General features: G+C 39.2%; 4 protein-coding genes, 1 non-coding gene and 1 pseudogene across 11 annotated transcripts in view; 3 read left to right on the plus strand and 3 right to left on the minus strand.

The window, feature by feature from the left end:
- Positions 1-776, plus strand: part of LOC128623041 (kelch-like protein 10) — a 2,341-nt gene extending 1,565 nt beyond the window's left edge. The window contains exon 1 of the mRNA XM_053649898.1: positions 1-776. This exon is cut by the window's left edge and continues 1,565 nt beyond it. Coding sequence (XP_053505873.1) covers positions 1-315 — 315 coding nt within the window. The 3' untranslated portion in view covers positions 316-776.
- An 11,180-nt stretch (positions 777-11,956) lies between these two features.
- Positions 11,957-14,225, plus strand: LOC128623685 (histone H4-like; annotated as a pseudogene).
- A 4,591-nt stretch (positions 14,226-18,816) lies between these two features.
- trnas-gcu (transfer RNA serine (anticodon GCU)) lies at positions 18,817-18,898 on the plus strand. Its single transcript has one exon. It is a non-coding gene; the product is annotated as a tRNA-Ser (tRNA).
- An 8,843-nt stretch (positions 18,899-27,741) lies between these two features.
- On the minus strand, positions 27,742-44,845 carry LOC128623042 (zinc finger protein 850-like). 2 transcript variants are annotated; one of them, XM_053649899.1, is made up of 4 exons: positions 44,759-44,845; positions 44,580-44,668; positions 32,903-32,947; positions 27,742-30,312 (listed from the first exon to the last, which is right to left on the minus strand). In XM_053649899.1, the coding sequence occupies exons 2-4, from the start codon at positions 44,640-44,642 to the stop codon at positions 28,786-28,788; spliced, it is 1,635 nt and encodes a 544-aa protein (XP_053505874.1). In that variant the 5' UTR covers positions 44,643-44,668; positions 44,759-44,845; the 3' UTR covers positions 27,742-28,785. The 2 variants fall into 2 exon arrangements, with proteins under 2 accessions (XP_053505874.1, XP_053505875.1); XM_053649900.1 differs by lacking the exon at positions 32,903-32,947.
- Positions 44,846-54,709: 9,864 nt separating this feature from the next.
- Positions 54,710-101,607, minus strand: LOC128623038 (NLR family CARD domain-containing protein 3-like). Of its 4 annotated transcripts, XM_053649893.1 has the most exons (11): positions 101,172-101,607; positions 99,999-100,045; positions 95,656-95,800; positions 95,298-95,414; positions 86,476-86,529; positions 84,453-86,237; positions 71,503-71,697; positions 69,036-69,209; positions 66,326-66,499; positions 56,593-56,766; positions 54,710-55,724 (listed from the first exon to the last, which is right to left on the minus strand). In XM_053649893.1, exons 3-11 carry the CDS (start codon positions 95,706-95,708, stop codon positions 55,715-55,717), a joined length of 2,736 nt encoding a protein of 911 aa, XP_053505868.1. In that variant the 5' UTR covers positions 95,709-95,800; positions 99,999-100,045; positions 101,172-101,607; the 3' UTR covers positions 54,710-55,714. The 4 variants fall into 4 exon arrangements, with proteins under 4 accessions (XP_053505868.1, XP_053505871.1, XP_053505870.1 ...); XM_053649896.1 differs by lacking the exon at positions 99,999-100,045; XM_053649895.1 differs by lacking the exon at positions 101,172-101,607 and having other exon boundaries at positions 99,999-100,219.
- Positions 101,608-110,286: 8,679 nt separating this feature from the next.
- LOC128623037 (NLR family CARD domain-containing protein 3-like) lies at positions 110,287-141,109 on the minus strand. Of its 3 annotated transcripts, XM_053649891.1 has the most exons (11): positions 138,034-138,140; positions 136,754-136,821; positions 126,982-127,116; positions 126,198-126,314; positions 123,665-123,721; positions 123,053-123,103; positions 121,034-122,818; positions 114,433-114,627; positions 113,527-113,700; positions 111,943-112,116; positions 110,287-110,849 (listed from the first exon to the last, which is right to left on the minus strand). In XM_053649891.1, the coding sequence occupies exons 3-11, from the start codon at positions 127,032-127,034 to the stop codon at positions 110,672-110,674; spliced, it is 2,784 nt and encodes a 927-aa protein (XP_053505866.1). In that variant the 5' UTR covers positions 127,035-127,116; positions 136,754-136,821; positions 138,034-138,140; the 3' UTR covers positions 110,287-110,671. The 3 variants fall into 3 exon arrangements, with proteins under 3 accessions (XP_053505866.1, XP_053505867.1, XP_053505865.1); XM_053649892.1 differs by lacking the exons at positions 136,754-136,821; positions 138,034-138,140 and adding an exon at positions 140,744-141,109; XM_053649890.1 differs by lacking the exon at positions 136,754-136,821.
- Between the last annotated feature and the right edge of the window lie 3,070 nt (positions 141,110-144,179).

A 144,179-nucleotide genomic window follows, 5' to 3' on the forward strand; every position in this document is an offset into this window, starting at 1 on the left:
GTAGAGGTGTATAATCCTCAGACCAACGTGTGGACACAAGGTCCAGCTATGAACAACAAGCGCAGCAACTTCGGCATTGAGGTGCTGGACGATCTCCTGTTCGTTGCTGGTGGAGAGAACGGCACTACCACCATGAATGAAGTGGAGTGTTATGATAAGCAGACTTCTGAATGGCATGCAATCGAAAACATGGGGATTTCTCGCCGTGGTCTGAGCTGCTGTGTGCTGTCTGGTTTACCCAACATGGCAGAGTACGCTGCTCCCCGAGACGATCCCTACAGAGTCCCTCAGAGCTCACAGAGCACCAGAGGCTAACTCACACCTCCTGCCAATGTCTGAGACGTACAAATAAACCTCTCCCTTCATCAGAATCCTTTTGTTCTCAAGAATCAAATTAACCACTCTGAAGCAGTCAAACTACTGAATTTGCCTTTTGTTTCCCCTCTTATGCTGCAAGCCGTTGTACTGAAACTCGTAAAACCACAACGTCCCTCATGGAGACATGCGATAGAACAGTCCTGAGATCTCTCACACACACACGTACACATACCTGAGATCACAATGACATGGCGGCGCTCATGTGGTCAACGCTAAACAGAATTCCCTTCACGTTATTTTCTATGTGATGAAACCGGACTTTGTTGACATGTAGCTTTTGTGTCATAAGTTTAGGTTTGTGACGTAATACTGCTGATTTTAGCCCAAATTCACTAATGTGATAAAATCACTGTAACGGATCATTTTTACGAGCAAGATGAAGACAGGGGATGACAATTATACATCATTTCTCTCTGTGCATCACAGGAATAATTCATGTAGGTCTTATTAATATGTTTATCAAACTCAAATATGACCTTACTCAGAGTATCCACCATTATTTCTGAGCCGGAACGCCTTTAGATCGGAACGCCGGAAAACTGGTTCTGTACTTTCAGAGCTCGAGTACAACGGAGTGCAGCATTAATACCAGCAGATCCACAGCAAGAGACTCTCGGATAATACTATAAACACACCAGGTTCAATTACACTACAATAAAACAAGAGAAAAAACATGGATTAGGAAAAAAGGACATAAAATAATGACAAAGAGTAAAGGAAAAGGAGAGACAGAGAATATGTGTGTGAGAGAGAAGATGGGAGAGAGAGAATGATAGAGAGAGAATATGTGTGTGAGTGAGAGAGAGAGATGATGAGAGAGAATGATACAGAGAGAGAGGGAGGATGAGAGAGAGAATGATAGAGAATGAGAGAGATATGAATGAAAATTAAATAGAAAGAATGAAAAGCAGAAATCAAGAGGGAAAACAAAAAGTGAAAGACAAACACATTACATGAGCGACTGACAGATAAAGTTTGAAACAAAAAAGTGAGAAGAAAAGAAATGTAAAAAATATTGGAGAGAAAGAAAGAGCAAAAAAGGAACAATAAAAATGATAAATATGAAAGAGAAAGAAATCATGGTAGGGGAATAAAAAGGTAGGACACAATTGCTAAAAAGCAGGAGAAACCGAGGAAAAGAAGAGGAAGAGAGGCAGATAAAGAAAAAAGGAAAGAGAGGAAGGAGAAAAGAGTGAGAGAGGGATGAAAGAAATGAAGCGAGATTAACGTTTCACCTTGAAGAAGTCGGTTTTGTCAGCAATGTGCTTTAACATCCCCTGTGTGAGCGGTGGCCTGATCACCACGGCAACACGACCCTGGCTCGGGCTCATCGGCTGGGCGGAGTCGGCCACGCCCACCCGTTCTGCTGTCACCATGGCGACGGACTGCGTCAGACCCACCAGGTCCATGAGGAGGGAGACGGTGACGGCGCGGATGCTGAAGTCCAGCTCAGAGAAACAGATGTTCATCAGAGACTCGAACCACCGAGGAGGCGTAGTCACACCGCCGCTGTCTGACATCACCATCACCACACACACACGTCATTAATAATCATATTAATATTAACTATTATTATTGTTGATGTTGATATTAATTTATAAGTAATCATACACCGTAATTAGTAATAATAAACAGCAAATAATAAATAAATCAGTAATATTACATAAAAAAGTAAATCCAGAATAAACATCAGAAAACTTCCAAATAAACAATAACATGCAAATGTGAGAGTATGTTCTGTTTAATATGCGCTGGTTAAATAAAATCATTTTGGCAGCCGTGAACGCAGACACACACTCCTTCTGTTCAAATACACATAGCCTCTCTGTTAACTCCGCCTCCCCCTGGTTAGCCCCGCCCCCCGCTGGGTGATGTAGAGCTCCACCAGTCTGCACAGAAAGTGCTGGAAGTGCCCGAGGCAGTGCTGCATCACAGGAGCACCAGAGAACCAGGCTGGAGTTTAGGATCGGACTGGAGAGGGGCATGGTCATCAGACTCCGCCTCCTCGTACTGAACAAAATCTGTAAAGCTGCTCTCTGGAGAACTAACTGCGGAGAGACTTTCCCTGTCCTCAAACACGTCCTCGCTGACCGGGACATCCAGACATGACTGGGCCGGGGGAGAGAGAGAGGGAGAGACATGGGGGAGAGAGACAGGAGAGATGGAGAGAGACAAGAGAGAGAGAGAGACAGTAAAAAAGTATTTAAAAAGTATACAAGATCATAGTAAGAAGTGAAAGAAAGTATTAGAAACCAGTGTACAAAACAAACAATCTGATCATTGTCACTGTTTATAATTCATACTGTTTACTGCTTCTCTTTCTTTCTTATTCTTGTCTTTTTGTGTGACTTCCAGTGTGAGTGAAATTTCCAGCGTCTCGTTAGTGCGTGATGACTTCACTCAGACTGTGTATGTGTGATGTGTGTGTGTGTGTGATGTGTGTGTGTGGTGCACTGACCTGGCGTGTGTCCTGCTCTTGGGCGGGGCCACTGGACGGGAGGACGAGGGGGGGGATGAGCGGAGGTTGGACTTTGGAGCAGAGGCATAGACAGTGTTGCAGACCGAGCTGCAGCGTAACGGCCGACACCATCCTCAACAACTGGGGCAAGTGTTCTGTCTGGAGCTCTATATACACACATCTCCTACACACACTTACAGACAGACAGACAGACAGACAGAGAGAGAGAGAATGAGAGAGAGAAAATGTAAGACAGTTGATCTGCTGAAAGTCATGAAACTGTTACACAGTCAGTGTGTAAAATGTAAAGTCTTGATACTGTGTATTTGGTGTACGATGGTGTATTTGGTGTACGATAGTGTACAATGGTGTTTTTGGTGTAGGATGGTGTTTTTGGTGTAGGATGGTGTAGGATGGTGTTTTTGGTGTAGGATGGTGTAGGATGGTCTCAGCCCTCAGGGGTTTAATAAGATCACCACTAAGAACTGAATACTTACTACAAGTTGGTTAATGACCTTGAAACATTTAAACATAAATGGGGTGTAAATCAATGTATTTGTGATGTTGATTATAACGGAAATAGTTACATATTTATTTGAGTTTTTTTTAGTGATAATGTGATGTGCTGAAACATAATGCTTAATTGATTCGTCTATGGGGGGGGGGGGGACATTTTAATCTTTGGTATTAAAGGATATTTTAAAGTCCAGTCCATCCAAGGGTTTTCTCTCTCTCTCCCTCTGTCTCACCTATGATTCTCTCTCCCCCTGTCTCACCTAGGATTCTCTCTCTCTCCCTCTCTCCAAGGGTTCTCTCTCTCTCTCACTCTCCGTCTCACCTAGGATTCTATCTCTCTCTCTCTCTCTCCAAAGGTTTTCTCTCCCCCTCACCTAGGGTTCTCTCTCTCTCTCACACACTCTCTCTCTCTCTCTCTCTCACTCTCCGTCTCTCCAAGGGTTCTCTCACTCTCTCTCCTTCGTGCGCCCCCTCACACTCTTGCCCTCTCTGGATTTCTGTAAAGCTGCTTTCTAGCAATGTCTATTGTTAGAAGTGATTTATAGAAATGAAACTGATGTAAATTAATGTTTTATTATTATCATGAAATAGAATGTTATTGATATTCTACTGACTGTTGTAATCTCAGAGATGCATGATGCCAAATCTGAGACATTTATAAAGCAAGTTTTTTGTGAAATGAAAACATGTTGGTGCTCATAAAATATCCTGTTTCTCAAAAAGTAGTGTGATTAATTGCTTTTAAATGAGCTATCATTTAAGCAGTCTGGAACAAAGTCTAACTTAAAAACTGTGAGGTCAGCGTGAAAACTGTGATATTTAGGAACAACTTGCCTGATCTGATTGTTCAGGTAGTTAACCATCTCCTCCACCTGAGCAGACCGATCCTTTAACACCAAATGCTTCATGAGGGGCCGAAAGTGCTCGCTCTATATATATATATATATATATATATATATATATATATATATATATAAATCGCCGTCCTGGTCCAGATGTAGCAAAACAGGCCCAAACCATGATACTACCACCAGCATGTTTCACAGATGGGATGAGGTTCATGTGCTGGAAGTCAGTGTTTTCCTTTCTCCAATCATAACGCTTCTCATTTAAACCAAAAATTCTATTTTTGTCTCATCCATCCACAAAACATTTTTTCCAACATCCTTCTGTTTTGTCCACATGATCTTTAGCAGACTGTGGAAGGCCAGCACTGTTCTTTTTGAGACCACTGGCTTTCTCCTTGCAATCCTGCCATGTACACCATTGTTGTTCAGTGTTCTCCTGATGGTAGACTCATGAATATTAGCCAATGTGAGAGGTATTTTAGCTGCTTAGAAATTACCCTGGGTTCCTTTGTGACCTCGCGGTCTATTACATATCTTCCTTTTGGGGAGATCTTTATTGGACCTTACTGCAGGGGAGGGTAACAATGGTCATGAATTTCCTCCATTTGTACACAAACTAACTGTCTGTGTATTGGTGGAGTCCAGACTCTTTAGAGATGGTTTTGTAATCTTTTCCAGACTGATCAGCATTAACAACCCTTTTTCTGAGATCCTCAGAAATCTCCTTTGTTCATGCCATGATACACTTGCACAAACATGTTGTGAAGATCAGACTCTTACAGATCCCTGTTCTTCGTCATCCCATTGATTGAAGACACCTGACTCTAATTTCACTTTAAGATTAACTGCTAATCCTAGATGTTCACATACTTTTGCCACTATCAGATATGTACAGTAATATTGGATCATTTTCCTTAATAAATAAATGACCAAGTACAATCTTTTTGTCTCATTTGTTTAATTGGGTTCTCTTTATCTACTTTTAGGACTTGTGTGAAAATCTGATGATGTTTTAGGTCATATTTCTGCAGATATAAATAAAAGTCTGTTTGCTGTACACACATTACCAGTATCCAGTGTTATTCAAAATAAAATCTTATCGCTTGATAGCATAGAACCTCGTACTCCAAACACAAATCTGCTACTAGACGCGCAGCCTACACACATACAGTAGAGACAAATATTGATTATAAACAAGGTGTCTACAAGGTGAATGAGGCAGAGCAGCGCACAGCTGCGGTGTTCAAATGTCAGTCTGAGACCAGATCTTCCCAACAGCTGAGAAAAGAACAACAACAACAAAAAAAGACAGACTAATGTGCTCATTCTAAACATTATGGTTTTTATTGTAATAACTTCTACAGGGACTTCTACAGGAAGTCTACTGATTATTCAGACTAGTCGCTGCAGCCCCAAACATAAGTTATATGAAGTGTAACTATATACAGATAACGTTATTTAGTATTAATGTAATAAATCATTGTGTACTTTGTTTTTCTTTAAAAAAAAAGGTTAGTGTTAGGTTTTACACACCAGTGAAATGTGTCAAGTCTGATATGTAACGCTTAGTTTTCTAGATATACTTTCCTCCTATGGGACGAGGAGTATGAATGAATGCTGACGTTCATTCATCCAGTAAATGAAAGGTTTGTTGCAAATGAACATGACGATAAACTGCTGTCCATCAGAAATTGTAGGAGGCAGGTATACATGTATATGGGCTTGGAGGGAAGGTAGGGTGAAGGAGTTATAAATAATATTTACAGTGTTACTGTACATGTAAAATTTAGATCTTTGATTTTACCTACTGGCCCTTTAAATTATACTAATACTGTATAAAATTGGAAGAAATCATATACATGCTGAATCAACAGGTAAATAATTTACCTGTGTCTCTGCGCTCAGGATGGGACTGAGCAGACGTGCCTCATATCCATGGGGTGCATCTGCAGCAAATACACCACTCTGAAAAACAGAAGAAAAGAAATGTGCATAGAAAACACTTTTCTCTGATGGGAAAAAGAGCTGTGAAGTATAATGGAGGAGTTTTTAGTTCACCTCATGAGATCAGGATCCTCAGTAAGATCAGTCACAGAGTCCTGGTACTGGAGGTCCTGTAGTGACAAATACTGGTACTAATAATCGCTCAATAATCTGTGCCTTTATGGGGGTTTTAAAGATTTAGTTGCTTTGTTTGATAAGATGCTTTGGGAATTATTCCTCAGTTTTCAGCCTACATTTAAAGTTCCTGCGTGTGTTTGAAAACCTCTTACCTTGCCATTTGTCTGCCCTGGTGTTCAAAGCCACTTCTCTAGAAGGATATTACGGATCTTGAGAAGGTCAACACCGTTAATGGGTGCGATCTCTTTAGCCACTGCGTGAATGTCTGGTCAGGCAAACAAAAGTGGCACAGAAAAGATGTGATGAGTAAATGCTGTTGTTAAAAACTGTTTAAAGCAGCCTTTTGTTATACACCCTAGGGCTAGGGGTCGACCGATAGTGGATTTTACTGATACCAGTAACCAAGTCGGGCAGAAGTTTTGTAAAACTGATACTGAATGAAAACACTCGAAGTAAAATATTCCTGAACTTTATTACAAAAATAAAGTACTGACTGAACCATGAAAATGTACTGCACATTTTAAAATGAAATATAATATATTAACTATTAATAAACGTTAATTTAATGTAACACTCTGTTAGATTTCCAAGTATCTCAGGAATCTCATATTTATGTCTTCAGATCTCCATCAGCCCTATCAGCCTGTTCTACCATTACTTCTATTAACTTTTAGTTCTGTGCTGCTATGAGCTAGAAAGTGTGGTTTACCGCAGAGTTCAGGCCTGGAGAGTCCAAATGAACACACACACACACACACACAAACACTGACACACATGAATGTTCACAGAGACTTCTGGTTTATTTCATGCAAAACAAAAGTATTTATACACATTGATAAGAAGCAGTGCGTTTCTACTGGTCCAGGTGTCAGACAGATTTAAACAAAACACACAGCACACAGTTTGACTCTTGACCCCAGAGGTCTGTGCTCAATTTGAACCCAAATGGTCACTGGGAGGCACCATCACATTTTGTTTTGTGTGTGGATTTTATATCATGTGATGTTTCCCACAAACACAAATTCTTTATATCAAATTGTAGATCTCCTTATTTTGAACAACTGTGCCTCAAGAACCACTGCTGTCAATCAAATTGCTGTCAACTCATACATACAAACTTATGCACACACACATGAACTGTGTGACTAACAGACCAGATCTTGTGCGATTTGTAAAAATAAATAAATAAAATTATTATATGAGCACAGTGACAGGGGCACCTTCATAAAGTTTTGCATAAGGTCCCCAGATGTTTAGGACAGTCACTGGATTTAGTTTTACACATTAATTTATAAATATCTATTGAATAAAAATGAAGCCATGTTTTTCATAATTGATGTACAGATAGGTGGCAAATTAAAGGAACACCCTTAAGAAAGGAGTTAGGGGTGAGGGCATTTTTCTGGCATGGTTTGGGTCCACTTATCCCCTTAAAGGAAATGGTCACTGCACATCAATATGAAGTGGTTTTGAATGATCACCTTTTTTCCTATGATGAAGCATTTCGGTCCTGTTACAAACAGACAATGCACCATCCACAGGGCACAAGGGGTCAATGAATGGTTAATGATGTGAAGGATATGTCATGGCCTAACCTGATCTCAACCCAGTTGAACATCTATGGGAGATTTTAGACCAATGTGTTATGTCTATGTGAGATCATCATTATCAAGACAGCAAATGATGATCTTTTGGAACAATAGTGTACCATTCCAGCAGTACAATTCCAGAGACTTCTAGAATCAATGCCAAGGCACATTGAAGCTGTCCTGGGAACACATGGTGGCTTAACACTGTTTATTAAGGTACTGTTAATTTTCCCTTTAATTTCTCACCCATCTGTATAATGTCACTGTCACATGGAAACCTAGAATCTCCAGATTGGGTCATTTTTCCTTCTTTAAGTTCTTTATAGAACAATGCTATTGGTCACCCTTTACATTTAACTGTGGGTTTCACAAATATTTAACCAATGAAAAGTATTAAAAAGTGTTTGTGACTAAATCTCAATCTCTAAAACTTTTGGTAAAGCCTCATAACTCCACCCCACCTACATGTTGAAGGATTGATGTGCCACACAGCAGAGCTGAACGTAAACAGTGATCTTGAAGGTACATAAAGAACTGGTTGCTTTGAATAAATACAGCGTTTTCTTTCATCAGTAAACACCAAGTCTGTAAAGGCTTTTTTAATCTAACATTAATGTCATTTAAAGTAACATTTTTTTATGTACAGCCACAATACCAACTGTAACAGTTCACTGCACAAAATACAGGTTTTTTTTCCTGAAAAGTAACAGTTTGTCATATGAGGTTTCCACCCGAGAGTGACAACATGTACAGTGTCCTCCACTAATATTGGCACCCTTGGTAAATATGAGCAAAGAACAAAACCTTTTGTTCAAAAAATTCACAAAAATACTCTGCTCTCATGGATAAACAATTGCAAACAGGTTTATTAAAAAAAATGTTACATGGGTGCACAACAATTATTGGCACCCCTATGAATCCATGAGAAATACAGTATCTCACAAAAGTGAGTACACCCCTCACATTTTTGTAAATATTTGATCATATCTTTTCATGTGACAACACTGAAGAAATGACACTTTGCTACAATGTAAAGTAGTGAGTGTACAGCTTGTGTAACAGTGTAAATTTGCTGTCCCCTCAAAATAACTCAACACACAGCCATTAAAGCCTAAACTGCTGGCAACAAAAGTGAGTACACCACTAAGTGTAAATGTCCAAATTGGGCCCAAAGTGTCAATATTTTGTGTGGCCACCATTAAGTTCCACTGCAGTGGCTTAGTAGGTGGCTTTGTACTCAACCTATTTGCATTAAAGGAATTAGATATAATTTTATGTTAACAATATTTTCCCCTTCACATATTGAAGCCATTGATTTCTAATAATCTGACAATTATATGAATGTACGATATTGACCCATAGAGTAGATACAAGTAAAAAGCAGATGCAATTTGTCAACTTTGCTCATTTATTTATCATCAGTAACCACTTCATCCTGCTCAGGATTGAGGAGGATCCAGAGTTTATCCAGGATTAATGGGCAAGAGGCAAGAATATATCTTACATCAGTCCATCACAGGAGACCACAGACACACACACAGACACAGAATCACAGACTCATTCACACCCTGGGGCAAGATAGCATAGGAGATCCACCAACCAGTAGGTCTATGTGTGGTGGGAGAAAACCTGGAGGAATCCTGCACAGATGCAGGGAGAAACTGCAGTTCCACATAAACAGTATCCTGAGCTCAGGATCGAATCAGGGAACATGGAGCTGTGAGGTAAACTGGTCTACATGAACCATACTCATACACAATATATGGTAAATCCACTTGGAGGAAGGAGTGGGGAGGATTCATTCATTAATAATTATTAGGGCTGCAACTAACCATTATTTTCATAATCGATTAGTTGGCCGATTATTTTTTCGATTAATCGGATGGGGCGGGGCAAATGTTCAGTACCATTTCTTCTTATTTGAAATAATGAGTGTTACTTCAGACTAAAAGTTTACACAAGTGTTTGTCCAAAACAGAAAAGAACCCAATTCAAACACACACACACACACAGCAGAATATATATTATTAATTAGGACTGTAGTTTAATTCAGTGCTTTTTGTGCTGCCATGAAAATAATGCATAAATACTATAAAATAAATTATATAAAATTTTGTGTTTTAATTAGACATTACAGATCTTACTCGCGCTACACTCTGTATCAGCGCGTCTACACCGCACGTGATCGCAACGCGGCCTCGTTAATAACACATCACTTCCGCTATAATAAACGACAGAATTTACACTGCAAGTGCGCAGATACAGCATATAATGACAATAAACTTACATTAAACTAAACCTTTTAAGCAGCGTGCACCAGTTTCCCCTGCCCCGTACACACAGTGGATATAAACATAATTTTGTGCTCCACGGTGTTTAATATAAAATGCTCCCTGCATTTCTGATTTTCTTCCTCAGTCACGTGATGATTTCTCCTCCATCTGATGGAGACTGGCATCATGGGAATAATAGGTAACGCTGACAGGGAGTAAACTGGAGAAAGTCAGTGTCGGTGACTCTGAGTGTCTGCTAATGCTTGCGTACGTATGATACATCAGCCATCTAATCCATAATGAGATTCATTACAATAATTTTCATCATCGATTATTATCCATTTTATCGATTAGTTGTTGCAGCTCTAGTGCAAATATATAAATATAAATGATTTGACTTTTTTTTGACCCAGTGTAAAATGTTAAAGAGCTATCTCTATATCTCTAGATATAACCATGCAGTGTGTTAGATGGTGGTATGCTGTGTTCAATAGGACTATGTGAGCACAAACAAACACTGAAATCTAAGATTGTTTTTTTAAAAAGATAATTAATAAAAATGTGTCCGCACAGGTCTGTTAAATCTTTAACATATAACAGGTAGTGCAATAATGGAAAAATGGTATAAATGTAAACATAACATGCTTTGACTGAGTATTCAGCAAATTAGCTTATACCAAATATGATCATAGCAGTTATAGTGATAGCAGCCAGGTAAAGTGTACATAAAGTGAATATAGTGACAATAAATTAGATCCTATGTTTTTTAATAATACAGTACAGTATAATTCAGTTGTTCTATTAGTGCAGTTTCAACCAAAATACAGTTGAGTGTAAAAGTTTGTACCCCCTTTTGGTTTCTTTTGGACGGAAGGGTGTTAAATGTCCTAAACACTACAAAATTTGACTGTAAGTAGAAGTTAATTTTATTATCAGACTCAGATATCCATGTTAATATTTTTAATACTGCTCATTAGTGTTAAATGACTTGAAAGAGTCAACACATTGGATAGTCATGGCAGGACCTTGATTTTGTGGTCAGTAAACCAAATGTGTTGATTTTGATGTATGTTTTGGATCACTGTCCTGCTGGAAGATCCAACCACGGCACATTTAAATTTTTCTGGCAGAGGCAGTCAGGTTTTTATTTAATATCTGTTGATATTTGATAGTCCATGATGCCATGTATCCTAACAATATGTCCTGGTCCTCTGGCAGAAAAACAGCCCCAAAACATTAAAGATCCACCTCCATAGTTAACTGTGTACATGAGGTACTTTTCCATATGGTTAGGGTGAAGTCAGCTAACATGGGCCACTTTTTGGAAAATGATTTATAATACCATCAAATAAGCTATCATGTCTCATCATCTCATCAAATCATGATATCTAATGATATTTTTATAAATTAGCATGGGTCTCTTCAATATAAATTTCTTTTAAAAATATGAAAAAGTGTCATTGTTTTAAAATTATGAGGGTTAGAGTATTGGCAGGAACCCTCTTGAGCCACAACACAATGTTCAGGCAAATTGGGCCGGCTGTTCAGTTAACATGGGCCAGTATAAAAAGATAACAGGTAATTTCGACTGAAATCATTTTAATTTTAACAGTAAATTGACACTATTGTGTTGAGTGTGCCATAGCAGCAACACCGTAAATATATTTCATTTAATAGAAAGCACATCTTCTCCACAGCTCTCGTGGTACAATGAGATGCACTGACAGCAGCACACCCTAAATGTTCCGCTGCATTGAAGGCTAAAGGACTGTCATGGTCTCTCCTTTCTCCCCAGCAGTGACCTCTACACAGGGTTTACCCACCTCCCCGACCACACGGGTAGAGTGAAACTGGTCTTGCAGGACAAATACATCACAATTCCACAGATGTGATGGAACATCTCTGATTGCAAGTTCCTCCAGCAGGACTTCATACCATTGAAACCACTTTCCTAACGCACTACATTGCTGTATGGTTCAAGCTGCTTGGTTTGTTTCCTGCTCTCCAGGTCCTCCCTCAGTAGAGTAGAGGTTGATGGTAAACTAACTGGTTTCTCTTCCATTATTATTTGTAGTTCCTTAGTTAAATCTGTGACCATAGGCACTTCTACTGTTTGTTCTGCATGTTGTTTTAAGTTCCTTTCTCCCCTTTTTCCTTTAGGGCCAGCCTGTGTTGGGGTTAATGAAAGTCTGGCTTTCCCCTCTCTACCGAACCCCCTATTTTCCCTTACGGTCCCCGCATAGGAACCCATAACAGGTTGCGTACTCGGTTTAAGAGGTGGAAACGATTCAGGGTCATTGAAGGATTCAGCCAATGGGGTGAGTGACTTTTTTGGCATTTCTGTTAACATTGATTTCAGGGTCTGTGCTGAACTCGCTGTGAATTTCTTTCTATATCTTGTTTTGCTCCAGGTTACTGCGCTGTTGAAAGCCTGGATGTCCAATTCTCTTACTTCAGACAAAATGGTTGCTATTACTTCATTGTAGTGTTCTTTTAAGATTTCTATATTATTGTCCATCCACTGTGCTGTGTTTTGTTTGACCTTTTCCAGTGTTGACTGGTTTGGAGATGGTTTAATGAAAGATTTTGTGACCTGTCCGAACACACTTGGTGGATAAGGATTAGCCGGTGTTGTGGCCGCCAGAATTTCTGAATGATGTAGAGCCTGTAACAATTTGAAATATTTTGTCAGTGTTAAATCTACAGCAGTTTTTGATTTGAGACACCTTGAATTTGGTTTTCACTTACATTTGCAGGTTCCCTTATTGGTCCAGAGTCAGCCAAGACTTCAAATCTGTTGTGCATAATGCATAATGTAGTGTGTTGTGGATAAAAATGACATGAAATAAACATGAGGGAGACTTAGTATGAGTAATATGTAATTGCAAAATCATCGCGAGTGGTATTGGCAGGCAAACCAAATGGATAGGGAACATCTCCAACTTGAAATCTAAAAAGGTCCATCGAGGAAAGGAATTCCGTATTATAAGCTGATGTTTTCCGACTTCACTAACAAATTTAAAGATCTAAACATCGATTGGGTGGAAGACTCGAGCAAATAAATATATATTTTAATTGTTGATCGAGTTTATAGTAACCCTGTGGCTTTCAGAAATTTGGAGGAAGACCAAAACAAAGAATGTCTCCAAAATTTACAGAATAAAATCCTATCTGAACACCTGAGAGATACAACTTGGTTAGTCGCTGTAAGAAGGTTCCCAGTAAGAGCGGTTGTAAAATGGAGCTGTTTCGTAAAAACCAGTAAATGCCCGATGCCTAACTGTAATGAAGAGGAAACACTCGAACATTTCCTGTTAGAGTGTTATCGCTCTAAAGAAACATGGGATAAATTAAAAATCATTGGTCTTAATATAGAAATAAATATGAACTCAATTTTCTATGGCATTTTTAAAGAAAATTGTAGCAAGACTCAGCATGACTTCATTTGGTTCATAATATGTTTGACTAAATCTAAACTCTGGAAAACAAGGTCTAGAATGACTATAAATCAAACGTTTATATCCAGTGATGTTGTTCTCAAAGACATTCAAAAAGAACTAAGAAGACTAAAAAGCAGCACATCTTGGTTTAAAGACTCTTCAGTGTGGGACACTATTTGCGTGTAATTGTACCTTGACTATGTAAGTATTTTTTTTTCTTTTTTTCTGAATATGACTTTGTCATATAGGGTGGTAAGGGACTCGGCAAAGGAGGCGCTAAGCGTCACCGCAAGGTGCTTCGCGATAACATCCAGGGGATCACCAAGCCGGCTATTCGCCGTCTGGCTCGCCGTGGTGGTGTAAAGCGTATTTCGGGTCTGATCTATGAAGAGACTCGCGGTGAAAGTGTTCCTGGAGAACGTGATCCGCGACGCCGTCACCTACACCGAGCATGCCAAGAGAAAGACCGTGACCGCCATGGATGTGGTGTACGCCCTGAAACGCCAGGGACGCACCCTGTACGGCTTCGGCGGTTAAACGCTCTAACACCGAACGACGCGAACACCTCCACGCGCCTCCTTTGCTGAGTCCCTTACCACCCTTGCTTTTTTAAAAAATTAATTTTATTGAATTTATACAAAACTTACAATCTTACAAAAAGTCATATTCAGAAAGAAAGAAAAAAAAAATACTTACACAGTCAAGGTACAATTACATGCAAATAGTGTTAGAAAATGGGGGGGGGGGTGGATGGAAATCAGAGTGAAATTTCATTATCCTGAGTATCCAGTTACACAAATGGAGAGGTGAGTTTAGATTTGGCTAAATAAATCATACAATCTAGAAACAAACAAGTGGGATATAATCAGTGGTTGATTTTAGACATAATCATTCCCGATAGTTCTAATAATTCTGCTGTTGGTTTGAGTTGAGCACTGACAATCAAATTAAAAGAAGATGAAGCCAGCATTTAGTGGTTTGGGTTTTTTTTTTTGTTTGTTTGTTTGTTTGTTTACAGTGGAGTGATAAGAAGGAATCCTCAGAGACTGCTACAGTGTCCTCCCAGGAATCCATGGCTAATCATAGGCTGAAGTGTTTCAGAGACATTCTGGACATTTTTTCTGTTTCTGAAAGCAGGACCTCGCACTCGCCGGGCAGTACTGGCCATTCTCTTCTACGGAAAGTAGCTAAGGTTTGTCCGAAAAGTCGCTAGATATGTCGCTAGATGCTTTAAAAAAAAAAAAAAAAAGTTGCTAAAGGGGTCTGAGAAGTGGACCAAAGCTGTCCCTGTTAAAATGAATGAGTGAACAGCAGGAGGAGGAGGGGCTGCAGCAGGGAGTCATATTTTGAGTGAAAGGATTGTATTTGTGTTCTTTTGAAAATAAACTCTTTAAAGTGATTGTTATTTTTTATTTAGTGACTTTTTATCATTCAAGCACTTTGTAACCACTGTTACATAAAAAAAAATTGGCTATTTTCAAGGTTTTCCAGTACTTAAATTTCCAAATGCCAAATTCAAGCACCTTGTACAAACCCTGTGGTAATAATTTTTCATATATACATTTCCCAAACAAACAAACTAAAAAAAACTTCTAGTACTTCTAATTAATAAACCTATAACATCAGTTAGCTAGTATTTTCAAGTGCTAAACCCAAACCTCACACATTTGATGTTTTTTTTCTCTCTTCTTCTTCTTCTTCTTCTTCTTCTTGTTTCAGCTATATTATTGTAAGTCAGAATGGCAAAATTCTTGACTGTAATATCACTCAGGTAAAAGAAATAAATCAATGAATTAATAAATAAGTAACAGTAAACTGATTTTCTGCAAATTTCATGGAACTATCAATAGAGATTTTAGTGTATTTAACACAAATTATATCACACTGCTGTTGCACTCTGGAATCTGATAGGTCAGAAGGTCTGAAGGCTGCAATTCATATCTCAGGTTTATATTAATGTGCTCAATGTAATAAGTTATCCTTTCTATGATAGCAAATCATTCACAGAGACTTGTATGGCAAACATTCCACATAATCAAAGTCTAATAATAAACAGATTTGTGCTGTACTACTTTAATAAAAACTTTTAGTTGTTGATATGGTGAAGCTATCTATAAGGGGGTGTTTATTTAAGATTTATGGAAAGAGACTCGGGCCACAGATTTCTCCAGATTCTCTGAATTTTTTCATGATATGATGTGCTGTAGATGATGAGATATTCATAGCCTTCACAATTTCACATTGAGGAGCATTATTCTGAAATTGTTCCACAAATTGTAGATGTAGTTTTTCGCAGATTGGTGTACAGAGGCCCATCTTTACTTCTGAAAGACTCTGCCTCTCTAAGATACTCTTTTTATACCCAATCATGTTAATGACCTGTTGCCAATTAATATAATTAGTAGCACAATGTTCCTCCAGCTGTTTCTTTTTAGTAACACTAACTGTTCCAGCCTTCTGTTTCCCCGTCCAAATTATTTTGAGACGTGTTGCGCCCATAAATTCAGTTACCTACTTTTTCCCTGATTTTTTTGTCTTTTTATATTCGCGGAGAACGCGTTTAAACGACAACTCCGTCTAACATACACAAAGGCTCTTTTAAGAGTCACTTCACTTCACTCTTGTTGCAATGTAATAATGTATGATACATTACCTTAATCTTTGAAATTTCAACTAACATTAGAAATAAATTTCTATTCTCATCACTGCTCCTACACAGCAAATTGAGCAGAGTTAAATTTTTGGTGTTTATGAATAGAATCAATCTAGCTCTACTTGGAATTGATCTAACTCTGTATGTTGTCTAATCTGTTAGATTTCACACTGTACCATGAAACAGTTGGTGTCAAAATGGAGTGTTATAACTGTTTTCTAGAATTCAACTCTGATAGTGTCACCCCTTTGGTGGAACGCACCATTAGGAGTGACTGACCTAGATCAGACTGGGCGACTTTCCAGTATCGGCAGAAGATAGTCGGTGAGGATGCATCATCTTCAGTCCTGGATTTGTTCCCTCGTTTCCTTGATGTACCTGGATTGGTAAGAAAATCTTTAGCTTTGGAAGTAGTTTTGAAAAGGAAATTTTCTCTGTAGTTATTAAATGAGTTCACTGGTACAGTAGAGAAAGGAGTTGTTCAATGATCACCGTAACACCAACAGGCCGGTCCAAACTGAGAAATTCAACGTTCTAATCTTTTATATCCCAAATGTATGCATAAATAACACAGCAGATCTTAATTTTTAGTATTTGACCTTTCATCCATTTATGTCCGTTATGTTTAAACCTGTATAAACCTTGTTTATAGATCGACCAGGATTTCTCCATGATGTTTGGTGACGAAGTGTCTCAGAAGTTCCTGGCAAAGTGGTCAACATTCTTCAAGCCAAAAATCATTGCAGACTGCAAAACTCTTAAGAATATGGGCGAGCTGCTGTCAGGAACTGAACCTGAATCTGAGGACTACAATGGTTAGTATAAACTGTTTTGTATTTTAAAAATGTTCCAGTCTTTAAAAAAAATAATTAAAGAGAGATTGCTGCAGCGAGATTAACAGCCTTGAAGATGTTCACGTTTTGTATGTAAAGCACACCTCAGAACTTGTTTGGTTCTTTGTCAACATTTAAAATTTCAACATGGTTTATATCCTAGCAAAAAGTTACATTTAAAATGTGGAGAGCCAGGTCGCCCGTTATCATTTTGTGCTTATAGTAGCTTCCGAAATCACCTCAGCAAGGTACATAGTCACACTATGGATCAAGAGATTGATACTAATCAGGATCTTTCCACTCAGGGACAATATGAGGCGGAATGTTCAAATGATCGCCCAAATTCTGTTGCCACTTTACATACTTCACAAAGTTCTGTTGTTACAAGTCAGCTTTAATGTGTGGGTCAATTGTTGCTCATTTGCAAGCATCAGGTCTTTCTGAAAGTGCTGTCCAAACAATTGTTTGTTCAATGGAAGAAGTTGTTAATGATGTTAAAATCCAAGCACGAGATGCAGTTCTTAAAACTGTTACTCCTGAAAGTACAAGTTCAGACACTTGTAGAAGAATAAATCAATGTTTTGATCAATTAGGTAATCCTTTTTCAGCATTAGACACTGAGTCAAGGAGGCATAAATATTCTGATGAGAAATGGGAAATAGTTGAACCTAAAGAATGTGTTCTTGGGGTGAGAATGGATTTGCGCAGAGATAGAACTACAGGCAGGTTCCCGTAACGGACAAGTGCATGTATGTACCCATTCTGGGTACACTGAAATCCATATTCATTCATTTACAGGACAAACAGAGTGGAATTGGAGTTTACAAAGACATTAATGATGGGTCGTAATTTCCAAAACCATACACTGTTCTCACAGCAAAAGCACGCTTTTCAGATTCTACTCTATTACAACGATTTTGAAACTTCTAACCCTCTAGGTTCCAAGAGGGGGATCCACAAACTTGGTTGTATCTATTTTACTCTAAAAAAAAATCTTCCACCCAAGTGTAACTCTGTACTGATTAATGTACATCTTGCAGCTCTATTCTACATGGAAGATCTTAAGACATATGGTTTTGATGTGATACTAAAGCCCCTTATTGATGACCTGAAAATCTTAGAAACCGAAGGCATACAGCTTCCTTGTTTTGAACCACCATTGTTTGGCTCAGTAATTCAAGTAACAGGAGATAATTTGGCTTTAAATGGCTTGCTGGGAATCTTTCAGTGCAACTAATTTCTGTAGGCTTTGTTTAATTAGTAAGGAAGAAGTTCAATCTATATTTACTGAAGGTCATTCTGGGTTAATTTTCCGTTCCAAAGAGGTTCATACTGAACATTGTAAGGCACTAAATGAAAATCCTGAAATGCGGTCAATATATGGTGTCAAAAAGTCATGTGTGCTCAATTCATTAGAGTATTTCCATTGTACTGATAACTATGCTGTTGACATCATACATGATCTGCTAGAGGGTGTGGTACAGTATGAACTTAAACTGATTTTTGAGTACCTTGTTAAACAGGATGCAGAGCTTTAATTATTGTTACACAGACCGTAAAAACAAACCAAGTGGGCTAAAAATGGATGATGAGGGCAAGCACCTGGGTTTGAATGCCATACAGTCATGGTGTCTTCTGCACAACACTCCACTGATATTTGGTGGTCATTGAAAGGAATAACAATTTCATTAAATGCAGTGGGCCTTGGATGAGGTGGCCGAGAGGTTAAGGTGATGGACTGCTAATCCATTGTGCTCTGCACGTGTGGGTTCGAATCCCATCCTCATCGCAAATGTGTTGTTTTGCCTCCTCTTTACAACAATTGGCTTTGTTGCAGTTTGTGTCACACCAAGGCCTACAAACGGGAAGCTTTGTACAGGTCCATGAGCTAGCACTAGAGAGGGTGGAGAAATGTGAAAAGCATTGTGGCTACGTGTTTCGCAACCCTGAGCTGTATTTCAATGCTTTTTGTCCACAGCTGCTGTAAGGCTCTTGCGTCTCTGGAGGTCCGTCAACGCAGAACGTATTCCGCAGTCCAGACGACAGTGGCAAAGAACCTGCACCGAAACCTCTTTTTTGCTCCACACACTGGGATGTAATTTCATATGCGTGAGCTATGTCAGCAAGAGGTTAAGGTGATGAACTGCCAATCCGCTGTGCACAGCCCATGTGGGTTTGGATCCTATTTTTCTTGTAAAGACCTTGCTTAAGCGCATTCTGTAAAGGAAGCGTGCATGGTGCAGACATTGTTGGCGTCTGCATGAGCAGTTAGTCTGAAGGGGAAATTAGGGTCAGGTGTTTTCAATCAACGGGATGACAATCAGGTGTGAGTGAGCACCCTGTCTTATTTGAAGAACAGGGATCTATCAAAGTCTGATCTTCACAACACATGTTTGTGGAAGTGTATCATGGTATGAAAAAAGGAAATTTGTGAGGATCTCAGAAAAAGAGTTGTTGATGCTCATCAGGCTGAAAAAGGTCAAAAAACCATCTCTAAAGTTTTTGGACTCCACCAATCCACAGTCAGACAGATTGTGTACAAATGAAGGAAATTCACGAGCATGGTTACCCTCCCCAGGTGTGGTCAACCAACAAAGATCACTCCAAGAGCAAGACATGTAATAGTCCACGAAGTCACAACGGATCCCAGGGTAACTTCTAAGCAACTAAAGGCCTCTCTCGCATCGGCAAATGTTAATGTTCATGAGTCCACCATAATGAGTACACTGAACAACAATGGAGTGCATGGCAGGATTGCAAGGAGAAAGCCACTGCTTTCCATAAAGAACACTGCTTCCTGCATGCAGTTTGCTAAAGATCACATGGACAAGACACAAGGCTACTGGAAAAAACGTTTTGTGGACAGGTGAGACCAAACTATAACTTTTTGGTTTAAATGAGAAGGGTTATGTTCGGGGGAAGGAAAACACTGCAATCCAGCATAAGACCCGTATCCCATTTCTGAAAAATGGTGGTGGTAGCATTACAGTTTGGGCCTGTCTCGCTGGGTTTAGGGTTTAGGCTCCAGTCTCTTCGGAGGCGTGGGTTCCCACCGCTGCCAGCCTCCCCAGAGCGGAAAATAGTTATGCTCAACTTTCCTTAACTTTTCCAGTTAATTCTCAATGTTAGTCCTTATCACAATGGATGCAATATATTTTTCGCCACATGTTGATTCCATGGCACTGTTCCGAAGCTTGGTGTTTTTTCTTTTTGTTTTTTTTTTTGAAGATCTACATTTTGAATTGCCTCCGCTGCCGCAAAAGCCAGTTAATACTTTATTGGCTTAATTTTTTCGGCTTTCATCTCTTTTTGTTTATTTCTTTTTCCCCCAGACAGCGATTAACATTCATCATTTTACCTGAGAAAAAAAAGCGCTATTAGGGGGCAGGTAAAGTGAACTGTACACTTACATTTACATTTATTCATTTAGCAGACGTTTTTATCCAAAGCGACTTATAAATAACAAAATTGCTTATTTACTCAAAAGAAACATCGGTATATTATGAATATCATTTGAATGGTTTAAACTATATATGTAGTGTCAATTCAGGACTATTATTATACGTTTGTATGCCGAGTGAAATTTCTATTGTCTACTGTTCAGTGTCTGTTGTTTGTTCAGTAGGATCCTCTATGTCCAATAGCTCCATTCAGATCCCTGGCTCATTCTATTAATGTTGATACCTATCCTGGGGAAAGGCTGAGCTAGCTAGGGTTGCTTAGGCATTTTGGCCTAAGTCGGCCTTTGCTGCCAGGAGGTTAACTTTCATGTTGCGGTTTATTGTTCTATCCTTCAGGATGTGCTGGGCAATGCCTGTATTAAGTGCAGTGAAGAGGGCTCCCTTAGTTTAATCTGGTACCTTTTCATTCTCCCACAACCCCTCTCTCATTAAATTTGATTCTTCATATGGCCTTCCTGTATGTGTCATCCTATAATTGGTGTTCCCTACTTAGATTAGGGGGTATTCAGGCTTTGGGTTATAGGCCAGGAAGGGATTCTTTGGAGCCACTGTTTGGCATTCTTGTAATGTACAGGGTTTTGTTTTGGCCAGGTCAAGTAACCTTCCTGTACTAGCTGCCAAGTGGGAGGAAATATTCCCAGAGTGGAAGTTGCCTTTGGGGGGATTGGCATAAATGCTCTTTCTCCACGTACTCTGCTTTCCCATACTGTCCCCCATTCTTTTTTTAGTCCTTCAGCAGGGGTGGTCAGAGCAGCATAAACTGCCTGACATACTTCACGTTCTGGGTGTACCCAGAGGAAGTGTATGGGGCAGTTAGGTGTTTCTTTTATCAGAGAACAGAACCCATCTATCATTCTTTGGATGCACTACTTTTGGGGCATATTAAATATTCCCATGCTGATGAACTGTATGGCAACTACTCTTTCCCCTTTGTTTTTTGCCATTTTACCTATATTTTTCACTACCTCTGTCAATACGGGTGCCCTTTCTCACACTTCGCCTTCTGAAGGATTAGGTTGAAACCTGGGCCCTTCTATGTGCCGTACTTCCCATTCAGCTATTCGTTTTTTGTCCCCCACTTCCTGTCTCCTTACTTCCGCATGCTGTAGGGGACCCTGCCTGCTGTAACTCTAATTGCTTATTTGTTGACAATCATATCCTGTGTTATCAGCTATGGCTCTAGCCAGTCTTCCTTTATGTTGCAGTTCTGCATTGGTGGGGTTAATAATAATTCGAGCGTCCGCCCCGGAGTATGTCACCTTTGTCCTACGGATACCGACACTCCCGTCCCTAATACTATCTCTGAATAGTAACTTATTTCACCTTAATCTTCTCCTGACCTTCTCCTGATGGAAGAGGTGCTTCCACTGCGGCTGACGACCTGCTGGCAGACCTTCCCTGAGGTAGTTCCTGCCAGTCTCTTACTGTATTAAGGTTAATTTTATTTTTTTCGGAGTTGTACATTTTTACTTCAGTACCATTGGTGTCAGAGGAATAGATTAGGTCAGGAGGTTCAGTACCAGGGCTTAGAACTATGGCCACTTTTCTTTGTGGGCAGGAAAGCATTATTTCCTCCCAGGGCCAAATGTTCCTTGTGCCTAAGGCAATCTGCCAAACATTTTTGCCCAGGTATTGCAGTCTGCCTCCCACCAGATCTGCCTTTTGTTCATAGGGCCAGGTCATATGGGTGCGATGTATTTCAGATTCTCCATTAAAGAGAGTCATACTTGTTATATAATCCCACTTATACGCTTGCCTTGCGGCCTTTAGCTTATGCTTAGTAATGAGTATTCTTTCTTACCTTATCAGGTGAAGTTCGGGACCTCTGGGCTCGGAACCTTCTGTTTAGGAAGCCGGTCTTGTGGAGCGGGAAGAAAATATTAAAAAGAAATAAAATTTCGCCTATGACTCAGTCAGGAGTCGTTGCTAGTTATTTGAAGTATATACGAATCGCCCACAATGAGGCTTCAGTTTATTTGTTCAAAATAACAAGATTTAACATAGGCGTCTCATCACTCAGATGATGGTGCGTACATAAGAGTCTCATCACTAGGATGATAAATTGATATTAGATATGTTTACATAAGCATACAGGAACATACAGACAGGTTTACAGAAGCATCTCATCACTGGGATGACATGATCGTCTCATCACTTGGATGATATGATAATAGTTAAGCACACAGAAGCATACATAAGCATCTCATCACTTGGATGATAGATGCAACTCATCACTCAGATGATAAGTGCATAAGTTAGGCACATAAAAACATACATAAGCGTCTCATCACTCGGATGATTAATGCATAAGTTAGGCACGCATAAAAGCAGACAGACAAGTTTATAGCCACGAAGGACTTAAGTGGCACGAGAGCAAAGACACAGCATAAATATTCACCACACACGTTCTTGGCGAAGTTTTAACAACTTCCATTCGGCTATATATACTCTCTTATTTTACCCGAGCTCGGTTTGTCTCAGCCGAGACAACCGAGCTCAATTTTGAGGTTTGCACAGGAGGCAAGCAACAAGCTGTTTAAACAGGAAGTGATCTCCTAATGTGGGTATGAGAGCTAAGTTACACATTCAACAGCCATGTTATTCAGAGCCAGAGTGTATATTTCTTTCTCTTCTTACATCATACAACATATCTTTGGCTTGCTCAACATGGTGCAGGCAAAAACACATTTGATCAAGAGATTTATGCATCTGTTGTTTTAATATTATCATCTGTTCGTGCATCCATTCACTGGATGCAATCTCACTGTCCAGTTGTTGGGGAGATATTCCAGAGAGCCGAGGCCCATATCTCTGGGCGAGCTTTGGGGCAGGTTCTCTGGTTGTGCCGCTTTCTCTTGGTGCTTGTTTCCTTCTTTTCCTCTCTCTCTCTTTTTCTGCTTTGTTTTTCCATGTCTCTTTGTATAATTAATGCATTTTAGATTATACAGCATAATTAAACAGCATACATAATACTTAATAAGCAAGCATTTGTACAACAAAATCATTCATTCAACCTTTCCTTGTGCCCTTATGGAGACCTTAGGGAATAGCCATGATTATGCACAACTATTTCAATATTTTGTACGATTACTTCAGGTCTTTGATTGGTCTCGAGTTCCTCAGATAGTAGTTGCAGAGACTCCTCTACAACACAACGCCCAATGTATCCTTTTTTTAAGCGTTAACAGGATTTCTGTTAACCCAGCAGTGATTATCTTCTCCATTTACTATTTTAATGAAGTGGAGGAATTTAATAGAGGGACACACAAACAATTGATGAAAGAAGAGAGAACATTCCTTTGGTAGGTAGTGCTGCTACATACTTTACAATCTGGGCTTTAAATATTTAAGGGTCAGGAAAAGTCATGTCAATAACATGTTATTTCTATTCGGATTTCTTACATCTCTCTCTATTATTTTTTTCTCAATTCAGAGGGGCTTTATTGACATGAACGCTTCGAGAAAAAGTGTTCCCAATGCATCAAAATAAAATTTTTCCAAATCTGTGAACACAATAACAGTAATTTGAACATTAATTGTCATGAAGATTGATATATTAATTATATATGTATAGTATATAATGTGTGTGTATATGTGTGCTCTGTGATCACTAAGCTCTTTTAAATATGAAATGTAAAATTACAGAGTTGAACATGTTCAAGTAAATGTTCCTTATTTCATTCACTTCTCTCTGTCACTCTGTTTTTCTCTCTCGCAGGAGTCGGTGAAAACAGAAGTTCTGTCCATGTGGCAGCTGATGAACAAATGGGATTTGTGTGCGTGTGTATTATTATTATTATTATTATTATTATTATTATTTTTAAAATATGTACAATCTTGAATCGGCCCCAGAGTCATTCTTGTGTCTTGCCTCTGTACTTTAAAATACAGTATCTCACAAAAGTGAGTACACTCCTCACATTTTTGTAAATATTTGATTATAACTTTTCATGTGACAACACTGAAGAAATGACACTTTGCTACAATGTAAAGTAGTGAGTGTACAGCTTGTGTAACAGTGTAAATTTGCTGTTCCCTCAAAATAACTCAGCACACAGCCATTAATGTCTAAACCGCTGGCAACAAAAGTGAGTACACCCCTAAGTGAAAATGTCCAAATTGGGCCCAATTAGCTAATTAGCAAATTGACACTGTTACACAAGCTGTACACTCACTACTTTACATTGCAGCAAAGTGTCATTTCTTCAGTGTTGTCACATGAAAAGATATAATCAAACATTTACAAAAATGTGAGGGGTGTACTCACTTTTGTGAGATACTGTATGTGAGATCTAGTGACTGAAAAGGCCATAGCATATGATTCCTTCTATATTTTACTTGATAAGTTAATTATGCTAATTAGTCAAACAAATTGCTCAACATGCAGCTCTTAGCAACCAAGTTGAATTGCAACAAAGAAAGTAGTATTTGGGTGTAATAAACCTTTAAAACTATAAGAAGTTAGCATTTGGTGGAAATACTGCCTTGGTTGCACTTTTTTCGGTCCTCCAAACATGGGTGCTAGAAATGTGGTCCTAGGACTGCGGTTCTCCAATTCAGTAGGTGCCACTGTTATAAAAAAAATAATGTCCTAGAAATGCAGTACTAGGACTGCGGTCCTGAAACTGCAGCCTCCGGTATCGCAGGGACATACTATTGGTCTGACAAGCTGAAACAGCTAGTTAGCTATTTAGCCAGCTAGCCATTATCATTTAAACATCACCATGAAACACTCACAGTAAAATAAAGAGCAAAAATTTATGTAAACTAATTTCAATTAATCTATATACCACCACTTTGTCATATTTAATGTTAAAAATTTCCTCAGAAATCACCTCTGAAATACCATCTGTACTTACCTGAAGTGATCCAACACCGGTTCAATCCAGAATGGCAGCTCATTAGCTATGCAAAATTCCAATGCTGTCAATGGCCAACCATTTTATTTCATTACTGTTTTATCAGAAACAAATCATACACTCGTAATCTAATTAACAATCACAATGGATGTAAATTAAAACCTATTCATTAGTCCAGCAGCATTTTGATGAATTTGAACTGAAAAAAAAAATACCTGAAGGGAGGAGCTGCTTCAATCCGGAATGACAGCATCAAACTAATGACTAAAACTTCGTCATTCCAATAATTTACTATTATTATTAGTATTAATATACATTATATTAATATACATTATTATTTGTTATATCAATGATTTATTAACACAACTTTATTATTATTATTGTGAATTTCCCCAGCACATAACTTATACATTAGCAGTCTGCCACCCAAAAAATGCTGGTGGACCGACAGGTCATTGTTAGCTGGGAATGTTGCATGTGCGGCAGTTAATACTATTTTTACTAAAACAACTAGTCTCACTGCTTTTGAAGAATAAACAAAGGTTAGTGACACTTCATTTAACGTAAATTATTTATCTTGATCTTTAAAGATTTACTGTATGATAATAAGCGAACTAACCTTATGTTAACCGTTGTGTGTAAATACTAAAATACTCGTGAAAAACACAAGTCATTTTGGTTTGGCATTCCCGATTACATTCTCTCTTTACTACCCTATATGACAGCACCACATTTTTCTATACATTTCCTATCAATAAGTGCTGCAGCAGCAAATATCACAATTCATCTCTAACCACATCAAGCTAGATTTAATATATATACGTGTGACGCATATGAAGGCATGTGTTCATCGCTCATTTCAAAAGTGATGTTGCATAAATGAACAACAAACAATAACAATATAGCCATGTCTTACCTTGTGATAATCTTTGTGTCATTTAATTTGAAAAGCCATCAATTAATCCAAAGGGAAGCTGCGGTGTTACACAGCTGTCAGGGTCTTGCTTGCTGTCCATTTTAAAGAAGTACAAAGGTTTCCATATCCTTTTCATGTCCTGTCCCCCCAAGTATTAGCTACCATATGCATATAATATCAAAGTTTGCCAAGTTAAATACACTAAATATGCACGATCACTTCCGTGTTTTGTCTCAGCCAGCTCAGTTACATTCGGTGCCACACCGGAAGGCATTTTCGCAATTGAGATGGGGGGTTCTGTTTCCACCGGCGCTGACTGAAAACTACCTTACTCCTCCCTCAAATGCACAAAAATGTTAGGATATCTGGCATCTGTCTTCATCTCATTCTTATGTACATTTTCTATTTACTGTAAATTTGACATCTTTAACCTGAATCTGAGTGGGAATAATTTAGGAGACGCAGGAGTAAAATGTTTCTCTGCTGTACTGGAGAATTCTGGAGAACAAAGAGTGAACTCTCATAGTGAACACTTAAGTGAACTCTAAGAGTGAACAAACAGTGAACAGAGACAGAGAGAGATGATGACTGTTTATGTGTAATGACTGTTGGTGATTGAAGACCGTTTAGAGCTGAAGTTTAAGGTTGCAGGAAAACGATTTAACTGGTGGAATCTGTCTCTCTTTCTCTCTCTCTCTCTCTCTCTCACACACACACACACACACTCATTATGAGTTAGCAGCAGTTAGATTTCTTGGTGAGTAAAGATCACAAAAGCTCAACAATGTTAACTTTATGTTAAATGTGTCTTATGTACCTCACACGCACCATCTGTTAGCTTGGTGATATACAGATGATTTCAGGACTCCAGAGCAGTTCTATATATTATATTTAACATTCTTTATGAAAGGTTTATATCTAGAGCTGTCTCTGAATATGACTTGTAGTGTGTTTTTTGTTACAGTGGATCTTTGTGACTGAACACACCAAGACCAGAGATGAGAACATTCCCTTACTCAGACTGCCTTCTTATTGATTTCCCCTCCACTCTCTTTTCTGTCCTTTCTACATGAGCAAGGCCTTTTCACACATTTAGATTCTGCTGGTGATCTAAAGACACTCAAAGTGAATAATAGTGTGATCAATTCAGTCACCTGATCATCTTTGCTGAATGTCTAACCTGGCAACGCAGCATCAGTGTTTTGCAGTTTCTAATCTCTGTCTGCATATTTAAATTCAATTTGAATAATTTGGTCTGGAGTAAACCAAAGAATATGACAATGCTGTGAGGCAGTGCGTCAGATTTATTCTGTGATTTCTGAAATATTTAGCCCGTTATAATAGAATCCTTTTAGTGGACTTTTGCCCAGCATATTAATAGCATCATTCAAAATCTATTGATGAAATAACTGTTAGTAATGTAATTCAAATATTAAACTCATAAAATATCCCACATGTAAACTTTATTCAAGTTGGAGAAACATGAAGGATGATTAATATACATGAGCTAATCCGTGAGTGTCAAAGCAAAGCATCTGAAGATTTATGAATGTAGCATTTCACATTTTCAATAGGAAATTACACAACTATGAGAAAACCCATTTATGATTTGCATTATGGAGAATTTTAGTTGATTAATAAGGAAAGTATAAAATTGGTGGATTATTAAACATGTGATTTACTAAAGTGAAGGGGTCATAAAACCCAGACCCCTGGTAATGTACTCTCTTAATAGTCATACAAGCATTTTCTTACTTCTTAAAGGAACATATATACAACAAAAATCCATTCACTGATCTTACTGTGTAACTGTGTTATCCTGGTCAGGGTTGCAGTAAAGCTGAAAACTACATCAGGAACACTGGGCTCAAGGGACCATGGACTGGATGCCGTTCCATCAGAGGATGTTCAAAAGGCATATATGGGTGTGGTGGACAGGCCATACAGTGTAGTTAGCTATAGTTAAATGGATGCTTCAAAGACAGAGCAAGTTGGACAAGAATTATCTCTTCAAATTGTCTGTAAACAAAACCATCTTCTGTTGGCTTTGAAAGGTGTTCAGTTCGATAGAATCCACAATGCGACATTTTATATAGCAAATTCTAGCTCGCATTTAAAAATCATTTAAAATGAAAAGTGTTGTGTTAGAGGGAGAGGTCAAAGTCATGTGTCTGACTCAGAGGTCTGGATTGGTCAATTAAAGTGGGCATTCCCACTGGTTAAATATGTGTATTCCAAGCTTGCTATTGAAGTGTTTGGGGGAAAAACAGGAAAACGAAATAAAATCATGAATTTTGCTAAAACCCAGAGAGTAAGCAATAAAATCCCATGCAACAGAATAGTAGAGTCAATGACAAATAAAATAATATTATAGTTTTATGCCTGAATGTCTCTCTACCTCACTTTAAAAAATTTAAATATATATCTTAATTTGACAAATTCACATGGCTAAATCTGATGGCTTTATGTTTGAGCACTTGTGTGTCATTAATGAACTTGAATTAGTATATCTCCGCCCACAATGTCTGCAGAGGTATGGATTCTGTCCTGTATGACTCTGCTGGTGGCCGTGGAGGGCCCTCTGGTCACGAAAACTCTTCCCACACTGCGAACAGTGATACGGTTTCTCTCCTGTGTGAATGCGCTCATGTCGTTTGAGATGACTCTGACGAGTAAAACTCTTCCCACACTGTCCACAATGATACGGCTTCTGTCCTGTGTGAATACGCTCATGTTGTTGGAGAGTACTCTGGCAAGCAAAACTCTTTTCACACTGGCCACAGTAATACGGCTTCTGTCCTGTGTGAATGCGCTCATGCTGTTGGAGATTATGCTGGCAAGTAAAACTCTTCTCACACTGTCCACAGTGATACAGCTTCTCTCCTGTGTGAATGCGCTCATGTCGTTGGAGATTACTCTGATGAGTAAAACTCTTCCCACACTGTCCACAATGATACGGCTTCTCTCCTGTGTGGATACGCTGGTGTCGTTGGAGAGTACTCTGACCAGTAAAACTCTTCCCACACTGTTCACAGTAATATGGCTTCTCTCCTGTGTGAATGCGCTCATGCTGTTGGAGAGTACATAGTTGGGTAAAACTCTTCCCACACTGTCCACAGTAGTACGGCTTCTCTCCTGTATGAGTGCGTTCATGCTGTTGGCGATGACTCTGACAAATAAAACTCTTCCCACACTGTCCACAGTGATACGGCTTCTCCCCTGTGTGGATACGCTGGTGTCGTTGGAGATCACATAGCTGGGTAAAACTCTTCTCACACTGTCCACAGTGATACGGCTTCTCTCCTGTGTGAATGAGCTCATGTCGTTGGAGAGCACTCTGGCAAGTAAAACTCTTCTCACACTGTCCACAGTAATACGGCTTCTGTCCGGTGTGAATATGCTCATGTCGTTGGAGAGCACTCTGTCTAGTAAAACTCTTCCCACACTGTCCACAGTGATATGGCTTCTCCCCTGTGTGGATACGCTGGTGTCGTTGGAGATCACATAGCTGGGTAAAACTCTTCTCACACTGTCCACAGTAGTACGGTTTCTCTCCTGTGTGAATGCGCTCATGCTGTTGGAGATGACTCTGACGAGTAAAGCTCTTCCCACACTGTCCACAGTGATACGGCTTCTCCCCTGTGTGGATACGCTGGTGTCGTTGGAGATCACATAGTTGGGTAAAACTCTTCCCACACTGTCCACAGTGATACGGCTTTTCTCCTGTGTGAATGCGCTCATGTCGTTGGAGATTACTCTGGCAAGTAAAACTCTTCTCACACTGTCCACAGTGATACGGCTTCTCCCCAGTATGGATACACTGGTGTCGTTGGAGATGACTCTGAATAGTAAAACTCTTCCCACACTTGGAGCAGTCATATGGCTTCTCTCCTGTGTGAATGCGCTCATGATCTTTGAGATGATGACTTTCAGTAAAACTCTTCCCACAATCTGAGCAGTGGTACATCTGGAAAACAAAATAAAATTATTCAAGATGCTTAAATAATTTTAGATTTTGTCCTCATCTGTTTATGGAATTTTTTTTGGAAACATCTCCTATAATACTGTAATACAGTTTGACCACCCAATCACCCACCTTTAATGGCTGTAACAGCTTTGTAATTTAAGATTTGTAATGTTACGATTTGCACAACTGGAAAGGCACCATCAATGTGAAACGTATATACAGGTTTTAGAGCAACATATGTTTCTATCCAGATTCCATCCCATATTAATTTCTGAGGGACTAAGAAGTGGCAGTTAAATTAATTAGCTGTAAAAAATTTTCCTGCAGCTGTTTCTTTTTAGTAACACTTACTTTTCCACGCTTTTGTTGCCCCGTCCCAACTTTTTTGAGATGTGCTGCAGCAATCAAACTAAAAATTACCTTATTTTTTCAGATGTTTTCTGTGTTCTATTGTAAATAACATGCGTTTCTGATTTGCAAATCAGAAATCTGATTTGCAAATTGTATTCTGTTTTTATTTACATTTTACAAAGCGTCTCAACTTGGAATTGGACTGTAGCGTTCAGCTGCATATTTTTTATGTGCCTCTTTTGCAGATAACTGGATAATTGGTGAAATTGTTTGCAAGGTCTTTCCCAGTGATGTTTTTTGGTAAATGAGACCTTTTAGTTGTACTCACGTGAACCGCAGAGGGCTTTGACTGAATACATGTTGTGATGACGTCACATGGCCCAAATCTGCAGAATTTTTTTAAAATTGCAAGCTCCTCCAACTATTGCAGTTTGCTTGACCTTGCATTAATTTACATTATTTGGAGGAACTGCAAACTGCATCCCTACATGATATTGTAAATTGGGTGGGGGTTAGGGCTGTGTGTGTGGGTGGGCACACAGAATTGGCTTTTTTTTTTGACTGTGGAAGTAAAAGGGACTGGAGTAAATGGTACCCATTAAGCAGCACTCTTTTCTGGTTCATCTTTATGAAGAGAAAAGACCTGAAAATATGGATATTACCCAAAAGTGGCAGAAAGTTTACATTCTTATTCGGAAACCTAAGTCGACAACACTTGATTCGTATTACACTTTTTTTTTATAGTTATATCTGAAACAGCATTGACGGAAAACTTTTGAATGATAATGTATATTTTTACAAATTGCTAAGAAACTATAAACATTAGTTTTGAGCATGTGCACAAATCTTCCGTTCCACCCCAAACAAACAAAGCCTTTTGAATAAAACCCTAATAAGACCCCATTCTTCGCCATATAATGAAAGTCACTGCTATATGGATTTCAAAGTATGGAATATTTTAATCAATCAAAGTGTAATATTGCAGTGTAATAGTGTAATATATAACTAGTTATAATCAATAAATGAGTTAATCCATTAAAACTTATGCTTAAGGAGTATAATCAAATATTAATCAGTACATAAGCACGTAACGTATTTCAATTCTAAATTGAACTAAGAATTGTGTGAAAGCATGCATCAAAGTTAAGCTAGGGAGTTGATCTAAAGACCAGCTCGGCTTTTGTTGTTTGAATGATAGTGTATTTTTTGATATCAATACCCCGAGATTCTTAGAGTGCTTTTTGCTGAAGAAGATTCCACAACATTATCTAACAAGTGGAGAAAGTGTTACACATCTCCATCTAATGAACTTTAGTTAGCTTGTCTTTTTATTTGCTAATCTGCTAATCATTTCAGAATTTACAACAGAAACATGCAATGAAATCAGTTCCTTTATTAATAATCTAAAGGCCACATAAAGTGTGAGCATTTACCTGAACCCAGCTAACACAGTTATGTTGTGAAGATTTAACCGGACCGAACCATAGTTGTTGCAATGACGTACCAAATAACATTCCAGCCATGTAACCTTGTGATTCCTATATTCATTGTGGCAATGTTATAGCTGAACGCTGTTGGAACATGTCGAGTATGTCCCAATGACCATGGTCGGGAATCTGATCATTTAATCCTTTCAATCACAACTCAAAAATACATAAGTGGCTGCTTACGTGTCTCCCATGACAATTATTCAGCCTCAACTCCACCTTTATTTCTAACATATCTCACTCCTTTGGTCAGAGGTGGATATGCGATTCTTGAGCCATTCCTTTATGAAGCGAATGTGTTTACTTTAAAACCATTATAGGACTGAATTTAATTCCCTGCCTTCAACTTCAAATGTTTTTAAAGGAAACTGATTTTGATGGAAGCAATTAAAATAATGCAGATATAATGGTATTTGTTGTGAAATTTCTATTCAACCCATCATCTCAAAATGTACTCATAAGACACACCTGTGCCTCAAACAACCATCTATAGCAGCAACACATTTACAGCATTTATTCATCAGCATTTTGTCATTACCCCCCCCCCACACACACTTACTAAGCTAATATATAAGCATTAAGCGAAATAATTATTTTGTAGTCTTATTAACAAATTCATATGCAGAACAAAAAAAAAATAGTTTGATAAATATTATCAATTAATAAATTATTAACCACATAAATTAATAAATTATCGTAGCTAAAGAAAAAAAAAGACGACATTCTTCAAAAAGTACAAATGTCTCATCAACTTCGTCACGTTGTTGCTGCTGTGGAGCCCGTCTCTGGTCCTGTTGCTGAAAATAAAAAGTATATTTTAGTTTTACAGCAATTAACTACACATTAGGGTAGATATTACACTTACAATTTAAGGAGCACTTATGCTCCTAATCACAAAAACATAAGAGCAAAATAAAAATTTAAGGAGCACAGTTGAAACTTAGTTTAAAAAAAAAAAATAAAAACGGATAGTTCCAGTCATTGATTCTGATTGTTTGAGCTGCATTCGAAGCCATTGTAAATTATTCTACAAAACATACACCTGTGGATTAATCTCCAGGTGAGTTGGAGAGCTGGCCAAAGCCTGCTTGTGGTTCTCCAAGCATGCACATACCTCCTGTGTCCCCCTCTGTTTTCAGAGCTCATTCCAAAAAAATAAAATTGTAGTGTTTCCAATTAAAACAGAAAAATATTTAATTGATAAGAACAGCACGCATCTTTTCATTTCAACATAACAGGGACTCTTTCTGAACCAATCTTCCACTATGCACTCCGCACTACCGTCTAGTGTGTGGATTTTAGAAAGGTAATATCATCTCAAATATAACACTAGCGGGTTTTTTTACTAACCGGAAGTAGAAGCCACGACATCACATGACGTCATACGCACGCTAGTATTAGCAAACACCCGATAATGTCACCGACAATTACTTTCTTTAGTTTACTTTGTCAGCGTTACCTTTATTCCCAACATGACCTCAGTCACCATCAGACGGTGGCGAAATTGTCACGTGTATGAGGAAGAAAGTGTGTAACCTCCAAGTCCTCTAAGGCAGGGGCGCATTTTATACTAAACACCATGGAGATCATACAGTGCTGCACGAGCAGAAACTTATGTTTATATCCAAAATGCTCCACTGTGTGTAAGGGGTTGGGGAAACTGGTGCAAGCTGCTAAAAAGTTTTAGTTTAGTTTAAGTTTGTCATTATATTCTGTGTTTGCACGCTTGCAGTGTAAATTCTGTTGTTTATTATAACGGAATTGATGCGTTAGTAACGAGGCCATGTTGCTCCTTACACGCAGTGTAGATGCACTGATAGAGTGTAGCGGGAGTAACATCTGTAATGTCTAATTAAAACATTATGATCACAAGTAAACACAAGTAAAATAATATTCCTAAAGGCCGTGAGCAACAAAAACCACAAGGTGCATTGAAAGGGAGTTTTTATTATTAATGTAGGACTGTAGATTAATTGGGTGCTTTTTGTGCATCCATAAAAATAATGCATAAATACTATAAAATAAAATCACACACACACACACACACACACACACACACACACACAGTATCTCACAAAAGTGAGTACACCCCTCACATTTTTGTAAACATTTGATTATAACTTTTCATGTGACAACACTGAAGAAATGACACTTTGCTACAATGTAAAGTAGTGAGTGTACAGCTTGTGTAACAGTGTAAATTTGCTGTCCCCTCAAAATAACTCAACACACAGCCATTAATGTCTAAACCGCTGGCAACAAAAGTGAGTACACCCCTAAGTGAAAATGTACATATTGGGCCCAATTAGCCATTTTCCCTCCCCGGTGTCACGTGACTTGTTAGTGTTACAAGGTCTCAGGTGTAAATGGGGAGCAGGCGTGTTAAAATTGGTGTCATCGCTCTCACACTCCCTCATACTGGTCACTGGAAATTCAACATGGCACCTCATGGCAAAGAACTCTCTGAGGATCTGAAAAAAAAAGAGTTGTTGCTCTACATAAAGATGGCCTAGGCTATAAGAAGATTGCCAAGACCATACAGCGGACAGGACAGGTTCCACTCAGAACAGAACGCCATGGTCGACCAAAGAAGTTGAGTGCACGTGCTCAGCGTCATATCCAGAGGTTGTGTTTGGGAAATAGACGTACGAGTGCTGCCAGCATTGCTGCAGAGGTTGAAGGGGTGGGGGTCAGCCTGTCAGTGCTCAGACCATACGCCGCACACTGCATCAAATTGGTCTGCATGGCTGTCGTCCCAGAAGGAAGCCTCCTCTAAAGATGATGCACAAGAAAGCCCGCAAACAGTTTGCTGAAGACAAGCAGACTAAGGACATGGACTACTGGAACCATGTCCTGTGGTCTGATGAGACCAAGATAAACTTATTTGGTTCAGATGGTGTCAAGCGTGTGTGGGGCAACCAGGTGAGGAGAACAAAGACAAGTGTGTCTTGCCTACAGTCAAGCATGGTGGTGGGAGTGTCATGTTCTGGGGCTGCATGAGTGCTGCCGGCACTGGGGAGCTACAGTTCATTGAGGGAACCATAAATGCCAACATGTACTGTGACATACTGATGCAGAGCATGATCAGTATGAAGTATTCCAGCACGATAACGACCCCAAACACACCTCCAAGATGACCACCGCCTTGCTAAAGAAGCTGAGGGTGAAGATGATGGACTGGCCAAGCATGTCTCTAGACCTAAACCCTATTGAGCATCTGTGGGGCATCCTCAAACGGAAGGTGGAGGAGCACAAGGTCTCGAACATCTACCAGCTCCGTGATGTCGTCATAGAGGAGTGGAAGAGGACTCCAGTGGAACCTGTGAAGCTCTGGTGAACTCCATGCTCAAGAGGGTTAAGGCAGTGCTGAAAATAATGGTGGCCACACAAAATATTGACACTTTGGGCCCAATTTGGACATTTTCACATAGGGGTGGTGGTGTGGATAAAAATGACATGAAATAAACATGAGGTGGACCTAGTATGAGTAATATGTAATTTTATTGATAATTCACAGGACTGGTCGGTGCGTAATCTTGAGGAGAGTGGTAGGGGGAAGAAAATGGGGTGTGTCCTGGGGACATGGGATAGTCAGCAAAGGTGAAATAAGGAGACCACTGAGAGTACGGTGGACTGACAGGTGAGAATAGGGAAGAATGGTCAGATTCAAATCCAGCCCCTCCAGTAAAGGAGAGAAGGAAAAATGATGACGGGCACCTAGACACACAGAAGCGGTATTAGGCGGATATTGACGAATTGGATTCACACTTTAAGAGTAACACACTATGGTTTATTAGTCAAAAAGTCAAAAAGAAGTATAAGAGCTGAGGAGTGCAAACACACACACACTCTCGTACAGTCAAGGGCGGGCATGTAGACATAACACACACACACACACACTCTCTCTGTCTCTCTCTCATACACACACACATTATAACTTTATAAGAATAATAAAAAGGAGTATTAAGATGTTATAAGGGTAATATCTTATAATAATAAAATATAAAAATAAAAAGTAGTAGGATATGTAGGACAGTAGAAGGGTAATATAATATTATGAAGTAGGAAGTACGGTAAACCATTTTGCAAGCAGTATAACTATATATAAAATAGAGATATAGAGCAAATATGAAAATAAATTATAAACTAGAAATACAGAAAAATGTAACTTACTCATAATTCAGATGGTGAAGATTCTTGTCTCGCAAGGAAGGCCTTAATTTTAAGAGAAAACCATGAGGAGCCATTTATAAGGGTAGCTGATTCAAGCCCTTTTCAGAACCTAATGGTAATGTAGATGAGCTCTTTTTTAACCCTATTGGTATTGATATCATAGTCTTTCTGAAATATATTGGTTATCTACTGTGTAAATACAGTATAAATACTGGAGCTTGAGCTCCGGGTGTCAGATCACTTCTGAGAATTCTCATCGTTGTGGATCTCGTGTGGTGGAACGGAACCAATAAATCTGGACCCTTGCTTCTTCTCACTCACGGCTGGTCTCTTTTTTTCTATCTCCAACTGGGTTCAGAGGTAGATGTGAGTATTTGCTTCTATGTTGAATTTTAAGTGTTTTTGGGTAATAGGCTAAATTTGAGCCAGCATTGTACTCACTTTTGTTGCCAGCGGTTTAGACATTAATGGCTGTGTGTTGAGTTATTTTGAGGGGACAGCAAATTGACACTGTTACACAAGCTGTACACTCACTACTTTACATTGTAGCAAAGTGTCATTTCTTCAGTGTCATCACATGAAAAGATATAATCAAATATTTACAAAAATGTGAGGGGTGTACTCACTTTTGTGAGATACTGTGTGTGTGTGTGTGTGTATATATATATATATATATTTCCCCTCGATTAATCGGATGGGGCCGGGCAAACGTTCAGTACCTTTTTTTTTTTGTTTATTTAAAATGAAATCCAAAACATGTGTTACAAATATAAATGTTGTGTTACAATGTAGTGTTACAAATATAAATTCAGACTAAAACTTTACACAACTGTCCAGAACAGAAAAGAACCCAATACACATACACACAAGAATATATATTATTAATTTAGGACTGTAGTTTAATGCGGTTCTTTTTTGAATCCATAAAAAAATAAATGCATATATAAGTACTTATATATAATATAAATTAAATAAATAAGAAATTTATATATATATATATATATATATATATATATATATATATATATATATATATATATATATATATATATATATGTTTGTGTGTGTGTGTGTGTGTGTGTATGTACATATGAGGTATATATAGGCACAATATTTTTTATGGATGCACAAAAAGCACCGAATTAAACTACAGTCCTAAATGAATAATAAAAACTCACTTTCACTGCACCTTGTGGTTTCTGTTACTCAGTGTCTTTAGGAATATTATTTTACTTGTGTTTACTTTTGATCATAGTGTTTTAATTAGACATTACAGATCTTACTCGCGCTACACTATCACCTCGTCTGCATCGTGCGTGATCAGCAACGCAGCCTTGTTACTAATAAATCACTTCTGTTATAATAAACAACAGAATTTACACTGCAAGTGTGCAAATACAGCATATAATGACAATAAACTGGAATTAAATTAAACCTTTAAAGCAACTCACGACCGCATCACTGTCATGCTTCCGCGCTGCACAAACTCTGCTCTATAAGTTTGATGATCTTGGCGGTGTTTAATATAAAACGTTCCCCTGCCTTAGAAGACTTAGAGGTCGCACACTTTCTTCCTCAGTCACATGATGATTACGACTCTGTCTGATGGAGACTGAGGTCATGTCAGGAATAAAAAGTAACGCTGACAGAAAGTAAACTGAAGAAAGACAGTGTCGGTGATTCTGGGTATTAGGCTAAAGCTAGCTGTGTCGCATTACGTGCGTTTGACGTCATGTGCCGTCGGCTAGGAAGTGGCTTATACTTCCGGTTAGTAAAAAAAAAAACGCTAGTGTTCTATTTGAGATGATATTACCTTTCTAAAATTCCCATACTAGACGGGAGTGCATAGTGTACAGTACTTCATTAAGGGACACAACTTTAGTATTTACTCTCCGAAGCGTGTTTTCAGAACAGAAGTAACGTAATGAGTAAATCTTCCCCCCTGCCGCGCACAGACCAACTAATCGATAATGAGATTCATTGACAACGATTGTCATAATTGATTATCATCGATTAGTTGTTGCAGCTCTAGATTTTTTACTCATTTGATGCTCATGTAGATAATATTACTAGGATAGCCTTCTTTCATCTCAGAAATATTGCCAAGATAAGAAATATATTGTCACTACATGATGCAGAAATACTAGTTCATGCTTTCCTCATCTCTAGACTAGATTACTGTAATGCCTTACTGTCTGGATGTTCCTGCAGGAGCATAAACATTGCTCCAGTTAGTCCAGAATGCAGCTGCAAGAGTCCTTACTAGAACCAGAAGATATGACCACATCACCCCGATCTTATCCACACAGCATTGGTTCCCAGTGAAATCACGCATTAATTATGAAATACTATTATTGACCTACAAAGCACTAAATGGTCTCGAGCCACAGTACCCGAGCGAACTTTTGGTCTTTTATGATCCGCCACGCCTACTTAGATCAAAAGGTACAGGCTATTTGTCGGTACCTCGAACAGCGAAGGCTACAGCAGGGGGAAGAGCTTACTCTTTCAAAGCCCCAGAGTTATGGAATAGCCTTCCAATTAGTGTTCGGGACCCAGACACAGTCTCAGTGTTTAAATCCAGGTTTAAAACGTATTAATTTATTCAAGCTTACCATGAGTAGACTTTCCTTTTCACAAAGCACAGTCTTACTTAACAATCTCTCGCGCTCTCCTTCTATCGAGCCACACGTTTTTTTATGGAGATGCCAGTGAACCTGATCCTTTCTGCTCTCTGGATCTGCCTGATCCGTTCAGATGCCCTACCTCTGGATGGAGCTCTCATCAACTCCAATTCCAGATGGACATTCTCACTGTGGTTGCTGGGACTATGCTTGCTACTTTGGCCCTGGGACTGCTATCACCACATGCATTTTTGCACTCGGGTCTCCTTTGAACAGTGAACTAGTTCAAGAAACAGACTTCATATAAAAACCATAATGAACTTTACTTTTACACAATCCATTGTTACCCAGAGGAGGATGGGTTCCCCCTTCTGAGTCTGGTTCCTCTCAAGGTTTCTTCCTCTTAACATCTTAGGGAGTTTTTCCTTGCCACCATTGTCACCGGCTTGCACATTTGGGATAAATTCACACATTTAAAATCTGTATCCCGTGTTTATATGTTTCTGTAAAGCTGCTTTGAGACAATGACCATTGTAAAAAGCACTATACAAATAGAATTGAATTGAGAATCAACATCTCCCTGAGCAGCGCCATCGTTTCAACGTGCTTCAAGGCTACCACCATTGTCCCCATGCCAAACAAGTCTTCAGTGTCTTGCCTCGATGACCAACCGTCCCATTGCACTTATCCATCATCATGAAGTGCTTTGAGAGGCTTGTTATGAGGCACATCAAGATCCTGCTGCCCACCTCACTGGACCCGCTGCCGTTCGCATATCGCACCAACCGCTCAACAAATGATGTCATCACCACAACCCTGCATCTGGCCCTCACCCACCTGGACAAGAAGGACACCCAAGTTCGAATGCTGTTCATAGACTTCAGTTCAGCATTCAACACAATCGTTGAGCACCTCATTGGAAAACTGAACCTACAGGGCCTGAACACCTCCATCTGCAACTGGATCCTGGACCTCCTGACTGGGAGACCTCAATCAGTCCGGATCAGGAACAACATCTCTAGCACCACCATGCTGCGCACTGAGGCCTCTCAGGGCTGTGTGCTCAGTCAACTGCCTTTCACTCTGCTGACTCACTACTGTGCAGCAATGCATGGCTCCAATCACGTCATCAAGTTCGCCGATGACACAACCGTGGTGGGTCTCATCAGCAAGAACGAGTCGGCATACAGAGAGGAGGTGCAGCAGCTAACAGACTGGTGCAGAGCCAACAACCTGTCTCTGCACCAAATTCCTTGGAGTTCACCTGATGGAGAACCTCACCTGGTCCCTCAACACCAGCTCCATAACCAAGAAAGCCCAGCAGCATCTCTACTTTCTGCGAAGGCTGAAGAAAGTTCATCTCCCACCTCCCATCCTCACCACGTTCTACAGAGGAACTACTGAGAGCATCCTGAGCAGCTGCATCACTGTCTGGTTCAGAAATTGTACCTCATTGGATCACAAGACCCTGCAGCGGATAGTAAAGACAGCTGAGAAGATCATCGGGGTCTCTCTCCTCTCAATCACAGACATTTACACCACACGCTGCATCCGCAAAGCCGGCCGCATTGTGGATGACCCCACACACATTTCACTCTCCTGCAGTCTGGAAAAAGGTACCAAAGCATTCGGGCCCTCATTGTCAGATTGTATAACAGCTTCTTCCCCCAAACCATCAGACTCCTCAATACTCAGAGACTTGACTGACACACACGCGTGCTCTCATACACACACACACACTCACACTGAACACCATCCCACTCCCATTGCAATATTTGCACATTCCAGCATTGACTCCTGCACTCCCATTGCAGTATTTGCAAATACCTGCATTGACTGTTGCATTTATTGCTGCTACTGTATTATAATAATATAGTATTTAATTTATTGTCACTATTATACACTTTACCTGGCTGCTAACACAATAACTGCTATGTCCATACTTGGTAAAAGCTAATCTGCTGAAGACCATGTCATAGCATGTTCTGTTCACATTTATATCATTTTTAAATTATATTGTTACTCCTTGGCACCGATCTTCTGCACTAACTGTTATATCGGACACTTCCACACTAAAACTGTGTACTGTTCGGCGCTACACTGTCAGTTACTGTGCCTATTGTCCTGTTTTAGTAGTATTGTACTGTCAGATGTTGTTAGCACACGTTTGCATGTGCACTTTGTGTAGAATGTTTGTGGATCTTATTTAGTTCTGTGTCGTCTCATGTGGTTAGTGTGTTGTTTTATGTAGCACCGTGGTCCTGGAGGAATGTTGTTTCGTTTCACTATGTACTGTACCAGCTGTATGTGGTTGAAATGACAATAAAACACTTGAACTAGTTCAGTGGCACTTATGCAAGGGAAGAGTCCAAGATATCAAATCAAAAGAGGAATCAGGCAAGGCTGTCGCAGCTCAACCCTGCTGTTTATTATGGTAGCAGAATTTTTAGCCATCTTATTAAAAACGGATAGAGTAGCAGGGATTAACATGGCAGGAAATCTCTATTATTAGTCAGCTTGCTGATTATACAATTTGTTTTTTTATAAGACAGATTGCTAATCCCCACAGCAATTAATTTAATAGAGTTTTTTTCACAAAAACCTCTGGGTTAAAATTAAATGCAGCCAAATGTGAACTGATGCCTATTCATAATCATCCTTTGATTTCATTAGACAACATTCCAATCAAGAGATGAGGTGAAATATCTGGGAATCTTGATCTCTAAGAATTTAGAAAATTTAAATATTGATAGTAATTTAAATAAATTTAAGTTAATAATTATGTTAATCAATAAGATGAATTATGACTTTATTTGGAAAAACCTCATTATATATGGAAATGTTACATGTTAAAAGATTACAAAGATGTTGGACTAAACACAATTGACTGATATTATGAATGGAGTGCTTAAACTAAAATGGTTGCAAAACTTTATTAAAAATGAATCATCATATTGATATAAAATTCCTTGTTTGATTATTTATTTATTTATTTTTTAAAGTGGGAGTATAACATTTCTTTTACAATGTCATTTTGAATTTCCTAAGCTATCTTTGAAACTCTCAGCTTTTGACAAACAGGTCCTTCTATATTGGAAATAATTTTTCAAACAATTTTTGCCCACATATGATGTCAATTTGGAACAATAGATGTATATTAACAAATAGAAAATCCTTATTTATAGAAGAATGGTGGGATAAAGAAATCTGGTCAATACTACATATTATGGACATAGAGGGTAATATCTTGGATTATAAGGACCTCTGTAGCAAATTTAAACTAAACAGCCCTCAAAGGATTTATAACAAAATTATTAAACGTATCCCTTTACCAATGATTAGATTAATAAGAGAACAGGTAAAATACACAGAGGCAAGTCCAGAGATTCATGAGCCTAGGATAAACCAAGTTCATTTTATAGATAAACACTGCACTAATAAATTTCTGAGGAAATGTCTGGTACAAGAATGCTATCCAAGTCCTGTAAGGCGAACTTACATTCTTAATCAACACAATAGAAAAGTCAGATGTGAAATAAGTAGGAAATATATTTCTTATTCCATGTCCCCCAAATTCAAAGAAGTGCACTTTAAAATTATAAATGAAATATATCCCACTAAAGAATTTCTAAGAGTTAAATTTAACATGGAAATATCAACTGTATGTTTATTCTGCAATTCTGATATAGAAACAATGGAACATTTGTTTTTTATTTTTATTTTATTGTAAGGTTCTTGGAGTGATGTGTACAACTGGTTTAAACAAAAGATTCCTGTTATGGCCTCTCTACTTGGGATGTTGTTAAACTGGAATAATATTCGATGACAAAAAAGTATTTTTTGATAAATAATGTAATTAGGACGAATTTTTTTTATCCATAAATGTACAACCCAAATTCCTAAAAAAATTGGATTTTTTTTTTTTTTAAAAATGGACGCTGTATAAAATGTAAATAAAAACAGAATGCAATGATTTGCAAATCTCATGAATCCATGTGCTACTCACAATACAACATAGAAAACATATCAAATGTCTAAACTGAGGAAATGGAACATTTTAAGAAAGAAAATAAGGTCATTTTGAATTTGATGGCCACAACACATCTCAAAACAGTTGGGACGGGGGCAACAAAAGGCTGGGAATATGGGTTTATGAGGGTTGCAAATCATTGCATTCTGTTTTTATTTACATTTTATCATCCCAACTTGGAATTTGGGTTGTAGATACATAAGAATCCCAACCCAACTACACATTTTCAAAAAAAGAACCATCTATACATGTGGACTCTCTGAAATGACAATATAATGACCATTCCCCAAGCCAAAATCCTGTTTTCATTGTTAAACAAGATTGAACTCATAACAAACCCCTACAAATGTTATCTTATTTTTATTTATTTTGTTTCGTTTCTACTTTTATTTTGAATTATGCAAATGTGATTGTGTCCTCAGACTGTTATGTAAAAGAGTTCATGAATAAGTTGCCAATTTTGTTGTATTGTAAACATTGAATCAACTAATAAAAATAACATGCCTTCACATCATTCTTGATGGGACTAGTTAGAGTTAGTGACGTTTTTTATGAGGACATGGCCACAGCGTTTCTTGACCGTTAGCCAAGATTACATATTTTAAAAAAGGAACTTTACCAAAACGTGGTAAAGTAACAACGTTGTCATAAAATATCACACTGACAAAAAGAGACTAACTGGCTACATCATCAGAACCCATTGTGTTTGCTGGGAAGTTTTCTGCTTGCTGCATATAGATGGTGTGCACTGACGTCACTTTTCCACCAGAACACGCCCCCTCGGCCGGACTGAGTGGCAAAACATCCAGCAAAATGGCTGGTTTTAATAGGGGAAACTTAATTTAATAGGGGAAAGATTAATTAACGATTATCAGTTTAAATTAAAGGTAGTTGGACTCGACAGTGACCTTTACAACTTGCCTAAGAACCTGTAGTCCATGGATATTAGCATGTGGCCAGAAATCAGTTTCCCCAACATTTATGTACCTGAAGCCTGAAGGTATACAAAAACCTTGATGCTTGGTCCTACTTCAAGGCAGGATTTGTTGGAGAAATTAAAGTGACAAGAACACCAATAAACATTCTGGTTGTACATTTTTATTTTATCATATAATTTTATCTGGTAAACCATAAGCTAGCTAGTCCTAGTTTGTTTGTAGCGAACACTGCTTCCACTTATATATTCGTGAAAGCCCCCATTATTCATCAATGGAAATAGCATTTAAAAAGAAATATGTATCAAATTATGAATCACTACACAACATGAATACTACATGCCAAAAGAACTTACATTTACACTGCTCGACTTACTATAAAAGGGCTGAATGGGTTTTTGGCACTCTGTAAAAAGATAGCTCCGAATACATGTTGAATCTGTTGCAATTAGATGTGTTTTTTCTGTATTTTCGCGCAATTCACGCTGTACACTAATGCTGCTGCTGCTCAGTTTTTTTGCAACTCAGTGGGCGTGGCCAGGGCGAGTTCCAGCTACCGTGACGTCACGTGCATACACTCTATAGTGCTGTAATCGTTACTTAATTATAAACAAGTTCTCAGAGTTTAAAAATGAAAAGAGAAATCAGACACATGACTAAACTTTACCTCTGAGCCAGTAGCAGCAGGAGTCTGTGGAGATTTTCCTAAAGAGCGCCGTCTGGATTTCATTATAAGAGGTGTAAAGAATCAGGACACTGGAAGAAAAATACAGAGATTCATGACTCCAGAATCTCCACTAACCTGTTAACCGAGTAGCTCAGGTGGTCAGTTTCAGATGAACTCACCTTTAGTGAAATCACACAGAATATCACAGCTTCTAAGCCGGTGTAGAGAAGGAAGCTCCGCGAACAAGCGGGTGTGAATTTCCTTCGTTTTGTTCTTCTATTGTTTTATGGCGGTTTGCAAACAGCTTAAGGTGCATTACCGCCACCTACTGGGATGGAGTGTAACGTTCAGCTGGAGAAAAAAAATAATAAATCACCTACATCCTATTAATCAAACCTGTGTCCCGCAAGTATGAGAATGCTATGTACTTTTACCTCTCTCAATAAAATAAGAATTTTAATTATATTGTTCATTTCCAATAAACCAATATCACACTCCATAAACAAACCCATTAGATCAGTTATAGTGAAAAACTTGTAAAACAACTAAAAAAGAAACAATGAAATTTGGGATCAGAATAGTTTGGTATAGAAACAACTGAAAAATAAATGTAAGATTGTTTCTGATTCCTCTTTACAAAAACAGCATAATGGCAAAACCCCTTCTTTTAAACTTACTAGTAAAATCATTACATGGATAATATCTATTTATTATTTTAAAGTGAGTTTCTTTGACATTATTAGGAATTACATATTTATTTATATCTCACCACACATTCTGAATAAAGAAAGGATAATCACGTTTCCACTTCACCATTGTTCTTTGGTTATGATTTTTCTAATATAAAGGTTATTAAAAAAATTTATCGCTGATTGAAAGGCCTCCAACACTGAGATCTGGCAGAGAACCAATTACAGGATTATACATCTTTCCATCTTTAACAAGGTGAAGCACTTTTGGGGAAATACAAGGAATGAGTTTTAAATATTCTTTTGAGGATACATTTATCCCCAAATTATTAACAAAATCAGTGTAATTATATAGGTCACCTGAATGATTTATTAAGACTGTAACTGAAGGAGATTCTCTTATATCATGTACTCTCTTATATTATGAACTGCTATTAAGGCACCTTAGATACGGGGAATACTGGGTTATAGTTTCTGTTTGTGTGTCTCTGTGCTGTCAAATTTCCCATGATGAATGTATTCACTTAATTACCTCTTCTGATAAGCTGATCAACTGCCATCCTTTATTATAGCTGACACATGTATTTTCAATACCTTGAAAAGACTTGTGTTTGTAGTATGACTGTGGGCTGTGTGCTTTGTCTGCATCTGTCTAGCACCTGCACAAGTAGAAACCTGCCCACGCACTGCTGCTTACCTATGTGTATAAATACTCCTGTTCTGCACGAATAAACTGGACGTCTCTGTGAACAGCATGTGTCGGTGTTTGTTCATTTAGACTCTCCAGGCCTGAACACTCTGCAGTCAATCACACTTTCTCGCTCATAGCACAGAACTAAGAGTTAAGAGAAGTAAAAATTCTGAATGGCTGACGGAGGACTGAAGGACATAATCTGAGATTCCTTATCTCTAACAGTAACAAAAATTAAACCTTTGTTAAACCAATTGCTCCAGAAAATTGTCCTGTTTTTGAATAATGTATATTGATTATTCCAAATAGCACAGGAGTGGGGAGAAAAATTGTGTTTGTAGACTAATTTCCACACATCCAAAGCTTGTTTGTGAATGTTAGACAACGTAATTGGGAGTTTAGTGCATTTAAAATCACAGGTAAGAAAAAAATTTAGACCACCACATTTCTTTAAGTTTAGATTGGGGATAAAGAACCATGGGATATTATTCTCATAAAGACAGTGCTTGGTCCAGTTAATTTTAAAGATATTAATAGTGTTAAAATCTAAAGCATTTAATACTCCTTCTTATGGAAATCCTAAGCGGCAATGCATTATTACTTTTTTCTGCGGTTTTCTCATGATCACGACTTAATTTAAGTTGTTTTCTCATGATCACGACTTAATTTAAGTTGTTTTCTCATGATCACGACTTAATTTAAGTTGTTTTCTCATGATCTCGAGTTTTTTCTTTTTTTTGAAGATATCATCGTTGCATTACTTCGCCTAGATTTTGTGGACTCACTCCTCTTAAATCTACTTCGGTATTAACGTGGTTCTCTGTTTTGAGGCTCTGACTGTGTTAGAGTTTCTGTTTATTTAATTGCATTAGTGTTTTTTCCTCGGCTTTACGTCCTACACTGTTAAATTATTTGTTACAAGTCTTTAAAAGTTAAGGACATTATATATGTTATTGTGCGCAGACTGTTTATCAGACTTGAAGTCAGTAGGGGCTTTCTCTCTTACTGGAACTTTTTGTCTTGGTAATTTTGTTGGTTAGTTCAGCTTACTCTCCGAGTTGTTTTCAAATTGTGAACAACTTTTGGTTATTGTGGGAAACACTGCTGTCTCCCTTTTTTTTTTTTTTTTTTTCTTCTTCTTTATGGAGACTTTGGGTGTGTGTGTGTGTGTGTGTGTGTTTGAGGGATTGTGAGAGTAAACAAAACATGCCAATGCTTTGAAGGATGTGAACTGGAACAGAGTAATGTTAGTCAATTCCAATCTGTTTTTAGAGGATTTAAACCTAACATGGTGAACAAATTATATTATAGAATTCAGGCAAATTTACTGGGGTTATCTCATACAGTGTGGCAAGTAATCTGGAAAGACCTTTGTAATATCACAGTCTAAAACTGGATTTAAAGAGAAGCAAATCAGTAAATGAATCACATGAAAATGAATCACACGAATACGAATCACATGTAAATGAATAAATAAATTAAATTTTTTAAAAAATTAACTGAAAGTATTTTGCACAAAAATGAAACAATCCATCATCATTCTGAAGTCACCTGTGTCACGTCTGAAAGATGGTTGCAGAAGCAATCACAGATTTTAAACATTTTATTAAATAAACTAACAAAACACAAAAGATACTATGACTAGTGCAAAACACTGTGGCAAGGACTAAACGTAAACTAACAGACCCAAATCACAGTAACATAGACAACAGTAAGGTAAGACAAATGTAAGACAAGGAAGCAGTGCAAACAGTGGCTATATATAAGCGTGCTCGTTAACAGAAACGTGATTCAGGTGCAGGTGGTCATGTGACATTGATGTAGTACAGTGCAGTGGCTGATGGGAACTGAAGTCCAGAGTACCTTCTTGATATATGACAACCTGGTTGTTAGCTGCTGCCAGACACATCACAATCTTCTTTCCCACCACAAACAAGAAGTTCTGGTTGTGGATGCTGGCAAGTCGAGTCTGTATATAAGATAGCACACACAATATAAGTTAAAGCAGAGCGTAATTTACCTGCACAATAACAGCAGCTAAACAAAGGTTTTACTCACAGAGAACGCCTGGCGGAGAGCACGCAGCTTCAGACCGATATCAGTAACTCCTCTCTCTGAAAGATATTAGCTAAGAAACAAGAGGTGTAAACGCTTAGTGTGTGTTAAACATACATTACACCATTACACCAATAAAAACAGTGAAGAGGATCATACCTAATAAAGGGCGCCTCCAACTCCAAAAAGGCAAGGTTCTCCTCACTCTCCTGCAAGCCAAATTAGCAATGAATCATGAAATCTCCCACTGTAAATTTTACAGCCTCACATTCAGGGGAATAGCAGCGTATGTATATATACATCAGGTCTGAAACAGGGAATTACCTCAGAGTCTGGTTCACTCTCTGAATCACTGTAGGGAGAGTTATGACTGTGTTCCTGCACCCAAGTGGTCGTGTCCACCTGACCTTCTGGACCCACATACAGGAAAGTGCAGGTCATCTTTTTCAAGGGTTGCTGTTAATTAAAAAAAGACAAAAACAAAAACAAATATTGACCCTGCAGACAAACGTACAACAGATACAATTCCATAAGTTACTGTCTACATATACACATCATGACAGTGTAAAAAATTTACCACATGCTCCTCGAGTGGCACGGTAAAGGTCTCCATGTGTTTACAGGAAATTAATTCTGTAAACCTCCCAGATACACGAGAACAATTTAAAGTGAACACAATTAGTCACTGCAATTAACAAAAGTTTTGTGATGCTACAACGAATAATCCCTTACCTGTATGCCAGTGAAACAGTCCTCGGTCTTGATATCATAAGAGAATCCCTGCAAATAACAATTAACTAAAACTCAAGATCTATTTCACAAAAGTGTTCATTTAATAATCATTAATGTCAATTCTCTTCATCAGACTAATAAAGACTGTGATTACCTCCTGATCAAAGTAACGGGTCATGGTGGTTTTAAACCAGCAGAGCCAACGCTCTGGACCCTTTATCATGTCGAGGAAGTATCTCCTAATGTCCACTGACTAGAAATAGAAAAAACAAAACCAAACATTAGAACTTATAAAGTGGTGTATGTGTGTGTGTGTGTGTGTGTGTATCTCAGCTGCAGGACTGTAGAAGACCCCAGACTTGGAGCTGAAGAAGTCATAAGAGAGGAACTGAATGTTCCACCAGGAGCTGCTCATCTCACCAGCACTGAGAGGCTGTGAAAAGTAGAGCACGAAGATCATAAGTGCTTCTTATCATAGCAGCTTCATACTAACACATCAAACATTCTGTCACTTTCTACACAGCAGAAACAACTTTGGAAAATTCAGTGATCTTGATAAAACCAGATTTCTGTTTTCAGATAATGCTGTCAGATTCAGAGGACAACCGTCCAGGTACTTTAGACCATGTTGCGACAGAGAATCCATGTTACAGGTTTGTTTGGTTCATAAAATATTTTCTTTACGTGCTTTGGAGCATGGAATTTGTACATTTTTACATCTGTGCATGCTCTCTTCTTATTGGTAGAGAATACATGGAGGTGTATACACCTGAAATTAGTGAAGAGGAGGATGAGCTTGTAACCACAGCACACTGTCTTGACCTCCCAGAGCCAATAGAGTAAGCTACAAAATTATGTTGATTGGAAAATACAGTGGAGGAAATAAGTTTTGAATGCGTAAAAATTTTTTCTCAATAAATATATTTACTGAAAAAAATATAGAAAATATTGGTTATTCACCTGAAATTTTCACCAGACTTTGGTAATAACTCAAGAAATCTTGAAATATAAAGAAATCCAAACATTAAAGTTCATAAGTGAAGTTATGTGTAATAAAGAGGAATGACCCGGTTAAAATAACTGAAATTTATTTAGTACTTTGTGGAGAAGCCTTTGTATGTAATGACAGCTTCAAGATTCCTGATTCAAGATTCAAGATACGGCTTCCTGTATGAAGAAATTAATGGGCTGCAGTAATCAGGTGTGATTTTGATCCATTCTTCTAAACATATCGTCTTTAAATCTTGTTCAATTGGATTCAAGTCAGGTGATGGGCTGGACCATTCTAACACCTTGATTTTTTTTCTCTGAAACCAATTGAGAGTTTCCTTTAATGTATGCTTTGGATCATTGTCCCTCTGGAAGGTCCATCCACGTCTCATCTTCATCATCCTGGTGGATGGCAGCAGATTCTTCTCAAGAATCTCCCAGTAAAAGGCTCCACTCATTGTTCCTTCAGTTATAAGATGTCTGACAGTACCATGTGATGAAAAACAGCCCCACACCATGATGCGTCCACCTCCAAACTTCACTGTTGGTGTAGTGTTTTTAGGGTGCAGTGCCATTTCATATCCAAACATGGTGTGTAGTATGAGAACCAAAAAGTTAAATTTTACTCTCATCTGACCAAACTACACTCTCCCAGTATTTTATAGGCTTGTCCAAATGAGTTGTAGCAAACTTTAAACAAGCTTCGACATGCCTTTTCTTTAGTAATGGAATCTCGCAGGGTGAGCATGCATAGAGGCCATGGCGGTGGAGTGCATTACCTATTGTTTTCTCTGTGACGATGGTACCTGCTGCCTCCAAGTGTTTCTGGAGCGCTTTCTGAGTGGTCCTTGACTCTTGGGCTACTCTTCTGACTATTCTTCTGACTCCCTGTTCAGAAATCTTGTGAGGAGCTCCTGTGCATGGCCGGTTGATGATGGAGTGATGTTCCTTCCACTTGTGGATAATGGCTCCAATGGTGTTACTGGAGGATTCAGAAGTTTTGAAATATGTCTGTATCCGATTCCATCAATATGTTTTGCAACAATAAGGTTGTGAGGGTCTTGGGAGAGCTCTATGCTTTTACCCATCATGAGATGTTTCTTGTGTGACATCTTGGTATCGAAAAGCCTTTTTATAGACCATCAATTTACTAACCCAGCTGATATTAATTTGCGAGAGGTATAATTACTTTCTCACTACTTACTGATTTCAGCTGGCTCCTTGCCTTGCCTTGGAGAACTGCTTTTTCCTAGTGAGTTCAATGCATTTTTCCTGTGTCATTCCACTTTATTACACATAACTTTATTTATGGACTTTAATGTTGTGAATTCTTTATATTTGTGGATTTCTTAAGTTAATATTAATTATATTAATGATGAAAATTTCATGTGAATAACATCATTGGAAATATTTACTGAAAAAATGTCGACATGTTCAATACTTATTTTCCCCACGCTATAAAATCTACAAATACTGATTACATCAATTAAAAGTCACTGTTTACACTGTCTATGGAAAAAAGCAGTTCATCAGCTCCTGACATTATTTCAAATTTGGCCCTTGCCATTGATTGAAAACGTATCAGCAGATTCAACATAAGATCCAATGTGCAGGATGGGGCAGTCAGAGGATTTAAATGTGTCTCATACTCGTAACTCAGTGACATGTTTGTGAAGTTCTCTGATAATGCTGGCACGTTTGAAGAGGGTCTTGTACAGTGGGACCAAGATGGGAATTTCTCACTTTGCTGATGAGCTGCCTGCACAATCGGCCCATTTTTGATGGACCTCCCAATAGTCGCTACCTGGTATACAATTAAGTTGGTATGTATTTAATTTGAAATATTAGTTGTTTATTTAAAGCAGAACCAGTTAATGAAAAATATCATCTGTGTAATGAACATGTTCATGTTAGTGTGTAATTTGGCTTTACTTTCTATGCCAGCTGTTAGGGAGGATGAGTATTTCTTGGCAGAAAAAATGATTCCTGTGTCAATAGTGCTTGGAGGACCAGGGCCCATTTTCTTTCCAAAGACCTGGTAAACCACATTGTAGACCAGCTCTATTTCAGTGCCACATTAAAAGATGTTACAGATGAGGGTATAGTGAAAGTGCTGCAAGAGGTATGGTAATAGACATAATTTAGGTAATTAGTAGGAAGGTTACTTGAATATTTATGACCCTAGAAAATATTTATGACCCTAGAAATTGTCGGCTGCAATTGCAAGACATTCCTGATTTTAAGTATTTAATTAATTATGCAGAAATTTTAGGGGTGCACGAAGGCTTAGTGGTTAGCACTTTCGCCTCACACCTCCAGGGTTGGGGGTTCAATTGCCACTGTGGCCGTGTGTGTGCGGAGTTTGCATGTTCTCCCTGTGCTGCGTGGGTTTCCTCAGGGTACTCCGGTTTCCTCCCCCAGTCCAAAGACATGCGTGGTAGGCTGATTGGCATGTCCAAAGCATCCGTAGTGTATGAATGGGTGTGTGAATGTGTACGTGATTGTGTGCTCTGCGATGGATTGGCACCCTGTCCAGGGTGTACCCCGCCTTGTGCCTGATGCTCCCTGGGATAGGCTCCAGGTTTCCCTGTTACCCTGAAAAGGATTAAGCGGTATAGAAGATGGATGGATGGATGCAGAAATTATTTAATTTTTGTATGTGTATAGCTAGGACCTAAACAATGTTAATAAACTTACTGTTGTTGTTTTTCTTTTCAGATTCAGAATGCAACTAAATTGGAGTCACTACAAGAACTGATTTTGAAAAACAGCACCCTGCTCCAAACTGCTGGGTGTTTGACATGTGAAGAGCATTGAGGAGAAACATACAATTGTAGAAGTGTCAGGTGGTATGTGATTGACAGAAACAATAGTGTTATTAAAAGGTAAAATCGTTTTTAAAAAAACCAACATTACATCCTAGGCAAATGTTTATTTTAATATTTACAAATATATAGCTATAATTGCATCAGTCTTCACAATATTTGACATTCAGTACGTTTACATGGACAACAATATTCAGATATTAACCCGATTAAGACAATACTCTGATTAAGAAACTATCACATAAACTGCGATTTTTGATGAACTTAATCTGAGTAAAGTCATACTCGATCAAATTAAGACATGGAGGATTCCTGTTTTAGTTGCATTATCGAAGTGCATTATTGATTAGGTTTACATGGACATCAGTAATCTAATTATTAACCCTATTATGAATAAGACAATATTGTGATTAAGGTGTTTACATGACTTGCATTTAGAATATTCCTTTCATGTTATAGAACATAGATCGATTAATGGCACGTCACTACGTCACCACGCCACCACGCCATGCCGTCTGACGTTCCCTTCAGAATTTCATGTATCAACATACAGTTCGTCTTCGTTATGGTACCATATACAGTTCTGGGTGTTTTCATTTTTAATTTTACGAAAGCTTCAGGTGCAGTTAATTATGTCATGCCATACATGCAAATAGACGACTGCTTGAAGCCGTGGGCTGTGTCCAAAACCGCAACCCAGAGTCCAGTTCTTCACAAAGCACAAATCCATCACTTTCTTCATCAGAAGTCACTTTGTGTAGAGTTCAGATACTGTAGATGATGTTGATCCACAGCGAAGCAGAAACTCGATGTGTTTAGATTTAAAATAATTCGATGGAACGCATTTATCATCATGCAGACGTTTTAAATACAAACAATTATAAGAAAAACAAACATGCAGATGATGCTTAAGATTTAATGCACAGGTTCTCGAACATAATAATAATAATAATAATAATAACAATAATAATAATAATAATAATAATAATAATAATAATTATTATTATTATTGTTGTTATTATTATAAATATAATAATAATAATAATAATAATAATAATAATAATAATAATGAAGATGACGATGATAATGATGATAATAATTATTATAAATATGATAATAATAATATATTACTCTTCTTCTTCTTCTTCTTATTATTATTATTATTATGTTGACTCATGCTGTGGTGATTTATTTTTAACTACAAAAGCACATGTTCTCTTCAAATAACACCTAGTGTCATGTCACAGCAAACCTGTGACTACATTTCCCATACTGCATGGCACCCTACAAACATGGCTGCCATGGACTGCAGTTCCCAGAATGCTCTCTCTCTCTCTCTCACACACACACACACACACACACACACACACACACACATGCATCCAACCTCACACACACTCAAAACCACAGTATACAGTATATAAGAAACTGTTCTAACACTATGTCTTTCTGAAGTATTATGTGAGTTTTCCGTATACCAAGCATTTGTTATCGGTTCATGTGTTATGGATTTGATCTCGTTCTCGCCCTCGTTCTTGATTCTGGTTTTGCCTCATTCATGCCTATTTGCCAATCACCTGACCCATTGCCTTTTTTTTGACCACGCTATTGTCTGATATTTTGGATTTGTCTGCCTGCCTGTCTTTAAGTAAAGCTCTAATCTGCACTTGCATCCATCCTAGTGTCCTTTATGTTTATTACGTGACACCTAGTGTAACTGTCATGTTACGAAATGTAATGGAGGTTAGGACGGATGCAAATGCAGATAAAAGCTTTACTAGAGCAGAGACAAATCCAAAACGTGAGATAATAACGGTCAAAAACAGGCAATGGGTCAGGCACTCGGCAAATGGGCATAAACAAGGCAAAACAGAATTGGAGGGGGAGAACAAGATCAAAACTATAACACATGAAACAAGGAACAAATGCTTGGTACCCAGAAAGCTCACGTAATACTTTGCGAAGTACAAAGAGACATGAGGGGTTTAAATGACAAACATAATCAAGGGTGAACACAAAACAGTTGAGACTAATGATGGCACATACGGGAAACAACTAGTGGCAAAGACAGGACATAAACCATAACAGATGAACTTGTAAAAAGTAAACAAAGCCAATATCATGGAAAACCCGGAAGCGCCTGCTTGCTCTTCGGAGCGCATGCTCCAGCACTTTGCACAAGGGGAAATCGTGACAGTAACAAAAGCCTATATTTTGTTGTTAGACATAAATTTACTTTTGAAGAACTCTTCAACTGTTTCATTCATGATAAATGCTCAAGTTAATTTTAAACAACAAAAATAATGAAATTGTTTTGTGTATACTTAATTTCTGCAAAATGTATTATATAAAATGATAGAAAATGTAAAATGTGATACAATTATGCAAGACATTGTAAGTACCTAAATACAATATAATTAGTTCTGTATCCAGCAAAACAGCTATATAATACAGCTATAAATATTCAGTGTAAATGAAAATTAAACATATTACAATACTAAACAAATACTAATCACAAACACCGAAAAATCACATGAACTGTCAATACAGTTAGTTCTGAACCACTAATTTGATTGGACAAGTGGCTTTCCAAGAATGCTATTTACTGTAATCTTGTAAAATAAAATAATTTACTATGACAAACAGAAAAATCACAAACTGTCAAAACTATATTATACAACAGTTAGTTTTGGTCCACTAATTTTTATTAGACAAGTGGTCTTCCAGAAGTGCTGACATTTAGTAAAACAGCACTGGGACATTAATTAAACAAAGGAATAAATGTTTGTCAGATGCCAATCCTGTCAGGTGAGAATTCCTGAATGTCTTGAAACTGTCCATTTTCGCTCTCTCTTCCACTGACTGGGTTCAGCTTGTGTTCATGTGCTTTTTCACCTGCTGCTCCAAATAATCCCTCAGGTTTTTTATTGGATTGAGGTCCACGGTATTTTATCCAGGCGTCAGAGTTCGTTATACAATCAGTGTAGAAATGTGTGCAGTCTGATTCACTGTGCACGATGAACACACACTTCTCACATCTCTGAATCTGTTTAACATGTTATAATTAAATGAGTGATGTGTTTATGAACGTCTTCTCTATTCCCCAACAGTGAAATGCAGGAACACCGGAGTCTTCATCACACACACAGATGTTCACCACATCCTGAATATAAAAGAAAAACATGTGAATTAATAACCACAAACTGGACTGTGGTACTTCATGATCAACATGTAATCATCTCTGCTCCAAGAGAAACATCATCTCCTGTTTATAATTAATCATTCTACATTTCTTCATTCTTACTATCATCTGTGTTGCAACATTTAGCGAGAACAAATGAGAACTTCCACAAGTTCTAAGGAACTTACGATTTTCATAGGAAAATGAGCAGATATTTACCCATCACATCACTGCTCTTATCCAATCACAGGCTTTGGGGCTTTTTTAAATAATGAACACTACTGTGTCATCTAGGTCTTGTTCTACATTTATATTTAAGTGCAGATTTTAAGATGAAGCTGAGGTGAATTTTACAGGAAAGACAGAAGACACAGTGTGGAGGTAGGGTGCTGGAAGAAGTGTCAGAGTGAGTAAAGTGGCTGCTTAAACCAAATATCTGTGGCATAAAAGATGATGATTATAATCAGCTTTTATGAGAGTTCAGAAGAAAGTGTGCTGCTTAACAGAAACAGGGAAAAGCAGAGATCATCTTGTTCAGACACAAGCAGCAGTATGAAGTCAGAGATAGCAGGCTGTCACAACGAGACAAGGTGTTCATTTACAATCACTCTCATGCACTCATTTAAGACATTTTGTAGACTCTATCTGACTCATTGTCTTCTGCCTTCACATGAATTTTAAATCAAAACACTTTACTGAACACAAAACAGCATTAAAACCAATTAAAAAAAATTCTGATTAAATAGAATTTACTGACATTTTCTAAAACTGGTTTTATTTCCTAATCTGGTAATCATGTACAAACTAATGATGATGAGGTTAACATTTACCTAAAACGGTCATTACTCACCTCAGTAACTGTAGTCTGTAATGTTCATCAACTTTAAGAGCAGAGAGTAGTTTCTTTCCTGAGTTTCCTATTTTATTATTAGACAAATCCAGTTTACTCAGGTGTGAAGGGTTTGATCTCAGAGCTGAAGCCAGAGCAACACAGCCTTTATATGAGACACCACAATCACGCAACCTGCAGAGAGACACAATTACACTCTTCAACCTCTCCATTTATAAACATCAAGACACAGAGAGTGTTGTGTGTGTGTGTGTGTGTGTGTGTGTGTGTGTGTGTGTGTGTGTGTGTGTGTGTGTGCACGCATCAGGCTGTACAGAAATATATGATTAGTGTAAGATGGAAAAGTTTTTCATTGATTTTGTCTTTTGTAAAATTGAGACATGCAGCAGTGTTTATTGGAGAGCAGCAAGCAAGTACTTTCTCATTGATGGCCTTTATAGTTAGTTGAGAACAGTAGTTTTCACTACTGTCTCTCACTAAACATCGGCTTTTAGGTGGGTTTGTGGTTTGGAAGTGAATAACATTGATTAATGTGTTACAATGGCAACTGTCAAGGGGTGGAATATATTTGGCAGCAAGTGAACAGTAAGTTCTAAGCTACTTTGACAAGGCTAGATGACTGGGTTAGAGCATATCCAAAAGGCAGGTCTTGTGGGGTGTTCCTGGTATGCAGTGGTTAGAATGTACAAAAAGTAGTTCAAGGAAGGACAACCGGTGAACTAGTGACAGGGTCATCTGCACCCAAGACTCATTGATGCACGTGGGGAGCGAAGGCTAGCCTGTCTAATCCAATCCCACAGAAGTGCTACTGTAGCGCAAATTGCTGAAAAACTTAATGCTAGCTATGATAGAAAGGATGTCAGAACACACAGTGCATCACAGCTTGCTGTGTCTGGGGCTGCGCAGTTGCAGGTCTGTTGGAATGTCTATACTGACCCCTGTCAACTGCTGAAAGCACCTACAAGAGGCAACAGTGAGCATCAGAACTGGACCATGAAGAAGTAAAAGAAAGTAGCCTGGTCTGATGAATCAAGATGTTTTCCTTTAACATTGTGTGGATGGCTGGGTGCATGTGTTGCTTCCATGAGAAAGATATGGCACCAGGATGCACTATGGGAAGTAGGCAAGCCGGCAGATGCAGTGTGATGCTCAGTGTGATGCAGTGTGATGCTAATGTTCTGCTAGGAAACCTTGGGTCCTGGCCTTCATGTGTATGTTATTTTGACAACGTACCACCTACCTAAACATTGTTGCAGACACATTGTAAAAAATGGTTTGAGGAGATGATAAGAGTTCAAGGTTGACTTGGCCTCCAAATTTCACAGATCTCAATCTGAATGAGCATCTGTGGGATCAAACAAAGAAGTCTGATCTATGGAGACCCCACCTGACAACTTCCATCCATCAAGCTGTCCATCCATTTTCTATACCGCTTATCCTACTGGCTCATGGAGAGCCTGGAGCCTATCCCAAGGAGCATAGGGCACAAGGCAGGTTAAACTGGACAGGGTGCAAATCCATCACTGGGCACACTCACATACACATTCACACACCCATTCATATGCTTTGGACATGTCAATGTGCCTACCACGCATGTCTTTGTACTGGGGGGGGACCAGAGTACCTGGAGGAAACCCCCACAGCACAGGGAGAACATGCAAACTCCGCACACAGAGCCGCAGCAGGAATCAAACCCCCATCCCTGGAGGTGTGAGGCGGACATACATAACTACTAAGCCACCGTGCACACCTCACAACTTATGGGACTAAAAGGACCTGCTGCTAAAATCTTTGTGCCAGATATCACAGCACACCTTCAGAGGTCTTGTGGCATCCATGCCTTGATGGGTCAGAGCTGTTATGTTATATATGTATTTATGTTCAGGAAATAATGTAACAATCGTTATAGGGGCCCTAGAGCAAGTTTAGCAGGTGTTCTATTTGTGGATTCATGTTTGGCATTGTTAAGATCAAACTGGAACTCTGCCAACCACTGATCCCATCCCATGACTCTTTCGGTGAGGCTGGTTTGGAGATGGTAGAGTTATCACCCAGTTCCTGCATAGGTTGCTCAAAAGCTGCATAAGAAATTGTGGTCCACGGTCTAAAAGAAGGTATTTTGGTAACATGAAAATAGTCCAAGAATGTTGGGATAAGAGACTTTGGTACTACCAACTGATATTTGGTGCCAACTTTATATGGGATTATCCTATACAATACACCTTGCTAGATCTCTCATCTCATCCACCCATTTTCCCATCCTGTGTATCAACTTTCTCTACCAATTCCTTCACCTGGTCATCCTGGTTCTGGGAGGCTGCTATTTCCGATAAAGTGGCCGGTAAGACAAAACTCCAGGCTGAGATCTTCTTTGCCATGCATGTAGCCAAGCTTGCTGGTTCTTAGACAGATATTGATAAAGAATCAGGTACTACATTCATTCTTCCCTTACGATACTGAACTTGAAACTGAAATTGCTGTAACCTCAGGGTTAATCTAGTAAGGAGTAGTCTTTTGAGCATTAAAAGGGCCATGGCTGTGCTGCATGGTCGGTATATACCACAAAAGATATCCCCTCGAGATAGTGGTACCATTTCTTTACTACCGTCCAAAGGACAGCAAGACACTACTTTTCAGATATTGAATAATTTAATTAATCTCCTCCAAGGCTTCTCGAGGCATAAGCAATATGCCATCTGTAATGCCATCTTAAGCTTTTCTACACTCTGCTGACACTCTTTGGTCCACACCCATTTAACACCTTTGCACTTCAGATGATGCAACATGGCAGCAAGCTCAGCAAATATGTGGTAACACATAGGCCAAATTCCCTTAGTCATTCATAACAATGGGTAAGACCAAGGAATATAGCTGTGATGTGCGGCAAAAGCTTGTTGCGCTCCACAAAATGGGAAATGGCTATATGAATATAGCAAAAGCATTGAAAATGTCCATTTCCACCATCAGGGCAATAATTAAGAAGTTCCAGTCAACTGGAAGAATCACAGGTGGAGAACTGCAGAAGTTAGTTGTGTCTTGGGATTAGAAAGTCTCCAAAACTACAATCCGAAGTCATCTACATCACCACAAGTTGTTAGGACGTGTTACAAGAAAAAAAAGTCTCTACTCTCATCTAAAAACAAACTCAAGCATCTTTAGTTTGCCAGACAGTACTGAAACTTCAAATATGATCGGGTTCTATGGTCAGATTAAACCAAAATAGAGCTTTTTGGAAATAAACACCAGAGGTGGTTTTGGAGCACACAGAGAGGTAGCCATATGGAAAAGTACCTCATGCCCAGTGGTTAAATATGGTGGTGGCTCTTTAATGCTTTGGGTCTGTTTTTCTGCCAGAGGACCTGGACATTTTGCTAGGATACATGGCATCATGGACTCTATCAAATATCAACAGATATTAAATAAAAATCTGACTGCTTCTGCCAGAAAGCTTAAAATGGGCTGTGGCTGGATCTTCCAGCAGGACAATGATCCGAAACATACATCAAAATTAACAGAAAAATGGTTTACTGACCACAAAATCAAGGTCCTGCCATGGCCATCCCAGTCCCCTGACTTGAAACCTATAAAAAACCTGTGGGGCGAACTGAAGAGAAGAGGCCACCAGTGTATACCTCGAAATGTGAAGGATCTGGAGAACTTCTGCATGGAGGAATGGTCTCCTCCAACCTCATCAGGCATTATAGCGGAAGACTCAGAGCTGTTATCTTGGGAAAAGGGAGGTAGCATAAAGTATTGACTAAAAAGGTGCCAATAATTGTGGCACAGATATATTAAAAAAAAGATTTATTTTTATCCAACTGTGTTTTGTTTGCAATTGTTTGATATCAATGAGAGAGTATTTTTGTGATTTTTTAAAACAAAAGATCAAAAGGTTAAACAATAAAAACAATTTTGCAAGAATGCATGATGGGAACTGCGTTACAAAAAAAAAAAAAAAAAATGTGTTTGCTAATAGCTCATAACAGGAATTGTGGTTTAACTTGGACCAAAGATGAGGTAAAATGCTTAATTGAAATTTGGTCTGATGAATATATTTCTGAACAGCTTTCAAAAATGCATAAAAACACCAAGGTTTACAAGGTGTTTTGATAGATAACCATTATGAGCGGAACCTAAAGAAGTGCACTCTGACCAATGAGAGGACAGTTTACTCACATGTGATTTGCATAAACACATTTTGGTATGCTTTAAAATGCTGCCTTGTGAAAGCGAACCGAACCAAGGATAAAATACAACATTGTAACAATTTAAGTCGCTGTTTCAGAACAAAGTACAGATCTACAGGTCTGAAAACACCCTTAATCATTCGGTGACTCCCATTGGCTGGTGCCCCAGGGCACACACCCAATCCCATATATGGATAATCCTTGTCTGTCAACTGGAGTATATTTCGTTGATATCACTTCTGGCTTGTTTTTATCAGCTGTCTCTTTATGCCTTAGCTAAAATTAACACAAGCTCCACTGTGAATAAAAGTTTTATTTTAAACGACTTTTTCGTTTTCCAGTGGTATGGACTTTATTTTTGCGACTGAGACTTGGCTCACCACTGCGATGTTAGCCCTCTTGTTGAACTCTCACCTGGTGATTGTAAGTTTTTTAGTTCTCCTGGGAGTTGGGGAGGGGTTTAGCAGTCATTTTAAGGACCATTTTAAATGTCGAAAGTTTTCCTTTTTCAGCTGCTCCACAGACCTCCCGATTTTTTGTGGCTGACACTGAGAGTACACTGGCTCATGCAACCTTCCAGTGACCGGGAATCGAACCCGGGTAGGCACTAGTCCACCACGAATCTCTGAGTGTTTGTGTATTATAAATAGAAATCTCTAAAATTAAAACGGATATTATTCCTGAGTTCTCTGGATTTTTGTCATATGTTGTTCCCTTTTCTGAAAGAATATTGATTCTTGGTGATTTTAATATTCATATTTGTTATTAATACAAGTATCTGGTCAGAGAGTTTTTACAACTTCATTTAATTTCCTCAGTCTGTCATTGGTCCTACACATGAGCTTGGACATACACTTGACCCTGTTTTATCATTCGGGCTTTCTGTCTGCAGTGCAGAAATAGCTGATAACTGTGTGTCTGAAAAATCAATCAATCTTGTGTGATGTTACTGTGTCACATCCACCTTCTAATCCCTGCCTACCAAGGTACTACTCATGCTATATTAGGACAGGTACTGCCAGTCAGTTCTCAGAGCTTTTTTGGCTGCTCCTCTGATATATATAATCAAGGATTTGCCTCAGTATCGCAGACAGATAACTTGGTCACCTTGTTTAATGCTACCTGTATAGACATCCTGAATTCTGTTGCTCCACTAAAAATCTGAATGTCTAAAATAAATCCTTAGCCATGGCTTAACAGTGAAACTCACACATTGAGGCAGGCATGCAGGAAGGCAGACCAGAAGTGGAAGAAAATTAAGCTACAAATCTCATCAGATTTTGAAATAATGTTTGGTTAAATATCAGAGTTATGTAAAAGCAGTAAGAGCAAAACACTTTTCCAACAGTATTTCCAAAAACTCCTGTAGTCCCAAAGTCTTGTTTAACACAATACATGCAGTACTGAATCCAGCTGTCACAGCCATTCCAGAGCCTACCACAGAAACCTGTTAAGAATTCTTGAAATTTTTTATTGTCAAGATTGACAATATAAGGTCACTGATTTCAGCTTCAGTTCATGATCCACATGTTTGATCTGCCTTCCTAACCAAGTTTGAGCTTGTGTCATTGTCCTAACTTATGGATCTAATAGTACATATGAGGCCTTTTACTTGTCCCCTGCATGCAGTTCCCACACTTCTTAGTGATGTGCTGTATGTTGTTGCCCCTATTATCCTTTCCATAATAAATTAATCCTACTGGACTTCAGTGCCTCGATTAATACATTCGATCATGCTAATCTTGTGGATTGTCTAAATGTGGTGTAAGCATCAAGGGGACTGCTGTGAAGTGGTTTGCCTGCTACTTCAAAGACAGGATATTTTCTGTGTGGATTGGTAATTTCTCATCTTTCTCAGCAGCAACTGATCAGTGGCATACCTCAGGGCTCAATCCTGGGCCATGTGTTGTATTTTTTATAAATACATTTTCTACCATTTTTACACTGATGGCACACAGTTGTATGCAAACTCTCTTTGATTGTATCATAAGCCACATTTCCAGCCAAGGGTTTTTTGCGATAAAATGTTTAGCGCATTAAAATGTTTACTGATATAGCTGATGGAAATGCAAATTATTGATAAAAGTTTGGACATAATATTTTTTAGTTTAACTTTAGCGCTTAAACTCTATGTTGATACTTTAAATGTTATGAAAAAATAGTTTGGAAACAGTTGTTGTCAAGAGAAATTGAATTTGCACTTGACAAAATTTATCCATCAGTCAGGGGAAGAATAGTGATGTCTCTGCCATTCAGCACACTGCAAACCTGTGACACAAGATGCGCCAAGGAATTATGCTATGCAATTTCATTGGCCTCTGCTATATTCAACAGCCTGATATAATGCCACATTCATTTTTCTTTAATAGCTGTGCATACAGCATATACACATCGATGGACAGCTATTTTACTAATCCCATAAGTTTCCCAGGTACACTGTAATCGGCACAGGATGCCAGCTTGAACAGGGCAATGGCAATCTGCTTTCAGGTCAGAACCGCTGGTCGGTGGCAATCTGCAACTGGCACAGCTCTCCAACACTACCTCCCCCATGGGCACAGCCAGAGTGGGACCAATTTTCAGCTCGGGAGTTTAATGCCAAAGACCAGCCCATTTTTATCGTGGTGGAAAAACTTTGATAAATGAAGTGACAGTTCAGTTCTAACTATCTCGTTATATTTATTACTGAGATGTTTCAACAAGAATATAAAATTACAGTAAATAACAAATGACATACTGAGTATTATTTTCTGCTACTACAGGCCAATTGTAAAATGATGAAAAAATTTTTTTGTTTGCATTCAAACAAATATGAAGTATTTCAGTAAGAAATATACTTTTTTGGCAGCTACCACACACACTGTAATGCATACGTAACTGATGCACTGCTTTAAATACAAATCTAGTGTACTAATTCATTAGTTTTATAATTAGTCATGCAATAATGTAACATGCTAATTTTATGAGCCCAATTTATGAGCGGCCCAGCAGGAATTCTCCCTATTTTCCTGATTAGCCACCCCGGCTCTGCCCATGGCCTTCATAGCATACCTGGAGCCCTATCAGATGAGCAGCTGTCCATTCTAAAGTCGTCTTCTGATATTCTGTACAACTGCAATTATTTGTGAAATGAAAATGAAAGTAAGCTGGTCAGTTTCATTTAATTGTCTCAATAATTTCTCAATATTACAAAGATTTTGAGGACATTTGGACTGCAAAAGGTACACAATTTGTGACATACACAAAATTATGTATGGAAATGGCTCAAGGGCAGATTTCTTTTGCGATACACCAAAACTTCTGCGACAAACATCATGCACATCATTTTATCAGTAAAAGGCCAACTGGATGGAAACAAGCATGAGACAGCAAATATCACAAACTTTTTTTAAACACATCCATTTTTTTGATAAAGGAAATGTACAAAAAGAGGATGGAAACTTGGCTATTGATATTAAATGCTGGCTGTCTAAAAACTTTCCCCTAATAAATTATGAAATGACAGAATTTCAGCTAATAAACTGTGGTCCTTGTGATGTAATATACAAAGCTACACAAAGCATCTTGGCCTTATTTCCGACTCTGACCTGAAATTTGACAAGCAGGTAAGCTCAGGTGAGCAGAAGCTTTAATCAATTGAGAACCATTGCCAAATTAAAACATATCATCATTTAATTATTTGGAGACTGTTATTCGCACTTTTATACCTTCTCAATTTGATTAATGCAATTCCTTCAACATGGGACTCTGTCAGTCAACCCTTTCCCATCTTCAATTGGTCCTAAATGGAGTTCCACAGCTTCTCACTGGCACAAAAAAGAGGGAACACATCTCTCCTGTCTTAGTCTCTCCCTTCACTGGCTGCCAGTCAAGTACAGAATGGAGTCCAAGGTTTTGTTATTTGGTTTTAAATCTCTGCATGGCTTCGCACCAAGTTATGTCTCTGATCTTCAAAATACTTCCAGAGAATGAGAAGTTCAAAGGTGATAGGGCCTGTCACGGCTCCAAGACTGTGGAACAGCTTACCCTTTTTCATACAGGCATCTACCAATGTAACTGCATGATACAGGAAGACACGGAGCTGCTTACACAGCTCTCGGTGCTCAGCACTCGGGGGAAATACCTGACAGATCCAACCCAAGCGTCTACAACAGCTCCCCCTCCCTGGCTCTCTGGGCAAAATGTCCACACAACACCCATGGTCCAAAGGCAGGCATTGCCCATATAGTAGTCTGTTCCCAGAGGAGCAAGGGGGGGGGGCATGAAGCTGGGGCAAGCTTGCCGAGGTCGTGAGGGGGGAACAAGACTTGGGAGGCTGGGCATGCAACCTTAGGCATGAGCTGGTCTTGGGAGGCTGTGCCGTCAGCCTCGGGCAGGAGCATAGCCTGGAAGGCCGTCTTGTTGGCATCTGGAGTTAGCAGGACTTGGAAGGCCTTGTTGTCGGGCCTTAGGCAGGAGCACGGCATGGGAGGCCACCTTATTGACCTCTGGCATGAGCATGACTTGGGAAGACGCACCATCGGCCTCTGGCATGAGGACAGCAGGAGAGACCACCTTGTTTGTCTCCAACTGGGGCTCTGGAGGTGAGGTCGCCACATTGACCTGGAGCTGGAGCTCAGCAAGGGAGACCACCTCATCTGTCTCAGGCTGGAGCTCTGAAAGCGAGGTCACCATGTTGACCTCAGGCTGGAGCTCGGCAGGGCAGGAGACTGCGCTGTCAATTCAATTTTCAATTCAATTTTATTTGTATAGCGCTTTTTACAATAGGCATTGTCTCAAAGCAGCTTTACTGAAACATATAAACACGGGATACAGATTTTAAATGTGCGAATTTATCCCAGTTGAGCAAGCCAGTGGCGACGGTGGCAAGGAAAAACTCCCTAAGATGTTAAAAGGAAGAAACCTTTAGAGGAACCAGACTCAGAAGGGAAGCCATCCTCATCTGGGTCACAACAGATAGTGTAAAAAAGTTAATTATGGTTTTATATGAAGTCTGTTTGGCCTTAGAAGCAGCCATAGTCCCAGCAGTCTGGAATTAGAGAAGATGAGAGCTCCATCCAGAGGTAGGACATCCGAAATGGATCAGGCAGGTCCAGAGAGCAGAAAGGATCAGGATCTCTAGTATTTCCTTAAAATCGTGTGTGGCCTCTGGAGGGAGCTCTGCAGGAGAGGCCGCCCTGTCGGCTTCTGGCTGGATGTTCTCAGGAGAGACTGCCTCGCTGGTCTGCCTCGTTTGGTTATACTGAATATCGGCTCGACTGTGACTGCCTATTGTAGTCTCCCTGAGGGCTCATAACATTGGCCAAATCAGAGTGTGCTGATATTCCATATAACCGCTCTCTTGCTCATGCAATGAGCAAATTCATTTGGACTGATGAGAATGGGCGCATGCCTAGTGACAAATCATCATTGTGCAGTGAAAATAAATATTCTTCCTCCTCAGGACATTGATGATGATGAACCTAAAACTTCTACTTCAGCCTCACTATTAGAGAATGTGTCTTACTGAGAAGCAGGTCATGTGACTCTCAGAGAGATGATCTTACCCAAGTATCTCCAGTTTACATTGAGGATTCCCCAGTACAGCAGAGAGACTCCTCACTCCTGAGTCTCCTACATTATTAAAGTACAGATCCAGTTCTCTCAGGTGTGAGGGGTTTGATCTCAGAGCTGAAGTCAGAGCAGCACAGCCTTCATCTGAGACTCCACACTTATGCAACCTGTAGAGAGACACAACGACACACATTTCATCAACAGACTTTTATTTTGGTTTAAGATTTTAGAGATGATGTGTTTGTGAAATTATTGTATTGTTCTGAATGACATGATTTAATATCTCCTGTTTATACTAATTAACAATGTAATTAAAAATGATCATACTGAGTGTTAAATTAAATTTCTCTCATCTGTTGTGTGTGATATTAAACTGAACAGAGAACAGCAGACTAACCATGAACAATTTTCTCATCAGAGAAAGAGTGTGCGAGAGAATTATAAAACGGATAATAATAATAAACTTTATTTTATAAAGTGCCTTTAAAAGCAGCTTCTGAAAGCACTGTACAAAAAATAAGCAGTACACAGAAAAAATAAAACACTATAAAAGTTAATAAGAATAACAACATTAATAATAATAATAAAAGTAAATGGAGTAAAGTGATGTAGTAAAGTGTAAATGTGAAAGGATGTAAAACTCACAATAAATAAAAATTCTACAGAAGAATGACATGAAGACAGAGGGTCAGATGTGTTGAGCTTTTTGTGCATTTGAGGATGGATTGCCAAAAAAGTGTGGAAAAATTAGAAGTGTGTCTGTTTACATATTCTTCTTAATATAATAAAGTTTGTGAGATTAGCAATCAGTTTTACACGTTATTTTGTCCTCCTTTCAAAACCAGGTGTAAATTAGTACCGTGTGTATTGTTTAGCTGATGCCATGTCCCTAGTTTTAATGAGAAATTGAGCTATGTTTGACCAGTGTGGATTGATTTCTTTGGCTATGGATTGGAGTTTGGACTTTTTTGGCTCCTATCCATCGCCAAAGTCACTGTTTGCTGTGATATGACACTTTTGCCCATCCATGATAGATGGTGCATTTGAGATTTGGATAAATTTAGAGTTGGGAAACATAGGGGATTTATATATGAAGGGAAAACTTGCTTCGTTTCAGCAACTGTGTGAGAAATATAGTATTCCTTCTAATAATTTCTTCAGATACCTTCAAATTAGAGACTTAGTGAAGTCCGACATTCTGAATTATGTCATGGCTACACCTATATATCTGGATGAATTTTTGGAAAGACATCACAGAGGTGACAGTACGATCTCCTTTCTATATAAGGCTTTGGAACAGGTAAAAATGCTGTCTACGGAGAAAATTAAATCTGCCTGGGAAGAGGAAACTTGCTGTGGAGATCCCTATAGAAATATGGGAACACAGTCTTGAACTTGTCCACAGGTGTTCCATTAATGCCAGACATTTTCTTATTCAGTTTAAAGTGCTTCACAGGCTTCATTATTCCAAGTGTAAACTGAACAAAATATTTCCAGAAGTGTCACCGTTATGCGACAAATGTGAATTTTTTAATTCCAGCCTAAATTACAAAATTTCTGGAACAAGGTTTTTCAGGTCTTTTCAAATACGTTGGACATATGTTTTGAGCCAGATCCTATATTAATTATATTTGGAGTTTCTGAAGAATCCTTGAGACTTACACTGGTACAACAACAGTTTGTTTCATATGGGCTAATTGCTGCCAAAAAACTCATTCTATTGTTTTGGAAGAAAAAGGAAGTTCCAACCCTTAAAATGTGGCTGACAGAATTAACTGGTACATTACACAACAACAATTATGCATATCTTAAAGGATAAAATATTGTTATTTGATAAAATCTGGTCCCCTTTTATTTCGTTTTTTCAAACTGGTGATTAATATGTTTTTTATATCTTCATTTTCTGCTCTTATTATCGGATAGCACTGATAACACGGATAGCTGAGTTTATGCTGGGAGTTAGTTATGTTTTCTGTCTGGTATGTAATTGAGTGCCTTAATTGTTTTTTGTTTTTTTTTCTCTATTTATTTTTAACCTTTTGGTGTAATTATTATTTATTTTATGTGAATCTTTGTTTCATGCACATTTTCTATAGTGAAAGTTTTATGTGTTTGCATCAAAAGAAAAGTGCAGTTACAAACGATCTTCTGCTTTAATTTCAAATAAAAAATTTTTTAACACAAAAACACTGTACGCTAATGATTAGCAGTTAAGGCAAGACACTACAAGTGAACAGGGCAATTTTGTAAAGCAGTAAATATGTCAACCATTGCTTAATTTATTTATTTCATAGTTGACCTTTTCAGTCCTATGGCATTAACTTCTTAGTTTCCAATTTTTTATTTTTTATTAGATAATTCCCATTTAACTGATGCTTTTAAACCCTGTGGCTCACACACTCTGTATTTAGTGTGTGGTGTGTCTGAGCTGCAGTTTGTGTGATTAGTTACAATGTTGTAGTAAATTTCACAGTAATTTCAGACACATTGCAGTCACATCAAGTCATGTTTTGTGCTGTAGCTTCTCACATAAGTACATCTGACCCAAAAACCCAGTGACAAATCATCAGTGTGCAGTGAAAATATACAATCTTCCTCCTCAGGACATTGATGGTGAACTTAAAATGTCTGCTTCAGTCTCACTATTAGATAATGTGTCTTACTGATCAGCAGGTCATGTGACTCTCAGATAGATGATCTTACCATAGTTTCTCCAGTTTACAGTGTGGATTCTCCAGTACAGCAGAGAGACTCTTCACTCCTGAGTCTCCTACATTATTATAGGACAGATCCAGAGCTCTCAGGTGTGAGGGGTTTGATCTCAGAGCTGACATCAGGACAGCACAGTCTTCATCTGAGACACTACACTTACACAACCTGTAGAGAGACACAATGACACACTCTTCATCAACAGATTTTTATTTTGGTATACTTGTTGTGAAGATGATGTGTCTGACATGTTGTCTTCCCCGCGAGGCATGAAATTGAACAGTGGGTGGACCTGGGTAAAACGGTGGTGACAGGTTATAAAACTCAAAAACCAGCAGTTGCTCAAAAGAACTTGCATGACTACAAAAAGTAGCCAATGAGGTTTGTTCATTTGCCAATTGTTTATGTAGCACACACACACACCTAACAGAAAATCACAAAATTAAACACAACTGGTTGTGAAAACAGGCTGATAAAATTAGAGATTTGGTGCTTTACAGGTGCTTTTGACATTAAAGTGCATCTTAAAAAATTTGAATATCATGAAAATTTTCCATAATTTAATTAAAAAAGTGGAACTTTCATATATTATAGATTCATTTCACATAAAGTAAAATATTTCAAGCCTTTTTTTGTTTGTTTTAATCTTGATGATTCCGGCTTACAACTCATGGAAATAAAAAATCCAGTATCTCAAAATACTAGAATAAATAATTTATAATATAGAAATGTTGACCTGAGAAGAGCTCTAATCAGCTGCAAAGGTTTTCTGAGCCTTTAATCTCTCAGTCTGGTTCAGTAAACACAACCACAATTAATTTTCAGATGAAAGTAACGTTCAATGTTGAGCAAGGTGATGCTCCTGAATTGGCTGATAACTCAAAAGTTCTTTTCCGTGGGCATGAATACCACCACCACATTTTGCCCCTCCAATGGGATGCATTGCTTTTTCCCGGCAGCTTGCATGAGGGTCCACAGCAGCTTCTTGTAGCGCTTGTAGGGTATCCCATTGGGGCCTGGAGCTGCTGATGATCTGGCCTTTCTTATGACCTCTCTGACTTTACGGAGATTGGGTTGGGGGGGTTAAACTGGGATACAGGTGGGGCTGGATGAGGCACATACCCTGGTAAACCTAATGGCTCAATCCTTGCTTGGTCAGTGTACTACCTTCTACCGTCTTTGCTTCTTCCAACAGCTGCTTGGCATGCTTGAAGGGGTTCCTGTAGAAGTTGACTCATTCCTTCTCCTTCCTCTTCCTGTGCTTTCGGATGCCCTCAGCCCTCTGCAGGCTGGCTGGCCTTCCTCCAGTTCCTTCGGAGTTGCTGTCACTGTTGCACCAGTTTCTCTCTCTCACTCACCTCTCTTTTTGTCTTGGCGCAATGGTATTCTTGCTGGTAATTATGTCTTATGACTTTACACTCCTGATAAATGATTTCTCCAAACAGATTGAGCCACACCCCCTCGCAGTAACCTCTATTGCAAGGTTGCTGTTGGCTTTCCCTCCACATTTCACTCTTCCCTAGTGGATTCAAATTTAAGAATTTAATTTTAATGAAATACCAGCTACAATGATCAAAAATGCTATAGTCACACAGCCAGCCTATGTGAAATTAAATTAACATTTTGGAGCTTTCACAATCATGATACAACACAAACAAAATAGGTTTGTGCCACCCTCAAACATTTTACCATTAGTCTACATAGACTATAACAGGAAGTGAGAGAGTGCGCAGACTCACCCTATGAAGTGCTGTAGTTACGTAAGCAGACAGAGACCAAGAGGTTTGTTGTGCTTAACGGTTAACATTTGCAGGCTCAAATATAGCATTTGTTTATCTATATGTAATGTTTCTTATAGGCTATGATGTTAAATCACAAGGGAATATCTAACTAATGAAATTAGGTAAAAAAAATAATGTTTCAGAAGATACTGACAAATCCCACAAATTGTTTTAGCAAAGATTTCTTTTAAAGCCTTTAGAAAAACTAATATAACTGTCAGATTATTCTTTGGTTGTAATGATATTTAAAAGAATTTTGATCAAGTGATGATTTTAACAGAAGAAATATAATAGCCTACTGCCCCATCATAGATTTATTCACTAAACTGATTCACACGCAAAACTGCAGCAAAAGCCCTCAGATTTCGACTGAAAAAAAGGAAAGCAGGCCTACTTTAATTCCTGTGACATGTACAGGCACAGCCATCATTTTAAAGTGATTTTATTACACGGTATTTCCCCATGCACACCTCAAAAAACTGCAGTTCTGTTCTATCTATTATAAGTACATTTATTTATTTTTTTATGCATAAATGATTCTGGAGAGAAATCATTATCACTTAACAACTAATCTACTTGTTCTGCATGTTGTACTGTTACAGAAAATTCTAGGTGAAAAACAACACTATACAATTGCTGATTTTACCGAGTTATTGTGACTCTCAGAGAGATGATCTTACCCCAATGTCTCCAATTTACAGTGAGGATTCTCCATTACAGCAGAGAGACACTTCACTCCTGAGTTTCCTAGATTATTTCCAGTCAGAACCAGTGTATTCAGAGTCAGATGCAGTTCTCTCAAATTGGAGGTTTCTGAGCTTAACGCCAAGACCAGAGCTGTCCAACTTCTCATTTTAAGTAGATCACACTTGACACTGAAGGAAATAAGATAATACGTAATGAACTAACACTAGTGCAAATTATCAAACACGTCCCCAAAGATTTTGCTATACCTTCTCGTTTTCATAAATGCTAAAAGTACAAACACCAGTTAGACACTTGAGACAAAATCTAAAATTTAACCATTGATACATCTGCTGTATTTGTCCAAAGGACTGTTTCTTCCTATAAATGCAATAAGTGGTAGCTAAGTGCCCCTGGACCTCTAGGGGGCCCCATGAGTTTTAAAATAGATATACAAAAGAAGCACACTTTACCATTATTTGGCAAAAGATTTATGTTATTAGACAGATACAGGAGCTCCAGTGCAGTAATAGATACTATATTAGGTAAATAGTGCAACTAATGTCAGAAGATCACAAAGAAGAAAATGCAAAAAGAATAAGTTAGAAGAGGAAAAAACTGATGCAAAACAACAGAAAAACGCTTACATCAATTAATTAGTTTTGGTCAATCTTTTCACTTTTTTTGCTTTCACTCATTGATGTAATTAAAATGGTTAAAGTTAATGGCTAACTACAGCTAACTAGCTAGTATCTAGAGCAGGGTTGCCACCCGTCCCATATAATATGGGATTGTCCCTTGAGTTGTGATTTGTCCCATATTCTCATACACACTGTTTCATACAGGCACTAATTCCTCACGATGGTGAGAATAATAAAATGATGAATAAAATTAAATCAGTTTCACAAAAAATAGCAAGCAGAGACTGGTCATATGCTGTATGAACTTGCATGGTCACTGTTGCCCTGGTTATAGAAACTAACTCTACTCATATTCTACTGTGGAAAAAGTATGTACACCCTTGGCCTCAGAAGTTAGTATTGCCCTGTTTAGCAGAAATCACTTCTTCTAGGCGTTTTGCATAATTGTCCACCAGTCTCTGACATCAGTTTGCTGGAATTTGTTGGAAGATGCTTTGACTTTTTTCTTGCATGTACTGCCCGTTTCAAATCCCCCCACAACATTTAATTGGAATCAAATTGGGGCTTTGACTAGACCATTCCATAACCTTACATTTCTTCTTTTTGGGCCATTCCTTGGTGGATTTGCTAGTGTGCATAGGATCATTATCCTGTTGAAAGGCCCACTTTTTTTCAACTTCAACTTTCGGACAGATGGCCTCACATTATCTTCAAGCACTTGTGCGAGAAATTTATTAAGTTCTTGTATTTTTACTGTCTGTAAGACTCATAGAACAAATGAAACAAGTTACTCATCAGTTGTATTCTGACAAAAACGGACAACAGTCATGGGGTATGTTGTATAATCTGTTTGGATGGTTAGCTTCGTATGTGATCATGATTGTGCCAACGCTAATCATTCTATTACTCATGTTCACATACCTTCCATGCATCATCTATTTAATTTGGAAAAGTCTCACTTGCACGATGAAGGCAATAACAAATGACCAAACGGTCATGCTCGTTAAAACCCCCATCCACCGTGATTATGATCCATATGAAGACCAGCCTGACTTACATCCCAAGTCTGATTGTGTGCCTGACCTATACATTGACGATACTGACCCACTAATGCCACTCATGTGCCGACTGTAAGTGCTTATCAAAGGTGTGACATTTATTTTCATTCTCTCGACATTTCACATAACCTTGCATAAAGATTGGACACTATATGTCCACAAAACAGCCTTAGCATTTTCATTATGACTGTTTGATGAAGAATTCAGTTGAACCGTGAAAGGATTCTGAAGGTCTGATGTTGTTTACAGCATAATAATTTCTCTATCTTATTTTGTTATCATGTTTAGTAATGATAAAAGGGGGTTCTTGTATTTTTACTGTCTGTAAAACTTGTCTCTGTTCCTGTCCCACTATATGTCAGTCCATGTAAGGTCATGTTATCTAGCCAAGATAAGTACAGAAAGTTCTGAACTTATGCTGAACTTATGCTGACACAAACATATTATTATCGTTAGAGATGTCTGCACATCTGCTACGACCCTGATTTGTGTGTCCAGAGCAAATTATTCCAAAAGGCCTGGTCTTTGCATATATGATCACTGACAAACTGCAGTCTTCCTTTAATGTTCTTTTTAGACAGTGAAGGCTCTTTCCTGGCAAGCCTCCCATGCAGGTCAAAACTCATTCTGATTGCAGACACATGCACTTTGACACCAACCGTTGCAAGACTTACTAGTAGATCCTGTTTCTTTTTCCTTGTACCTTGTTCCATAGTTTTGGTTTGTGTTTTGTTTTGAACTTTATTAAACTTTAAAACTTCAGACTGCATCTGCCTGACAGAACACAAGAACTACAAAATGTATGCAGCAGAATTTTTCTCCACCAAAGGGGCCATTCTGGATCGACTTAGGATGGAACAAGATGAACCGGCAGGCTGAAAGAAATAGGTGAGGGAGGTGAGGGAGGGTGGGGTCCTCTTACATATGGCCTCGAGCCATGCCTCTGTAACCCTTACACAAGAGCTCTTCCACTCTTTTTAAATTTATTTTATTTGTATAGCGCTTTTTACAATAGACATTGTCTCAAAGCAGCTTTACAGAAATATCAACATGGTATACAGATATTAAAGGTGCGAATTTATCCCAACTGAGCAAGCCACTGAGTGGCGACGGTGGCAAGGAAAAACTCCCTAAGATGTTTTAAGAGGAAGAAACCTTGAGAGGAACCCGACTCAGAAGGGAACCCATCCTCATCTGGGTAACAACAGATAGTGTGAAAAAGTTCATTATGGATTTATATGAAGTCTGTATGGCCTTAGGAGCAGCCGTAGTCCCAGCAGTCTGGAATTAGAGAAGATTTGAGCTCCATCCAGAGGCAGAAAGGATCTGGATCTCTAGTATCTCCATAAATTCATGTGGGGCTCGGCGAAAGGAGAGAGGGAGAAAAAAGATTATTATGACTGCGAAGTAGTAGAACAGAATCTAGTCAGGGTAGGCTTGAGTAAACAAATACGTTTTAAGCCTAGACTTAAACACTGAGACTGTGTCTGAGTCCCGAACACTAATAGGAAGACTGTTCCATAACTGTGGGGCTCTATAAGAGAAAGCTCTTCCCCCTGCTGTAGCCTTCACTATTCGAGGTACCGTCAAATAGCCTGCATCTTTTGATCTAAGTAGGCGTGGCGGATTATATAAAACCAAAAGGTCGCTTAGATATTGTGGCGCGAGACCATTTAGTGCTTTATAGGTTAATAAAAGTATTTTATAGTTAATGCGAGATTTTACTGGGAGCCAATGCAGTATTGATAATATCGGTGTGATATGGTCGTACCTTCTAGTTCTAGTTAGGACTCTAGCAGCTGCATTCTGGACTAACTGGAGCTTATTTATATTCCTACTGGAACATCCAGACAGTAAGGCATTACAGTAATCTAATCTAGAGGTGACGAATGCATGAACTAGTATTTCCGCATCATGTAGTGACAATATGTTTCTTATTTTAGAAATATTTCTGAGATGAAAGAAGGCTATCCTAGTAATATTATCTACATGAGCATCAAATGATAGGCTGGAGTCAATAATCACTCCAAGGTCTTTAACTGCTGCACATGATGAAACAGAAAGACCATCCAGAGTAACCATGTGATCAGAAAGATTACTTCTAGCTACACGTGGGCCTAATAAAAGTATTTCTGTTTTATCAGAATTAAGTAGAAGGAAGTTAGTTAACATCCAATGTCTAATGTCCTTTACACAATCCTCAGCTTTACTAAGCTTCTGTCTGTCCTCTGGCTTCGCTGAAACATACAACTGTGTATCATCAGCATAACAGTGGAAGCTAATTCCATGTTTACGAATAATTTGACCTAGGGGTAGCATATATAAAGTAAAGAGCAGTGGGCCTAAAACAGAACCCTGTGGAACTCCAAAAGTAACCTCAGTACGCATGGAGAATTCACCATTTACATCTACGAACTGATAACGATCGGTCAGATAAGACCTGAGCCAGGAGAGGACTGTTCCCTTAATACCAACAACATTTTCTAATCTATCAAGGAGAATAGTGTGATCTATAGTATCAAAAGCTGCGCTAAGGTCGAGTAACACAAGCAGAGAGACACAACCCTGATCGTAGGTCAGTAGAAGGTCATTTACTACTTTAACTAATGCTGTCTCTGTGCTATGATGAGGTCTAAACCCTGACTGATACATTTCATGAATGTTATTCCTATCTAAGTACGAGCATAACTGCTTTGCTACAACCTTTTCTAAAATCTTAGAGATGAAGGGGAGATTTGATATTGGTCTATAGCTGGACAATTGAGACGGGTCAAGATCAGGTTTTTTAATCAAGGGTTTAATAACTGCTAATTTAAGTGATTTAGGTACATAGCCAGTGCTTAGGGAAGAATTGATTATATTTAGAAGTGGTTCAATTACTCCTGGACAAATCTGTTTAAACAAACATGTAGGTACGGGATCTAGTATGCAAGTTGATGAATTGGCTGAAGAGATTAATGTAGCTAGTTCGGTCTCTCTAAGTGAAGCAAAATACTCTAAACATTGATCTGATATTGCTACATTGTCATGTAATGGGTTTGTTACAGTACTGTCCGGTTTTAATTTAATGGCCTGTATTTCACGTCTAATATTTTCAACCTTATCGATGAAAAATTTCATGAAATCTTCACTGCTATGTAATGATTGAGTGTTTCTCTCTGTAGTGGTTTTATTCCTAGTTAATTTTGCTACTGTGTTGAAAAGGAATCTAGAATTGTTTTTGTTGTCTCCTATTAAGGCGGAGAAATAGATTTTTCTAGCATCGCCAAGAGATTTCCTATATTTCAGTAGGCTCTCCTTCCATGCTGTTTGAAATAACACCAGATTGGTTTGATGCCATTTACGTTCTAATTGTCGAGTTGTCTGTTTTAAGGTTCGCGTTTGATCGTTATACCAGGGTGCTAATTTTTTTTCTCTAATTATTTTCCTTTTGAGTGGAGCCACTCTATCTAGCGTGTAGCGGAGTGTTGACTCCAAGCTTTCAGTCGCCTGATCGAGTTCTATGTGATCTGACGGTGATCCAAATCTAATTGATGTTTCTGCGAGGTTATTTATGAAGCTCGGTGCAGTAGCTGATGTGTAGGTACGTTTTACGCGGTAGCGAGGCGAGGTGGAAATATTATGATCAATTCGTATTATGAACGAGATAAGATAATGGTCTGAGACAACTTCAGACTGCGGAAGAATGATAATATTTTCTATACTTAGTCCGTATGTTAGTATGAGGTCAAGAGTGTGACCACCATTATGAGTAGGAAATTTACTTCTAGCTACACGTGAACTCTTGTTCCATCCTCACTTCAACAAGTCTCATGCAACAGAATACTGCTGTGAAGCACACAATCATTACATAGCAGCGAAGATTTCATAAATTTTTTCATTGGTAAAGTTGAAATTATTAGATGTGAAATTCAGGCTATTAAATTAAAACCAGGCAGTTTTATAACTAACTCTGTAGATGATAATATAGCAATATTATATCAACAATTAGAATGTTTTACACCCCTTAGAGAGACCGAACTAGCGTTATTAATCTCATTTTCACTTAGGGGTGTATTCACTTTTGTTGCCAGCGGTTTAGACATTAATGGCTGTGTGTTGAGTTATTTTGAGGGGACAGCAAATTTACACTGTTACACAAGCTGTACACTCACTACTTTACATTGTAGCAAAGTGTCATTTCTTCAGTGTTGTCACATGAAAAGATATAATCAAATATTTACAAATACTGTATATATATATATACTGAGATACTGTATATGCTACCTCTAGGTCAAATTATTTGTAAACATGGAATTAGCTTCCACTGTTATGCTGATGATACACAGTTGTATGTTTCAGCGAAGCCAGAGGACAGACAGAAGCTTAGTAAAGCTGAGGATTGTGTAAAGGACATTAGACATTGGATGTTAACTAACTTCCTTCTACTTAATTCTGATAAAACAGAAATACTTTTATTAGGCCCACGTGTAGCTAGAAGTAATCTTTCTGATCACATGGTTACTCTGGATGGTCTTTCTGTTTCATCATGTGTAGCAGTTAAAGACCTTGGAGTGATTATTGACTCCAGTCTATCATTTGATGCTCATGTAGATAATATTACTAGGATAGCCTTCTTTCATCTCAGAAATATTTCTAAAATAAGAAACATATTGTCACTACATGATGCGGAAATACTAGTTCATGCATTCGTCACCTCTAGATTAGATTACTGTAATGCCTTACTGTCTGGATGTTCCAGTAGGAATATAAATAAGCTCCAGTTAGTCCAGAATGCAGCTGCTAGAGTCCTAACTAGAACTAGAAGATACGACCACATCACACCGATATTATCAATACTGCATTGGCTCCCAGTAAAATCTCGCATTAACTATAAAATACTTTTATTAACCTATAAAGCACTAAATGGTCTCGTGCCACAATATCTAAGCGACCTTTTGGTTTTATATAATCCGCCACGCCTACTTAGATCAAAAGATGCAGGCTATTTGACGGTACCTCGAATAGTGAAGGCTACAGCAGGGGGAGAGCTTTCTCTTATAGAGCCCCACAGTTATGGAACAGTCTTCCTATTAGTGTTCGGGACTCAGACACAGTCTCAGTGTTTAAGTCTAGGCTTAAAACGTATTTGTTTACTCAAGCCTACCCTGACTAGATTCTGTTCTACTACTTCGCAGTCATAATAATCTTTTTTCTCCCTCTCTCCTTTCGCCGAGCCCCACATGAATTTATGGAGATACTAGAGATCCAGATCCTTTCTGCCTCTGGATGGAGCTCAAATCTTCTCTAATTCCAGACTGCTGGGACTACGGCTGCTCCTAAGGCCATACAGACTTCATATAAATCCATAATGAACTTTTTCACACTATCTGTTGTTACCCAGATGAGGATGGGTTCCCTTCTGAGTCGGGTTCCTCTCAAGGTTTCTTCCTCTTAAAACATCTTAGGGAGTTTTTCCTTGCCACTGTCGCCACTCAGTGGCTTGCTCAGTTGGGATAAATTCGCACCTTTAATATCTGTATACCATGTTGATATTTCTGTAAAGCTGCTTTGAGACAATGTCTATTGTAAAAAGCGCTATACAAATAAAATTGAATTGAATTGAATTGCTAATTACCTTCCTTTTACTTAATTCTGATAAGACAGAAGTACTTGTATTAGGACCACGTGTAGCTAGAAGTAAGCTTTCTGATTACATAGTAACTCTGGGTGGTCTCTCCGTTTCGTCATGTGCAGCAGTAAAAGACCTTGGTGTGATTATTGACTCCAATCTATCATTTGAAGGTGTAGATTATATTACTGTAGATGATATTACTAGGATAGCCTTCTTTCATCTCAGAAATATTTCTAAGATAAGAAATATACTGTCACTACATGATGCAGAAATTTTAGTTCATGCTTTCGTCACCTCTAGACTAGATTATTGTAATGCCATTCGGTCTGGATGTTCCAGTAGGAGCATAAACAGTGCTCCAGTTAGTCCAGAATACAGCTGCTAGAGTCCTAACTAGAACCAGAAGATACGACCACATCACCCTGATCTTATCCACACTGCACTGGATCCCAGTGAAATCTCACATTAATTATAAAATACTATTATTGACTTATAAAGCACTAAACGGTCTCACGCAACAATATCTAAATAAACTTTTGGTTCTCTATGATCCGCCACGCCTACTTAGATCAAAGGGTGCAGGCTATTTTACGGTACCTCGAATAGTGAAGGCTACAGCAGAGCTTTCTCTTATAAAGCCCCACAGTAATGGAACAGCCTTTCCAATTAGTGTTCGGCACTCAGACACAGTCTCAGTGATTAAGTCTAGGCTTAAAACATATTTGTTTACTGAAGCCTACCATCCGTTCAGATGCACTACCTCTGGATGGAGCTCTCACCTACTGGGCCCTGGGACTGCAATTACAACATGCAGTTTTGCACTCGGGTCTCCTTTGAACAGTGGACTAGTTCAACAACTAGTCCTAGTTCAACTAATGAAACTAGTTTCATAAAAACCATAATGAACTTTCCTTTACTTTTACACTATCCGTTTTTACCCAGATGAAGATGGGTTCCCTTCTGAGTCGGGTTCCTCTCAAGGTTTCTTCCTCTTAACATCTTAGGGAGTTTTTCCTTGCCACCGTCGCCACTGACTTGCTCAATTGGGATAAATTCACACATTTAAAATCTGTATCCTGTTTTTATATGTTTCTGTAAAGCTGAGTTGAGACAATGTCCATTGTAAAAAGCGCTATACAAATAAAATTTAATTTAATTGTATTGCTGTGGCAGTGGGGGCACAGTCAAATGTCAGCTGCTGACATGGAGGAGGTGGGGAAACCGACAGGTAACGCATGATGATTCTCAATTGTGACTTGTTGCTCATAGGCTATTCATGTGTTTTTCTCTGTGCATACAGTGACTGCCGTAACCAAGGAGAGAGAGAGAGAGAGAGAGAGAGAAGCAGGTAGGCAGAGCTTGCACCACACACAAACACAAACCTTGAACTTGAACAGTGTGAAAATTGCAAGCTAGGGGCAGGCAGCCCCTTTTCAGTTGGTTTGTTTCTTTGGTTGAGATTTGAGTGCACTGAAAAGCTTGGTGAAAATTTATCATGAGCCCAGTGCTCTGCTGAAATTCCACCTGCCTCCTGAGTCTTCCTCTGTACACATACACACCAGGTTCTACAGCTACATACCATCACAAATAATATATTAAATTCTAGTTTTACGTCAGAATTTCCTTTTAAATGCTGTAATGGATATTTTGTGTAGCGTTCTTCTGCTTACACTCTGTATTGTATCTCCCTGTGTCTGACATCCCCAGTGTAGTACATCCCAGGTTTTGACTTTGTTGCATTTATATGTGTGTTTGTGTTTTGCCACCTGAGCCATACCAAGGCTTGTTCTGTATTTGTTTTCCTGGTTTCTTGACTTCGCTTAGTTCTCAGCTTTTCTGTTCTGCCTTTGCCCAGGGTTCTCTGTTTGTTGCTTGCATGCTTATTGATTCGGAGTCTGTCGTTTTGGATTTGTCTGCCTGCCTCTCTTCAATAAAGCCTTTACTGCATTTGCATCTGTCTCAACTTGCCTGAACTTCACTTACATAACAGAATACTTCAATCTAACCTGGATGGAGCAGGAAGGTGGAGGAGGCGTCATGCAAGGATAACCATGCCAGGACTTAACTCAATCAAGTTTTTTCAGTGGACTTGCGTGTATCCCCCAGATCCTTATGAGCGATTTTCAGTTTATCCTGAGTGTTTGTGGCAGTTATATTTTGCAAGCCTGGAGGAACCTAAAACCAATGAGAACCAGTGGCTGTGGTTCATGTTTTTCCGGCTCTTTGTTCCAGCCTGCCACTGGGTGGAATTTCTTATTACACTGGGATCCAGTGGACTTAGTAGCATAACCCTGTTTAGCTAAGATGTTTGGGTGTCCAGAGTTCAAACCAGACCTTGAACATTTTTTGGGGAGGGCCAGCCTGTCAGATTAACCACCTACTACAAGACTGGAGACAAAGAGTAAGCTAAGGCCACATCTCAGCTCCAGCCAGAGACTGACAAGGCGGCCTCCCAAGCCATGCTCACACCAAACATTGACGACACTGCCTTCCATGCCATGATCCAGCCAGGGGCAGACGAGATGGCCTACCAAGCCCTGATCAAGCCTGAGGCTGACGAGATGGTCTCTCACATCAAGCTCCTGTCTGAGGCCAACGCCAATACCTCCCAAACCATGCTCACACTAGAGACTAACAGCTAGGCCTTCCATGCCATGATCAAGCCAGAGGCTGATGAGACGGCCTACCAAGCCCTGTTCAAGCCTGAGGTTGACAAGATGGCCTCCCATGTCAAGTTCTTGTCTGAGGCCAACAGCAAAGCCTCCCAAGACCAGCTCATGCCTGAAGGTGACAACACCTCTCAAGCCTGGTTTCCACCTAAAAACTCTGGTGATCATGTTCCAGCCCAGCCATCTAACCCCGGCGAGCCTGTCGCCCACCAACCAGTATGCCCCATGTCTGCTCCCCGGATCCTGTGGAAGGAGCCCCCTCCAAAGACAATGCCTGCCTTTGGAACTTTGGATCATGTGTGGACATTTTGCATTTTAAGCTATCAGCAGCACGACAGCATGTGCTTCCGGGTTTTGACTTTGTTTACGTTGACATGTGTTTTTGTTTTGCTTTCTGTCCTGTCTCCACCCTTGTTTTTTATTGGTTGTTTCTTTAATGTGCCATCATTGTTCTCACCTGTTTCTGATTAGTTTGAATATTTAAACCCTCATGTGACTTTGTACAGTGCGAAGTATTGTTTCAGTGTTTTGTCAGCTGAGCAACACCAAACCTTTGTTCTGTGTTTGTTTTCCTAGTTTCTCGACTTCGCTTAGTTCTCAGTTTTTGTGTTCTGACTTTGCCCAGTGTTCTGATCGCCTAACCCCCGCATGTTTATTGATTCTGATTCTGTCTGTCATTTTGGATTTGTCTGCCTGCCTCTCTTCAATAAAGCCTTTACTACATCTGCATCCGTCTCAACTTAGCCTGCACTTCACTTACGTAACACCAAGAAAACTTCATTATAGATCTACTGAATAAAAAGAAGAAACAAATTCTGAGAAGGTTGATGCAACAAAAAAGATATAAAGATAATTAGCAAATAATGCAATTATTTTATTATTATAAAAATAATAATAAAAAATATTATTAGAGAAAACATTTTTATCTATTTTAATGATATAATAATAATAATCAGTATTAGGCTTTTCAAAGTCAGTTTTTTATGAAATGCCATATCAACCTCACAAATAAAACTTTTTACCAAGTCATTATTATAAAAGTAATAATAATAAAAAGTTTGTATTTTGTATTACCACAATAAAAGTGGTTCTACAGTGGTGCTTGAAAGTTTGTGTGTTTTCTATATATCTGCATAAATATGACCTAAATCATCATCAGAAATGTAGACGAAGAGAACCTAATTAAGCAAATGAGATAAAAATATTATACTTGGTTATTTATTTATTGAGGAAAATGATTAAATTTTACATATCTGTGAGTGGCAAAAGTATGTGAAACACTAGGATTGGTAGTTAATTTGAAGGACTTCAGAAAAAGTTGTTGATGCTCATCGGGATGGAAAAGGTTACAAAACCTCTCTAAAGAGTTTGGACTAAACCAATCCACAGTCAAACAAAGTGTACAAATAGAGGAAATTCAAGACCATTGTTCCATTCCCCAGGAGTGGTTGACCAACAAAATTCACTCCAAAAGGAAAAAAATGTAATAGTCCACGAGGTCACAAAGGAACCCAGGGTGACTTATAAGCACCTAAAGGCCTCTCTCACATTAGCTAATGTTAATGTTCATGAGCCCACCATGGTGTGCATGGCATGGTTGCAAGGAGAAAGCCACTGCTCTCAAAAAAGAACATTGCTTCCCGTCTGCAATTTGCTAAAGGTCATGTAGACAGGCCAGAAGGCTATTGGAAAAAATTCTTTGTGGATAGAAGAGACCAAAATAAATTTTTGGGTTTAAATTAGAAGGTAATCTTTACAGAAAGGAAAACACTGCATTCCAGCATAAGAACCTTATCCCACATGGTGGTGGCAGTGTCATGGTTTGAGCTTGTTTTGCTGCTTCTGGGCCAGCACGACTTGCCATCATTGCTGGAACAATGAATTCTGAATTATACCAGTGAATTCTAAAGCAAAATGTGAGAACATCTATCCATGAACTGAATCTAAAGAGTATGTGGGTCATTCAGCAAGACAACGACCCTAAGTGGTTAAAAAAGAATAAAGTTAATGTTTTAGAATGGTCAAGTCAATGTCCTGACCTTAATATAATAGAAATGTTGTGGAAGAACCTGAATCAAGTAGTCCATGTGAAGAAACCCACCAACATCCCAGAGTTGAAGCTGTTCTGTACTCAGGAATGAGCTAATATTGCTGCACAAGAGGGTCATACCAGATACTTAAAGCAAAGGTTCACATACTTTTGCCACTCACAGATATGTAATATTGGATAGTTTTCCTCAAGAAGTAAATTACCATGTATGATATTTTTTCTATCATTTGTTTAATTTGGTTATCTTTATCACAGATTTTCTACCTGGGTGACAATCTGATGATGTTTTAGGTCATATTTATGCAGAAATATAGACAATTTTAAAGGGTTCGCAAACTTTCAAGCAACACTGTACTTACCACCATATATGCCACATCTCTGTGTAACTGCACTTCACATATAACAGAAATTTAAGGAATGTAAATAAAAGATTGTAGATGTGAGTGTGAGGATGATAAGCATTAGATAAATAAAAGCATTTTCACAGGCTTTCCTCTGAATTCTGGTCGCATCAGAGGTGTTAACATGCGCCAGATATGCAATATAACAGAGCATTCCTGTGGTAATAATAAATCAGAATTTAAAAAAAACTTTAATTATTTCAAGATACTGAGTCATAACTTCAAGACTATAAGACATAACTTCATAACAAGACAATGTTGTTTTTTTTGTTGACTGAAATCAGCTAGTTTCCACAATTAATACTTTGGTCATTCATTTGTTCGTGCAATTTTTATTCTTTTTTTTATTCTTATATTTTAGTTATTGATTTATCTATTTGCATTAACTATTTATCTATTTGCATTTGCATCCCAAAGTACATATTTGTCAGCATTGTCAGTTTTTCTCTTTCTAACACTGTAAGAGTAGAATAATTATATTCAACTTAAGTAAATTATATGTAATTTACTTACATTGCTTTTCTGGAGGCTGCAATCACAGGCATCACCTTCAGAAGAACAGTTTCTGTTATCTTATCTGTACTGGTATAATTACTCAGGTCAAATTGTTCCAGCTCCTGTGCTGATGTCAGTAACACAAACACCAGAGCAGACCACTGTGAAGAAGAGAGTTTACTTTGTTTTCCAGATTTCAGGTAGTGTTGGATTTCCTCCACTAGAGAATTATCACCCAGTTCATTCAGACAGTGGAACAGATTGATGGATTTCTCTGTAGGGAGATCTTTACTGATCTTCTTCTTAATATACTGAACTGTTTCCTCTATGCTCTGGGAGCTACTTCCGCTCTGAGTTACTAAGGCATGCAAGAGTTTCTGATTGGATGTCAGTGAGAGACCCAGAAGAAAGCGAAGGAAAAGATCCAGATGTCCAGTCTGACTTTTTAAGGCCTGAACTACAGCACTCTTGTGTACATCTGAGATTGTACCATTTGTCAACTGCAGTTTTGAAGACTGATTCTGATTAAGAACATTTCTCTTTTCCATCATGAATGTCAGGTGCACATACAGAGCTGCGAGGTGCTCCTGAATGCTCAGATGAACAAAGCAGTACACTTTACTCTGGTGAAGCCCAAACTCCTCTCTGAAGATCTGCGTACACACACCTGAGTACACTGCTGCTTCTCTCACATCAATACCACACTCTCTCAGGTCTTCCTCATAGAAGATCAGGTTCCCTTTCTTCAGTTGCTGAAAAGCCAGTTGTCCCAGTTTAAGAAGCATTTCTTCATCACTTTCCTGTTTCTTTGAGTACTTTTCTCTTATGATGTTTGTCTGAATGATGAGGAAGTGTGTGTACATTTGAGTCAGAGTCTTGGGGATCTCTCCACTCTCTTCTTCACCCAATGTTCTTTCTAGAACAGTGCCTGAAATGCAGCAGAAGACTGGGATGTGGCACATGATGTAGAGGCTTCTTAATGACTTCAGGTGTGTGATGATGTTATTGGCCAGGCTCTGATCACTGATTCTCTTCCTGAAGTACTCCTCCTTCTGTGGGTCATTGAACCCTCGTATCTCTGTGACTCGATGGACACACTCAGAGGGGATTTGATCAGCTGCTGCTGGTCTGGAGGTGATCCAGATGAGAGCAGAGGGAAGCAGATTCCCTTTGATCAGGTTTATCAGCAGTGCATGCACTGATACTGATTCGGTAACATCACACACTCTCACTGTGTTCTGGAAATCTAGAGGAAAACGATACTCATCCAATCCATCAAAAATGAACAGAACTTTTTCCAAACTGGACATTTCTGTTTCTTTTGTTTCATTAAAACAGACATGAAGGAGCTCCATCAGACTCAGTTTCTGGTCCTTCATCAAATTCAGCTCTCTGAAAGGAAGTGAAAATATGAAGTGGATGTCCTGATTTGCTTTCCCTTCAGCCCAGTCCAGAATGAACTTCTGCACAGAGACCGTTTTTCCGATGCCAGCGACTCCCTTTGTCAGCACAGTTCTGATGGGTTCATCTTGTTCAGATAAGGGCTTCAAGATGTCATTGCATTTGATTGGTGTGTCCTCTGTTGTTGTTCTCCTGGATGCTGTCTCGATCTGTCTCACCTCATGTTCTTTATTGACTTCTCCACTGTCTCCCTCTGTGATGTAGAGCTCTGTGTAGATCTCAGTCAGGAGTGTTTGGTTTCCCAGGTTTATGATCACTCCATTCAAACTCTGAAACTTCTTCATCAGATTTAATTTGAACTTTTTCTGGAATTCTTTCACAGCAGCAGATTCTGTGTCATGCCTGTGAGATTGTGAAATTTGAAGATGTGGTGAGACATGGAGTCCAATTATTAAACATTAAGATCAAATTTTTTCTGACTGGTTACCAAAGATAGCTCTTTATGATGTTCTCACAATGTGTGTGTGTTTGATTCTACTGTATGTTTTCTATAATCTAATCACTCTGAAGTTAATAATAGCAAACAGGTTTAGAATAACAGTGTGTCTGTATTACATTCATGTTGTTGGATTAATCTTACCCTGTATCTGTGATGATGATCTTTTCTATTCTGTCTCCTGCATTCTGTAGAACACTGTGAACAAAAGTTGTAGCTGATAATTTTTTATCACTAAAACAGTATAGTCTAAATTTTAGCCTTAATTTTGCTACAATAATTCTTTGAGTGCATTAACATTCAGAGAACACAGTGCAAAATACAATGTGACCAATAAAGAAACATTATGGAACTTGAGAAAAAAATGTGGTCCTTTTAAATACTAGTTATTCTAGGTTATCTCCTGTATTACCATTAGGGATGTGACTGAATACATCCCTCTGAATGAATAGGTAATGTGTTCTAAACAAATACAGGTAAAAAAAAAAAAAAGAAGAAAGGTTGCCGGAAAGGTTAACAGGTATAAAATCCCATAAAAAACTATAGCCAGGATAATACTACAGCCTGGATATGACACCAGTCCATCACACATGGGGCAAACTGTGTTAGCCAATCCACCTACTGAGGAAACTGGAGAACCCAGAGGAACCCTATATGGAAAAGGGGGAGAACATGTGAAACTCCACACAGACAGCCACTCGGGATGCTGGAGCTGTGAGGCAGCAACTTGTATTTTATCAACAAAGCATTTATTTAATAGTTCAATGCACATTTCTGTCAGTCTACAGATACTTTCAATATCTGTCAATATCTATGCCTTCCAAAAATTTTCAGTCAGACCAGGTTTTCACACTTGGTCCATTTCATTGTTTCAAGTGGTCTCAGATCAATGACTCAGTATTTTTTTGTGCATATTTGAACACAACCAACTGAACTTTTAGAGGTGGTCTGAGTACAGTCCACTTGTGCAATGTGAAAACAAAGTGGTCTCAGTTCGCTTCATATTTTCATTCAACCTGAGGGTTGCTGTACGTACATACAGTACTGCGCAAAACCTTTAGGATTTTTTATTTTATGACTTATACAATTATCGAGTCAGTACAAAGAACATTTTAGATTCCCAAACATTAGTTTTCCAGCAAAATTAAATGTTACAGAAAAATGTTTGTATGTCATTAAAGAAAGCAGCATATTATCATGTAATATCAGAGGATTAGAAACTACGTTTCCCATCAGCCACTGCACCATGTCACATGTCTCTATTCACCCGTTTCACGTTTAGCTCATTAGCACTGGTGTGTATATATAGCCATGTTCAGTACTGCACTGTTGTCTTGTGTTGTTTATTGTGTCCGCATGTATCACGCTATGCTCATCCTTGTTTCATGCAAGTCTTGTGTGGTTTGCTTTATTTGATACTTTATTGAAGGTTTCACTGAAATGCTGCATTTGCATCTGGCTCTAATTCCGAAATGTGACACATATTACATAAGAGACACTTTTCAGACAAAAAACACAACGAAGGCTATTGGATTTTGCTGCAAGAATAAGAAGCAAGAGGGACAGTCAAAGTCTCCAGAAGAACTGTGACTGGTTCTGCAAGAATAAAACTTACAACTCATTTCCTCATAAAACTGCACTAATTGTACCATAGACTACTATTTTTATTTATATTTTAATTTTTTTGTCACACCAAATATTGACTTTGTTTCATTTACTACTGTTTACTGCTCATTATGGTATTTTTTTTTTCAATGTATAAACATTTAATTTAATGATTTTGAAGGCATCTTTGCTTTACAGCATTTCTTTGCATGAGCCTAAAACTTTTGCACAGTACTGTACATAGCTGAGGTTCCCTTTCAAAGGGAACTCAACGTTGCATGAGCTCCACGCTGTGGGAAGTGCCCTCGCACGTGACTGGCATGTGAAGCTTGTGTAAAATCATGCCTATTTATAGGTCTGCCATGATCAGGTGATGTGGCAATTAAGTGCGTTGCGTGATATAAAAACAGTACCTGTGAACCGTGCCATCAGCCTTATTATCTTCAACCTCATCAACCTTATTATCTTCAGCGAGACTGCATGTTGGTTGTTTGTGTAATGCTCTCAAAAAGACTCTTCATTTCTTCTCTATCGTTTAAAAAAAAAAGAAAGAAGTCTCTACTTTTCTGTCCCTTTAAAAAAAAGAGAAGAGTATGAGTGAGAGGGAATTCAGGAAGTGTGTTATGCCTTCCTCCTGTTTCATCACGAGGACAGATTGACACATTTTCTGTGTGAAGTGTCAAGGGGTGGAGCACACCAGGGCAGCCATCGAGAGGTCTGACTGTGCACATTGTGACCGCCTTACAATCAGGCAGCTCCGCTCACTGCTCGCTCTCTTCGCGGCCAAAAGGAGCTGGGTTTCAGAGCCTGCTGCTGCCGAGGCAACCAGCCAGCTCAGGTCCTGGGGATCTCTTATGGATCTGGAAGTGCAGCCAGAGACAAGTGCTGCTCTATCTCTTGCTCTGTCTTCCGGGTCCAGCTCTCCGCCAGATTTTGGAGCTTGCATCGCAACTCCTTCCGCTGTGGAAAACCAAAAAAAAAATTCCTCTCTGACTCCGAGGAGCCAGAAGGGTGTGCCAAAAACGGAGAGCAGCTCTCAAGCATATAAAGTGCTGCTTGAAGTGATTACTAAGGCTGGATGAGCTTTTTTCTCCCCAGTGAAAATAAATCTCCCTCACACTGCAGAAAACTCCCCTTTTTCCCAGAAGTGTATCTCAAAATATCACGCTTCTGGGGAAATCCATACATAGCTGTATTTATAACCTCAGGATGTCAGTTTATTCTGCCATCGGGTGGAATGAACGGCACAGCTATATAGCTATGCTGAACGTGGAGGAGGCGCTTGCCAGCTACCTCTCTCCATCGACAGCAGGTAATTTAGGGGGGCCAGCTTTGCCATCCAAACCATGTAAGGTTACCTCGGTATTGGTGGGAAAGGCCTATGAGGTAGTGGGTCTTGCTTGTGGGTCACTGCATACAATGTCAGTGTTGCAGGCCTACCAAGCAGACCTGCTGAGTGAGCTCGACATATGACAGCATAGTGGGAGCCCACGAGTGGAGCCCGGGTCAGCGCTAATGCTAGGGATCACAGTAGGCGAGTGTGGCGGCCCGCCTTCCCCCCAGATAGCTAGGGGAAACGGGTGGCCACAGTCAAAGCCTGCTAATAGGCCTGATCTGAGAATGATCATAAAGGCCGGGCAGACAAAGAAGGAGTGGTCCTGAGGGGCCTCAGAGGGCCGTATCAGGGGACATGAGGTTGTTAGGGCAGTTAGCCCCCAGTGCTACTGTAGGGCCTCCCCTAGCCAAGGCTGTCCCAAGTTTTCAGTATTCTCTGGTCAGCGAGCTGTCACAGGGGAACAAAAATCTGATGCTTTCCCTCCAATAGAATGTGGAAACGTTAACGTCACTAAAGACCATCTGGCAGCGTAGTAACTACTGTCAAATGTGTCTCCATGGGTTCTGTCTACCATAGAAAAGGATTACCAGGTTAGTTTTAGTGGTGGCTGAAAAGTCAGAGGTTTTGTCCGAGGATGAACCCTCTGAGAATAATCCGTGTCTCTGAGAATTTGGAAATGTCCCCAGTTTCTAGCCTTGGGTCACACTCTAGGGGTGTCCCCTTATTGTAAGACAGTAATGGCACACACCTCCCTCATGGGCTGGGGCATGGTCTTAGACAGCTGTCTAGCTCACGGTCTCTGGAGCATGTTTCTAAAGCAAAGGGCACTCACATTCTTTCTTCCTCAATTGAGAGGTCACCATTTATCGCTATTTATGACAGACAACACAGCAGTGGTCTCATATATAAACCACCAGGGAGGATTATGTTCATGCCCCCTGTTCAGGTAGGCACAACTAATTCTTCTCCTGGCAGAGGGAAAATTTTTGTCAGTGAGTACAATGTACACTCCTCCCACACCATTGGGGCTGATCCCACAAGTTCTTGCGAGAGTTCGCCAAGACCGTCTACGTCTGCTGCTAGTAGCACCTTATTGGCAGCTCGAATATGGTTCTCAGTGACAATATCCCTGTTGGAAGGCACTCTTTGGGAGATTCCCATCTGCAGGGATCTACTGTCTCAAGCCAGAGGTCTGATTTATCACCCTCGGCCGGAACTATGGAAACTGTGGGTCTGGCCCCTGAGTGGCACCAGCTCATAGATTCTGGTCTCACAACTGAGGTTGTAGAGACCATGTTGAACGCTAAAGTGATGACTTTTTGTCTTGTGGTGTGAGGACCTTGTCAGCTTGACCCAGTGAACTGCACAATAGCTACAGTCTACGAGTTCTTACGAGGACATTTCTCAGCAGGGTTGGCTCCTTTTACAGTCAGAGTCTACATGGCCGCCATTTTGGTCAGCCACACCCCTATTGATGGAGCCTCTGTGGGGCAAAATCCTCTATCTTCGAGGTTTATGTGTGTTGTCAGGTGGCTGAGGCCCATTCGCAGACAACGTATACCTTCCTGGGACCTTCCTGTGGTCCTGGAAGGTCTGTCAGGTGCCCCTTAGAGTCAGGGCTAGGGGTGTTGCCTCCTCAAAGGCTTTGTCCAAAGGGGTATCCTTACAGGATATGTGTGCTGCAGAGGGGTGCTCTATGCCACACACATTCATTCGATATTACAGCCTGGATATACATTCAACCCTGGGCTCGAGTTTCTGGAAGTGACCCTCGGGCTCAGGTATTTTTGTACAGGCCATACCCTCAGTATGATGGAGTGGGTATTGTCGTATCCTCAGCATGTAGCTCACGCAACGTTGAGTTCCCTTTGAAAAGGAACGTCTGGGTTACACATGTAACCTTGTTCTCTGAGAAGGGAACTAGACGTTGCTTAGCTTTGTCATACTGGGGCATGCCTGTGATTTGCATCTTCACTTCAGATAATAGAGGCTGACAGCAAGGTTCAGGCGCTTAATTGCCACATCACCTGATCATGGCAGGCCTATAAATAGGCATGATGTTACACAAGATTCAGATACGAGTGTGTGTAATATATCTAATGTATGCATGTATTTTCTTTACTCCAACCACTCACAGCTAAACAGTCAGTAGCCCTTTGGCATGAAGCATGAGTTGATTTTGATGGTTCAGCTTTTTTTATTTATTTATTTTTTAATGCTGCTGGCATTTCACTTCAAATTGATTTTGCTTGCTCTGTTTTTCATCCAAATCATAGCATTTTAGCCAAATGATAGAATCATGCAAAGTAACCATTTTGAATGAGCTTCTATGGTAAAGGAGTTGTGGTATGAGTAACACATAGCAGCTAGTTCCCTTTTGGGTCCACTTCAACAGAAGTATGGTTCATTTAAAAAGACCTATATGTGGAAACACCCTAAAATGCCAGGTATATGATTTGATAGTTATTCTCTATGTCCATTTATTAGGTTTAGCTTTTTTTTATTTTAGCTTTATTAAATTTTAACAAAAATTATTAAATTGTACTTTGTACAATAATTCTACAATGAACAGAATCAAACATATTGTATGCTAAGTGGTGACTGTCAGCTTTTTTTATTAATAGAATTTATAATAGAATTCTATTTATTAATAGAATTAACTTAACCTTTGGTTAAGTTATTCCTTTCATATGCACTCAAATGCACTACATGGCCACTTTATGGAAAATGTAGAATTACAGTCTCCCTTCACTGGAACTAAGAGACCCAAACCTGTTTCAGCATGACAATGCCCCTGTGCACAAAGTGAGCACCATGAAGACATGGTTTATGAAGGTTGGAATAACTCGAGTGTCCTGCACAGAGCCCTGACCTCAATCCCACTGAACTCTTTTACGATGAACTGGAACACCAACTGCACCCCAGACCTCCTCACCCAACATCAGTACCTGACCTCACTAATGCTCTTGAAGCTGAATGATCACAAATGCCTATAGCCACACTCCAAAATTTAGAGGTACAGATGTGGCCTTTAAGAATGCGTGTTTTTTTCACGCAGTTTCACACAATTTTTCACATGCGATCATGCGGTATCTTGCAGGCACAGTTCTACAAATTTAAAATGATTTTTTGTGCTTCACACAATAACCACCAGGTGGCACATGGAACAACTCAGCTGTAGCTGAACACAGCACAATAAAAAATTGGAATGTGTGGTCGGATGGTTCACTTAAAAATATTAAATTTCTCATCAAAACTTATGATAAGCCTAATTTAAACAAGTTTTTAGTTACAAGATTTAAGTATATAAAGTGAGCTTGATCAAGGTGTCCAGGTACCCAGCAGAAAATAATATTAAAACTCTTTGCTTCAAGAGATGACAGTTTGAATAAAATCTTCACGATTGTTGGGTGATCAGTTTTAGTAGCTTCCAATGCTTCAAGACACGATTTTGATTAAGTTATTATTAAAAAATGCTTTTGTGGAGCAGTCTCAATAAACTTCAGTGGCAGTAGTACTACTGGCCTCTGATCAGGGTTGTGTCTTGCTGCTTGTGTTACTTGACCTTAGTGCAGCTTTTGATACTATAGATCATACTATTCTCCTTGATAAATTAGAAAATGTTGTTGGCATTAAGGGAACAGTCCTCTCCTGGCTCAGGTCTTATCTGACCGATCGTTATCAATTGGTAGATGTAAATGGAGACTTCTCCACGCATACTGAGGTTACCTTTGGAGTTCCACAGGGTTCTGTTTTAGGCCCACTGCTTTTTACTTTATATATGCTACCTCTGGGTCAAATTATTTGTAAACATGGAATTAGCTTCCACTGTTATGCTACAGTTGATACACAGTTGTATGTTTCAGCGAAGCCAGAGGACAGACAGCAGCTTAGTAAAGTTGAGGATTGTGTAAAGGACATTAGACGTTGGATGTTAACTAACTTCCTTTAACTTAATTCTGATAAAACAGAAATACTTGTATTAGGACCACGTGTAGCTAGAAATAAGCTTTCTGATCACATGGTTACTCTGGATGGACTTTCTCTTTCATCATGTACAGTAGTAAAAGACCTTGGAGTGATTATTGACTCCAGCCTATCATTTGATGCTCATGTAAATAATATTATTAGGATAGCCTTCTTTCATATCAGAAATATTTCTAAGATAATAAATATATTGTCACTACATGATGCAGAAATACTAGTTCATGCATTCGTCACCTCTAGATTAGATTACTGTAATGCCTTACTGTCTGGATGTTCCAGTAGGAACATAAACAAACTCCAGTTAGTCCAGAATGCAGCTGCTAGAGTCATAACTAGAACCAGAAGATACGACCACATCACCCCGATCTTATCCACACTGCATTGGCTCCCAGTGAAATCCCGCATTAACTATAAAATACTTTTATTAACTTATAAAGCACTAAACGGTCTCGCACCACGGTATATAAGCGACCTTTTGGTTTTCTATGATCCACCACGCCTACTTAGATCAAAAGATGCAGGCTATTTGACGATACCTAGAATAGTGAAGGCTACAGCAGGGGGATGAGCTTTCGCTTATAGAGCCCCACTGTTATGGAACAGTCTTCCTATTAGTGTTCGGGACTCAGACACAGTCTCAGTGTTTAAGTCTAGGCTTAAAACGTATTTGTTTACTCAAGCCTACCCGGACTAGACTTTCTCTTATGCTAATTCCCAGTCCTAATAAGCTTTTCTCTCCCTTTCTCCTTCTGCCGCGCCACACACGATTTTACGGAGATACTAGAGATCCTGATCCTTTCTGATCTCCGGACCTGCCTGATCCGTTTCGGATGTCCTGCCTCTGGATGGAGCTCTAATCTACTCCAATTCCAGACTGCTGGGACTACGGCTGCTTCTAAGGCCATACAGACTTCATATAAATCAGTAATGAACTTTTTCACAATATCTGTTGTTACCCAGATGAGGATGGGTTCCCTTCTGAGTCGGGTTCCTCTCAAGGTTTCTTCCTCTTAAAACATCTTAGGGAGTTTTTCCTTGCCACCATTTATCGGCACCATAGGCAGCAAAAGAAGCTTTGTGACATATTTTTGGTTACAGTCCGATGAACAGTGTATGAGGAGACAGAAAAAGTAAACTTTCAATGACAAAAAACATTTTAAAAAAAAAAAATAATAACAATAGCTACTTCTTAGAAATTTTGTCCAGTATGTGGTGCTGTTCTGAAACTGCTCAGGTAGCATCTGGGCATGGTAGTTATCATGCAGGAAAGCGTTCAAGAGTTATAAGACCAGTAGGGGGCCGAAACGCTGCAGGCAACCTCAGTGTTATCAGCCTAACGGTGATGGCACCTACCAAGTTTTGTCACAATCCCTCAAAGAAAATGATATCTAGGACTCACGGTTCAAAAGTTATTAACAGAAACATGAGTGTAATTTTGGACAGCTGGTGGCACAAGAGGGATTGAGGTAGAGACTCCAGATTTGATGTATTAACACAGCAGGCACACTCTATCTGTGTGCCAAATTTCATAACTTTCCCACAAGCATTTCTATGGGCTGCCATAGACTAAATAGTGGAAGAAGAAGAAGAAGAAGAAGAAGAAGAAGAAGAAGAAAGCTAACGAAAACAAGAGGGGTCTTCGCCCCTTCGGGGCTTGACCCCTAATTATACAGCTCCATAATAACTGCCTACATGCTAACTATACATGAGAAGTATTAAAACATAATACTTTTATGATTTTATTTATTTGTGTAAACTTGTTAATTAGAGTGTTAATTAGTTTTTTGTGTGTCTGTGCCCAGGGTCCACTGTCTCAAAATTCATCCCTGGGTTTTAAGTGCTGGCTGCACACTTGTGAATATCCATCATTTTTCATCAGTGTGTAGACTGATTTAGTGTTCGTAAACAAAAAGAGATTTCTAACCTGGCTAGAAAGAGACATGATTAGATACAGTGTTTTAGTATTTAGTTTGCCATACTGTTTAACTAGTTAAATTTCCCTTTAAATGTGACTTTATCAGTGACATTAACACATTACCTGTGTAGAAGTGAGAAGTCTCCATCTTTAAACTTCAGAGGAGGCTCCATAGACTGATCACTCTTCATGGAGATACAGCTGGGTGCTGGTGATTCTGATCTCTTTCCCTGGAGTTTACTGCACAACATCATAGACAGTCCTTTAGTGATTTATATACACACCTTAAAGTTTTTATCTAACATTCATTTAATGTAGTCTTAATTTTACTTATAATGAACATTTTTTTCATGCTAAGTGTGGACTGTCAGCTTTTCATTAATAGTAAATCATTTGGTTAAATGATTCCTTTCATATGTACTCAGTAAATAATTAAGATATAAATATTTAATGACTAAAATACAAGGACATGCTAGGTTACCTGTTTTTTGATGGTGGGGAAACATTATCTGTGTCCAGATCAGGACTCTCCATCTTTGATTATTAAACTTTGTACAAACACACAGCTGAGTCCTGAAGAGTCTGAGAAGAGCCTGAAGACTCTTCTGCTAGAATGGATTGCACTCCTAAAAACACAAACAAATGCGCAGTTAAACATCACAATAATATTCACATCTTTGCCCTAAAGAAAAATGTTGCTCTTATAGTAAAAAAGAAAATTCCTGTGTTTACAGTATTGAGTGATTGGCCTACACCCCCCGCCCCCCCACCCCCTTTTTGTTTATATTTTAAAAAAGTTTTAAAATTTAGCACATGAACTCTATGTCGGTACTTTAAATGTACAAAATATGTTAAAAACAGTTTTTGTAGAGAAAAATGGCATTCGTGCAAAAAAAGTGTCACATGACAGAATTTATCCATCAGTTGGGGGAAGAATAGGAATGTGTGTGCCATCCAGTGCACTGCAAACCTGTGACACAAGATGCAGCAAGGAATTACGGTATGCAGTTTCATTGGCCTCCACTACATTCAGCAGCCTTTTCTTTAATAGCTGCATATACACATCGATGGACAGTCATTTTACTAACTCTGAAAGTTTCCCCCACTTCACTTTACTCGGAGCAGGATGCGAGCTTGAACGGGGCGAGAGCAATCTGCTTTCTGGTCGGAAACGGTGGTCAGAGGCAACCTGCGATGGTTACAGCTCTCCAGCATCATGGGCATGGCTGGAGTGGGACCCATTTTCAGCTCGGGAGTTTAATGCCCAAGACTAGCCCATTTTTTTCGTGGTGGAAGAACTTTGATAAATGAAGTGGCAGTTCAGTTCTTTCTATCTCGTTATATTTATTACTGACATGTTTCAGCTAGAATATAAAGATATAAAAATAACACGACATACTGAGTATTTTTTTCTGCCACAAAAACTGCAACATTATGAAAAAAAATGTTTGTTTTCATTCAAACAAATACGAAGTATTTCAGTAAGAAATATACTTTTTTTTGGCAGCTACATTGCGCCATGGCATGTGACGACAGTTTGTTTATATCTCCATGGTAACAACCGGAGTACGTGCACTTGTGTGTGTGTGTGTGTGTGTGTGTGTATGTCTGAGTGAGAGATAGAGAGAGAGAGAGCGCATGCACGCTGAGTCAAATGATGTGAGAAAGCATCACTTTTTAATGCATAAGTAGCTGCGTTTCCATTAACTTGCTTAATACGCAATTTGAAATTGCGAACTATAAAACGGGTAATGGAAATGCGTGAATTTCGAAAAAACTCAAATATCGCAAAAAAGTTTATATGCTCGCATGAGCTGGTTTTTCAGACAATTTGACAAAGCAATATTTTGAAAAAATGAAATGGAAATACATGTCTCGCATTGCGGTGGATGCAGTTGAAATCACTGTGCCAACACACGTCAGATCTTTTTGAAATCCTGTTTGGGCAACCTCCACACACAGGAGTTGGGCCTGTGACAGTTCCTCATCCTGATCAAGCAACATGTGATGATGCAATGTTAAATTACTGTGCAACCCTGTCCTCTGCTCTGCTCTCTATCCACAAGCAGGTAAAAGCAGCGCTTCCAGCTCCAGCCATGGGCATGATTTGAAGCCCGGAGAGTTTAATCGTGACCAAGGACTTCAGCAGGGCCAGGTGGAACAAACCAAGGTGGATGGGACCATTCCAGGTTCTGTTCGTCACTCACTCCACAGTAAAGGTCAGCCAGAGAGCAACATGGGTGCATGCTAGCCACAAGCTGGAAAAGACAGGACTGCAGCAGGAGAACTAGATCGCAACTCACTATCACGAGGCCTCTAGGAGGACCAACGCTCACAAGCAACAACACACACACACACAAGAACCTTTCCCACCAAACTCTCCAGGATATTGGAATAAGTGATATTTGGTCAAATGTCCTCTTACTGAGATTAACACATGCATTAGAGGCATTGTCAGCTTTCCATGTAATGGTAGACCAGACACTGATGAGGACTTAGAGTGGGTTAAAAGGACATTGCAACAGAGCCCTGGGCATATAGCAGTCAGAGACAATGTGAATAAGACAGGTGGACCTGAATATCTGAACCATACATGCGTGTACTATCTGATTAATTGGGGTCCAGATGTGGGTGAGATACAGAAGCATGCCTTTATCTCTTCGCACAACAGCACCCAGAGCTCCCTGACTGACTATTGTTGTAGATTAGGCACAAATCAATAAACCTTGGCACATGCCCAGATATTGGCCGCCTCTTAAACCGTCCTGCATCACCTTTGGTCATAAGAATCATTGTCAACAGTGCTATCCACATAACGTAACACGCCCCCTCATTGGACAAACCCATAATGGCTATTCTACCATATCTCCTAGCCCTCGCCATACTCCCATTGACTATGGGCGTCCATCTATATTCACAAAACACCTTCTGGCAGTATGCTAACCACACTGTGCGCCAACACAATATCTCAACCCACCGCTATGTCTGTGTTCACTTGCCACTTTCAGTGGAGATCCCATTTTCTCTCAGGCCCCTGGAGAGTGTGGCCAACACCACCCTTGCCAAAATGGCATGGGTCAATCTCTATCGATGGAAAGAGAGACATTTCTGTACTAACTGCTCTCAAACTGCTAATCATTCTTCATTCTTCAACTTGTCACTCCAATACACCAAAGGAATCCTGTTTATGCCTGACTGGTATTGGATATGTGGTTCACAAGCCTATTTCTACCTCCCCGCTAATAGGAGTGGCATTTGTGCCCTCGTCCAATTGGGAAATCCGATAACCCTGATACATCACACCCAGATCGTGCGTAGCATGAGGTCACTAAAATATGAGGATACTTTCCTCCAACCAAGCCTTTCTAAGTGTTGATATTCAGGTTTTGGACTTTGTTTACTCTCTTGACCTCGATTCTCTGCCTAGTCTAGTTTATGCTTATTTGCCTAATTGTATGACCCTTAAAGTTGTGGAATTTGGAATTACCCTTTCAGGGCTCTACGGTAACAATTTCTTTTAGGAGCACTTGTGCTCCTAATTACAAAAATTTAGGAGCACGGTTGAAGTTTCGTTTTAGAGATGGTAACATTAATGTGCCAAAATATAACACACAAGTAGGCATGAGAGAACTTGAGCTTGTCAATTATGATAGAATTTAGGAACATAGTGTGAGCCATGACAAATTAATTTACCTTCTGATAAACTAAATCTAATATTTTCAGTTCATTTTACAGACTGTATGCAAAAAACAACCGTTAACCTGTTCTACCTTGTAAACAAATACAATAAACATCAATGTTCAGTGTTTGAAGTCTGCTCCTCTTAAATATATTTAAAGCTACACTATTAGACATTTCCACTGTCATGGTTCTGGGCTGGAGTCAGTTCTCGAACCGCTCTGTGTATATTGTGTAGATATCTGAATAATCTCATATAGGATGTGATTGGGTGAGTTCATTTACCCATCAGATATATATACATTTGTATATATGTATGTATAAAAATATATATGTACTTATGTGTGTGTGTGTGTGTGTATATATATATATATATATATATATATATATATATATATATATATATATATATATATATATATATTTTTATATATTTTTAGATATATATGCACACATACATACATGTATGTACGTAAGGGGCTGAAACACTAAAATACTCTCAAGCTGAGCAGGAAAACAAGGTGTGTAAATGTCTATATGAGTTTGTGTATATGTATAAGTTAAGTGAACATGATATGAGCAGAGCATAAGGACAGATAACATACTTTGCATAGCACTGTAGCAGCTAATCCCAGACAATGAGATTTATCGGTCTGGTAGTCCTGCAAACAGTGATAACGCCCAAGGCAAATTTTATGGTAAATCTAACTTTTTGTCCAGTTTTCTAATTTTTTAAACAAATAGCTCTCACATGTAAGACAAAGCTGCATGGAAACAGTCTATTTAGAATTACATTTTTATAAGGAAGAAGATGGAGAAGAATCTAGGCTCAGCCTTGGATATCTGTCCAGCTAACTCCCCCGGGGATTACCGACTTTGCCAGGGAGAGGTTGAATATCTCTGTGAACACTAGCGCTAGCTGGTCAGCACAGACTCAAAGGACCCGAAGTAAGATGCTGTGTGGTCCTGCAAGCTTCCTGGTGTTCACTCTCCTGAAAGCCTTCCTCAAATCATGCTCCGAGATGATGAATGCTTTTCCCAGTCTGACACTCCCTGCATGCATGCTGCTATTAATGATAATAATAATAATAATAATAATAATAATAATCTGCGATGGACTGGCACCCTGTCCAGGGTGTACCCCACCTTGTGCCTGATGCTCCCTGGGATAGGCTCCAGGTTCCCCCGCGACCCTGAAAAGGAGTAAGCGGTTGAAGATGGATGGATGGATAATAATAATTTTTTAAAACTTTATTTTATAGAGCGCCTTTAAAAGCAGTTTCAAAATTATACAAAATTATAAAAGTTGATAAGAATAACAATAATAATAATAATAATAATAATAATAATAATAATAATTAGACATCAGCAGTCAAATGCAAGTTTAAAAAAGTAAGTCTTAAGTTGAGCTTTAAAAATGCCCAAGGTCTGAGCTTCCCTAAGTTCGAGAGGAAGAGAGTTCCAAAGGGAAGGAGCAGAGACAGAAAAAGCCCTGTCAGACATAGATTTTAAGCGTGTTTGTGGAACAGTTAACAAATTACACTGTGAGGAGCGCAGTCTGCGATTTGGGGTGTAAAGAATTAATAAAGCGAATAAGTAATGAGGAGCCAAGCCATGTAATGTTTTGTATGTCAGCATAATAATTTTAAAATCGACATGGGACCAGAACAGGAGCCAGTGCAAGGACTCCAAAACAGGAGTAATATGATTGTATTTCCTGGTCCCCGTCAGGATCCTGGCAGCAGAATTTTGTACATATTGGAGTTTATTGATTTAGACACTCCAGCTAAAAGGGCGTAACAGTAATCTAGCCGAGTGACAACGAATGAGCTAATCAGCTTTTCAGCTACAGAGAAGTTTAGCATAGCGTGCAGTCTTGCTATATTTCTGATGTGAAAAAAGAATGCTTTAACAGTGCTCTGAACAAAATAATCAAATGTACGGCTAGTATCAAAAATTACTCCAAGGTTCCTCATTTTACTTTGAGTCTCTAGAACAGAGCCATCAACAAATAGAGACAGTGGACCAGCTTTGAGAATTTGCTGACGGGAAGCTATAAGCATAACTTCTATTAACTTCTAGCCGCTATTCAGGCACAGAAAGTTATTATTCATCCATGTTTTTATCTCATAAATACAGACAGAAAGAAAACAAACATCAAGGTTTTCACCAGATTTTGAGTGAATGTAAATTTGGGTATCATCAGCATAAAAGTGATAACGGAGGCCAAGCGATCACAGCAGATGCCCAAGTGGAGATAGATAAATATTGAAAAGTTCTTCTTATATAAAATCGTTTCACAATAAAGAAATTACTCACCTTTAGTCACCAGTGCTTGTTGTGTGACATTAACTTAACCGTTTCTGCCTGGCGTTGAAGCTTTTGTTTTTACTCTTCCAACCCTGCACAAACTGGAGTCGAGTCCGAGAGAGAGACACTTTCATTTTAGGAGGAAAGATTCATTACATGTGATGAGTCGTTTGGGACTGAGTCGACTCGTTGGAATCTGACTCGCAAATTTAAACTTCTGTAATCTATCCTTTTGCTGCATTATGTTTTCTTTATTTTCTAATGCACTTAATCACGCACAGAGCAACATACTAGCAGTAATTTATCCTCTCTGTAGTGCACTTACATAGGAAAGAGACTGCAGTAAAGTTAGTTTCACTTTCACCTATTCATATTTCTGTCTTCAGATGCTGTAGAACAGTAGCTCAAAAAGGTTAAAACGTACATTATTATTGCTCATTATTGGTTATTATTATCTACTTATTCTTCTCCTTCCTCTTCGTCGTGTTCTTCTTCTTCTTCTGCTTCTTATTATTATTATTATTATTTGCACAAAAAATATAATTTTGAAAAAAAATATTTAAAGAAAAATGCAATAGCTCCTTAATGGGCAAGAATATTGTTAAAACAAGTTGTACAATATTATGCACCAAAAATGAGAAAACGCTACACCTCTCATTTGGTGGCTTTATCTATTACTGTTTTATTATTTATTTATTTATTTATTTATTTATTTATTCATTCATTCATTTAGGGGAAAAAATAGATTCTATATGGTGTGACCTATTGATCCAAAACAAGTATCAAAATATCTTCCCTAGAAATGTACTACACCCTTCACTTTTGCAAATTTAACTGTTACTGAAGTTTAACTAATTCCTGCTAAATTATGCTTCCCACAATTAGTTCCTTGCCTTGAAAAAACAGAATAATACTTATAACTGTGTTTGCATCTTATCCTGTTATATACACTACAATCTCTCATTAAATGTACATAAAGAAATTATGAAGAAAAATAAAGCTTGCATGAAAATACACATCACTGGTGTCTCTGGAGACTAGTTGTAGCTAATACAGTTATAGCTTTCTAGTACAGTTACTAAACTACTAATAGCTAATAAAAAGCTTGCCAAATAACATATAAATAAAAAAAAACAATTTTTACACCAATTAGCATGTTATTTAGTATGGAGATGTTACGCCACAGACAGCAGAGGGCGCTGTGGCTCGACTCCTGACGAGTCACGTGACATAGTCTTTGTTCGCTCGCTTCCGGATTGAGCATTTTGCATTAAGTGACTTTAATTTGCCCCAGGTGTCCATGCTTTGAGTTAATCATGTTCTTTATTTAAATGCCTGGGTGACTGAGCACTGCGCTCAGTATTATATCGTGTCTTTAGTTGATCCTGGTTAGTATTGTTTGGATCAGTAGTCTCGTATGGTTTCCATGCCTCGAATGTTCTCGTTTCCCGGTGAAGACCGCGTTTACTTGAATCGTGAGTTTTGTGTCTAATAAAGTCTGTGACCTGCACCTGCATCCGCCTCCGGTCTACGTTTCGTAACAGAATACTGAGCCCAAAATGCGGAAGCAGCAGGTAGCCATGAGCGCCGCCGAAGAGGCCAGGATTTGGGTGCTTTGCCGTTCGTCCCTGGAGATGAGCAAACAGCTTGAAGAGGAAATTGCTCAGTGCAAAGCCAAGCTGCGCCCCGTCCCTGCCGCCGAAGAGTGACGCCGTGCAATGCAGCCAGCAAAGTGATCTGAGCATCTGGGGCTTCCCACGGCAGGGGAACTGTACAGCGCCACGCAGCCAGCAAAGTGACCTGAGCATCTGGGGCTTCCCACTGCAGGGGAGGTGCACCATGCTGCGTAGTCCAGAGGTGAAGGCTGGCCCAGAAATTTTTTTGGGGGGGCAACGAGGACAGCAGAGCTCCAGCCTGAGGCCTACGGGGAGGTTTCAGCTGTGGAGCTCCCACCTGAGGTCAACATGGTGACCTCAGAGCGACAGCTTGAGGCGGCCGAGGAAGCCGTCCCGCTGCCCTGCACAGCCGAGGAAGCTGTCCCACTGTCCTGCCTGGCCGAGGAGGCCTCCCAGCCCTCCAGTCCCGCTGGGGACGCTGCCGAGCCCTCCAGTCCCGCTGGGGACGCTGCCCAGCGTTCCAGTTCCAGTGTCGTCGGGGGCGGCACCCAGCGTTCCAGTTCCAGTGCCGTTGGGGGCGGCGCCCAGCGTTCCAGTTCCAGAGCCGCCGGGGGCAGCGCCCTGCATTCCACTTCCAGCACCGCCGGGAGCGGTGCCCCGACTTTCAACCCCAGTGGGGGTGCTGCTCCACCCCTCTGCTGCCCGAACGGAGGCTGCCTCGCTTTCCGTGGCAGCAAGAGACCGCTCGAACAGGGGCCCGGGACCCCCATTGGAGGGGGGTTCTTGGTGCTCCGGGAGGAGCACCCTTTGGAGGGGAGTTCTGTTATGCCACGGCCAGCAGAGGGTGCTGTGGCTCGACTCCTGACGAGTCATGTGACATTGTCTGTTTGCTCGCTTCCGGATTGAGCATTTTGCATTAAGTGACTTTAATTTGCCCCAGGTGTCCATGCTTTGAGTTAATCATGTTCTTTATTTAAATGCCTGGGTGACTGAGCACTTCGCTCAGTATTATATCGTGTCTTTAGTTGATCCTGGTTAGTATTGTTTGGATCAGTAGTCTCGTTTGTTTTCCATGCCTCGAATGTTCTCGTTTCCCGGTGAAGACCGCGTTTACTTGAATCGTGAGTTTTGTGTCTAATAAAGACTGTGACCTGCACCTGCCTCCAGTCTATGTTTCGTAACAGGAGATGTAAATAAATAAATAAATAGGTATGTTGTGTTGCCTCTGATGTACAACTCCAATTCCAAAACAGTTAAGTCGCTGTGTAAAATGTAAATAAAAACAGAATGCAATGATTTAGAAAATCTCATAAACCCATATTTTATTCGCAATACAACATAGAAAACATCAAATGTTTAAACTGAGTAAATGTACCATTTTTTTTAAAAAAAAAAAAAGAAGGTAATTTTGATGGTCGCAACACTTCTCAAAAAAGTTGGGGCTGGTGCAATAAAAAGCTGGAAAAAGTATGTGTTACTAAAAAGAAACAGCTGGAGGTTAATTGGAAACAGGTCAGTAACATAATTGGGTATAAAAAGAGAATCTTATAATATTCTCTTTTTATACCCAATTATGTTACTGACCTGTTGCCAATTAACCTCCAGCTGTTTCTTTTTATGCGAGTATATAATATGCAAGTTGGTTCAAAGCTGTTTACAAATGAGCTCTGCCCATTGTATTTTTCCTCCACCTATTCTCTATGTCAGGTTGCCCATTTGGGAACGTACCTGTATGCCTGACGAGGACTGAGCATCGGTGAAGGTGTCTACAAAAGAAGGATGTCCTGTCCTGCTGGCTGACCCAACTCACACTTTACACATATACATATAGTTTTTTCTGTATTAGCTCTCATCACAAAACCAGTAACATGTTTTTCTGTGGAATCATATAATGACTTTTCTGTGGAAGGGTGATGTTAACCTATGACTTTGGAGAATTCCTTTTGGTTTATTCTATGCTATGCTAGAATAAAAGATAGGAATGAAAGGAAATTCTCTTATATCATGTACTCTCATATTATGAACTGTATTAAGACACATTGGATACGGGGAATACTGGGTTATAGTTTCTGTTTGTGTGTCTCTGTGCTCTCAAATACCTTTGATGTATGTATTCATTTAATTACCTCTTTGAATAAGCTGATCAACTGTCATCCTTTAATATAGCTGAAACATGTAGACATATTTTGTAGTATGACCCTGTGCACTGTGTGTTTTGTCTATCTGTCTGGCAAAGATTATATCTCAGATTATATCTTTCAGATCTTCCGTCATGCCTTTCAGCCTGTTTTTACAATTACTTCTATTAACTTTTAGTTCTGTGCTTAGAAAGTGTGGTTTTGCTCAGAGTGTTTCAGATCTGGGGAGTCATGTAATATGCTGCTTTCTTTACTGATATACAAAACAAACTGCAACATTTAATTTTGTGCTGGAAAACTGTTTGGAAATCTAAAATTTTTTGTACTGACTTGATAATGTAGAAGTCATAAAATAAAAATGTAGGTAACTCCTTACATTGATGTTACCTTTGTAAAGCATTTATAAAGGTGTTCATTAATGAGTAATAACTCAATTACAAGTGTATTATAAATCATTGATAGGCAGATATAACTGCATGAATAAAAACAGTGACTCTAAAACATAAAGGCCCAAAAAACATAAAGACTCCAAAATCTAGTGGAAAGCCTTCCCAGAAGTGTGGTGCTTATTAAAATAGCAAAAGTGGAATAAATCTGGAATGGGATGTTCAACAAGCACATACAGTCCACTCTGAAATTATTGAAACAGAAAGGCCAATTCTATTGTTTTCGCTATATATTGAAAACATTTCGATTTTAGATCAAAAGATGACACGATAGACCAGGATTTCAGCTGTCCTTTCCTCAGATTTACATGTTAAATAACTTAGAACATTGGACCTTTTGTTTGAAGCCACATTTTTTCAAGTGATCAAAAATAAAGGAACATGTTACTGATAGGTGTTTCTTGTTGCCCAGGTGTGTCTTGTTAAATTGATTGTTTAAAGAATTAATAGCTCTGAATGTCTACTCTTGGTTAGAGCCCGAGGTTTCCCATTTGAAGAGTTTGTGTATGAATGGTGGGTTTGAGTCACGTTTTTTTCTTTGTCCAGTGCTTCAAAATGATTGAAATAACTTTAGGGCTATGTCCAAAGCATTTAAACCAAGGTAGACATGTGACCTACTATTGCCTTTCCCAAGGTTCAGAATTGGCTTACTTCTAAGTTAGATATATGAGTCTTCACCTCCTTAAAAGCTAGACGGCAGATTTTATTTCTCCACCAAACCACCAACTACTTCGCTATGGTTTGTTGATATTATGTTCTTTTTGAAGCTGAAATTGATAAAGGTTTTTCTCACTCACTTTGTTTTTCTTCTCAGACTCTCTGACTACCTTTAAAAGCATCTCCTCCAATTCCTCCTTCTGTCCTCCAGGTTTCTCAGCTTGGACTCCTGAACATGAAAGTTTACCATCCAAAATGTTGTAGGATTTATTAACTCTTTACACATATGTTCAGATACTTTGATGACCAATGGAAAATTTGGGGATATGAACAGATGGACAAAGTGTTGCTAAACGAGCCTGAAGCTACACACATATGCAGACATACAGTGAGCACAAACACTTTGCAGGTGATGAAAATGTAGAAAAGGTTGCAGCAGTGTTGCTGTGGTTTTTAACATATCACTTGTGGAGCATTGATATTAAAGTGCAGGTATGGTTTTATTTTTGGCCATATGATTGCTGTCAAAGCTTTTCTCTCTTACCTTCAATATCTTTTCATGCCTGCGGTGAGTCTTCTTGAGTTATTTTGGCTATATTTATAGGGTCATTGTCTTGTTGAAACATCGTCAGATTCAGTTTCTTGGCCAAGGAGATTAAATTCTCCTCTAATATGTCCCGCCATATCACTCCATACATGTTTGCTGAAAGGTTTATGTTACAACATTTGTAAAGACTATTCCCTAATTTAAACCAATAATTTAAACCAATATATCTCTGGTCTACTTAGATTTCCCCTAGAAACATAGCAAAAAGATCGAGAAATGGAGCAAATCAGATTTTTCACGTGTATCATTCACAGCTTCCATTTGGCCCCCCACAGTCTGAAGGAAATGTAAACCATATTGTATTGTTCACTATTGTAAATATTTATTTATTTATTTATTTAATATCTGAGTAGAACAGTTTTGTAAATATTTTGGAAGGTGCAGAGCCCAACCCATATGACTTTCAATGTCCAGCATATTGCATAGTCTGCTATTTTAAATTATTTTATTTATTTACATTTTAGATTTATTAGATTTATTTACTTATTTATTTATTTTTCGCAACTCTGCTTTTTATGAAATTTTGTGCACATGATGCCCAATCGATCCTGTAGTTGTGGATAGTTTTTCAATAAATACTATATGTCTTTGAAGCATCTGGTCAATATTTCAGTAGCTCATTATGTCAAATTAGACTATAAAAATCCGCAGATTTTGTGGCTTATTGCCTTTATTCAGATTCCATATACATTTATATCATTTATCAATATTGCAGAACTTTTGTGTTTGTCAGTATTTATATTACAGCACTGGCTGAAAATATTATGGAATATATATGAAAATGTGCAGTATTTCTGACATGTTACAACATGTGGTAACCTGTAACATGGGATCCACATTTTAAAACATATTACAATTAGTGGAAACATTTTACACATGTTCTCCACATGTTATAACCTATGGTAACATGTTTTCCAAATGTGCTCTACATGGCAACACATGTTCCAAATGTGCTCTGTTATGTTGCAACATGTGGTGATCACATGCGGAAATTCCTGTGGTTTTTCTGTAAGGGCTGGCTCAATTACTTACAAATTCTACAGTAAAATTAATTCATGTCTATTGTAAGCATAGAGTAGGTTACTGTGAACTGATAAGTGGGTTTCAGATTTGAAATGTCCCTTTTATTTCAACAGTAAGATGAAGTAAAATATTAATACTTTGGTGTCAGAGACTTCCTCTGTGAAATCAACCATTAATTTATAATAGTAGTAGTAGTCAGTAGTAGTAGTAGTAGTAGTAGTAGTAATAATAACAATAATAATAACAATAATAATAATACAACTCCAACCCCCCCCCCCCCCCAAAAAAAAAGTAATTTTGTATTTGAGACGTTTGGCTGCAAAACGTCTCAAAAAAGTTGGGACGGGGGAAACAAAAGGCTGGAAAAGTAAGTGTTACTAAAAGGAAACAGCTGGAGGAACATTTTGCAACTAATTTGGTTAATTGGCAACAAGTTAGTAACATGATTAAAAAGAAGTATCTTAGAGAGGCAGAGTCTCTCAGCAGTAAAGATGGGCAGAGGTTCACCAATCTGCAGTAAACTGCAGCTACAAATTGTGGAACAATTTCAGGATAACGTTCCTCAACATAAATCTCATCATCTACAGTACATAATATTATCAAAAGATTCAGTGAATCTGGAGAAATCTCTGTGTGCAAGGGTGAAAATAAATATTGCATGCCTATTCGGGCCCTCAGGCAACACTGCTAAATGTCTATATGTCTGCTATATTATCGTTGAGTGTCTCACACTGAGATTTTAAGGAAAGTTTTCTGACACTGACGGAACTTTGTCGTCGGGTATCTTTGGTCACAGCTGCACTAAATCAGTGAGCGTCACATTATATGTTCTAATACCACTGGTCTCAACTCACGACCAGAGATTATCCTTTGCGATGTATGATTGAGCCTACGACAGTAAAATTGGGCCAAATATCATACAGTGTAAACCCGGCTGAAGATAATATGAGAGTAGTTCTTACCTCTTCAATGTGCACAATGAATCTGAACATGTTAAAATACATGAAAAATTTAAACAAAAATAATGACATTTACAAATAACTGTTTTTATGATTTTTTTAATGTATTGGATTATGCAAGACATGTAAATATTTCAATACTATATAATTTTAGTAATGTAACCAGCATTTAACGCAGCAGAGACAGTGACGATTGCAATGAATGGCTTTTATTAAAATACTACCAATCCAAAAACACTAGCCATAATTCAAGGTCGAGAAACAGGCACAAGGTCGGGCGATGTACAGTCAGAGATCAAGGAAAAATCACAAAACGTGAATCCAAAAAAACAAACAAAAATCGAACAAAGGCTGGGAATGTCAGGTGTGAATACAGAGCTGAACCAGTGCTGAATCTATAGTGTTTGGTACTGGTCCAAGTGTGTGCAATCAGTAATCATATGGCTGTGAATTTGACATTGAGTGTGGTGTGTGTGTGTGTGTGTGTGTGTGTTGACATGACAAGGAAAATATCTACAGTATGCATGTGTAAAAAATACTTTTTACAATGCTAAAAAAAATACTAATTACATAAACAATAAATAAAAACTCAATTAAACCATTAAAACTATATTATAGACAATTTCAAGGACGTAATCAATAACAAACATGTTACAATGCTACTGCACATGTCCTGAAGCATTTCTAGTGGAGCCATTTTTAAAATCCAGACAAACAAAATTACCAGTGTAAAGTTTTAGGTCTTGCTAAAATTGAACAGTTAAGGTATGTACAAAAACTGAAAATAAATGATGAAGTGGCATTACCAGACCCTTTAAATAAGACTTTCAGGCAACAATGTTTCACAAAGAACATTAAATGTTTAACTGAAGTAACTTATCCATTATCTGGATGATACCAAGTGTGTCTACGAAAGAGATGTGGTAAAAGCGTATTGAAGTCTGGAAAAGGTGGGAACATTCGTTCGTGCAATGTGAACGGCATTTGTCTTGTATTTAGTGAAGTTGGAGCAAATCAAAAATGTACTCTGCATGGTTCAGCGCTAAGTTGACCGGGGAGGTTATTAGTGGATGCTGTATGTGGTTAATGCACAATGTTAACAAATACTACTGTTATTGTTTCAAATGCATTAGTGCATGCTGGAATTAAAATTAATCAGGCTTAATAAGTTATAGAAAACTGTTTACTGTTATCTTTTGTAAACTAATACAGTTAGCTAATGTTACAGAATACAACATCATTGTAAAGTGTTACTCATCGTATCTGTCAGCTGAATAGATAGTTAGATAACCAATGCGAACTGCCACTTTCCTAATAATAACCCACAGAACATTTAGAAATGAAACGGAAATACAAACCAGGCATTTTCACTACAGCATAAAGTATATCTTATTTAGTAGAATCTTATCATAGTAGAAGATATTTACCCATCACAGGCTTTGGGGCTTTTTTAAATAATGAACACTACTGTATCAGTTAGCTCTTGTTCTACATTTATATTTATGAAGACGCTGAGGTAATTTTACAAGAATGACAGAAGACATGGTGTGGAGGTAGGGTGCTGGAAGAAGTGTTCGAGTGAGTAAAGTTGCTGCTTAAATCAAATATCTGTGGTGTAAAAAATATCATTTTAATTAGCTTTAAAGAGAGTTGAGAAGAAAGTGTGCTGCTGATCAGAAACAGGGAAATCAGAAATCATCTTGTTCAGACAAAAGCAGCAGTATGAAGTCAGAGATAGCAGGCTGTCACAAGGAGACGAGGTGTTCATTTACAATTAGTCTCATGCACTCATTTATAACATTTTGTAGACCCTGTCTTCTGCCTTCACATTAATTTTAAATCAACACACTTTACTGAACACAAAAAAGCATTAAAGCCTATTGTTAGGGGAGAGAACATCAGATTAAATAGAATATAGTGTAATTTTCTAAAACTGGTTTTATTTCCTAACCTGGTAATCTGATATTTATTGGAACTAAAGAGAAATGTACAAACTAATGAAAATGAGGTTCAATAATTAATCTGGTATTTTTTCCAAAATTTATCTAAAAACCTCACATCACTCACATCAGTGTCTGTAGTTTGTAATGTTCATCATCCTTAAGTGCACAAAGCAGCCTCTTTCCTGAGTCTCCTATTTCATTCTCAGACAGATTCAGTTCTCTCAGGTGTGAGGGGTTTGATCTCAGAGCTGAAGTCAGAGCAGCACAGCCTTCATCTGAGACACCACACTTAAACAACCTGGAGAGAGACATAAAGACACAGTGTTTGTTGCAGACCAGTGGTTTCCTCTGTGAAGTTCTTCCTTTAACAACATTATTGTTCAGTGTGTTTTCTTAAAGTGGACACGTGAACAGAGACTTCAGTGAGTTCTAGAGATTTCTGCAGGTATTTTGCTTTTTCACTTTGGTTTCTCTTCCATGCTGTGCTCTTGGTGTGATCTCTGCAGGACGACTGTGCCTGTGTTTTTCTGCTGCAGAATGTGATTGTCTCTTATTATGACTTGAATGAAGATTAAAACATGTTTTATTATTAATAAGTACAGAAAATCAGGTAATTTCAAAGTGTTCACAAACTCCTTTGCAATCACAAGTATTGAAATAATTTAGAAATCACAATTTTTCAAAGTATGTGACAGGGGTGTAGAATCTGCGGGGGACATGTCTCCCGCACTTTTAATAAAATGTAAATTTGTCCCCCGCATTTTTTCACTGGCCATGGCCAATTTGTGTATCTTTGATTTCTATACATGTACATGTCTAAAAGTCTTTACATGACCTGACGTTGCCATGACAACTGGTCACTCATATCATGCGTCATGCCCATGCTCACACCTGCACTGAGCACTCAAAGGTTGCGATGAGCTCAAAGCGGTAAAATAAATAAATAAATAAATAAATAAATAAATAAAACTATTCACTCCTTTTTTGCTAAGTTGAGTGTAAGTGTAAGTTCTTTTGGCTTGTGGTATTCATGCTGCACAATGATGAATAATTTGCTACATATTTCTTTTTGTTTATTTTTTTCCAGATCATTTCCATTTCACTGCTCATGTCCCAGGTGCAGTTTGTGTGATTAGTTAAATATTCTAGTAAATTTCACAGTAATTTCAGACACATTGCAGTCGCATCAAGTCACATTTTGTGCCGCAGTTTCTCACATACGTACATCTGACCCAAACACTCTGTGGCAAATCATCAGTGTGAAGTGAAAAGAAACAGTCTTCCTCCACAGGACATTGATTATGAACCTAAAACTTCTGCTTCAGTCTCACTATTAGAGAATGTGTCTTACTGAGGAACAGGTCATGTGTCTCTCAGAGAGATGATCTTACCTCAGTATCTCCAGTTTACAGTGAGGATTCTCCAGTACAGCAGATAGACTCTTCACTCCTGAGTCACCTACAATATTAAATGACAGCTCCAGTTGTCTCAGGTGTGAGGGGTTTGAACTCAGAGCTGAAGTCAGAGCAGCACAGCCTCCATCTGAGACACCACAATTGCACAACCTGTAGAGAGACTCAATTATGCACTCTTCATAAAAAGATTTTTATCTTGGTTACTTACTTTAAAGGTGATGTGTTTGCAAAATTTAATATCACTATTTAATATCACCTGTTTATTCAAATTAACTATATATATATATATATATATATATATATATATATATATATATATATATATATAAAAGAGATAATACTGAGTGTTATATTTAGTTTCTCCCATCTGTTGTGTGTCATATTAAACTATCAGCAGCTGAAGCTGAACAGATAACAGCAGACTGACCATCAACTTTAATCAGAGAAACAGAGAGAGAAGCTCACATGGTTTTCTACTAGACTTATAGTGCACTACACATGGGGAATAAACTTGTTTCTCCAGAGCCTATTTAGTGCATTTATATAACAATATAGATTTATATTATTGCAGAATCAAGGAAGTAAAAGTCTGAATTATAGTGAAAAACAAACACTATCATGAATTAACATTAAGATAATAATGTGAAGTATATTCTTGAATTATAAAACTGATGCAGAGTAAAATTGTCTACAAATTCACTTCATCAAGCTCTACACGTTTAGAATGTGAAATACACAGTAATTAAAATGTCTACAGAAGACTAACATGAAGACAGAGGATAAGATGTGCTGAGCTTTTTGTGCATGTGTGGAAGGATCACCCACAAAAGTCTAGAAAAATCGGAAGTGTGTCTGGTTACATATTCTCCTCAATTTAATAAAGTTTGAGAGATCAGCAGTCATCAGTTTTACAGGTTATTTTGTCCTCCTCTCAAAACTAGGTGTAAATTAGCACCATGTGTGTTGTTGGGATCAGTTGACCGGTCCCCGGTTTTAATGAGGAATTGAGCTACTTTTGACTCACCAGCATGGATTGATTTCTTTGGCTGTAGATTGGAGTTTGGACATTTTTACGTACATTATTTTTTAATCATATCTGTATATTAAAACATTCAGTAGTGAGCATGCACTGTGTAAGCTCCTTTACCTGACTGTTTTGGTTTTATTTAAAAATCTAATTAGTTTAATTTAGTTGTTGTGTGTTGTATATATATATATATATATATATATATATATATATATAAAACATCATTTCCATTTCACTACTGCTTTTAAACTCTGTAGCTCACACAGTGCATTTAATTAATGTCCCAGGTGCAGTTTGTGTGATTAGTTACCATATTTTAGTGAATTTCACAGTAATTTCACACACACTGCAGTCACATCAAGTCATGTTTTGTGCTGCAGCTTCTCACATACGTACATCTGACCCAAAGACCCAGTGACAAATCATCAGTGTGCAGTGAAAAACAATATTACTCCTCAGGACTTCAATCTCACTATTAGAGAATGTGTCTTATTGAGGAGCAGGTCATGTGACTCTCAGAGAGATGATCTTACCCCAGTGCCTCCAGTTTACAGTGAGGATTCTCCAGTACAGCAGAAAGACACTTCACTCCTGAGTCTCCTACATTATTACAGCACAGATCCAGTTCTCTCAGGTGTGAGGGGTTTGATCTCAGAGCTGAAGTCAGAGCAGCACAGCCTTCATCTGAGACTCCACAATTACGTAACCTGTAGAGAGACACAATGACACATTCTTCATCAACATATTTTTTATCTTAGTTTACTTGTAAAGATGGACCACTGCCCCATCAGATTTGTATTAAACAAATTAACTCACACAAATCTACAGTGAAAGCCTTCAGATTTTGACTGAAAAAAGGAAACCAGACCTACTAATTCCTAATTAAAGATGATGTGTACAGACACAGCCATCATTTTGTTAAGTCTTTATTACAGTTAAAATGACTTTGTTTAAGTATTGCCCCATGCACTCCTCAACATACTGCAGTTCTGTACTTTAGCTCTCAGATGAGTCCAATCTCCATTCTGACAGCGTGCTCCAGTGTTAACATAAACTGAAATACTTTTCATCTTATTATATCCTCTAATTATAGTGTATGAGTGTCATGGTGAAAAGACACAGTGTGGTGTCTGTTTCAGAGAAGATAAACTCTTTATTGAACTAGTCTGTTACACAAATACACACCACGCAGAAATGTTACTAAACAACATCGCTCAATGCAGCGAGGCGAGGGCATCATCTTTCCTGTGTATTTTTGCTTTCTCTCTTCTTAAGAATTGTAGCCCAGAGATTCTCTAGTTTCAAATCCTAACACATTTAATGACTAAACTATTTGTTCTGCATGTTGTACTGTTACAGAACATTTCAGGTGAAAAACAACACTGTATAAAACTGCTGCTTTTAGTAAGTTATTGTGACTCTCAGAGAGATGATCTTACCTCAGTATCTCCACTTTACAGTGAGGATTCTCCAGTACAGCACAGAGACTCTTCAGTCCTGAGTCTCCTAGTTTATTCCAGGACAGATTCAGTGTTTTCACAGACAGATGCAGTTCTCTCAAATTGGAGGTTTCTGAGCTGAGCGCTGAGACCAGACCTGACCAACTTTTCACTTCAAGTGAATCACACCTGATACTGAAGGGAATAAAATAATATTTAATTAACTAAATCTAGTGCAAATTATCAAACAGGTCCTCAAAGTTTCCACTGAACCTTCTCATTTTCACAAATGGTAAAAGTACAAACTCCAGTTAGACAACATGCTTAAAAGGACACTTCAGCAAAAATATTAAATTTAACCCTCGATACATCTATTGTAAACATCCCTAGGGCTGTATCTTCCTATAAGTTGTATAATCAGTAACTTAGGGCCCTCAGATCACCAGGGGCCCCATGAGTTTTAAAATATATATAAAATAAAAAAGCACACTTTACTATCATTTATCAAAAGATTTATATTATTAGACAGTCACAGGGGCTTTAATGCAGTAATATAAAGCAATTTATGTAATTAATTATGTAGCCAGTGTAACTAATGTCAGGAGATCATGAAGAGGCGATGATCATGAAGCTCTTTGGAGTGTAAAAATGCCAAGGAAAAAGTAGAATAGGTAAAATAGATCCAAAACACATTACATTAATTAGTTTTAGTCAATTTATCCACTTTTGTACTTCCACTTGTTGATGTAATTAAAATGGATAAAGTTAATACAGCTAACTACAGATAACTAGCTAGTATCTGTAGGGTTGCCTCTCATCCCGTATAATATGGGATTGTCTCGTATTGAAAAATAAAATGCTGCGTCCCTTATTGAGTTAATACAGGATGTGATTTGTCCCATATTCTCGTACACATTGTTTCATACATACACTAAGTCTTCACAGTGGTGAGAAAATAATGGTGAATAAAATCAAACCAGTTTCACAAGAAATAGCAGGCAGAGAATGAACATGTGTGAGCTTGCATATTAACATCATCATTGCCGTGGTAACGGAAACTCAGTCACGTGGTTCTTAAAAAAATGTCTTCTAACACAAATTCCCAGTGAAACACAAGAGACTGTGGAGGTACAGGTGTGAGGCGGGATACAGTCCTGTCCCTGACAATGAATACAACTCAACTGTACAGTTTACTGTGGAGCAGGCGGCAGGTGATCATGTCCGAGCGGCTAAAAAGTAGAGTGAAATCACTCAGTTCCTTTTACCTCAGACCTCCCATGAGGAGGATATGCCATGTTGCTGTTGTTGTTTAATAAATGTTTATGTTATGTACTGTTCTTTTTAGATATCTGATTGAATGATGAGGATTTTCCTGAATATCATTAATTTTAAAAAAAGGCACAAAATAATTAGGCTCTTAGGCTAACTAGTAACAGGGAAATTCTCAAGCTATCTAACATCAGGCTAACTATTTTATTAGAGTATATAACTTAGGCCTAATCAACCACACATGCTGAAAATATTCCACCCATTCTCAGAGATGGACTAAGGGTTAGAATTATTAGACAGATTTATCTCATAATTCATAAATACTGTAGTTTATATTCTATAAATGTTAATGTCATTGTCAAATTTAAAATAATCTAAATAAATAACTATATCAGTCTCTTCTATATATTATTAGTCATAATTATATATTAAAATATGTTTTACTTTAAAAACAATATTTTTTATTCAAATCCATCCTATCATTCTTCGATAATTATAGATGTTAGTGAAATAGCACAATTGTTAATAGAACAGTTAAAAATGGGTTAAAAGCAGCAACAATTTATCAAGTAGAACTCAATGTGAACTGTATGAATGAGGATGCTGCAACAAGTCTAGTCCTTCTCCTTACTAATGTGTATGTCTCAAATACCCTACAAATTTACTTCAAACAGGAAGGAAGCTATTGAAGATAAACTGAGCTTGGGGCTCAGGTTGAAACTCAAGAAATGTATGCTTTCTCCAGTGCAGAGGACAACTTTTGTAGTAGTTATAGGGATTCTACTATGATGAGGGCGTTTCTACCCCAACACCTTTAGGGTTAATCCTATCAACATTGAGCAAGATAAAGCTGGATCTGGGCATCCCCTCCAGTCTCTACGAGAGACTGTTGGGGTTTATGGCAGCAGCAGCCGCCATCATACCATTGGGCCTATTGCACATGAGACCGTTTCAGTGGTGACTGAAAAGTCGGGGGTTTCATCTGAGTAATCAGTGTCGCATGGCAATGCCTAAGTGCTCTGAGAATCTGGAGGTGTCCCTGGTTTCTAGCCTTGGGTCACACTCTAGGGGTGTCTCCTTATTGCAAGACAGTGATGATAGACACCTCCCTCACGGGCTGGGGCATGGTCTTAGACGGCTATCCAGCACACGGTCTCTGGAGTGGTCCTTAGCTGGAGAGGCATATAAATCACCTAGAAATGCGGGCCGTATTTCTAGCACTGAAATTCTTTCTTCCACAATTGAGAGGTCACCATGTGTTCGTTGTGACAGACAACACAGCAGTGGTCTCATACATCAACCACCAGAGAAGATAATGTTTGCACCCAATTGTTCAGGCAGGCACAACTAATTTTTCTCTGGGCAGAGGGAAAGTTTTTGTCAGTGAGTGCAATGTACATTCTGCGCAACTGCAATGTGGGGCAGACATCCTGTTGAGGCAGTGTTGAGGCCCAGGGATTGGTGGCTCCATCCACAAGTGGTGGAGTCCATATGGTGGAGGTTCAGCCAAGCGGAAGTGGATGTGTTCACCTCCGAGGCAACAACACACTATCCGCTGTAGTTCACCTAAACTCCTCCCACACCATCAGGGCTGGGAGCCATGGTGCACATGTGGCTGAGGTCATGTCTGTAAGTTTTTCCTGTGATCACTCTGCTCCTACAAGTTCGCCAAGACTGTCTATGTCTGGCACTCCTCGGGAGATTCCCATCTGCAGTCTCAAGCCAGAGGGCTGATTTATCACCCTCGGCCGGAACTATGGAAACTGTGGGTCTGGCCCCTGAGGGGCTCCAGCTCATAGATTCTATTCTCACAACTGAGGTTGTAGAGACCATGCTGAATGCTAGAGTGGTGACTTTTTGACTCATAGTGTGAGGAACGTCCGTTCAACCCAGTGAACTGTGCAATAGCTACATTCCTGGAGTTCTTACGAGGACGTTTTTCAGCAGGGTGGGCTCCTTTTACAATCAGGGTCTACGTGGCTGCCATTTTGGTCAGCCACGCCCCTACTGATGGAGCCTCTGTGGGGCAACATCCTCTAACTTCGAGGTTTATGCGTGGTGTCAGGCGGCTGAGGCCCATCTGCAGACCACGCATACCTTCCTGGGATCTTTCTGTGGTCCTGGAAGGTCTGTCAGGTGCCACATTTGAGCCCTTAGAGTCAGCCTCAGAGAAGCTTCTGACTCTAAAGGTAGCTCTTCTGCTGGCCTTCACATCTCTCAAGCACGTAGGAGATCTACAAGCTCTCTCTGTTGCCCCTTCCTGCCTTGACTTTGCCCCTGCATTAACAAAGGCTTTCCTATATGCTAGGCTGGATTATGTTCCTAAAGTGCCTACATCTGCTGCCCAGCCAGTAGTGTTGCAGGCTTTCTGCCTTCTTCCGTTCCTCACACTGGAAGAAGAGAAATTGCACCTGCTGTGTCCAGTAAGGGCTCTCTGTACTTACGTCCGCCGTCCACAGCTGCTGGTCTGCTTTGGCAGCGACAGTAGTGGTGATGTGTCAAAGCAGCCCATTCTAATTGGATAGTGGAAGCAATCACTATTGCTTATGAGGTGCGTGGTCTCACTACGCCTCTGGGCATAAGGGCTCATTCCACTAGGGGTGTTGCCTCCTCAAAGGCTTTGTCCAAGGGGGTACCCTTACAGGATATGTGTGCTGCAGCAGGGTAGTTTATGCTGCACACATTCATTTGATATTACAGCCTCAATATACATTCCATTCCAGGCTCGAGTGTCTTGCAGTGACCCTCGGGCTCGGATTTTTTTTGTACAGGCCATACCGTAAGTATGACGGAGTGGTCATTGTCATTCACACAGCAACGTTGAGTTCCCTTTGAAAGGGAATGTCCGGGTTATGCATGTAACCTTATTCTCTGAGAAGGGAAGAAGACGTTGCTAGCTTTGTCATACTGGGCCATGCCTGTGAATCGTGCATTCGCTTCAGATAACAGAGGCTGATGGCACGGTTCACAGGCGCTGTTTTTATATTATGTGACGTGCTTAATTGTCACGTTACCTTATCCCGGCAGGCCTATAAATATGCATGATGTTACACAAGCCTCAGATGCCGTTCATGTGCAAGGGCGCTTGACATAGTCTGGAGCTCACACAATGTCTCGTTCCCTTCTCAGGGACACAGGGTTACATGCGTAACCCAGCTGTTTTTGCCCCATTCAAGTTCACATTCTGTGTGTGTGTGTGTGTGTGTGTGTGTGTGTGTGTGTGTGTGTGTGTGTGAGTGTGTGCGTAGGAGTGGATTTAGTCATTTGCGGGCCTTAGGCAAAATAAATGAATGGGGCCCTCATTCCAGTGTTTTAATGTTGATATTTAAATTTGTTGCATGTTATTTTGCATTAATAATTAATTTGCATTTTTAGGGGCCCTTGGCCTACCTATGTCCAGTGCAAATTCTGCCTCTGTTTGTGTGTGTGGTGCAGGGATCCTTATTTATTCCCTGCCTTTGCATTCTGATTTGCATTCTGGGCATTTTCTTCCCCTTGCACTCTCTCTGTTGTAGCTTTCCGTGTGTGTGTGTGTGTGTGTGTGTGTGTGTGTGTGTGTGTGTGTGTGTGTGTGTGTATATGTGTGTGTGTGGGTGGGTGCTTGTGCATCTCTCCCAGAAAAGTGCATTACCGAGCTACTCCATGGAAAAAGAAGAAAATAATTTCTCAGGTCAATGCAACAAAAAAAGTTTTAAAAAATAATTAACAAGTAATAAAATTATATTGTATCATAAAAATATAAATAAAATTGTTGCCTCTGAGTAACAGGCTTTTCAAAGTCATTTCTCTATGAAAGGCCATTTCCACCTCATGAACAAAACCTTTTAACTAACTCATAATTATAGGAAAGTTATTATACAAGTAATAATAATAAAAATGTTTTTTTTTGGAATTACGATCTTGCATTAATAAACAATAATGAAAATCACAATAAACTTGGTTCTTTATACCTGGTGGAATCAGAGGTGTGAACCTGTGACAAATATCCAACATAAAATGAGCATTACTATGGTAATAATGAATTATAATTTAAAAAAACTTTCATATTTAATTATATACATATTAGAGATGCACCGATGTATCGGGACAAAGGCTAAAAACATCCGATGATCAGGGCCGATTATATCCTGTCAATCAAAAGAGGGCGGGAAAACACATCGATTTCGTGCTGTGTGTAAAGATGTCTCTTGTATGGAATGATGACAAAACTGCAGTTTGTAATGTCTGTAAGCTCTGCACTGATTTTACACCGGAAGTCAATTTTCGCGCACGCTGAATTAAAGGGCCAGAACACCGTTGAAAGATTTAAGTTGAAGATGAATTGACAAAAAAAGTACATATTGCACATAAAAATATATTTGTAGAGTAGTGTCACAATTTCCCCTTTAAACAGCGTGCTATGGAGCATGTGAGCGCGCGTGCTTTTCCCTTGTTGACAATCGTGACATTTCGACACGTGCATTTGTTTGTTTCTGTTATGTCTCCTCCCCGTTCTGTCATTGGTTGTTGTTTCACGTGTGTCTGAATTGCCCTCAGCCGTCAGCCATTACGACGCTGATTATGTTTGTATATATACCGCGCGCCTCCCAGCACACAGCGCTGTGTCTTTATCTTCAATAAAACTGTTCAAACTGCGATTGCATCCGTCCTCATTTTCCTTACGTCACGACATGTGACAAGTAGTAGATTTCATATCCACTTAATGTTAATATACAAAAAAGTTAATACGATATATTCCCAGTTTGATAAACAATGATGACGTAGAAATGCTTTTATTTGTGGCGAGTGAATGTGAGACTAACAGGAGGTTTTTTTTTAGAATTCAGTCATGTGATAGCATTCAATAATTTAAGAAATCTTACTTTAATCTTTAGAATTCAGTTCATGTGTTAATGTGAATTAGAGTAATGTTTTCTGTCTATGAGACCAGTTACTGTGAAACAACTTAGAATAACGTTTATTCTAACGTTAACGTTTATTAACAAGAATAAAGTTTTTATTTGCATTTCTTTCAGAATTCTTTTAAATTAATCATTATTAATTTAAAAGAAGGTATAAAAGGCAGAACTATCAGTATCGGTTATCTGTATCTGCCGATATCACTCTGAATAATCGGTTATCAGTATCGGCTGAGAAATTTAGTATCGGTGCATCTCTCATATATTTTATATATATATATATATATATATATATATATATATATATATATATATATATATATATATATATATATATATAATTATGATTATAAATAATTATTTCAAGATACTGAGTCATAACGTTAATACTTTCTAACAGTAACAGTAGAACAGTTATATTCAGCTTTACTTACATTGCTTTTCTAGAGGCTGCAATCACAGGGATCAGCTTCAGAAGAACAGCTTCTGGTATCTTATCTGTACTGTAATATTTACTCAGGTCAAACTCTTCCAGCTCCTGTGCTGATGTCAGTAACACAAACACCAGAGCAGACCACTGTGAAGAAGAGAGTTCACTTTGTTTTCCAGATTTCAGGTAGTGTTGGATTTCCTCCACTAGAGAATTATCACCCAGTTCATTCAGACAGTGGAACAGATTGATGGATTTCTCTGTAGGAAGATCTTCACTGATCTTCTTCTTAATGTACTGATCTGTTTCCTCTATGCTCTGGGAGCTACTTCCTGTCTGTGTTACTAAGGCCTGTAGGAGATTCTGATTGGACTTCAGTGAGAGACCCAGAAGAAAGCGAAGGAAAAGATCTAGATGTCCAGTCTGACTTTCTAAAGTCTGATCTATAGCACTCTTGTGTACATCTGAGATTGTATTGTTTCTCATTCCCCTTTCAAAGAACTGATACTGACTAAGAGCATTTCTCTTTTCCATCATAAAGGTCAGGTGCACATACAGAGCTGCGAGGTGCTCCTGAATGCTCAGATGAACAAAGCTGTACACTTTACTCTGGTGAAGCCCAAACTCCTCTCTGAAGATCTGCGTACACACACCTGAGTACACTGCTGCTCCTCTCACATCAATGCCACACTCTCTCAGGTCTTCCTCATAGAAGATCAGGTTTCCTTTCATCAGCTGCTGAAAAGACAGTTGTCCCAGTTTAAGAAGCATTTCTTCATCACTCTCCTGTTTCTTTGAGTACTTTTCTCTTATGATGTTTGTCTGAATGATGAGGAAGTGTGTGTACATTTGAGTCAGAGTTTTGGGCATCTCTCCACTCTCTGCATCACCCAACATTCTCTCTAAAACAGTGGCCGAAATGCAGCAGAAGACTGGGATGTGGCACATGATGTAGAGACTTCTTAATGACTTCAGGTGTGTGATGATGTTATTGGCCAGGCTCTGATCACTGATTCTCTTCCTGAAGTACTCCTCCTTCTGTGGGTCATTGAACCCTCGTACCTCTGTGACTCGATGGACACTCTCAGAGGGGATTTGATCAGCTGCTGCTGGTCGAGAGGTGATCCAGATGAGAGCAGAGGGAAGCAGATTCCCTTTGATCAGGTTTATCAGCAGCACATGCACTGATGCTGATTCAGTAACATCACACACTCTCACTGTGTTCTGGAAATCTAGAGGAAAACGACACTCGTCCAATCCGTCAAAAATGAACAGAACCTTTTCTAACCTGGACATTTCTGTTTCTTTTGTTTCCTTAAAACAGACATGAAGGAGCTCCATCAGACTCAGTTTCTGGTCCTTCATCAAATTTAGCTCTCTGAAAGGAAGTGGAAATATGAGGTGGATGTCCTGATTTGCTTTCCCTTCAGCCCAGTCCAGAATGAACTTCTGCACAGAGACTGTTTTTCCGATGCCAGCGACTCCCTTTGTCAGCACAGTTCTGATGGGTTCATCTTGTTCAGATAAGGGCTTCAAGATGTCATTGCATTTGATTGGTGTGTCCTCTGTTGTTGTTCTCCTGGATGTTGCCTCGATTTGTCTCACCTCATGTTCATTATTGACTTCTCCACTGTCTCCCTCTGTGATGTAGAGCTCTGTGTAGATCTCATTCAGGAGTGTTTGGTTTCCCAGGTTTATGATCACTCCATTCAAACACTGAAACTTCTTCATCAGATTTAATTTGAACTTTTTCTGGAATTCATTCACAGCAGCAGATTCTGGGTCGTGTCTGTGAGAGGGTGAAGTAGGAACATGTGGTGAGGCATGGGGTTCCATTATTAGACTTTAAGATCACATTTTTTCAGACTGGTTACCACAGATAGTTCTTTATGATGTTCTCAACATGTGTTTATTTTATTCTACTGTATGTTTTCTATAATCTAATCACTTTGTAGTTAATAACAGCAGAGAGGGTTATAATACCAGTGTCAGTGTCACAGTCATGTTGTTGGTTTGTTCTTACCCTGTATCTGTGATGATCTTTCCTATCCTGTCTCCTGCCTTTTGTGGAACACTGTTAACAAAAATTGTAGTTTCTAATTTTCCTTACTTAAACACTATAGTTTAAACATTAGCCTTAATTTTATACAGTGCTACATACAACATGACAATAACGAACATTGTGGAACTGGAGATATTAATTTGGCCCTGTTTTAGTTCCAGTTATTCTATGTTTTATTTCCTGTATGGCCATTAGGGATGTGAATGAACAGGTAGTGTGTTTTAAAGAGATGCCAGTACAGATACAGTTATCAATAAATCTTTTTAAATAAATTGGATAAATAAGTTGGATAAATTCATACATTTAAAATCTATATCCTGAATTTATATATTTCTGTAAAGCTGCTTTGGGACAATGTCCATTGTTAAAAGTGCTATACAAATAAAACTGTATTGAATTTAATTGAATTGTCAGAAGGGTTCAAAGGTATAAAACCCCAAACTAGCCAAGATAATCCTACAGCCTGGATTTTACACCACTCCAACGCATATAGGGCAGTTCATGTTAGCCAGTCCACCCACCGGCATGTGTCTGGAAGGTGACAGGAAATTGAAGAACTCAGAAAAAACTTACACAGACAAGGGGGGAACATGTGAAACTCCACACTGACAGCCACTGCAGACCCTGGAGCTGTGAGGCATTCAATACACATTTCTGTCAATCTGTAGATACTTTCAATAGCTTTCTGTATAGCTTCCAAATTTTTCATACAATGCCATTTTCTGTCTCTGTATTAAGCTTCGGAATAAAGTATTAAGTCTATGCTATAATGCAAGGGACAAGATTTATGATAAAAAGTCATTGCTTGTGTCCATATATTAGATCTTGTTTCTTTTTATTTCAGCAAAAATCATTATAAAGACATCACTCTGGATATTCCACCAACCAATGGTGATCTCTGGAGTTTAATACACAACAACATACCCTTAATTTGTCCTTGCTATTAATTTTAAAAATCAGTGTTCAATATTTACATCATTTCTATATTAGGTGAAAGTATTGTATCATCACTACAACCAATATAATATAACAAATATCAAAACTGCTATTAATGACTGTGCAGCACAGCCTTTATAGGGACATTCAAGACAAAATCTCAAATTTAACCACTGACTGTTTTAAACATCCATATTCGTGTCTTACAGTGATGACGCAGCAGGCACTTTAGTGAGATTTCCTGAATGAATGCTGGTGTAAGTCTAGAAGGTTCTTATGGCTTAGTATCCTGTCAGTGGCTAAATCATGCTAAGCGGTGGACTAGCCTGAAATGATTGGACATACAGTGCATCCGGAAAGTGTTCACAGCACAACACTTGTTACTTATGTTACAGCCGTATACCAAAATGGATTCAATTAATTAGTTTCCTCAAAATTCTACAAACAATACCCCATAATGACAATGTGAAAGAAGTTTGTTTGAAATCTTTGCAAATTTATTAAAAAAAAAAAAAACAAAAAAAAAAAACACATGTACATAAGTATTCACAGCCTTTTCCATAACACTCAAAACTGAGCTCAAGTGCATCCTGTTTCCACTGATCATCCTTGAGATGTTTCTACAATTTGATTGGAGTCCACCTGTGGTAAATTCAGTTGATTGGACATGATTTGGAAAGGCACACACCTGTTATATAAGGTCCCACATTTAACAAGGCATGTCAGAACACAAACCAAGCCATGAAGACCAAGGAATTGTCTGTAGACCTCCGAGACAGGATTGTATCGAGGAACAGATCTGGGGAAGGGTACAGAAACATTTCTGCAGCATTGAAGGTCCCAATGAGCACAGTGGCCTCCATCATCCGTAAAAGGAAAAAGTTTGGAACCACCAGGACTCTTTCTAGAGCTGGCTGCCTGGCCAAACTGAGCGATCGGGAGAGAAGGGCCTTGGTCAGGCAGATGACAAAAACCAATCAGGCCTGTATGGTAGAGTGGCCAGACGGAAGCCACTCCTCAGTAAAAGGCACATGACAGCCCGCCTGGAGTTTGCCAAAAGGCACCTGAAGGACTCTCGCACCATGATGAAACAAAGACTGAACTCTTTGGCCTGAATGGCAAGTGTCATGTCTGGAGGAAACCAGGCACCTCTCATCACCTGGCCAATACCATCCCTACAGTGAAGCATGGTGGTGGCAGCATCATGCTGTGGGGATGTTTTTCAATGGCAGGAACTGGGAGACTAGTCAGGATCGAGGGAAAGATGAATGCAGCAATGTACAGAGACATTCTTGATGAAAACCTGCTCCAGAATGCTCTGGACCTCAGACTGGGGCGAAGGTTCATCTTCCCTCAGGACAACGACCCTAAGCACACAGCCAAGATAACAATGGAGTGGCTACAGGACAACTCCGTGAATGTCCCTGAGTGGCCCAGCGAGAGCCCAGACTTGATCCCGATTGAACATCTCTGGAGAGATCTGAAAATGGCTGTGCACCGACGCTCCCCATCCAACCTGATGGAGCTTGAGAGGTCCTGCAAAGAAGAATGGGAAAAACTGCCCAAAAACAGGTGTGCCAAGCTTGTAGCATCATACTCAAAAAGACTTGAGGCTGTAATTGGTGCCAAAGGTGCTTCAACAAAGTATTGAGCAAAGGCTGTGAACACTCATGTACATGTGCTTTTTTTTGTTGTTTTTTATTTGTAATAAATTTGCAAAGATTTCAAACAAACTTCTTTCCCGTTGTCATTATGGGGTATTGTTTGTAGAATTTTGAGAAAAATAATTAATTTAATCCATTTTGGAGTAAGGCTATAACATAACATTTGGAAGTGAAGCGTTGTGAATACTTTCTGAATACACTGTACAGCAGCCCCAAAATGATTGGACACTTAAGCCACACTTACCATTGTATGAGTTTTACTTCATTACAAAACAACATGTCAAACAAAGTAGCATTTATTTTAAAGATACCACAAGCACACTTTTCAAGCAAAACAATTCCCCAAAAATAGATTTTGAATGAGTGAAAAAAACGTTTTTGGACACTTAGTGTCTTCATTAATAATTACAGTTATAGTCTTTGGTATTTATTTTGCCATCCTGTTTATCTAGTTAAATTTCCCTTAAACTGTGACTTTAGCAGTGACATTAACAGTGAGATGTTACCTGTGTAGAAGTGAGGAGTCTCCATCTTTAAACTCCAGAGGAACCTCCCTAGACTGATCACTCTTCATGGAGATACAGCTGGGTGCTGGTGATTCTGATCCCTTTCCCTGGAGTTTACTGCACAGCATTATAGACAGTCCTTTAGTGATTTATATACAATCTTTACAGTTTTACCTAACTTGTTAATTTAATGAGGACTTAATTTTACTTACAATGAACAGAATCTAACATTTTTCATGCTAAGTGGAGATTGTTAGATTTCCATTAATAGTAAATAAATAGTAAATAGTATTAATCCCTTACACCCCAAATCGCAGACTGTGCTCCTCACAGTGTAATCTGTTAATTGTTCCACAAACACACCTAAAATCTATGGGTGACAGGGCTTTTTCTGTCTATGCTCCTTCACTTTGGAACTCTCTTCCTCCTGAACTCAGGGAAGCTCAGACTTTTGGCATTTTTAAAGCTGTACTCAAGGCACACTTTTTTAAACTTGCATTCGACTGCTGATGTCTTTTTAGATTGTTTTAGAATTATTTTTTATTATTAATGTTGTTTTTTTTCTTATTAACTTTTATTTGTTTTATTTTTCTGTGGACTGTGATTTTATGTACAGCGCTTTGAGAAGCTGCTTTAAAGGCGCTTTATAAAATAAAGTTTATTATTATTATTATTATTATTATTATTATAAATCCTTTGGTTAAATGATTCCTTTCATATGTACTCAATAAATAATTTAGATATGAATATTTAATGACTAAAATACAAAGTCACTGTAGGTTACCATGTTTTTGAGGGCGGGGACACATTATCTGTGTCCAAATCAGGAGTCTCCATCGTTGAATATTATTAAAGATTACACAAACACACAGCTGAGTCCTGAAGAGTCTGATCTCTTCTGCTGGAATGGATTACACTTCTAGAAAACACAAAAACAAATGTGCAGTTAAACTTTACAATAACTTTCACATCTTTGCCCTAAAGAAAAATGTTCCTCCTTTGAAAAAAAAATAAATCCTGTGTTTACAGTATTGCAACCAGTGGTCGGCCTACACACAGGGACCGACCCTCACATTCTCATGATCAAATCAGTCATTCATTTATTTTCAGCAAACATTTTATCCTGATCAGGGTCACAGTTAATCTGAAGTGAACACACACACACACACACACACACACACACACGTACTACACATTCAGTTGCAGAACTTTGTCTGTTTCCTAATTAAACATTCGCATTGGGGTCTGATCTCCTCCAAGTGTTAAACTCTAGAATCACCCTTAAATGTCAGAACACTACAGCAGTGGTTCTCAAGTTTTTCAGCTTGAGGCCCCACTTGTGTAAGGTGCATCCCCTAGAGCAGAGGTTCTCAACCTTTTGCAACTAAAGCCCCCCCACCCCCCAAGCCTTCATATTATGTGGCACACCCCCCATATTGGAGGAGACCAGGTATAATGATTACCTGTTCTATATAATAATCTCTCTCTCTCTCTGTATATATATATATATATATATATATATATATATATATATATATATATATATATATATATATATATATATATATATATATATCTGTTTTTGACTGATAGATCGATAGATAGATTTTTTTTGCTTTTGTATTTTTTATTCAACATCACTTTTATGAATTTTATAAAATTCTATAACGGACAGGTATGGAACATGAATGATCAAAAATGTTTCTGAACACTATAACTACTTTGAACAAGAGAACTAGGCTGTAATAACGTGGACTATTTTACATGTAAAACATTGCATTACATTCCTCTTGCATTCTATAAACATTCGCATAAGAATGATGTAAATATGGACGAAGGGTGTGTCTCGTTATCCATGAGGTTGTTAAATCCCCGGCTCTCAGCCCCTCACTGAACAGAGCAGACGCAGAGAGAGGTGTGTCTTTTTTTATTTATTTATTTAATTTTTTTTTTTTGCCAAAAAAGTCTCTAAAGGGGTCTGAAAAGTGGCTAAGTTGGCAACACTGGTCTGCAGTGACAGCTAGATAAAAGGCAGGCTAAACTCCGCCTCTCCCCAGTAAACTGAAAATACAGAAGGAGAGAGAACGTGGAGTTTTCCCATTTATGCACATTCAATTTGAAGAGCAATAAAATACACAGAGGACCCAAATGACGCAATGTCTGTGAATTTTAAAAAAAATTTCGCGCCCCCCTTCCGATCTTTCCATCACCCCCCGATTGAGAACCACTGCCGTAGAGCCAATTATTTGTTTTTAAATTATATTCTAGAATTTCTATGCGGCCCCCAGTTTGAGATCCACTGCATTACAGGAAACACACACACACAGAGCTGTGTATTTTGCATTCAGTTGCAGAACTATGTACATTGTACAGTACAGTACAGACACACACACACAAAAAAAGTGTCTGGAAAAGTATTTTTCAGATAATACAGTATACTTATTGTAGTCTGTGCAACTATGATGTTCTTACCAATGTTTGTACTTATTTAGTCATAATTATAGGAAATCTATACTCACGATAATCCAAAAGAAACGACTGATGACTGATGTTATAGCAATACATAAAATTAAACTGAAAAATAAATCTAAATGTAAACAAAATAAGGTTTTGGGATGGTTCTGGAGTCTGGAGCTGTGCATTAGTCCATACAACATTCCATCTTTACAGAGTGTCTCAAGCATCTCATTCAATAACACATGAGCTTCAATCAGTCCGATAAATGCCCTAATCTGGCCAACTGAATGAATTTTAAATCAAAATCATCTTGTGGACCAAAACTAAATGAAAATTTCAAGCAAGTAAGCAAGTCAGTCAGTCAGTTAGTAACAGAGATGAGTGTAATAAATCACGTTTTGCCCCGAAGATTTTTTCTTTAGCCGCGAATAATTCTCCACTTGGAGAAGCTTGTCACTAAATAACTGAAGGTCAGTAAAAGAAGACAGCAGTGATGTGATTTTATTTCTTCAGTGAACAGAGATGAGAGAGTTTACAGGAAAAAACGTCGGGGTTACGCATGTAACCCTGTTCCCTGAGAAGGGAACGAGACGTTGCATTTAGCATAACAGTATGGGAATGCCTTGCGCACGTGACCAGTACCTGAAGCTTGTGTAAAATCATGCCTCTACTTATAGGCCTGCCATGATCAGGTGACGTGGCAATTAAGCACGTCGCATGACATATATGGATCGTGCTAGAATTAACCAGTCGTCCAGGTAGTTTGGTACACAGATGCCCTGGAATCCCAACAGAGCCTGAGTGACATCCATGCACTTTGTGACGGTGCGAGGGGATAAAGCTAGCAATATTCCTATGTGGAAATATGCACCTTTTAGATCTATCACCACAAACCAGTTCTTGAACTGAATCTGTGGCACAATAAGTTTGAGCGTCAGCATCTGAACCTGTATGTCCGAAGAGTACGGTTCAGATGATGCAGATCTAAAATTGGCCACATACTCCCACTTTTTTGCGGAACAGGAAATAATGGCTGTAAACTTCCATCCCTTCGGGAACGAGGTACATGTTCTATGGCCCCATTGTCCAAAAGGGAACTTACTTCCTGCGCTAACGTTGGGCTCTGGTCTGTGCTGACTGCTGTGGTGAGCACACCTGTGAATGGGGGGGCGGGTTGAGCTATAAATTGGACTCGGTAACCCTTTCTACGGTAGACAGAACCCATGGAGACACATTTGGCAGTAGTTTGCACGCTGCCCGATGGTCTTTTAGTGACATTAACTATTCCACATTCTATTGGAGGGAAAGCATCAGATTTTCGTTGCCCTGTGACAGCTCGCTGACCAGAGAACACTGAAAACTTGGGGACCGCCTTGGCTAGGGGAGACCCTACAGTAGCACTGGGGGCTAACAACCTCATGTCCCCAGATACATCCCTCCACGGCCCCTCAGGACCACTCTTCTTTGCCTGCTTGGCCTTTATGACCATTCTCAGATCAGGCCTAGTAGCAGACCGCGACTGTGGCCGCCCGGTTCCCCTGGCTGTCTGCGGGGGTTGGCGGGCTGCCATACTTGCCTTCTGGGTCTCCCTCACACTAGTTCTGGCCCAGGCTCCACTCATGGACGCCCGGGTGAGCTCGAGACAACAGGGAAGGAACTGGCTTTTTTTTTTAATGCTGCCATATGTCGAGCTCACTCAGCAGGTCTGCTTGGTAGGCCTGCAACCCTGTCATTGTCTGCAGTGACCCACAAGCAAGACTACTACTGCATAGGCTTGCCCACCAATGCCACGGTGGCCTTACATGGCTTGGATGCAAGCCGGCCCCCGTAATTACCTGCCGTCGGTGGAGAGAGGTAGCTCACAAGCACCTCCTCCACCTTGAGCATAGCTAAATAGCCATGCCATTCATTCCCACAATGGCCGAATAATCCAACATCGTGGGGTTATGAATATGGCTTATGCCTGGTTTTCCCCCAGAAGCCCGAGATTTTGTCATGCACTTCTGGAAGACAGGGGAGTTTCTGCAGTGTGAGGGATTTACTTCCACTGGGTAATCACTTCAAGCGGCTCTTTATATGCTGCTCTCAGTTTTTAACACATCCTTCTAACTCCTCGGAGTCAGAGAGGAATTATTACCTTTTGGCTTTCCATAGCGGAAGGAGGAGTCGCGACGCGAGCTCCAAAATCCAGCGGAGAGCCGAATCCGGAAGACAGAGCAAGAGATAGAGCAGCGCTCGTCTCTGGCTCCTCTTCCGGATCTATAAGAGATCCCCCGAACCTGAGATGGCTGGCTGCCTCGGCAGCGGCCTGCCCAGATCTGCGAGGCTCTGAAACCCGACTCGCTTCGGCTTCCGTTTTTTTTTTTCGAGAAGGGTGCGAGTCGAGCTGCTTAATGTAGGCGTTACCATGCACAGCCTCTCGAGGCTGCCATCGCATACTACACCGCTAACACTTCACCCAGAAAGTGTGCACTTTTCCCCGTGATGAAACGGGAGCAGGTGTAACACACTTCTTGAATTCTTTCTCGCTCATTACTTCCCTCTCTTTTCTTTTTTTACTAAAAAAGGGATAGAAAAGTTTAGATATTTTGAAAAAATATTGAGTAGAAATGAAGCGTTTTTTTCACACAAACAACAGACATGTAGTCTCGCTGAAGATAATAAGGCTGGCGGCGTGGTTCACAGGTGCCATATATATATATATATATATCATGCGACGCGCTTAATTGCCACGTCACCTGATCAAGGCAGGCCTATAAGTAGAGGCATGATTTTACACAAGCTTCAGATACCGGTCACGCGTGCAAGGCGTTCCCATACTGTTATGCTAAATGCACCGTCGAAGTTCCCTTCTCAGGGAACATGGAAACACTCGTTTCTTATTAGCTGACAGCTCTCAATTGTGCCAAACGCTAGCTCACACAGTCAGAAACCAGGAAACTGAAACATTAACATCCTCTGATGCTGAGCAGGAAAACACGGTGTGTAAATGTCTATATGAGTTCCAGTTTACATGAACATGATATGAGCAGCACATAAGGAAAGATAATGTACTTTGCATGGCACTGTAGCAGCTAATCCCAGACAATGATAGCTTAGTAGTGCCTCCCCTTGGCTAGCGACACCAAACTAGCCTAGATTGAAAAGTTTGATATTTTATCGGTCTGGTAGTCCTACAAACAGTGACAACAAATGAGGCAAGTTTTATGATAAATCACTGATAAATCATCGTCATACATTGATGTTCGCTGAAATTACTAAAAGAACTATGAGTTTCACTTTGTTGTGTATTTTTGTAGGTTTGATAGGGTTCGAAAGTAACGTGAAAGTAAAATAATTAGTAATTACAGAAAAAGAAAAAGGGCTGGTCTTTCTGGGTTTCTATTGCATTTGGCTTGGCCGTGCTCTTATCTTAAAACATGGCTGGATTTGCTGGTGAAAAATTATCTTTTGTAATGGCATATCAATAAACAAGTGATACACTTATTTAAGCACCAACACCATGCTTCACCATAAAATATGTCTAATAAATGAAGTCCAGCCTGCATGAGCTCATAGATTTTGAATTTGCATATATCTCATATCTGGCATCCTTCCGTCTTCGGGAGACGATGGTGTAGCATCCGTTTTGGGTGAATTTATTTGCACCTTCTCGAGTGGCTGTACAAGCCAACCCGTGAGTGGCAGTCCCGGTTGCAATTGCCGCAGACAAATTGAGTCGCACACTGTGGCTGAAATTGCCGCGCCTTCCTCCTGTCTCTCTTGTCAGCAAGGTGCTTAAACCTGTCCTTCTCCGCTTTCTGAGTGCCTTTCTAACGGCAAAACGTCAGGCTGTACGGTCTTCAGCGCTGGATTCCCACGAACTAGGGTTGATGTCGCAAAATCTCATGTCCTTCTTGCAGACATCTTTGAACCCTCAGCCAGCTCACCATACAGAAGATCTTTGGGAATGCGACCTGGATCCATTCTTCTAACGTGGCCAAGCCAACGGAGACGCTTCGCACAGAGCATTGCAAACATGCTGCTCGTGTTGGCGCGTTCCAGAACTTCTGTATCGGGTAGCCTGTCCTGCCACTGTACATGGAGGATGCGTCGCAGGCACCTCAGGTGAAAGCTGTTGAGCTTCCTCTCATGCCTAGCGTAGGTTGTCCAAGTCTCACTACCGTAGAGGAGTGTGCTTAAAATGCAGGCCTGATAGACACACAGCTTGGTTTTCACAGTAAGGTTGGAGTTTTGCCACACCCTGTGATTTAGTCTGGCTATGACTCCTGCAGCCTTGGCAATCCTACGATTTAGCTCTGCATCAGTGGAGAGTGTAAAGGATATAGTCGACCCGAGGTAGGTGAAACTCTCCACAACCTCCAGGTTGCATCCATGGGAGGATGGTCTGTGCCCTGAGCCATGACGTTGGTCTTCTTGAGGCTAATGGTCAGCCCAAACTCCTTGCAGTGTGGGAGAGGCGACTGACAAGCTTCTGCAAACCTTCCTCCGTATGTGAGATCAGAGCTCCGTCTTTGGCGAAAAACATCTCACGTAGGAGTAACTCAATGACTTTGGTCTTGGCACGAAGGTGGGAGATGTTGAAGAGCTTGCCGTCAGACCTGGTGTGTATGTAGACTCCCACACTGCAGTCTCTGAAGGCATATTGGAGGAGCATGGAGAAGAAGATACCAAAAAGTGTGGGCGCAAGGACACAACCTTGTTTCACTCCGCTGCTAACTGGAAAAGCGTCAGACATTGCACCATTGAAGCAGACTGTGCTGTGCATGTCCTCATGGAATGGGTGATGACTGCCAGAAGTTGTGGTGGACATCCGATCTTCTTCAGTAGCTTGAAAAGTCTGCTCTGGCTAACCAGGTCAAATGCCTTGGTCAAATCAATGAAGTCGATAAAGAGGGGCATCTGCTGCTCTTGACATTTCTCCTGAAGCTGGCGTAGTGAGAATATCATGTCTACGGTTGACTGGCCAGCTCGGAAGCCACACTGAGACTCTGGGTAGACTCAAGAGGATAGGATCTGCAGACATGTCAGGACAACCCTGGCAAACACCGTTCCAACGACGCTCAGTAGGGAGATGCCCCGATAGCTGTTGCAATTGCTGGGGTCCCCTTTGTTTTTATTTACCGTGACGATGTTTGCATCTCGCATGTCATGCGTGATATATCCCTGTTCCCAACACAACGTCCAGATCAGTCTTTGTAACAACGTTCTGGGTTGCGTACAACTTGAGGTAATGCTCAACCCAGTGCTGCAGTTGCTTCCCCTGATCCCTGATGACTTCTCCTGTCTTGGACTTGAGTGGGGCAGTCTTGACGATGGAGGGTCCAGTCGCCTTCTTGATGCCTTCGTACATCGCTCTTGCATCCCCGGTATCGGCAGCTGCCTGTATACTGCTGCAGAGATTCAGCCTGTAGATGTTTGCACAGTGGCGGACAGTCTGCTGGGCATTTTTTCTAGCAACCCTGAGGGCTTCCAGTGTGCTGGGGTTAGGCGCAGTCTTGTATGCGAGAAGATCTTTCCTCTTTGCATCAGTTACAGGCTTTCTATGGGTACGAAGCCCATCTTTCCAGTGGGCTTCGTACCAGTCGGCACTTTTCTGCTCCTTCTTACGGTAAGCATTGATAGCTGAGTTATACACAGCTTCACGGATGTGTGTCCATTTGGAGTCAATAGTACCATCAAGTGACTTCTCAGCGAGGGCTTCCTGCAGCTTACTGACATACCACTCAGATTTTTCTGGATTGTTTATACAGCAGGTGTTGATGCAAGGGTGACCTTTTTTTCTTGGAATGTTGCAGTTTCTTTGGCGATACATGCACCTGGCTAGCCACCAGGGAGTGATTGGTGTTGCAATCTGCACTGTGATAGCTGCGGGTGAGAAGAATGCTTGCAAGGTCTGCATGCCTGGTGATGACTAAATCTAACTGGTACCAATGGCGGGAGCGTGGGTGCCTCCAAGACACCTTGTGAATCTCCTTACACTTGAAGAAGGTGTTTGTGATGCAGAGGCCGTGGAAGCAACACAATTCTATCAGTCGCTGACCATTCTCGTTGATCTTTCCACATTTGTGAGAACCAAGGCAGGTGGGCCAGGCCTCATGATCAACTCCCACCCTAGCATTAAAGTCCTCAAGCAGACAAAGGCTTTCAGCACTGGGTATCCTGGAAATCACTACATGTAAGGCCTCGTAGAACTGGTCCTTTTCATCTGGAGTTGAGCATAGTGTCGGGGCGTACGTGCTAATGATGTTGGCTGGGCCCGAGTCTATAGACAAACGGAGGGAGAGGATTCTTTCTGTGCCTGATGACGGTGGCTGAGTGATGGGGACAAGCGAGTTCTTCACAGTAAAGCCAACACCATGCTGACATGATTCGTGCACGGGTTTCCCTTGCCAAAAGAACTTGTAACTAGCTTCTCTTATAGTGCCGCTGTCAGCCAGTCGAGTTTCCTGAAGGCAGGCCACATTGACGTTGAGTCTTGAGAGTTCCTTGTCAATGACGGCAGTTGGCATGTGTCGTCGATATGCTGTAGATCAGCAGTGAGACCAGGACACATGGTCCTGACATTCCAGCTTGTGAAGCGAAGAGCTGGAGTCTTCTTGTTTTTTCCTTGCTTGCCTGGTGCAGAATTTACGGCCTACTTGTCGATATGATTCTCTAAGCTCCACGCACCCAAGTGAAGCAGACAAGCCATGGTGGGACAGCACCTTATTGGCTGGGGGCTGTCCAGCTTAAGGTGGGCGGTAGCTGTACAGTGATATACAATGATCTCTTCCACCGACAGTAGCGGCCCCTAGCGCCCGTTTCCTTCACCAATCGGATGAGCTTAAAACCTTTAACCGCCGCTTCCCGTGTTGTGTCGGCCCCTTGCGGTGGCGCTGGAGTGTCCTCTCCATTGGAGCTACAAAAGCCTGGGCAGGGTGATATGGAGGATCAGCTGTTGCCCATGCAGCAGACCCCCCCTCTCTATGCAGCTGGTGGACCCAAGGGAACGACGAAAGCCGATACAGCTTGGCACCAACAACGTCGCAGGAGTTGCCAGGACAAGACTACATTTGGCCTTGAACCGGCTTCGGGACTCCGGCTCCTGATTTGACCTCGAGGTTTACTCCTGAAGCCTTTTCCATGTCTAGGATGGATGTAGCCGCAAGGCGTCGGAGGTTTGAAGTTTTCCTTCTTCTGTGAGCAACTGGTTTTAAGGTGCCAGTGACCCGCCTTCGCCCCTTCTCCTGTTTGTAAAAGCAGGTCCGCCGGGCTTAGAAGCTAAGCCACTCGAGCAGGCCAGGAGTTGGACTTGGTTGTCAGAGACTATATGAGACACACGCCATGGGAGCATTTTATGATGGGAGCATTTTATGATGGGAGCTCAACCCCAGCACCACCCCCGGCTATGACAACCCTTGGACCATATAACAAATTCAGGTTCAGGTTCTGCTGATTCCAGGTTCTGCTGATTTCACTCCATACAACAACTATAGACAAGGGCTCTGCAACCTTTTTGATATGATGTGCCATTTAATTTTTTTCTTGGCAATCACTGTGCCATATCAACAGTAACTCATAATATTACATTTCATTATATGACAGTAACTTTAGACTCTTCACATACATAAGGATAACAGCAAAAAGATATTTGAATATATTTTTTTATTTTTGAGGACACAGAGCAGCAAAAAAAGAATTGAACATTAAATTATTATTAACCCTCCTATTATGTTATGGGTCAATTTGACCCATTTACACATTTGAGATGAAATATTGGTTAATCTCTCTTTGTCTCTTTGAAATTTTTTGACTTTCCTCATTTAGGGAACTTATATGCAAATATTTCTTCTTATGACTTGTCTTGGACAAGGGTTCACGGTGGCTTAGTGGTTGGCACATTCGCCTCACGCTGCCAGGGTCGGGGTTCGATTCCCGCGGCTCTGTGTGTGCAGAGTTTGCATGTTCTCCCCGTGCTGCGGGTTTCCTGCGGGTACTCTGGTTTCTCCCCCAGTGTGTGTCTCCCAAAGACATGTGTGGTAGGCTGATTGGTGCGTCTAAAGTGTCCGTGGTGTATGAATGTGTGTGTGATTGTGTGCCCTGTGATGGACTGGCACCTTGTCTAGGGTGTACCCTGCCTTGTGCCCAATGCTCCCTGGGATAGGCTCCAGGTTCCCCTGCGACCCTGAAAAAGATTAAGTGGTTGAAGATGGGTGGATGGATGTTTTAAGCTGTTCTTTGCTGTTTTTGTGTGTATTTAATCTGTGGAAGTCATTTTGACCAATAAGATAATGGATGTAACTTTTTTCCAACATAACAGTAGGGTTAAATCAGTGATCAAATGTTACTTTCCAAAACTGTTTTGAAGACAGCATTGGCATTTATGTGAGTTTACCAATTAAACTATGTTAAAATAAAAGTCTCTAATAGATTGAAACTGTTGCATACATGCATACAATATATATATATATATATATATATATATATATATATATATATATATATATATATATATATATATATTTCCATTCCTGAGAACAAAAAGCAGAGCAGCAAGTGTATGGAACACAAATATCATTGGATTAATGATCTAATGCTGCTTTTCACATGTGTTAAAGAAAAAATAAATAAATAAATAAATTATATATATATATATATATATATATATATATATATATATATATATATATATATATATATATATATATAAGTTTATATTAGTTTATATTATACATAAGTATTTATGAATTAAACTACAGTCCTAAATTAAAAATATATATTCTGGTGTGTGTGTGTGTGTGTGTGTGTGTGTGTGTGTGTATGTCTATATTGGGTTCTTTTCAGTCTCATATAATTGGACAAACAGTTGTGTGAAGTTTTAGTCTGAAGTTTATATTTGTAACACTTAGTTTGCAGATTTTATTTTAAATAACAAACAAAAAAATGGTACTCAAATTTCACAGCCTTCTTTGCTCATATTTACCAAGGGTGCCAATATTAGTGTAGGGTACTGTATATTATACCTGTCGGTGAGAAATTTTGAGAACCCATGCTTTAACAGGAAAAATGGCAATCTCATCACACACAACACTGAGTGGAATTGTTGCAGTCCAACCGAGAAGTGGACATCCACAAACATCCACTGACAACGCTGGTGTACAGGGACTTTTGGTACACCCTGTATATTCCCCAAACATTCTGAATGTTTAATTCATTAGAAATTGAAAGAGGGAGTTGACAGGTCTATATAGTACATACCCGATAAAAACCAGTTTTACAGGTAAGGTTGTACCTGTACCTCACACGCAACAGATTTCCTACAGCTATATTTTACATGAGTTTTCTTTACAATGCATTCCTCTTATATAAAGTTGTTTAAAATAAAGAAATCACTCACCCTTAGTAAACAGTCCTTGTGGGACATTAATATCACCGTTTCTGCCTGGTGTTAAAGTTTTTTAAAACCTTTTCTCAGAGCTCCACAAAACTCACTCACTCTCGGAAGGATTCATTACTGTGTCGTTTGGTAATGAGTCGACTCTTTGAGTCAACTCTTCCGGTGAACGTTGGGAGCTGACTTGCAAATCTAAAATGTCGTGATCTATCCTTTTGCTGAAATTAACCAGTATTGTGATTTTCTAATTCACTTGGTCACACAGAATGCAACATTTAAAAAATATGACAAATGCATATGAAAATATGTTTAAGAAACTGTATAAATGCTCAATATGAAAAAAAAAATTACTTTAGTTTTCCAGATTTTTTTTTAAAATAATGGCCATGTGAACCTTTATATACTACAGCAATTTTACTGTGAAATACTGGCAGCTGCAAAACCTGTAAAAGTATGTGTGGTAAAATAACCAAATATTGACATTTTGAAATTGAAAATTTGTTTTTTAGAAGTTGATGAGGACCACCCAATTAGTATTTAGGAGCTTATAAATAAAAACCTAGAGTTGAAGAAGGGTGTACTTTCTTTTTTCCATGAACATACAATCATGTTTGCACATCGCCTGAAAAATTACCCTGTTCAATTATGAAGCCCAAGTCATCACTCATGAATGATTTTAAAAGTAAATACCCCTTTTGCTACAGACAATTACAGGATCCATGTTTAACATTGCAGGGGAAAAAAACAACACAGTTTATCTAGTGTTTTGAAACCTGTGGTGATATAAGATTCTGAAGCATTTGTCAAAAATTGGTTAGTCATAAATATGGTTAGATGTTAATGAACTTAAACCAGACATTTTACACAAAAATCTAATTTAACACCTGAAAAAAGGCCTGATTTACTAAGAGTCAACAATTTTGAGCTATAAAATCTACATATTTTACTGATCATACATTCTCATAAATAAAGGTTTTAATTATTCCCTACAAGTCAACAGTTCAATAATTTAACAATAAAAATTACACTTGTATTTAAAATGTGTTAAATAGTTTAATTTGACATGAATACACACATTTTCGGATGGTTAATGATGTCACAACCTGTCAGCATTTACTTGCAATCTAAATGTTAAATGCCATTTTTCACTGATTTCACACAGATTTCACACACATCCCATCTGCTTTCCTCTGTCTAAAAATGTCACTTCTCTGGGTCATAACTGAGGAGGATTTTGAAGTAGTTGATATTAAAACACTTAAATGATTTGCTTGGTGATTTGAGAAACAACAACCTGAATTTATGTTTCACAATATATTTCTTTGGCTAATGTAGGATAGTACTTGAATTTTAATAGCATTAAATTAAGCTAACTGATACAGATTGAATAATAGCATAATGTTACATGGTTATTTTAATGTTATCTAGCTAGCTAACTATGTAGCTGCCTGGAGTTTCTATTTGAACTGACACAAGTTGGTTAACAGTTAAGCCAAAGCAACTTCACAGCATACAATGGTGAGTTTATCTAACATGCAGGAACCTGTTCTACTTGAAATGTGGCAGCGTTCGTGGCTACTCTACCCACCTCTGGCCATGTGCCAATTACATTAACAGAACTGTTTCCTCATGTCTCTTTGACATACCAAAATTTCCTAAAGATTTACAGTAAAGGTTGACCCGCATAAAATTGTGTAAGTTGTACAAGATATCAAGGCACAATACAAACTGTAATGTACTGTATATATGATTTATGAGTCAAAAAGTGAGCAGCATAATACCACAGTACACAAAATTAAAATCTGGCTCTTTTTTTTTTTTTTTAGACCTATTACAAACAACATACTCAATGTGACATTGTCATAGACTACAGTAGGCTTGTATGGTACACCAGTACTACAGTAGTATCACAATACTAGAGCTGCAAAATACCGCTGATGCCACTTTATTTTTTTAAACAGTAGTATCATCAATACAGCAGTTAATACTATTTTTGCTAAAATGACACATCTCACTGCTTTTTCAGAATACACAAAGGTTACATTTCTGTAAATTTAGTTCATTTTGTAGATTTGTATTATGAATTAACACATTATGGCATTGTGATCCGTCAGCCGGTATAGTATTGTAAGATATGTTTATTGTATTGTCGCAACCCTAGTCTACTATTTGTACTTTTGCTTGATAGCAAGTATGTATTAAGTATGTTTTTTACTCTGGGACCAATTTAAATCTTTTTATATTATTTATGTATTTGTTTTCATTATATAATCTTACACAATTGTTCTGTCTTATATTTTGGTCATGATGCTTCTCGAGCTTTATTAATTGCAGAGCTGTTGCTTTTATTTGAATTAATATTTTTATGCATTTACAATGTAGATTAATGGCCACAGTACACTAACACAAAGTGTCTTTTCTCCTATATTATATGGAAATAAATGGCACTGCTGTAGTATAAGGGGTCAGTGAAGAATAAGTACAAATATGCAAGAATGTATTAATTAAACATATTCTATATATTCATATATTCACTATATATAATACATATTATATATGACATTATATATGTCAATGATAATGTGATTCAAAACAAAACTTTAAAAAAAAATTTATTACATTTCCTATGCATAAATATGCAGCATGATGCATGATGTTTGTTTGTTTTTTACTTGTCTCTTTAGCATTTATGACTATATATCAGTGCACTTACCATAAACAATGAGCTTGTGTGAAAGTTGTTTGAAAGAGTAGTCCAGCTTTAGTTTTGCCACTGGATTTGCCATGGTGTTTATCACAGAGGTAGAGTCCTGAACTCCTGTACAGGAGCCTGTTTGCTTCAAGTAAGGTACACTTTAATTGATGTAGCAAGAGACCATGGTGACTAACCTTTATTCTGCAGCTGGTTGTTCAACCACAGAGAAAAAATCCTGAACTTGTACAGCAAGTTACATCTCTCAAAACAGGCCAACCTAATGATTGAGGTAGCAGGAGAAGTAAGAAAATATAAAAACTGTTCCGCATAGTTGAGCAACATGACTTGTGAAATATTCAAGTTACTAACCTTTAAAAAAAATTCCCATACCCAATTAATGACTTAGCAACCGAGATAGGTAGAGTAGCCAAAACTTTTACTCAAGTACTCAAATGAATAAATGAATAAATAAAAGTACAAGCAAAAGTACTTATTAAAATAATTACTAAAGTAACAGTAAAAGTAATGACATTAATATTTACTTCAGTAAGAGTAATAAAGTATCCAATGAGAAGACTACTCAAGTAGCAAGTTACTAGTTACTAGTTACTCTTAATCTTTAATCTCAGACTACATGGAGAACTGTAAGTGTTCCGTTTATATGATTTAAAAACCTGGGCTCAAGATGAAGCAGCATATCCCAGTACTGTGATGGGTACAATACTACAGAACCTGTCATAGACTGGTGCAAGGATGAAGTCATTTTGTAGTAGAACCCGGAAGTTTGCATCACACTGGTTCCCTCAATAAAAACCCAAAAAAGTTTACAATACTAATATACTAATATTAACATTCTAATACTAACCAAGTTACGTTTAGCATAACATTATGGGAGCGCCCCTCGCGCGTGACCGGCATCTGAAGCTTGTGTAAAATCATGCCTGTTCATAGGCCTGCCATGATCAGGTGTCGTGGCAATTAAGCGCATCGCGTGATATATATATATATATGGTACCTGTGAACTGTGCCATCAGCCTTATTATATTCAGTGAGACTGTATGTCGGTTATTTGTGTAAAGAAACAAAAGACACTTCATTTCTATCTTTTCTCAAAATCTCAGAACTTTTCTATCCCTTTAAAAAAGAGAAGAAAAAAAAGCAATGAGTGAGAGAATTCAGGAAGTGTGTTACATGCTCCCGTTTCATCACGGGGAGTAGTGCACACTTTCTGTGTGAAGTGCCTAGGGTTGGAGAATGCGATGGCAGCATCAAGAGACTGCGCATTGTAACGCCTACATTAGGCAGCTCCACTCGCGACTCTTCTCGAAAGCTGAAGCGAGTTGGGTTTCAGAGCCTCGCAGATCTGAGCCGGCCGCTGCCGAGGCAGCTAGACGTCTCAGGTCCGGGGGATCTCTTATAGATCCGGAAGAGGAGCCAGAGACGAGCGCTGCTCTGTCTCTTGCTCAGTCTTCCGGGTCCGGCTCTCCGCTGGAATTTGGAGCTCGCGTCGTGACTCCTCCTTCTGCTATGGAAAGCCAAAAGGGAAAAAACCCCGAAAAAAAACACACACACAAAAATAATAGTAATAATTCCTCTCTGACTCCGAGGAACCAGAATGGTGTACTAAAAACTGAGAGCAGCATATAATGAGCTGCTTGAAGTGATTACTAAGGCTGGATGAGCTTTTTTTCTCTCCAGTGAAAGTAAATCCCTCACACTGCAGAAAATTCCCCTTTCTTCCAGAAGTGCATGACAAAATATCAGGCTTCTTAGGGAAAACCACGCATATGCCGTATTTATAACCCCACGATGTTGGATTATTCGGCCATTGAGGGAAATTAACGGCATGGCTATTTAGCTATGCTGAAGGTGGAGGAGGTGCTTGCGAGCTACCTCTCTCCATCGACGGCAGGTAATTTAGGGGGGCCGACTTTGCCATCCAAGCAACCATGTAAGACCACAGTGGCCTTGGTGGGCAAGGCCTATGCAGTAGTGGTCTTGCTTGTGGGTCAATGCAGACAATGACAGTGTTGCAGGCCTATCAAGCAGACCTGATGAGTGAGCGCGACATATGGCGGCATTCAGCTAGTTCATTTCCTGTTGTGTCAAGTTCACCCGGGCATCCATGAGTGGAGCCCGGGCCAGTACTAGTGTGAGGGAGACACAGAAGGCGAGTATGTCGGCCTGCCAACCCCCGAGGACAGCCAGGGGAACCGGGCGGCCACAGTTGCGGCCTGCTACTAGGCTTGATCTGAGAATGGTCATAAAGGCCAAGCAGACAAAGAAGAGTGGTCCTGAGGGGCCGTGTAGGGACGTATCAGGGGACATGAGGTTGTTAGAGCAGTTAGCCTCCAGTGCTACTGTAGGGCCTCCCCTAACCAAGGCTGTCACACGTTTTCAGTCTTCTCTGGTCAACGAGCTATTACAGGGCAATGAAAATCTGATGCTTTCCCTCCAATAGAATGTGGAATCTTTAACCTCACTAAAAGACTGACTGGCAGCATGGAAACTACTGCCAAATGTGTCTCCATGGGTTATGTCTACCGTAGAAAAGGGTTACTGGGTCCAGTTTATAGCTCAACCCCCCCCCCCCCCGGTTCAGAGGTGTGCTCACCACAGTAGTCAGCACAGACCAGAGCCCGACGTTAGCACAGGAAGTAAGATCCCTGTTGGACAAAGAGGCCATAGAACGTGTAGCCCGTTCCCTGAGGGAGGGAGGTTTTTACAGCTGTTATTTATGGCCTGCAAAAAATAGAGGAGTATGCAGCCAATTTTAGATCTGCATCATCTGAACTGTACTCTTCAGACATACAGGTTCAAGATGCTGACGCCCAAACTTATCATTCCACAGATTCAGCTTGGTCAGGACTGGTTTCTGACGATAGATCTAAAAGGTGCATATTTCCACATAGAAATATCGTTAGCTCACACCTTCCCAAAGTGCATGGATGTCATTCTGGCTCCACTGTGACTCCAGGGCATCCGTGTACTAAACTATTTGGATGACTGGTTAATTCTAGCACGATCCAGGGAACTGACGGTTCAACATCGAGATGTTGTTCTCGCCCACTTGAAGAGCTTGGGGATCAGGTTGAACCTCAGAAAAGTATGCTTTCTACAGTGCAGTGGACAATTTTTCTGGGGGTTATAAGGATTCTACTACGATGAGGGCGTTTCTATCCCCAACATGCGTAGGGTCAATCCTATCAACATTGAGCAAGATAAAGCTGGATCTTGGCATCCCCTCCAGGCTCTATGGGAGACTATTGGAGCATATGGGCAGCCAACGTCATACTGTTGGGCCTATTGCACAGGAGAACATTTCAGTGGTGGCTGAGAAATTGGGGGTTTCATCCAAGGATGAAACCTCTCAGGGTAATCAGTGTCACGCGGCGATGCCTACGTGCTCTGAGAATTTGAGTGTCCCCGGGTTTCTAGCCTTGGGTCACACTCT

Source organism: Ictalurus furcatus, chromosome 19 (genome assembly GCF_023375685.1).
Source record: "Ictalurus furcatus strain D&B chromosome 19, Billie_1.0, whole genome shotgun sequence".
In the NCBI taxonomy this organism is placed as follows: domain Eukaryota; kingdom Metazoa; phylum Chordata; class Actinopteri; order Siluriformes; family Ictaluridae; genus Ictalurus; species Ictalurus furcatus.

Bases quoted from the DNA above. Each gene is read 5' to 3' on its own strand.
- LOC128623042 (XM_053649899.1), bottom strand. From the start codon at position 44,642: ATGAAATCCAGACGGCGCTCTTTAGGAAAATCTCCACAGACTCCTGCT. The intron at 32,948-44,579 runs GTAAAGTTTAGT...TTTTATTTTCAG, and splicing joins CTGCTGCTACTGGCTCAGAG to CAACAGGACCAGAGACGGGC. The intron at 30,313-32,902 runs GTTGATGAGACA...TTTGTTTTCCAG, and splicing joins AGCAGCAACAACGTGACGAA to ATGTACCACTGCTCAGATTG.
- LOC128623038 (XM_053649896.1), bottom strand. From the start codon at position 95,708: ATGGAGAGTCCTGATCTGGACACAGATAATGTTTCCCCACCATCAAAA. The intron at 86,530-95,297 runs GTAATGTGTTAA...TTTTGTTCACAG, and splicing joins GACTTCTCACTTCTACACAG to TGTTCTACAGAATGCAGGAG. The intron at 86,238-86,475 runs GTAAGATTAATC...ACAATCTCACAG, and splicing joins ATCATCATCACAGATACAGG to GCATGACACAGAATCTGCTG.
- LOC128623037 (XM_053649892.1), bottom strand. From the start codon at position 127,034: ATGGAGACTCCTGATTTGGACACAGATAATGTGTCCCCGCCCTCAAAA. The intron at 114,628-121,033 runs GTAAGTAAAGCT...TATTCCCTTCAG, and splicing joins GCAGCCTCTAGAAAAGCAAT to TATCAGGTGTGATTCACTTG. The intron at 110,850-111,942 runs GTAAGATCATCT...GTCTCTCTCCAG, and splicing joins TGTAAACTGGAGATACTGAG to GTTGTTTAAGTGTGGTGTCT.